This window comes from Carassius auratus, chromosome 6 (genome assembly GCF_003368295.1).
Source record: "Carassius auratus strain Wakin chromosome 6, ASM336829v1, whole genome shotgun sequence".
In the NCBI taxonomy this organism is placed as follows: Eukaryota; Metazoa; Chordata; class Actinopteri; order Cypriniformes; family Cyprinidae; genus Carassius; species Carassius auratus.
Window position 1 is genome coordinate 4,278,868 of NC_039248.1, and position 132,449 is coordinate 4,411,316.

General features: G+C 37.7%; 5 protein-coding genes across 7 annotated transcripts; 2 read left to right on the top strand and 3 right to left on the bottom strand.

Annotated features, from left to right (window-relative positions):
* Positions 1 to 39,717: 39,717 nt before the first annotated feature.
* On the bottom strand, positions 39,718 to 51,133 carry rgsl1 (regulator of G protein signaling like 1). Of its 3 annotated transcripts, none has more exons than XM_026256712.1 (20): positions 50,972 to 51,133; positions 50,767 to 50,846; positions 50,600 to 50,674; positions 50,395 to 50,521; positions 48,930 to 49,031; positions 48,568 to 48,738; positions 46,765 to 47,603; positions 45,854 to 45,916; positions 45,564 to 45,774; positions 45,432 to 45,491; positions 45,215 to 45,311; positions 44,304 to 44,491; positions 43,883 to 44,000; positions 42,753 to 42,840; positions 42,535 to 42,667; positions 42,262 to 42,409; positions 42,051 to 42,189; positions 40,858 to 40,982; positions 39,939 to 40,072; positions 39,718 to 39,851 (listed from the first exon to the last, which is right to left on the bottom strand). In XM_026256712.1, exons 1-20 carry the CDS (start codon positions 51,012 to 51,014, stop codon positions 39,742 to 39,744), a joined length of 3,051 nt encoding a protein of 1,016 aa, XP_026112497.1. In that variant the 5' UTR covers positions 51,015 to 51,133; the 3' UTR covers positions 39,718 to 39,741. The 3 variants fall into 3 exon arrangements, with proteins under 3 accessions (XP_026112497.1, XP_026112488.1, XP_026112504.1); XM_026256703.1 differs by having other exon boundaries at positions 50,767 to 50,867; positions 50,972 to 51,131; XM_026256719.1 differs by lacking the exon at positions 50,767 to 50,846 and having other exon boundaries at positions 50,972 to 51,072.
* Positions 51,134 to 51,358: 225 nt separating this feature from the next.
* prkag1 (protein kinase, AMP-activated, gamma 1 non-catalytic subunit) lies at positions 51,359 to 59,296 on the top strand. Its single transcript, XM_026256730.1, has 13 exons — positions 51,359 to 51,514; positions 52,950 to 53,001; positions 53,262 to 53,362; positions 55,018 to 55,099; positions 55,389 to 55,447; positions 55,536 to 55,581; positions 55,657 to 55,711; positions 55,795 to 55,921; positions 56,144 to 56,309; positions 56,399 to 56,436; positions 57,141 to 57,287; positions 57,826 to 57,925; positions 58,179 to 59,296. Exons 1-13 carry the CDS (start codon positions 51,506 to 51,508, stop codon positions 58,187 to 58,189), a joined length of 993 nt encoding a protein of 330 aa, XP_026112515.1. The 5' UTR covers positions 51,359 to 51,505; the 3' UTR covers positions 58,190 to 59,296.
* An 876-nt stretch (positions 59,297 to 60,172) lies between these two features.
* Positions 60,173 to 83,221, bottom strand: LOC113091311 (activin receptor type-1B-like). The gene is made up of 9 exons (XM_026256745.1): positions 83,067 to 83,221; positions 70,739 to 70,984; positions 70,408 to 70,656; positions 65,439 to 65,669; positions 65,190 to 65,357; positions 63,958 to 64,114; positions 63,726 to 63,850; positions 63,486 to 63,616; positions 60,173 to 62,615 (listed from the first exon to the last, which is right to left on the bottom strand). The coding sequence occupies exons 1-9, from the start codon at positions 83,188 to 83,190 to the stop codon at positions 62,490 to 62,492; spliced, it is 1,557 nt and encodes a 518-aa protein (XP_026112530.1). The 5' UTR covers positions 83,191 to 83,221; the 3' UTR covers positions 60,173 to 62,489.
* An 11,727-nt stretch (positions 83,222 to 94,948) lies between these two features.
* On the top strand, positions 94,949 to 107,585 carry LOC113088174 (protein-glutamine gamma-glutamyltransferase 5). Its single transcript, XM_026255699.1, has 15 exons — positions 94,949 to 94,967; positions 95,471 to 95,650; positions 97,456 to 97,698; positions 99,064 to 99,182; positions 99,267 to 99,395; positions 99,478 to 99,655; positions 100,210 to 100,345; positions 103,036 to 103,139; positions 103,391 to 103,630; positions 103,707 to 103,739; positions 104,208 to 104,255; positions 104,338 to 104,544; positions 105,649 to 105,812; positions 106,166 to 106,302; positions 107,260 to 107,585. The coding sequence occupies exons 1-15, from the start codon at positions 94,961 to 94,963 to the stop codon at positions 107,408 to 107,410; spliced, it is 2,076 nt and encodes a 691-aa protein (XP_026111484.1). The 5' UTR covers positions 94,949 to 94,960; the 3' UTR covers positions 107,411 to 107,585.
* Positions 107,586 to 112,075: 4,490 nt separating this feature from the next.
* Positions 112,076 to 113,682, bottom strand: LOC113091317 (activin receptor type-1B-like). The gene is made up of 2 exons (XM_026256756.1): positions 113,417 to 113,682; positions 112,076 to 113,334 (listed from the first exon to the last, which is right to left on the bottom strand). The coding sequence occupies exons 1-2, from the start codon at positions 113,589 to 113,591 to the stop codon at positions 113,081 to 113,083; spliced, it is 429 nt and encodes a 142-aa protein (XP_026112541.1). The 5' UTR covers positions 113,592 to 113,682; the 3' UTR covers positions 112,076 to 113,080.
* Positions 113,683 to 132,449: the final 18,767 nt, after the last annotated feature.

Sequence of the window (132,449 nt, forward strand, 5' to 3'; positions counted from 1 at the left end):
TTTGTCCCTGCTGGAAATGGGCCGATTGGATCCGAATCAGACGTCATTTCATCCCTGTTTATTTCCCTTGAGACCTAGCAGAGATCGTCTACGAATGTGATGTTACGATAAAGATGTAAATCAAGCAGCGATTTACAGACTGAGATACACAGTTCAAACATTTCACTGCTCTTGTGCTTTAGTGTATACGTGAGAAGCGTTCGCTGAGGTGTTTATTGGCATGTTAATGTTGATTATGTATCATCATGAACCTTGAACACACTGTTAAACAGATTAGATGTAAACTCTCTCTTTTTCTGTCTCTCCCTGTCATTTCAGTTCCGTTGTGCTTGGGATGACAAAAGCTACAGTGAATTTCCTTAACATTTGCGAGTCTCTCTCTCCCGAGTGTGTAGATGGCGTCCAGGCAGAGAGAAGTGCAGTAGATTCATCATGATCTCGCCGTGCACTGTACAGTGTCCACGCAAACGACTGCAGCTCAGATCACTACATAAATCTGCTCTGACTCACTTAATGAAGCTCAATTCCCCCGGACCGACCAAGGCAGTCAGATTTACATGAGCGTTATGACTCTCCAAAAGCACTATCTGTCCCTCTCTCATATCCTTATTCTTAACTGTCTCTATTTATCTCCCAAATCATATCCTGCCAAAGCAAAACACTTTTAAATGTCTGTAATTAAACTGTAATGTATAAGAAATCTTGTTTAAGTTGATTTATGATGCATAGTCCCTTCACAGGTTTTATTATATTCACAATATGGCTGTGATGGAAAAAATCAAGCTGATTTGTTTAGAAAGACTGATTCATTCATGAACAAGACAAGCTGCCCTCATATGAATCATTCATAAATCCAATTTGTTCAAAATCATTGATTCATTCAGGAAGGAAAAAGGGACGTTATGAGTGATTCAATTAATCATTCATTCAACTGATTCATTCAGGAAAAATAAGAGATTGTACAGTGAGTCATTTGAATCATTCGTTCAACTGATTCATTCAGGAAAAATAAGAGTTTGTACAGTGAGTCCTTTGAATCATTCATTCAACTGATCCATTCAAGAAAAATAAGAGATTGTACAGTGAGTCATTTGAATCATTCATTCAACTGATTCATTCAGGAAAAATAAGAGTTTGTACATTGAGTCATTTGAACCATTCATTCAACTGATCCATTCAGGAAAAATAAGAGTTTGTACAGTGAGTCATTTGAATCATTCATTCAACTGATCCATTCAAGAAAAATAAGTGTTTGTACAGTGAGTCCTTTGAATCATTCATTCAACTGATCCATTCAAGAAAAATAAGAGATTGTACAGTGAGTCATTTGAATCATTCATTCAACTGATCCATTCAAGAAAAATAAGAGTTTTTACAGTGAGTCATTTGAATCATTCATTCAACTGATTCATTCAGGAAAAATAAGAGTTTTTACAGTGAGTCATTTGAATCATTCATTCAACTGATCCATTCAGGAAAAATAAGAGTTTGTACAGTGAGTCATTTGAATCATTCATTCAACTGATCCATTCAAGAAAAATAAGTGTTTGTACAGTGAGTCCTTTGAATCATTCATTCAACTGATCCATTCAAGAAAAATAAGAGATTGTACAGTGAGTCATTTGAATCATTCATTCAACTGATCCATTCAAGAAAAATAAGAGTTTGTACAGTGAGTCATTTGAATCATTCATTCAACTGATTCATTCAGGAAAAATAAGAGTTTTTACAGTGAGTCATTTGAATCATTCATTCAACTGATTCATTCAGGAAAAATAAGAGTTTTTACAGTGAGTCATTTGAATCATTCATTCAACTGATTCATTCAGGAAAAATAAGAGTTTTTACACTGAGTCATTTGAATCATTAATTCAATCATTTGTTTCCAAAACATTGATTCATTCAGGATTAATCAAGTGATACTCTTTATGTAATTCATTTATTAATTCTGTGGAACATAAAATAATATATTTTAAGAAATGTTTTTTGATCATAAGATGGAGGTTAATGTTAACCAAATCTGTTTGGTCACCAACATTCTTTAAAATGTCTTATTTGATGTTCCAGAACAGAACAAAATTCACAAATTAAATTACATGAAAGTGAGTAAATAATGACTATACATTTTTGGGGTGAACTTTTTAAATATTCAATACAGAATTACGTAAATAATATTAGGGTTTTAAAAAGTTTTATATGTTATGAAATAAAGAACCTTCAGTGACTTGGACCTTTTTCCCCAAAAGTTTTTCCAAAGATTTTCTCTAGTTTATCTTTGTCTTTCATTCGTCTGTTTTTTTTTTTTTTTTTTTTTTTTTTTTTTTTACACAGCGGGAAGTTTCCTGGGATTTTCACATTTTTGCTGTCCCAGATATCGCTTTTTTAAAGCATAAAAAATCACTCTCTCTTAAATGCAAGCAAGGATGCCATTAATATTACATTAAAATATTTCAAAATTTCAAAACAACCCACCATTCACTGAAAACTGGCTAGTAAAATTAAAAATGATTTAACTGGCTCATAAGAATGAAGTGCTTAAACATTTGCCGTCTTTTACGTGTCCAGTGTTTATGAGCTAAGTCTCTCTCTCTCTCTATGTTCAGTGAAGCATGCAGCGCTGTACGAGTCCCATACGGAGAGGAGAGGTATCTGTGATCTCCCATCATGCATCAGGACAGCCGGTGTAAGATTGATGACACTCTTCGGAAGCAACAGAAGACTGTGAGCAGCCGCTTATGAGACCTGATAGACTCGTCTCTTAATAAACAGCACTGATATGTCAGCCACGCCGTGTTTCACCCAAAGCAGTGATGCAGACGAGAGAGAACAAGAAATCGAGTGAAAGAGAGAGAGAGAGAGAGACACAGAGAGGGAAAAAAAACCCTGCAGTCTCCCACTGGAGCCGTTTCAGGCACCATGTTATGACCAATGAGCTGCACACCTTTACATTAGACACAACATCAATAATCTAATTAAAAAAGAGACATTTAATATAGTGCACAACTAAATGGAAGACGCATTTCATCTGTATGATATGAGTGCAAAACTCAATGATGCTCAGTACCTACTGACTCAAGTCAAAAGATCTTCTATCAAGACAAACTCTGAAGTTACAAAAGTTGTAGTACAATAACCAAAGCTAAATAAACTAAAATTAATAATTAAAAATGTATAAATACTTTATAGCCATTAAAAATTACAAAAACTAAAATCAAAACTACTAAAACTTTCTAAGCATATTAAAGGAAAACAGAAGATATATAAAAAAAATACAGCCTTGGTTCTATGCATCAGCTGTTGATTGGATCTTGAGATGTGGGCGTGGCATTTAAAAATGGAGTTAAATATTTCAAGGTCAAAACATTAAGAAAAAACTGTTTAACTGTTCACAATAAACTTTATAAAATGCCTTTTTAATAAAATCGATAATTTAATAATTAAGCTTTATTAAAATCTCTGTCAGTATGAAAATAGTAACAGCACCGAAGGTACACCAAGATGGTTTTCTCAAATTACTACGAACTGGCGAAAATGCAATGCACAGTTAAAACAGAAAAGTCCATGCATTTTAAACATAAGAGTTAATTGACAATTGATAGAGTTGGTGTTGGACTCTCTGGTTCCCAAAGAGAAAGTGGCGAAATAACTTGAGACTTTACATGCACATAGGCTGCTGAACTACTTTGAAATATACAGTACACTTTTTAAATGCTACAGGTATTTTAACATAAGAAACACATTTATGGGAAAATTAAAAATGTATTGCAGATTTACAAGTGCATTTACTAATTTAGCAGACACTTTTATTGAAAATTTTAATGTTAATCTGTAATGCAGTTTTCAAGATTTCAGTATTTCTGTATTCAAGCACATGCAGATTGGTCTTGCATGCCCCAAAAAGCATTTGAATATATGGCTGCCGAGTGAACAGATGAGTGATGCTTAAAACACTAGTATTTCAAAGTATTTCGCCTTTAAAGATACAGTATAAAAGATTGCATGAAAATACTTCCAACCCAACCAGTTTCAATAGGAAATACATCAACATGGTATGAAAAATACAATCGCTGAAACAATCTGATCAGGCTGAAATTATCAGGGGACCTTGTTAAAGATAAATGTCAGCTGCTTGTTTCTAACCCTTTAGTTAAAAAAGCTTTAGTAGCATCTTCCTGTGCTGCTGGATCCTTCAGCGTGACTGGATAGGCCAAGCTTCTGATCGCCAAATGTGGTCAAACATATAAAGAGGTATTTATCTGTCATCATCAGATGTTTGAAGCTTTAGAAGTTGGGATTGATTTAGTGGCTCGTGGCTTGGAAGGAAGTTCGGAGATCTGAAACGTACATGCTTTTATTTCAAGAGATCAAAGGGAAATTGGATTTTTCTTCATATGATCCACGACTGAAATATCTGTTTGCAAACTCATCGGAGAAGATCAAGTGCTGGTTTCAAAGAAGCAAAACACAAAAGAAACCATAAAAGCCATCCAATATCTGATATTATTTCATGCCGCATCGAGGAAGTGGAGCATCCAGAAACACCCAACGAAAGACAGAAAGCTCTGCCACGTTTATAGAGTCTGCTATTTACAATATTCTATATTTTCACGGTAAAAAATGTTGTATCTGTCACAATTCTATCTCCTCGACTCTACAGTGTATAACGCCTTGTTAAAGTCAGTGGTGTGTGAAATGGTGTTCTGAAATGAATGAAACCGACCAGGAAGCGCGGGAGAAGCCGAATATTGCATTGTCAGGCTGACAGGCAGGCAGTGGAAATGAATACAAGAGCCATCATCTAACGGAAAAAATGGGTTAAATAAAAACCTGCCGCATCTCTGTGCTCATACTGAGGTTTTTGTATTGTCTCATCGAGACGAAGCATTATATGAGATCAATCCGGCTGCGGATCAGATGCAAAGTGCTAGGTGCACGTATTTCTGTTCTCCTCCTGCAGACCTGCCCTCGTCTGAGCAGAGAGTAGCTGTCAGCCGCAGTTTGAAAAGAGAGTTTGTGGAGACTTTCTCTAAAGTGGAACGGTATCGAACCTCACTAAGATGCATTTTCCACACCTGACCTCGAGACCTCCGTATTGTTAATCAGTTAAATTCGTCGAAGGCGCCGCCGAAGCTGTGATCAGCGTTTTAGCGGAGCCCTTTGAAGGCGAGGGCCGCTCTTGACACACCGTTAAATATCACACCGCAGCTAAATGTGACAGTATTGTGAATCAATGCCACGAGAGACAGAATAATTGGACCTCTTCTGTTCAAAAGCCCCTTGAATTGGGGAAATAATTCATTTTCTCCGCCGCACAAAGCGTGCGCGACCATATTGTCTTTCTGAAGGAGCTTTCGTAAGAAACGCAGGACTACAAAAACACAATCCCACATTATTCTCAGGAACGGTGGAAGCTGTTCGGCTAAAGGTAATTACCAGAGAAAAGTCATATATCACGCCTTTAACCCAGAGAGCTTGTATATCTTTAGGGGTCGTTAATTTTAAAAGAGAGTCATTAACCTGGGGTGAGATGGTAATGACAGACAGAGAGGGCCGCCTTTATAAAACAAACTCATGCAGATGTGACCACGGGGGGAAAGGACTGTGTGTGTGTGTGTGTGTGTATGTGAATGAGAGAGACCTAAAACCCAAAAATAACTAATGTTTTTTTCGAAGCTTTGCAGTAAAAGCCATCATCACTGTGGATAACTGTGGCCTGGACAATCTATAGATTAAAATATCTTCTTTTATGTTCAATGAAAGAAATAAGACACAGGTTTCATTCTTGGCTGTTTTCTGCAAATCAGTTTTTTTTGTCTTTTATTAATTTATAAATTGGTGAAAATGCAGGGTGTGGCCGTCATTTAGACTAATGGGGTGTGAGAAAAAGGTCTCGGGATCAACAACATCACACCAGCAGATCAAATCTGACTCTTTTACTAGAATAAACAAAACCAGTCGGGCAAAATGAGACGAGCCGAATGGATGCTAAAGTGCAGTCATTTCAGCTGTGCTTGCATTAATGCACTTACAACGGACGTCTATGAGACTAGACCTTGTAAAAAAGCTGTTGTGTGAGATCTCAACCCAGTCTAAATTGTGCTTTTGAGGCGGACTATCCTTCTACTTCTGATTGTGTTAACAGTGTAAATAGATGCATATTTCCAAGTGGTCAGGGTTTAGATTGTTAGCTTTCAGATGATGCAGATTTTGATATACACTGGAAAATAACAGTAGTTGTGATTATTTTTGGCAGTCAACATATAAGTTATTTGTGATTACATTATATAACAGTGGGTGTATAACTGGTGGATTCTTTTTGAAAGCTCTTAAAATCATCAAATGGACTTAAATGTTTTTAATTTGCTATCTTTTACTTTTTCCTTGCTCTTTCTTTATGCCAGCAGCATTTTTGAAAGTTATCATTTTGGAGTTGTTAAGAATTTTAAAGAAATATCTTCTGTTCACCAAGGCTGCATTTATTTGATCAGAAATAGTCAAACCAATAATATTGCAAAATATTATTACGATTTCTATGTGAATATGTTGTCAAATTTAATGTATTACTATGATCAAATCTGAATTTTCCGCATCATTACTTTTCTGATTATCATCGTTGTTGACAAAAGTCATATTTTTGTGAACAAATAGGTTCAAACGAACAACCTTTTGTAATATTATAAATGTCACTTTTGATCAGTCAGTTTAATGCATCCTTGCTGAATAAAAGTTTTAATTTCTTAAAAAATAATAATTTTGATTATTGCAGTGTGCAATGTTTTATCCCATACACAACCGTTGGTGCATTATTATAAATACTACTATTGTTTTGCATTGTACTATTTTGGTTTCTAAATCAAAAAGGTTTTCTGTGCCGATGTATTGAACCCCAGAAGGTTCTGTTAATGCAATACGTCCGATACGATGTCTTCACACCAAATCAAGTCTGTTTCTCGAGTAAGTCTCATGATAGGAAATGATATGTGCTGACAGGTTTGGCCACAAACACTGTTCTCAGCGAGAGTCCGGCTCACGGCTTTGTTTCTTTGAGAATATAAATATTTCCTTCTCCGTCCCATTTCAGCGAGCATGTGGTCTGATTTTTCCCCGGAGTCCCGGGCCCTTTTGCCCAGTGGTGTAAACCATATAGCCCCTCGGGGAGTTGGCTGAGGGGCGACACGGAGGCCCTGTTGATTTCTGTTTGGCCTTTCTCTTCCTCGGGCCAGAGCGGCATGTCACATTAGAAAGGTTTATTTTCCTACATCAGAGCAAAGCACGTCATTCTTCACTCGCTGTGCCGAGCTGAACCTGAGAGAAAAACACAGAGAGAGACTTTGACCGAATGACTCCACAAGCCAAACACCCGCTGCCATCATTCACCGTGAGCACAACTGCATGCAAATGACTCCTAGAGACCTAGTAATCTGAGATTGGTTATGTGCAAAAATCTTTTTTTTTTCTTATTGCAATTACAGTATCTCTTTTTATATTCAGCAGAAGGTCACAGGGTGAAATATCCTTTTTAATGTTGGTTTTTTGTCATTTATGTATCCCCAAAAATCACATAAGATCTGTTTAATATCTCAGTTGCTTTTCCTTGACGGCATTGAGATTTTTCCTGGTCATCTGGCTCTCAGATGTTTGTCCTGATGCAGTGATCTCACATGTGTCTTCTTTTCAGAAGAGCAATGTCTCGATCTGGACAGTTATGCAATCCAAAGTCAAGCATCTCAATATGAATGCAAACATGTGGCATCAAAATCACATTTATTTCCTAGATCTGTACTCCTGTTCAAATGTTTGGGGTCAGTAAGATATATTTTTTAAAAGACATAAATACTTTTATTAATTAGGAATGCACTGAAATGTATCAAACGTGATAGGAAAGACATTTCTATTTCTATTCTAAAGGATTTATATTTCAAATAAATGCTGTTCTTTTGAACTTTCAAAGGATCATGTGACACTGAAAAATCAGTGAAAAATCTGATTTGATCACAGGAATAAATTAGATTTCACAATATATTCACATAGAATATATTTAAAAACTTTTTGAACTGCACTTGCAAGTAATAAATGACTCAAGTGGGTGTATTAAACAGGAAAAACATCTGAGATAAAGTTGATAAGCGAGAGGTCCATTAAATCTACAAAGCTGAAAAAGAGCCTCGTTCCTCAGGGTGAAGAGTGTTAATATCAGGCTCTCTCTCTTGCTGTGGTGGTATCAGCTCGGTGTCTGAGCACACAGTGACCCAGCGCTGGTCTGAGAGGATGGAGCTGTTTGAGGGCCGCGGCCCCTGACTGAACGGCTCTCTGACCACAAATAAACAGAGATCTGGACTGCAGCTCCCCGAGCACAGCCAACACACACTCCACTGAAGAACAACATCAATCACTGCAGCACCAGCACACACGCACACACACACACACACGCACACACACAGAATGATACCCAATCCACAGCACTATGACTATGAATGAGGCACAAACAAGTACAAAAGAGTCTGTAATTAGAAAGTAATTAGAAACTGTGTAGAAGCAAAATGCAAAGGTAAATGTGTAGATTTACCATCAACAAAAACATTTTTTTTTTTTTTTTGCATATAAAATGGGCAAATAAATCACTGTTAGGATGGATTTGAATCATTCTGATGGTGCTGGCCACTGTCCTCATTTTCCACTTTGAATACTAGTTAATCAGTTTTCACAGCAACACTGCCCCCTGCTGACAGAGCAAAACAGCAGACATCATCAGAAAACTGAAAATAAACCGTAGTAACAATGATATTTATAATATTAAAACGTCTTTGGAGATTTTAAATGTAGCATGTATTTTCTTTTTTAGATGCTATATGCTTTTATCCAAAGCATTGGATATTATTACTTTTAATAATATTTTGAAAATACTGTATTTTTATATTTTGTTTTCATTTAAATTTTAGTTAAAATTTTAGCTATTTTGTTATTATTTATTACGTTGGGATTTTTTCTGTTTTATTAATATTGATCATTTATATTTATTTTAATATTATTTAATAGTTTTTCTTTTAGTACACCAAATTAAACTGAAAGAAAACAAGAAATGTTGCCTTGGCAACTAGCTGAAAAAAAAGTTGAATAAAGTAAAAATAAGTTTATATTTGATTTTATATTAAGTAACAATTTTTAGAGATATATTTATTTTTGTAATGGTTTTAGGGTTTTAATCCTGCATGATAGGAACAACATATAGAACAATATCCACAGTCATGCACTGCTAACTTTTGATGGTAAACAATATTATGTGTAGATGCATAAACAGTTGTGCACTATTGTATATATTAAGGTATAAACAGAATTGCCTTCAAATGGCAAATTCAGTGCAGTAAATGCACAGCAAAGTCTTGAAACTGCTGATATTCTGCATTATCCAGCACTAAATAAACTTGCTGACATTAAGTGACAGCTGTCAATCAATCAGCTGACAGACAGATCTTCAGGAGCATGACTTGCAAGATCTGAAAGAAGAACATGAAACTATTTATTTCAGGAACACTGAATACAGAAGCAATTTCTGAGTTCTGCAAAATACACAACAACAACAACATCAAAAATAATAATATTGCAAGTTTGCATGACTAATTTAGATAAGACAGACAATAAATCAAATAAATGTGATAATGGTGTTGGGGAGTGCGGAATAAACTCTGTAAAACTTGTCAGTTTAAATACTAATAACAATAAGCCCTTTCACACATACAGACGTTTCCGGAAAATTACTGGTAAATTTCCATAAAGAGGTCATGTGTGAACAGGATCTTTTAAAAAATACCGGTAAATTCGTTCAGGAAATTTAACGGTATGAGAAGTTGTAACATTACCAGTAAATTCGGAATTCTGCTGTGTGTGAACGCAGAAGGAAAATTACCGGTAGGAGCACGTAAGAGTTCAGAACGCGGTGACGTAAGACGTCTTCCAATCATCAAGCATTCACCCAATGTTTAAGAAAATAAAATAAATGTCATCCATCCAACTGAAGCGACAGTGAAATTAAGGCGCTTCCTATTATCCGGTAGGATGAAGTAGCCTAATTTGTCGTCATCTGAGAGAAACTGTTAGTGATGCAGTAACATATGATAAAATAACTGTTAGCTGTCGCCGACAAAGTCAGGTCATCAATAAACTGAAAACATTGTGTCTTAATATCTAAAAAATAAACGACCATCACAAACGAAGTAGTATTGGGAGTATTTCTTGTTCCCATTATGACTTTTGTCCGTCTATTTGGGGGTTCTGCTACTCCACAAATCTTGTAGGCCTAGCTCTACGTGGATCTCAACCCGCGGCACGGCATGAAATCACACGCTGCCCACCATGCCGAACACAATAAATAATAAAAACAATAACTTTAAGTTTTACAACTTAATTTTAATTTTAGTTTTTACATAGGGAAAAACAGATAGGGCACAAACGAGAAGTCGGAGCAGTGAAGAAGAGTGCTTGACATTCGGCTTCAACTTTCGGTTTGCCCCGCAACTCACTTGAGGATGTTCAGCACGTCTTTTTTTCCAATTCTCCCAAAACAGCTCATACTACTGTTTGGAGCAGTTTTTGATCGTTAAACAGGCATATAGGCTAAGTTTTTTTTTTTAAAGCGGCCAGCACAGAGAGAGAGTTTACATAGCCTATGTTTAGCCTTCTCAAATCATCACGAATTGTCTAAAATAAAATCTACAGATATAAAACAGTTCAAGCATAACGATGTTTTAACGTTGAACCCAGATGCGCGCTATATGTATATTTTGTGCGGAGAACGCAAGATAAAGCACGCTTTTTTGGGACATAGGTGCCAGCGCGATCATGATATAACAAAGAAATATAAAATAAAGAAATATAAAATAAAGAAAACAAACATGCTTTCTGCCGTCTCATCTTGAACAGGAGAGCTTACAAAATACCGAAACACAGCGAATACATGCCTCACAGACATGATAAATATATCTATAGAAAGCTTTTAATTACTAATTAACGAAATAATAAAAACAAACAACAAAAAATCTAAATACAATCATAATCCGTTTAGGAGGCGCATCTAATGAGGCAACTTCATCCTTGGGGCACAGACTCAGAAAACACTAGTCTATTAGTAAATAATTCAAATATATTTTTACTATTTCCCTCTGTCACATTCATGGTAATTTTTCCGGTGCTTTGGGACATATTTTGAACTCAATTTATACGCACAACATGTTTATCTGCGCTGATAGATTATTTGATATGAATTTGGATCAGGCTACATTTGTGAATGCACCTTTTCTGCAAAGTGCGTCTTACAGACTGCAATTTACAATCGCAACTTCATTGTGCTATTAATCCTTTCAATCCGATTTTCACTAAATTGGTCAGCTCCAGACAGCATCGGGTGTTTTATTAATGGGGAGTATAATTATTCAAAACAGTCATCTATTACGATGTCTCTGTAACAAAAGCAGTTACATGAATAATACATTTAAAAAAAAAATTAAACCATAAACAGAAATACTGAACACGTATTACCCTCCGTGTTTAAAAATACAAGCGCAGCTGTTTAGAGATTAGTTACGTCACAGAATTTACCGGTATTTTGGAATGGATGTCTGAATGGTGCTTTTCTGGAAAAAAGACGGAATGTCGTTGACTGTGTGAACAGCGCATTTTTGAATTTACCTGTAAAGTCGTTCTGGTAATTTTACGGAACTTTACTGGTATTACTGTGTGAAAGAGGCTAATGTGTAGCATTGTACAATAGATTGGTAATTACATTTCTTTGTTAAATATCAAAATAGCCATAGCACTTTGTCAAAGAGTCATTATGTATGACAGTAGACATGAGCCTCTTTCACACAGTAATACCAGTAAAGTTCCGTAAAATTACCGGAACGACTTTACAGGTAAATTCAAAAATGCGCTGTTCACACAGTCAACGACATTCCGTCTTTTTTCCAGAAAAGCACCATTCACACATCCGTTCCAAAATACCGGTAAATTCTGTGACGTAATTAATCTCTAAACAGCTGCGCTTGTATTTTTAAACATGGAGGGTAATACGTGTTCAGTATTTCTGTTTATGGTTTAATTTTTTGTTTCAAAATGTATTATTCATGTAACTGCTTTTGTTACAGAGACATTGTAATAGACGACTGTTTTGAATAATTATACTTCCCATTAATAAAACACCTGATGCTGTCGGGAGCTGACCAATTTAGTGAAAATCAGATTGAAAGGACAATGAAGTTGCGATTGTAAATTGCAGTCTGTAAGACGCACTTTGCAGAAAAGGTGCGTTCACAAATGTAGCCTATGATCAGAGGTGGGTAGTAACGAGTTACATTTACTTCGTTACATTTACTTGAGTAATTTTTCGGGGTAACGAATACTTTTCGGAGTAATTTTAAAGATGGGTACTTTATACTCTTACTTGAGTACATTTTTTGGGAAAAATCTGTACTTTTACTTCGTTACTGTGGGCGACGCCCCTCTCGTTACTTTATCTTAATGCAATAAATGCTTCAGTTTATTCCAAACGCGCCGTCTACTTTTTTCCGGACAATGAGCGATGCCCATTCGCGAATGATTCATTATTTTGAGTCAACTCTGTTCAAAGGCTTGATCAAACCAGTCGGCAAACGAGTGAATTGGTTCATGAATCAGTTTGATTGAGTCGTTCAGTTCCATGCTGCACGCGCTGAGCTCTGAAGCGGTTCACTCAGAGTTGTAACGTTTAAGAATACCAGCAGCGTTGAAAACGGGGCTATGGAACTGCACTGAATTGAAAGCTAATCTGCAAAGGCTATTATTTGCTTGCGGTGGAGATCCTTATTAGATGAACGCGTGTGCTGTCTACTGTTTAACAGGTAATAACTTGGGCTACATTCGATTACAGTTCACGATACCACTGTGACATTAGTTTGTTGTACGTGTGTGGCTTGTAACAGGTTGAATGCAGCTTCCAAAAGACAAAGAATAGCCGATTAAGATTTTATTAATTTTAATACAATCACACCAGTGCGAGTAGGTTCAGCAAGTCATATCATCAGCTGCTAAATTTAGATCTGTGATCGCTTGCTGGCGCTGAGCCAGAGACAGACGCGTTTTTACAGCGCTGCGCATTAACCAATCACACACGGTTCTGTTGAGCTTTTGAATGCAATGGCCAATCAGAGGCGTTCCGATGAGTCATCGCTGAAATGCCGGTGCTTCCTTCACTCGCTCGCTGACTGAATACCTCTTTCTGCCGAATTCTCTCGTCAGAAACAACAAAGTGCAGATGTGTGTACGAATCTATAATTAAGATATTGATTTCACAGTGTTAACAGTTTCAGTGATTTTAATGGTAGTTTCTGAGAGTGAATGAAATCTAGACTGTCAGTGAAAATTATGTTTAATGTAAATGTTATTTGCTCTCTTTCTGAACAATGAAAGATTAGTAGCAATATTTATATCACATTAACTTTCAATGTTAAATTCACATTTAAAATAAAGTCAGTCGTATTAAAAATATGTTATGGCATGATACCTATATTTGTTACTTAAATAAACAGACAGGGTTTTATAATAAATTACATAAATTGGATTAAAGGCTGATGAAATATATACATTTATACACACACACATACATTACTTACATTTTTTGTCTATATATCTATATAAAAAAGGCTCCGTATATATGACCCAAAGTAACTAGTAACTAACTACTTGAGTAGATTTTTTATCCGATACTCTTTTACTCTTACTCAAGTAACTATTCAAGACTAGTACTTTTACTTTTACTTGAGTAAATATTTCTAGAATTACTTTTACTTTTACTTGAGTAAAGTTTTTGGGTACTCTACCCACCTCTGCCTATGATCCAAATTCATATCAAATAGTCTATCAGCGCAGATAAACAGTTCTGCGTTCAAATTGAGTTCAAAATATGTCCCAAAGCACCGGAAAAATGACCATGAATGTGACAGAGGGAAATAGTAAAAATATATTTGAATTATTTATTAATAGACTGTTTTCTGAGTCTGTGCCCCAAGGATGAAGTTGCCTGACTCGTCATCTCCTCATTAGACGCGCCTCCTAAACGGATTATGATTGTATTGAGATTTTTTGTTGTTTGTTTTTATTATTTCGTTAAGTAGTAGCCTAATTTAGAGCTTTCTATAGATATATTTATCATGTCTGTGAGGCATGTATTCGCTGAGTTTCGGTATATTTTTGTAAGCTCTCCTGTTCAAGACGAGACGGCAGAAAGCATGTTTGTTTTCTTTATTTTAAATTTATTTATTTTATATTTCTTTGTTATATCATGATCGCGCTGGCACCTATGTCCCAAAAAAGCGTGCTTTATCTTGCATTCTCCGCACAAAATATTCATATAGCGCGCATGTATCTGGGTTCAACGTTAAAACATCGTTATGCTTGAACTGTTTTATATCTTTAGATTTTATTTTAGACAATTCGTGATGATTTGAGAAGGCTAAGTATAGGCTATGTAAACTCTCTCTCTGTGCTGGCCGCTTTAAAAAAAAAAACTTATATGCCTGTTTAACGATCAAAAACTGCTCCAAACATACAAAACTGAGCTATTTTAATAGCTGAAACAGTAGTATGAGCTGTTTTGGGAGAATTGAAAAAAAAGACGTGCTGAACATCCTCAAGTGAGTTGCTGGGCAAACCGAAAGTTGATGCCGAATGTCAAGCACTCTTCTTCACTGCTCCGACTTCTCGTTTGTGCCCTATCTGTTTTTCCCTATGTAAAAACTAAAATTAAAATTAAGTTGTAAAACTTAAAGTTATTATTATTATTTTTTATTGTGTTCGGCATGATGGGCAGCGTGTGATTTCATGCCGTGCCGCGGGTTGAGATCCACGTAGAGCTACAAGATTTGTGGAGTAGCAGAACCCCCAAAAGTCATAATAGGAACAAGAAATACTCCCACTACTACTTCGTTTGTGATGGTCGTTTATTTTATAGATATTAAGACGCAATGTTTTCAGTTTATTGATGACCTGACTGTGTCCTGTCGGTGACACTTAACGGTTATTTTATCATACGTTACTGCATCACTAACAGTTTCTCTCAGATGACGACAAATTACTTCGTCTGACACGAGGCTGACTCCAGCTCCTTATTCGCCAGCTCCTTATTCGCCGAACTATCCATTCCACCTTAAAAATGTCTAGTGGTTGTTAATCCTTCCCTGTCAGTGCTATTGGTTGTATTTTTTAAAGGGACAGTTGCTCAAAACTGGCTTGCTTCAGACAGCAGTTAACAATGAACGGTAAAAATATAAAGTTATGTAAAAATGTATTGTATGTTTCAATACATAATGCACGTGACTTGCGAATGCAAGTTCTTTTTTTTATTTAAACGCCATGCCTTACTCAATGTCTTTTTCAACATACCCTGTATGAATAAAACAAGATAATATTGTTTGCAGCTCTTATGTAATCTTTATTAAAATGTATCCATTACTGTAAAAGATTAAATAAACATACATTATTTAACTGTCACACAAAATCTTGTATTACTGCAATCTCTGATGTGCTGTTGAAGAAACGTGCCCTACTCAACTGTATTCTGACAAAGCATATTGGGCATGTCATTTTTTTATTTCAAAGGTTCTCAAAAAAAGGATTACCTACAGGGCAAGAGTAATTCACTCTCTAACGAAATCCTTTATTAGACCATCTTCTGATTTTTTATTATGGAAATATAACCCAGACAAAAAATGCCCTCCAAAGCATCTGTATTTGACGAAAAAGCATATTGGGCATGTCATAATTTTTTTTTTGAAAGGTTCTCAAACAAATGAGCATGTAGAGGGCAAGAGTAATTCACTCTCTAACGAAATCCTGCATTAGAACTTTTTCTGATGTTTTATTATGGAAATATGACCCAGAGAAAATGCTCTCAATAGCGAATTTATGGGCCGAAAAAGCATATTAGGCATGGCATCATTTTCTTGTTTCAAAGGTTCTCAAAAAAAGGAGCATGTAGAGGGCAAGAGTAATTCACTCTCTAACGAGATCCTGCATTAGAACATTTTCTGATGTTTTATTATAGAAATATGACCCAGAGAAAATGCCCTCAAAAGCAACTTTATAGGCCGAAAAAGCATATTTGGCATGTCATCATTTTTGTGTTTCAAAGGTTCTCAAAAAAGGAGCATGTAGAGGGCAAGAGTAATTCACTCGCTAACGAGATCCTGCATTAGAACATTTTCTGATGTTTTATTATGGAAATATGACCCAGAGAAAAGGCCCTCAAAAGCAACTTCATGGGCGAAAAAGCATATTTGGCATGTCATAATTTTTTTGTTTCAAAGGTTCTCAAAAAAAAGGAGCACGTAGAGGGCAAGAGTAATTCACTCTCTAATGAGATCCTGCATTAGAACAATTTCTGATGTTTTATTACGGAAATATGAAAGCATATTGGGCATGTCATAATTTTCTTGTTTCAAAGGTTCTCAAAAAAAGGAGCACGTAGAGGGCAAGAGTAATTCACTCTCTAATGAAATCCTGCATTAGACCATCTTCAGATGTTTTATTATGGAAATATAACCCAGAGAATATGACCTCCAAGGCATCTGTATATGCCAAAAAAGCATAATTGGCATGTCATCATTTTTGTGTTTTAAAGGTTCTCAAAAAAGGGACCATGTAAAGGGAAAGAGTAATTCACTCTCTAATGAAATCCTACATTAGACGATTTTCTGATGTTTTATTACGAAAATATGACACAGAGAAAATGCTCTCAATAGCAACTTTATGGCCGAAAAAGCATATTGGGCATGACAACATTTTCTTGTTTCAAAGGTTCTCAAAAAAGGAGCATGTAGAGGGCAAGAGTAATTCACTCTCTAACGAGATCCTGCATTAGAACATTTTCTGATGTTTTATTATGGAAATATGACCCAGAGAATATGCTCTCAATAGAAACTTTATGAGACGAAAAAGCATATTTGGCATGTCATAATTTTCTTGTTTCAAAGGTTCTCAAAAAAAGGAGTACGTAGAGGGCAAGAGTAATTCTGTCTGTAACGAGATCCTGCATTAGAACATTTTCTGATGTTTTATTATGGAAATACGATCCAGAGAAAATGCCTTCCAAAGCAACAGTATATGCGACAAAGCATATTTGGCATGGCATAATTTTCTTGTTTCAAAGGTTCTCAAAAAACGGAGCATGTAGAGGGCAAGAGTAATTCATTCTCTAACAAAATCCTGCATTAGAACATTTTCTGATGTTTTATTATGGAATTATAACCCAGAGAATATTACCTCCAAAGCAACTGTATATGCGAAAAAGCATATTAGGCATGGCATCATTTTCTTGTTTCAAAGGTTCTCAAAAAAAGGAGCATGTAGAGGGCAAGAGTAATTCACTCTCTAACAAAATCCTGCATAAGAACATTTTCTGATGTTTTATCATGGAAATATAACCCAGAGAATATGCCCTCCAAAGCATCTGCATATGTCAAAAAAGCATATTGGGCATGACAACATTTTTTTATTTCAAAGGTTCTCAAAAAAAGGAGCATGTAGAGGGCAAGAGTAATTCACTTTCTAACGAGATCCTGCATTAGAACATTTTCTGATGTTTTATTACGGAATTATGGCACAGAGAAAATGCTCTCAATAGCAACTTTATGACCAAAAAAGCATATTGGGCATGTCATAATTTTCTTGTTTCAAAGGTTCTCAAAAAAAGGAGCACGTAGAGGGCAAGAGTAATTCACTCTCCAACGAAATCCTGCATTAGAACTTTTTCTGATGTTTTATTATGGAATTATAACCAAGAGAATATTACCTCCAAAGCAACTGTATATGCGAAAAAGCATATTAGGCATGGCATCATTTTCTTGTTTCAAAGGTTCTCAAAAAAAGGAGCATGTAGAGGGCAAGAGTAATTCACTCTCTAACAAAATCCTGCATAAGAACATTTTCTGATGTTTTATCATGGAAATATAACCCAGAGAATATGCCCTCCAAAGCATCTGCATATGTCAAAAAAGCATATTGGGCATGACAACATTTTCTTATTTCAAAGGTTCTCAAAAAAAGGAGCATGTAGAGGGCAAGAGTAATTCACTTTCTAACGAGATCCTGCATTAGAACATTTTCTGATGTTTTATTACGGAATTATGACACAGAGAAAATGCTCTCAATAGCAACTTTATGACCAAAAAAGCATATTGGGCATGTCATAATTTTCTTGTTTCAAAGGTTCTCAAAAAAAGGAGCACGTAGAGGGCAAGAGTAATTCACTCTCTAATGTAATCCTGCATTACACCATCTTCTGATATTTTATAATGGAAATATAACCCAGAGAAAATGCCCTCGAAAGCAAATGTATATGCCGAAAAAGCATATTTGGCATGTCATAATTTTTGTGTTTCAAAGGTTCTCAAAAAAAGGAGCACGTAGAGGGCAAGAGTAATTCACTCTCTAACAAAATCCTTCCCCTTAGAACATTTTCTAATGTTTTATTATGGGAATATGACCCAGAGAAAATGCTCTCAATAGCAACTTTATGGGCCGAAAAAGCATATTTGGCATGTTATAATTTTCTTGTTTCAAAGGTTCTCAAAAAAGGAGCACGTAGAGGGCAAAAGTAATTCACTCTCTAATGAAATCCTGCATTAGAACATTTTCTGATGTTTTATTATGGAATTATAACCCAGAGAATATTACCTCCAAAGCAACTGTATATGCGAAAAAGCATATTAGGCATGGCATCATTTTCTTGTTTCAAAGGTTCTCAAAAAAAGGAGCATGTAGAGGGCAAGAGTAATTCACTCTCTAACAAAATCCTGCATAAGAACATTTTCTGATGTTTTATCATGGAAATATAACCCAGAGAATATGCCCTCCAAAGCATCTGCATATGTCAAAAAAGCATATTGGGCATGACAACATTTTCTTATTTCAAAGGTTCTCAAAAAAAGGAGCATGTAGAGGGCAAGAGTAATTCACTCTCCAACGAAATCCTGCATTAGAACTTTTTACTGATGTTTTATTATGGAATTATAACCAAGAGAATATTACCTCCAAAGCAACTGTATATGCGAAAAAGCATATTAGGCATGGCATCATTTTCTTGTTTCAAAGGTTCTCAAAAAAAGGAGCATGTAGAGGGCAAGAGTAATTCACTCTCTAACAAAATCCTGCATAAGAACATTTTCTGATGTTTTATCATGGAAATATAACCCAGAGAATATGACCTCCAAGGCATCTGTATATGCCAAAAAAACATAATTGGCATGTCATCATTTTTGTGTTTTAAAGGTTCTCAAAAAAGGGACCATGTAAAGGGAAAGAGTAATTCACTCTCTAATGAAATCCTACATTAGACGATTTTCTGATGTTTTATTACGAAAATATGACACAGAGAAAATGCTCTCAATAGCAACTTTATGGCCGAAAAAGCATATTGGGCATGACAACATTTTCTTGTTTCAAAGGTTCTCAAAAAAGGAGCATGTAGAGGGCAAGAGTAATTCACTCTCTAACGAGATCCTGCATTAGAACATTTTCTGATGTTTTATTATGGAAATATGACCCAGAGAATATGCTCTCAATAGAAACTTTATGAGACGAAAAAGCATATTTGGCATGTCATAATTTTCTTGTTTCAAAGGTTCTCAAAAAAAGGAGTACGTAGAGGGCAAGAGTAATTCTGTCTGTAACGAGATCCTGCATTAGAACATTTTCTGATGTTTTATTATGGAAATACGATCCAGAGAAAATGCCTTCCAAAGCAACAGTATATGCGACAAAGCATATTTGGCATGGCATAATTTTCTTGTTTCAAAGGTTCTCAAAAAACGGAGCATGTAAAGAGCAAGAGTAATTCATTCTCTAACAAAGTCCTGCATTAGAACATTTTCTGATGTTTTATTATGGAATTATAACCCAGAGAATATTACCTCCAAAGCAACTGTATATGCGAAAAAGCATATTAGGCATGGCATCATTTTCTGGTTTCAAAGGTTCTCAAAAAAAAAGAGCATGTAGAGGGCAAGAGTAATTAACTCTCTAACAAAATCCTGCATAAGAACATTTTCTGATGTTTTATCATGGAAATATAACCCAGAGAATATGCCCTCCAAAGTATCTGCATATGTCAAAAAAGCATATTGGGCATGACAACATTTTCTTATTTCAAAGGTTCTCAAAAAAAGGAGCATGTAGAGGGCAAGAGTAATTCACTCTCTAACAAAATCCTGCATAAGAACATTTTCTGATGTTTTATCATGGAAATATAACCCAGAGAATATGCCCTCCAAAGCATCTGCATATGTCAAAAAAGCATATTGGGCATGACAACATTTTCTTATTTCAAAGGTTCTCAAAAAAAGGAGCATGTAGAGGGCAAGAGTAATTCACTTTCTAACGAGATCCTGCATTAGAACATTTTCTGATGTTTTATTACGGAATTATGACACAGAGAAAATGCTCTCAATAGCAACTTTATGACCAAAAAAGCATATTGGGCATGTCATAATTTTCTTGTTTCAAAGGTTCTCAAAAAAAGGAGCACGTAGAGGGCAAGAGTAATTCACTCTCTAATGTAATCCTGCATTACACCATCTTCTGATATTTTATAATGGAAATATAACCCAGAGAAAATGCCCTCGAAAGCAAATGTATATGCCGAAAAAGCATATGTGGCATGTCATAATTTTTGTGTTTCAAAGGTTCTCAAAAAAAGGAGCACGTAGAGGGCAAGAGTAATTCACTCTCTAACAAAATCCTTCCCCTTAGAACATTTTCTAATGTTTTATTATGGGAATATGACCCAGAGAAAATGCTCTCAATAGCAACTTTATGGGCCGAAAAAGCATATTTGGCATGTTTTAATTTTCTTGTTTCAAAGGTTCTCAAAAAAGGAGCACGTAGAGGGCAAAAGTAATTCACTCTCTAATGAAATCCTGCATTAGAACATTTTCTGATGTTTTATTATGGAATTATAACCCAGAGAATATTACCTCCAAAGCAACTGTATATGCAAAAAGCATATTAGGCATGGCATCATTTTCTTGTTTCAAATGTTCTCAAAAAAGGAGCATGTAGAGGCCAAGAGTAATTCACTTTCTAACGAGATCCTGCATTACAACATTTTCTGATGTTTTATTACGAAAATATGACACAGAGAAAATGCTCTCAATAGCAAAAAAGGAGCACGTAAAGGGCAAGAGTAATTCACTCTCTAATGTAATCCTGCATATTTAAGTTGTGATTCCCACTACACTATCATATACAAATGCTTTGGAGGGCATTTTCTCTTTCTTGGGTCATATTTCCATATTAAAACATCAAAAAAAGTTCAAATGCAGGATTTCATTAGAGAGTGAATTTCTCTTGCCCTCTACGTGCTCCTTTTTTTGAGAACTTTTGAAACAAGAAAATTATGACAAGCCTAATATGCTTTTTCGCATACAGTTGCTTTGGAGGGCATTTTCTCTGGGTCATATTTCCATAATAAATCACCAGAAAATGTTCTAATGCAGGATCTCATAAGAGAGTGAATTACTCTTGCCCTCTACGTGCTCCTTTTTTGAGAACCTTTAAAATAAGAAAATGTTGTCATGCCTAATATGCTTTTTCGCATATACATTTGCTTTCGAGGGCATTTTCTCTGGGTCATATTTCCATAATAAAACATCAGAAAATGTTCTAATGCAGGATCTCGTTAGAGAGTGAATTACTCTTGCCCTCTATGTGCTCCTTTTTTTGAGAACCTTTGAAACAAGAAAATGTTTTCATGCCCAATATGCTTTTTCGACATACAGATGCTTTGGAGGGCATTTTCTCTGGGTTATATTTCCATAATAAAACATCCGAAAATGTTCTAATGCAGGATTTTGTTAGAGAGTGAATTACTCTTGCCCTCTACAAGCTCCTTTTTTTTAAAACCTTTGAAACAAGAAAATTATGCCATGCCTAATATGCTTTTTCGCATATACAGTTGCTTTGGAGGTAATAATCTCTGGGTTATAATTCCATAATAAAACATCAGAAAATTTTCTAATGCAGGATTTCGTTGGAGAGTGAATTACTCTTGCCCTCTACATTCTCCTTTTTTGAGAACCTTTGAAACAAGAAAATTATAACATGCCAAATATGCTTTTTCGTCCTATGAAGTTGCTATTGAGAGCATTTTCTATGGGTCATATTTCCGTAATAAAACATCAGAAAATGTTCTAAGGCAGGATTTTGTTATAGAGTGAATTACTCTTGCCCTCTAAATGCTCCTTTTTTTGGGAACCTTTGAAACAAGAAAATTATGACATGCAAAATATGCTTTTTCGGCCCATAAATTCGCTATTGAGAGCATTTTCTCTGGGTTATATTTCCGTAATAAAACATCAAAAAATGATCTAATGCAGGATTTTGTTAGAGAGTGAATTACTCTTGCTCTCTACATGCTCCGTTTTTTGAGAACCTTTGAAACAAGAAAATTATGACATGCCAAATATGCTTTTTTGGCTCATAAAGTTGCTATTGAGAGCATTTTCTCTGGGTCATATTTCCATAATAAAACATCAGAAAATGTTCTAATGCAGGATCCTGTTAGAGACAGAATTACTCTTGCCCTCTACGTACTCCTTTTTTTGAGAACCTTTGAAACAAGAAAATTATGACATGCCAAATATGCTTTTTCGGCTCATAAAGTTGCTATTGAGAGCATTTTCTCTGGGTTATATTTCCAAAATAAAACATCAGAAAATGTTCTAATGCAGGATCTCGTTAGAGAGTGAATTACTCTTGCCCTCTACATGCTCCTTCTTTTAAAAACCTTTGAAACAAGAAAATGTTGTCATGCCCAATATGCTTTTTCGGCATACAGATGCCTTTGATGTCATTTTCTCTGGGTTATATTTCCATAATAAAACATCAGAAAATGTTCTAATGCAGGATCTCGTTAGAGAGTGAATTACTCTTGCCCTCTACATGCTCCTTTTTTTGAGAACCTTTGAAACAAGAAAATGATGCCATGCCTAATATGCTTTTTCGCATATACAGTTGCTTTGGAGGTAATATTCTCTTGGTTATAATTCCATAATAAAACATCAAAAAAAGTTCTAATGCAGGATTTCGTTGGAGAGTGAATTACTCTTGCCCTCTACGTGCTCCTTTTTTTGAGAACCTTTGAAACAAGAAAATTATGACATGCCCAATATGCTTTTTTGGTCATAAAGTTGCTATTGAGAGCATTTTCTCTGTGTCATAATTCCGTAATAAAACATCAGAAAATGTTCTAATGCAGGATCTCGTTAGAAAGTGAATTACTCTTGCCCTCTACATGCTCCTTTTTTTGAGAACCTTTGAAATAAGAAAATGTTGTCATGCCCAATATGCTTTTTTGACATATGCAGATGCTTTGGAGGGCATATTCTCTGGGTTATATTTCCATGATAAAACATCAGAAAATGTTCTTATGCAGGATTTTGTTAGAGAGTGAATTACTCTTGCCCTCTACATGCTCCTTTTTTTGAGAACCTTTGAAACAAGAAAATGATGCCATGCCTAATATGCTTTTTCGCATATACAGTTGCTTTGGAGGTAATATTCTCTTGGTTATAATTCCATAATAAAACATCAGAAAAAGTTCTAATGCAGGATTTCGTTGGAGAGTGAATTACTCTTGCCCTCTACGTGCTCCTTTTTTTGAGAACCTTTGAAACAAGAAAATTATGACATGCCCAATATGCTTTTTTGGTCATAAAGTTGCTATTGAGAGCATTTTCTCTGTGTCATAATTCCGTAATAAAACATCAGAAAATGTTCTAATGCAGGATCTCGTTAGAAAGTGAATTACTCTTGCCCTCTACATGCTCCTTTTTTTGAGAACCTTTGAAATAAGAAAATGTTGTCATGCCCAATATGCTTTTTTGACATATGCAGATGCTTTGGAGGGCATATTCTCTGGGTTATATTTCCATGATAAAACATCAGAAAATGTTCTTATGCAGGATTTTGTTAGAGAGTGAATTACTCTTGCCCTCTACATGCTCCTTTTTTTGAGAACCTTTGAAACAAGAAAATGATGCCATTACTAATATGCTTTTTCGCATATACAGTTGCTTTGGAGGTAATATTCTCTGGGTTATAATTCCATAATAAAACATCAGAAAAAGTTCTAATGCAGGATTTCGTTGGAGAGTGAATTACTTCTGCCCTCTACGTGCTCCTTTTTTTGAGAACCTTTGAAACAAGAAAATTATGACATGCCCAATATGCTTTTTTGGTCATAAAGTTGCTATTGAGAGCGTTTTCTCTGTGTCATAATTCCGTAATAAAACATCAGAAAATGTTCTAATGCAGGATCTCGTTAGAAAGTGAATTACTCTTGCCCTCTACATGCTCCTTTTTTTGAGAACCTTTGAAATAAGAAAATGTTGTCATGCCCAATATGCTTTTTTGACATATGCAGATGCTTTGGAGGGCATATTCTCTGGGTTATATTTCCATGATAAAACATCAGAAAATGTTCTTATGCAGGATTTTGTTAGAGAGTGAATTACTCTTGCCCTCTACATGCTCCTTTTTTTGAGAACCTTTGAAACAAGAAAATGATGCCATGCCTAATATGCTTTTTCGCATATACAGTTGCTTTGGAGGTAATATTCTCTTGGTTATAATTCCATAATAAAACATCAGTAAAAAGTTCTAATGCAGGATTTCGTTGGAGAGTGAATTACTCTTGCCCTCTACATGCTCCTTTTTTTGAGAACCTTTGAAATAAGAAAATGTTGTCATGCCCAATATGCTTTTTTGACATATGCAGATGCTTTGGAGGGCATATTCTCTGGGTTATATTTCCATGATAAAACATCAGAAAATGTTCTTATGCAGGATTTTGTTAGAGAGTGAATTACTCTTGCCCTCTACATGCTCCTTTTTTTGAGAACCTTTGAAACAAGAAAATGATGCCATGCCTAATATGCTTTTTCGCATATACAGTTGCTTTGGAGGTAATATTCTCTTGGTTATAATTCCATAATAAAACATCAGAAAAAGTTCTAATGCAGGATTTCGTTGGAGAGTGAATTAATCTTGCCCTCTACGTGCTCCTTTTTTTGAGAACCTTTGAAACAAGAAAATTATGACATGCCCAATATGCTTTTTTGGTCATAAAGTTGCTATTGAGAGCATTTTCTCTGTGTCATAATTCCGTAATAAAACATCAGAAAATGTTCTAATGCAGGATCTCGTTAGAAAGTGAATTACTCTTGCCCTCTACATGCTCCTTTTTTTGAGAACCTTTGAAATAAGAAAATGTTGTCATGCCCAATATGCTTTTTTGACATATGCAGATGCTTTGGAGGGCATATTCTCTGGGTTATATTTCCATGATAAAACATCAGAAAATGTTCTTATGCAGGATTTTGTTAGAGAGTGAATTACTCTTGCCCTCTACATGCTCCTTTTTTTGAGAACCTTTGAAACAAGAAAATGATGCCATGCCTAATATGCTTTTTCGCATATACAGTTGCTTTGGAGGTAATATTCTCTTGGTTATAATTCCATAATAAAACATCAGAAAAAGTTCTAATGCAGGATCTCGTTAGAAAGTGAATTACTCTTGCCCTCTACATGCTCCTTTTTTTGAGAACCTTTGAAATAAGAAAATGTTGTCATGCCCAATATGCTTTTTTGACATATGCAGATGCTTTGGAGGGCATATTCTCTGGGTTATATTTCCATGATAAAACATCAGAAAATGTTCTTATGCAGGATTTTGTTAGAGAGTGAATTACTCTTGCCCTCTACATGCTCCTTTTTTTGAGAACCTTTGAAACAAGAAAATGATGCCATGCCTAATATGCTTTTTCGCATATACAGTTGCTTTGGAGGTAATATTCTCTTGGTTATAATTCCATAATAAAACATCAGTAAAAAGTTCTAATGCAGGATTTTGTTAGAGAGTGAATTACTCTTGCCCTCTACATGCTCCTTTTTTTGAGAACCTTTGAAACAAGAAAATGATGCCATGCCTAATATGCTTTTTCGCATATACAGTTGCTTTGGAGGTAATATTCTCTTGGTTATAATTCCATAATAAAACATCAGTAAAAAGTTCTAATGCAGGATTTTGTTAGAGAGTGAATTACTCTTGCCCTCTACATGCTCCTTTTTTTGAGAACCTTTGAAACAAGAAAATGATGCCATGCCTAATATGCTTTTTCGCATATACAGTTGCTTTGGAGGTAATATTCTCTGGGTTATAATTCCATAATAAAACATCAGAAAATGTTCTAATGCAGGATCTCGTTAGAGAGTGAATTACTCTTGTCCTCTACATGCTCCTTTTTTGAGAACCTTTGAAACAAGAAAATGTTGTCATGCCCAATATGCTTTTTCGGCCATAAAGTTGCTATTGAGAGCATTTTCTCTGTGTCATATTTTCGTAATAAAACATCAGAAAATCGTCTAATGTAGGATTTCATTAGAGAGTGAATTACTCTTTCCCTTTACATGGTCCCTTTTTTGAGAACCTTTAAAACACAAAAATGATGACATGCCAATTATGCTTTTTTGGCATATACAGATGCCTTGGAGGTCATATTCTCTGGGTTATATTTCCATAATAAAACATCTGAAGATGGTCTAATGCAGGATTTCATTAGAGAGTGAATTACTCTTGCCCTCTACGTGCTCCTTTTTTTGAGAACCTTTGAAACAAGAAAATTATGACATGCCCAATATGCTTTTTCGGCCATAAAGTTGCTATTGAGAGCATTTTCTCTGTGTCATATTTTCGTAATAAAACATCAGAAAATGTTCTAATGCAGGATCTCATTAGAGAGTGAATTACTCTTGCCCTCTACGTGCTCCTTTTCTTGAGAACCTTTGAAACAAGAAAATTATGACATGCCCAATATGCTTTCATATTTCCGTAATAAAACATCAGAAAATGTTCTAATGCAGGATCTCATTAGAGAGTGAATTACTCTTGCCCTCTACGTGCTCCTTTTTTTTGAGAACCTTTGAAACAAAAAAATTATGACATGCCAAATATGCTTTTTCGCCCATGAAGTTGCTTTTGAGGGCCTTTTCTCTGGGTCATATTTCCATAATAAAACATCAGAAAATGTTCTAATGCAGGATCTCGTTAGAGAGTGAATTACTCTTGCCCTCTACATGCTCCTTTTTTGAGAACCTTTGAAACACAAAAATGATGACATGCCAAATATGCTTTTTCGGCCTATAAAGTTGTTTTTGAGGGCATTTTCTCTGGGTCATATTTCTATAATAAAACATCAGAAAATGTTCTAATGCAGGATCTCGTTAGAGAGTGAATTACTCTTGCCCTCTACATGCTCCTTTTTTTGAGAACCTTTGAAACAAGAAAATGATGCCATGCCTAATATGCTTTTTCGGCCCATAAATTCGCTATTGAGAGCATTTTCTCTGGGTCATATTTCCATAATAAAACATCAGAAAATGTTCTAATGCAGGATTTCGTTAGAGAGTGAATTACTCTTGCCCTCTACATGCTCATTTGTTTGAGAACCTTTCAAAAAAAAAATTATGACATGCCCAATATGCTTTTTCGTCAAATACAGATGCTTTGGAGGGCATTTTTTGTCTGGGTTATATTTCCATAATAAAAAATCAGAAGATGGTCTAATAAAGGATTTCGTTAGAGAGTGAATTACTCTTGCCCTGTAGGTAATCCTTTTTTTGAGAACCTTTGAAATAAAAAAATGACATGCCCAATATGCTTTGTCGGAATACAGTTGAGTAGGGCACGTTTCTTCAACAGCACATCAGAAATTGCAGTAATACAAGATTTTGTGTGACAGTTAAATAATGTATGTTTATTTAATCTTTTACAGTAATGGATACATTTTAATAAAGATTACATAAGAGCTGCAAACAATATTATCTTGTTTTATTCATACAGGGTATGTTGAAAAAGACATTGAGTAAGGCATGGCGTTTAAATAAAAAAAAGAACTTGCATTCGCAAGTCACGTGCATTATGTATTGAAACATACAATACATTTTTACATAACTTTATATTTTTACCGTTCATTGTTAACTGCTGTCTGAAGCAAGCCAGTTTTGAGCAACTGTCCCTTTAAAAAATACAACCAATAGCACTGACAGGGAAGGATTAACAACCACTAGACATTTTTAAGGTGGAATGGATAGTTCGGCGAATAAGGAGCTGGCGAATAAAGAGCTGGAGTCAGCCTCGTTCATCTGACCGGATAATAGGAAGCGCCTTAATTTCACTGTCGCTTCAGTTGGATGGATGACATTTATTTTATTTTATTAAACATTGCGTGAATGCTTCATATTGTTATGATTGGTAGACGTCTTACGTCACCGCGTTCTGAACTCTTACGTGCTCCTACCGGAAATTTTCCTTCTGCGTTCACACACAGCAGAATTCCGAATTTACTGGTAATGTTACAACTTCTCATACCGTTAAATTTCCTGAACGAATTTACCGGTATTTTTTAAAAGATCCTGTTCACACATGACCTCTTTACGGCAATTTACCAGTAATTTTCCGGAAACGTCTGTATGTGTGAAAGGGCTTATGGTGTGTTCGACCTAGAAACTGTGAATTGGTAATTAGCCCGCAAATGAAAACTGGTTGGAATGCATTAATTAGACTCTCCTCTGACCGTCTCTCGGTGAAGAAGCGCTGTGAAAGCTTTCCGTGTAATTGATATTGAGAGAGATCATAAAGTCAGTCCAAATCAAATGAAAACGGCTAATTGGCAGAGTTATTACCTTTAGAGTCCATCATTACCAACTACATTCAATATAAACTCTTTACACTTTCCCTTTCACACGGTAATTGGATTCGTGATGAAGAATGAAGTTTGTAGAAATAGCCTTTTTTTCAATCAGAGCCTTTTAATTGAAAGTAAATCTTTTTCCCCCCATCGAAGAGTTCGTGTATACATCACTGTGTGAAGAAATAGGACAGACGTGACATAAAAGAGTCGACACGTGTCAAACCGGAGAAATACTACTGTTATACAATCAGAGTCTGTGTATTGTGTTGTGCATAATTTGATATAAAAGTCATTCAAACTGAGCCTTTCAAATCTTTAACAGCAGTGAGATTAAATGGAGATTCACTACAGAAATCATGTTTTAGAGATCTCAAAATGAACTCAAATATGAGCCCCCAACCAAGTCCATTCAGGAAAATAAATAAATACATACATTAAAAAAAAAAAAAACCTATACTGTGGAGATCAATGAATTTTTTTTTTTTAATAAAAAATAGATTTAGTTCCAACCTTCACATATACCGAAATATCTTTATTTATATTGTGCTTTTCTCAAACCCAAAGTGCTACACAAGAAAACAAATTAACAATTTACAAATACAGTAAAAACAATAAAAAAAATCAGAAACAGAAATAATGCATCAATAACGTCTTCAAAAATATGGGTCTTGTATATATACACACAAGGTGATTTAAGCAATTTTGAGCGTGGCGTGGTTGTTTGTTCCAGACGGACCGGTCTGAGTATTTCACAATCTGCTCAGTTACTGGGATTTTCACGCACAAACATTTCTAGGGTTTACAAAGAATGGTGTGAAAAGGGAAAAACCTCCAGTATGCAGCAGTCCTGTGGGAGAAAATGTCTTGTTGATGCTAGAGGTCAGAGGAGAATGGGCCGACTGATTCAAGCTGATAGAAGAGTAGCTTTGACTGAAATAACCACTCATTACAACCGAGGTATGCAGCAAAGCATTTGTGAAGCCACAACACACACAACCTTGAGGAGGATGGGCTACAACAGCAGAAGACCCCACCGGGTACCACTCATCTCCAAAATGAGGCTACAATTTACACGAGCTCACCAAAATTGGAGAGTTGAAGACTGGAAAAATGTTGCCTGGTCTGATGAGTCTCTGATGATTTCTGTTGAGACATTCAGATGGTGGAGTCAGAATTTGGTGTAAACAGAAGGAGAACACGGATCCATCATGTCTTGTTACCACTGTGCAGGCTGGTGGTGGTGCTGTAGTGGTGTGGGGGATGTTTTCTTGGCACACTTTAGGACCCTTAGTGCCAATTGGGCATCGTTTAAATGCCACGGCCTACCTGAGCATTGTTTCTGACCATGTCCATCTCTTTATGAGCACCATGTTCCCATCCTCTGAAGGCTACTTCCAGCAGGATAATGCACCATGACCATGTCACAAAGCTTGAATCATTTCATACTGGTTTCTTGAACATGATGATGAGTTCACTGTAGTAAAATGATCTCAACCCAATAGAGCATCTTTATGATGTGGTGGAACGGGAGCTTCGTGCCCTGGATGTGCAAATATTTGAGCAAATAACTAATCTCTATCTCTATACTGTACAGTATACAGTATACAGTATGTCTTTTTTATTTGACCTGTCCTAAATAATTTTCATGATGATGTCATCTTGCACTGGTGGGTGGGTTTAAATTAATGTCCAATTAAACGAAGTCTAGAAAGAGAATGTCCCACCACAATAAACACTTAGTAAATCATGTCAAACACATCAGCTTTATGACACTAAACACACACTGTCTCAGGATGTCGGTTAGTTTTTGTGCATCTGGTGATCTTTGTGTCCTTGGCAGTGATCTGAGGAAAATCACATCTCAGACCTTCCACAGTGAGTCTCTGTTAGCTGGACGGCGAACCGCTGCTCTGGACCCTGCCAGAGAGAGACAGGCAAACACACTTCACATCTCACTGAATAACACTCCCTCATTCATTTCCGAAACTGGGCTTTTTATTTAATATGCTATTCAGAGAAATATGGCTTTGAGTGATTTGTCGTCAAATACAGTAGTGTCTGTGACTCATTGTAGATCTGATGTGTAGTGCACACAAGTCATATTGTTTATGTCCTTTTCGGAGCTGGGAAGAAGAAGCATGAACATCTTTTTTGTGCATGCAAATAAAGTCATTTAGGATTTAAAAAGGCCACAAGACTGAGTAAATATTGAAAGAAGAATTTTTGCATGTATCTTAAAGGCTTATGGGACCCTGGAGAAAATGTTGATCACTGATGGTTCTCAAGAGAAACATCCGATCAGGAGATATATTGTACACACTATACCCTTCAGACGGATTATTTGGCAGGGATGCATCAAATTATTTAAAAGTGACAGTAAGCACATTAATAATGTTAAAAAGCGTAACTTAATAACTTTCTATTCATCAAAGAATACAGGAAAATAAAATGTATCAAGGTTTCCACAAAAATATTCAGCAGCACAACTGTTTTCAACAATGATAATAATCAGAAATGTTTCTTGAGCAGTAAATCATCATATTAGACTGATTTCTGAAGATCATGTGACACTGAAGACTGGAGGAATGATGCTGAAAATACAGCGGAGCATCACAGAAATAAAGTAAACTATTCAGTGTGAACTGTCATATTTCACAATTACTGTTCCTTTCAAAACTTTTGAATAGTATCCTATGTATATTCTTTCCACTACCGCAAGGTCTTGTAATATGAGCTTATAGCAACGCATGCGGTCCCTTAAAAAATGAGCAAAAAAGACATCTTAAAAGACGGCATAATAATGCTGAAACACATCATGCTTATTGTTCATTATTGTTTTTACTGTATTTGTAAATTGTCTTGTGTAGCACTTTGGGTTTGAGAAGAGCACAATATAAATAAAATGTATCATCATCATCATCAAGTATTTTTTAAAATCTATTTAAAAATTATCAACATATGCATTTTAAAAAGGTATTTTGCTCTTCATTCATTTCAATCCAAGAAAATACATTTATGTCACATTTGATTAAAAAAAAAAAATGTACAATGTAAAAAAAAACAAAAAAAACAGTATGAATAAAAATAATAATGCTAAAATACACATATAGACTGAGTTTTAACTTTAATTTAGTCAATAAACCAAAAGCACATTTTGGAACCGACACAGAGAGGAAACGAGGAGAGATGTTTCCACTGCACAGTAAGCACAGAGTCCGCAGGGGAAAGAATCACTTTAATAAAGGGTCCTCGTTCGGGCCCCTCCATGGGATTCTGTCGACCCGAGGGCCAGAGCTCCAGCGCAGAGCGGAGGAAGAGTGACAGCAAGCACACCGCAGAAGATCCTCACTGCTGGAGAAACACGAGGAGCGCCTGCATCTGATGAGACGTGACTTCTGCGGGGACCCAGGCGTGTCTGACATCACGTCCTGCTCTCTGATGAGCTCATGGCTGTGTGAAAGCAGATCTGAGCATCTTCTTCACCCACAGCTGCTCGCAGTAAACAACGAGTTCGCACCCGCTAACATTAGCACGATTCTCACCAGGAACATCAGCACCGCTCAGCTCCAGTTAGACTGGATTGCAGGAAGTTTCGTTTGGTGGTGTGGGTAAATGTAGTAGAAGAGTGCTGGTGTGTGTGTGTGTGTGTGTGTGTGTGTGTGTGTGTGTGTGTGTGTGTGTGTGTGTGTGTGTGTGTGTGTGTGTGTGAGGTGACAGACAGCTGGAGGTTCCTGAGGGCCACCGGACCGCTGAGTCCTGAAATGTGACAAAACCTCAGGCCTCACGCTGCTAATGTGAGAAAAACGTTATGAGCTGAAACTAAAACTATAAAATTAAAAATGTTTTGTTTATTCAAATAAAGCTGAAATAAAATCCAATAACTAGAAGCATAATATGAAAAAGTCAACTATGTTGCCTTGGCTACAAAATGAAATAAAATATAAAAAAGTACAAATACAAAAGTACAAACACTAAAACTGAATGATGATGATGATGACATTAAAATTACAAAAGCAAACTAAAATTTAAAAAATAAATGCAAAATATGGATAGCTACATACTATAATAGTATTAAATAGGCTACTAAACATTGCTTAAGATGAATTCACACTTTTTTACATTTTAAAATAGCACTATACTACTATGATCTACAACATAGTACATATATAGTAACATCAATAATATAGTAATAATTACATTATGTAATTACAGTAATTACTAATAATTACTAATTACTAATTAATAATATACAGTAATGATCCTAAAATCTTTGTAGAAAGTTATGGGGGAAAGTTTTAAATTTTCATGATAATAATTCAACAATGCACAAAATCTTATTGGTAGTAAAATAGGCTTAATTTTAACATTTTTAAATATAATATAATATATGTTTCTACCAAAAATATTTACACACTTAAAAAAAAAAAAAAAAATAATCTTTTTTTTTTTTTGACATTACAACAAAAAGAAATTTCTTCTAAATAATAGTCCATGCAAATTCATCTTTAAAAGTTGCATTAATAAATCTCACTTCATTATCCGTTGTTTATTTACTGACATCCATTTATGATGTTTGTTTCCGTGTATTTGAAAGATTAAGGGTTTTAAGTGTGAATATAACACAAATCGGCAGAATGACAGAATGACTTCCTTGGAAAACTCACATTACAGTGTCACTAATTTTCCGCGGTGAGATGTTGTGTGTGTGAAGAATCCTTGGAGAATAGTGATGTAAAGGCGTCACATATGTCAGGCAGCTGGTAAACAGATACAGCAAGCCGAGCTGTCGGATGAAAGACTCGTTAGACGCGTCGACAGACGGATGCAGATGATGCTGTGATGTCTCGTTTCAGCACGGACACATGGACAAATTACAGTCTGAATCTGGACTGAATATATGTCAACATTAATGTGACTTTATATTTGTTTGTGTTTATATTGGAACAAGCCGATAGTTCAGAAGTGGAATTGTTCTCCAAAAATAAGAATTTGCTGAAAATGCCGTCATCCCCAGGCCATCTAAGACGTATAGGAGTTTGTTTCTTCATCAGATTTGGAGAAATGTAGTATCCCATCACTTGCTCACCAACGGATGCTCTTCAGTGAATGGGTGCCGTCAGAATGAGAGTCCAAACATCACAATAAAGAAATCCACACCACTCCCGTCCATCACTTTTTTGTATTCTTTTATCCATATGTAGTTATTACGTTTGTGCATCTTATTAACGATCAATTAAAAAATAAAAATGAAGGGGGAACACAAAAGGGACAGAGAAAATAATTAATTATATCAATATCACCAAGAAGAAAAACAACAACAAAGAAGAAACACCTGAATATTGTTTAATAAATTAACCATTTTTAATTGTAGAAGCTGACAACATGATCAACCATGCTCAAGCCAAAGTATACTGGTTAGTAATAATATGACTTGTATGATGAGTTTAATAATTCATTTAAGGGGGAAGAGCGTTTGGAAAAAAACATCATCCAAAACAAACCATGGCTAACAGTCAGATTCAGCGTATACTGATGATCCAGAATCAGATCCAGAGGCTGAAATTTAACAAGAGCAGCATCAGCAACGACGTCTCTATGTGGTATGTTATTTGCTTAGCGGTTTTGGAAAATGACTAAGTTCCACTTTATGTCGCCTTTTTTTTTTTTTAAGCTGTACATGTGAAAAGTGCAGTTTGATGACAACATCACATGTTGTTTACTTGATGTGCTTACGCGCCGATAGCTAAGTTAACAACACAGAGATATTTGAAGCAGTTTTACTCACCGCCTGCGGTTCCAACACACGATCCTGACCCTTTTTCATTGGGATTGCATCATCCTTAAGAAATAAACGATGTGCAAATGAGGCGTCAAACTGTGCCTTGTTTGTAAAACAAGCATCTTCGAAATGCAGAGAACAAACACAAACACTTGCACAACTCCGTTGATGCTCTGTAAAAATAAACTCCATCCACTGGTCCCTTAATGCTGTTCCTCTTTTGGTAATCTGTGCAGGGTTGTCTTGCCCTGGCAACCAAAAACACACTCCTTTTGTGACATTTCGCGACGCTCTCGCTCTGATCACTGAATGCCTGTTGTGCTCTCAGTGCTCTGCTATACTGGAGCGCGCGCTCTTCCGGCAGACGTGCCTCAGGACCAGTGTTGGGTATAGTTACTTTGGAAAGTAGTTAGTTAGGTTACAACGTTACCATCAATTAAAAGTAATCAGTTATGATACAGCGTTACCTATTCATAAAAGTAACGCGTTAGAGTACTCATGCGTTACCAAAAATTAAAAGCAGTTCGCAGCGGCTCACACATGACAGACACAGCCCCCGGCCCCTTTAAATGCACCTAGAAGTCGTGACTCCCGACAATGAATAACGTCAGTCATCCGACTTAATTAACACTGCAGGATAACAATAACAGGAAAGACAGTCAGCAATAGGCTATTCCACATGGCGTTTTATTTATTTATTATCACAGAACATATTATTAATCAAAATTCGCACCCAGCCCGGGTAGCCTAGGCTACTGTATATTATGAGCACCACAAGATAACTCCTGATTTTTCTTTAACTTTAAATAATGCAGTTATCAAAGTACAAGTATGCTTACTTGTAAACACAACCTTAAACAGGCTTGCAGATTTAAATCCATTTAGAAATGATGAACAACCAGCCAGCCAACGATCTAACAGAAATTAACAGCTGCCTGTCAAACAAAAATGATAACAAACCGACCGAATTAAATCCTTCACTGCCACACAGGCAAATGACAAATCGCTTAATAGCCGAACTAATTATTATTAAAGTGTCACTCACAGAGTGTGCATTTTACCGTTATGTTCTTTTCTTTTTCGTTGACAAATTGAAAATAATGTGCGTACTTCCATAAACCAAACGCTGTCCTCTCTGCCATCTTGCCGGAGTTCGAAAAAAAAAACCCACACACACACACACAGGGTCAGGCGCAGGGCACAGACGCATCACAGCCATTGACTTTACGATCACAGAGCTTCGGCTCCGCTGATACATCCGCAGGTGGCACAGTAGACCTAGGCCTACTGTCTGACAAAAAGCAGGCTGCAGTCGGGATTTTCCTTTCCTTAAAATAACGGATTACTTTTTTAAAAAAATAACGAAGTTACTGATTACTTCCGCACGAAACTAACGCGTTAAGTTACACATTTCAGGAAAAAAGTAATTAGAGTACTCTAACGCGTTACTTTGTAACGCGTTACCCACAACACTGCTCAGGACCCATATAAGGAAATTCAGCTCCATCTAACGTCACACAGAGCCATACTCGAAAAAAACTTTCCGAAACTTGTGACAAACCGGAAGAGGTTTTTTTGGAACAAAAATACTCCTTCAAACGCACAACTTAATTTTTGAAACTTTGTCCATGTTTAGCATGGGAATCCAACTCTTTAACAGTGTAAAAAACTCAGTACGCATGAAATAGCATTTCACCCCCCCTTTAATAAAATAAAGCCTGAAAATGTACAAATGAGCTATGACATCTGAAATGTTTTTTTTTTAATGTTAAAGTCAGTAAATTATTATTTGACTGTTAAAGGTAACTCAAAGTAAAGTGCAAAGTAAAACCCTCCTGAACTGCAGACGCACGTGTGTGTGTGTGTGTGTGTGAGCAGAGGTCGGTTCACCCGCGGCTCTGTGAACAGTAATGAACTCCTGCACATGTGGGATTTCTGACACTAGTTCTCACTCACCATTTTTCAGGACCATTTGTTTAATTAAAAGAGCACTTTTTCGAGAAATTAATTGTCGGCATCTGCCTCTGGCTCCACTCTCACACGAGCTGTGCTGAGATGACATTCAGCCCACGGCTCTGTGTGTGTGTGTGTGTGTGTGTGTTTGTGTGTGTGTGTGTGTGTGTGTGTGTGGAGAGCAGTGCGTTTCAGTGCTGCTGATGCAGGATCAGAGATTGTTTGATCTCAGTGTTATCCAGCAAAATGAGATCTGGACACAATCATCCAAACAGACCTAACACTGAAGAGAGGCACAAAAATGATGATGTGGCAATCAAACTAAATTATTTAAAGCATTAAAATATGCCTTTAAAGCTGAAGTGGGCTTAAAAAGTTAAGTAGTTGCCTTGAATTTTTAAGTACAATCAACTTGGTTTTATAAGTCATTTCAAATTCAATTAACGTATATTAAACTAACTTTAAAAAATGTATGTAACTTGTTTCAAAAAGGTTAACAAGCACACATCATGCAGTGTGAAGCCAAAATGCATACAGACCCTCAAGTAAGTTTACCTTTTTTTTTTTTTTACCATGTTAATACCATGTTTTCTGGGTGCTGATAAAACTATTGATGTTTGAGGTAAATAGTATGGTATAAGGATATAAAAACCATTCAGCATATATTTAAGTAAGACACCATGTTTTACTACATTTGAGAGAAGTCTATTGTATGAATACCCATTTGGTGATCTCGCAGTACCGTGTTTTTCCAGTAGACTTGGACACTTACTTGTGCACAAAACAACAACAAACAAACAAAAGCAATAAACAAGAGGTAACAAAAACGTATTTCTGATTTTACGTCAAAACACACATGTAATACAAATATTACAAACCTGTAATAATTAAATAGTATAACAACTGTCCACACACTGTATATCCATTTTTAAAATATTCATTTATTCAACAATTAACGTATCAAAACAAAGACAGATAGGCTTTTAAACAACAAGACCTATTGAAATGAATGTAATTCCCGGTTATTAAATATTTAACTCTGATTACTATGAGGATTTGATTACTACATTTGCTCCAGTTATGAAATCTGTTAACATCCATGAAATATGAATATTATATTTAATCAGTGATTTATTTTTTGTCAGTCAGCTAAATAAATAAATACTGCTATGTTGTGTAAATGCCTCAGTTTTTAATATTTATTTAACAATATCTTGTTTACTTTTGATTTTGGCATGAAATACGTCCTGCTTTCATTATTTTCTGGCCCTTGCAGAGCCGCAGTGTCACGGACGGTGAAGGACAGAAAACACTCTCACTTTATTTTAATTGCTTTTGCAGGGTTTGACAAAAGAGTGATTTCAGAACGAACCTCCACACACACAGACGATCCTCCACTGACCTGTCCTACTTATCCTGTCTTATAGCAAGCTGAATTGAAATTACCAGTGTAAATTAATTTTTTGATATGTAAAGCATTGCCCTGCATACTAATGTATTATATTTTTATACAATACAATTCATACTGCAGTAATTAAAGGACTCTAGCAGAGTTTTAATAGACAGGAGCATGTTGTAGATGTAATCATGGTTTCTGTACAATAGAGAGAATGACTAAACTGCATTACTCTCCATTTCTCTGTTTAAAAGCATCCTGTATGTTCAATTTGTTCATTCGCATAAGATTTGATCATATTTAGATTAAGGTTTTGTGAGAAAATCAAGGCAGCAGAAAACAAACACCTGTGAACATGCTGAACCAACTCATCTGAAATAATTTAGAGTTTGCACTTCGGTAGTGTGTTCACGCTTTTCCATCGGTCACGTTCTGTTTCACGTGTTAATCACGTATGTTCACATGCCTTTGTTTGTACACATGAAAATAATGTGAAACACTGAGAGCAGATGTGGGGCTTTATTGGGACTTGAGCAGAAGAAGTGGAGATTCCTCTGATGTTACACTGCCATCTAGAGGCAGCAGTGAGAAGAACACCAACGATTTAAAGGGAGAGTTCACCCAAATAATGAACCTTCTGTCAAACCTGCATTCCACCAGTGTTCTCCAACACATACAGGTTTGGAGCAATATGATGAGTCTTTTCTCTATTGTTGCATCTTCTTTAATAAGTTCTGCAGCTTCAGCTGTAATTCTTCATTTACAGCTGCATATTTTGAGGAGGTCATTAACACGTTCCCCAGGTGCTCAGTGTGAATAAGCGATAAGGCCTCTGTTTCACACTTTACTCGACTCTTACATTTCATACCATTTTATTTCTCATCACTTTTCCCCATGAGCTGCTGCTCAAATGATGAATGTTAGAGGAATCAGACTTCATAATGCATGCTATTATCCTTAGTGTAGTGTTATTTTGGTATCATTCATACAGCAGACTATTTTATTAATTACATAAGTTATATTTTATTTTCTGTTTTCATTTTAATTCTAGCTAGTTTTAGTAACTGGATTTTGTGTCCCGTATATGTCTATATAGTTTTTAATATTTTTTAAGTACTGTTTTGGCATTATTTTTTAAAGGAATAGTTCACCCAAAAATAAAATAAAACAAACCTTAAATTGTGCTCATCCTCAGGTCATCTAAGACGTAGATGAGTTTGTTTCTTCATCAAATTTGGAGAAATTTAGGATTCAATCTCTTCTTCAATAGTGTATCCTCTGAAGTGAATGGGTGCCGTCACAATGAGAGTTTAAACAGTTGATAAAAGCATCACAATAATCCACAAGCAATGCACACCGCTTCCTCCAGTGAACCTCCTTTTGTCTCTCACATCAAAATGTACCAGCATATATGTTTAGAACAGTTTTGGTTGTAAAAAGTGCTTGATTGGTGCAGATTTCTCTCCTGATTCAGACCAGATGACTTTTTCAGTAGAGCTATTATTATTATGGATTATGGACTTGTATTTCAGATGAACAGTTTGAAGTTAAAAACTTCTTATAGATGGATTTGTTTCACACAAACATACAGATTTTCACTTCACGAGACATGAACTGATGGACAGGAGTGCTGTGGATTATTGTGATGTTTTTATCAGCTGTTTGGACTATCATTCTGACGGCACCCATTCACTGCATAACATTCATTGGTGAACAACGCATTTTTTTCTTTCATTTTCAGTTTAAATAATAAAATCCCTGTTATGGAGAAACAGGGTTATATGAGGGTTGGGTTTGGTTCATGAAGAGCCTCAGTCTGAACTGAAGGTGTTTAATGTCATTCATCGGGCTGAGGGCTGCAGGGAAGCAGGTGTGTGGTCGTGTGGTGTCTGAAGCGGTAGCAGCAGAATGAGGCCGTGTTGGGTGGAGAAGCGCAGGATGGCATCTTTAACTAGTCAAACACATCAGTAGACCGTTCAAACACTGATAGTGACTGCTCGTGGTGTAATAATACATGATGTGTGATCTCACTGCCCACCTTCACTGGTTCTGACCGTCTTTATCTCACGCAGGAGGTTAAAAGGATGCTGTTCCTTCAGACGAGAAGATGCTTTCTGATTCCTCAGTGCTTCAGCGGGGTACAGATGCTGCATCACCTTCAGACAACAAAACCTGTCAAAGGAAACATGCCGTTATTATGCCTAAACCTGTAAATCTGCTAAAGAGCAATCAGTGTTGCTTTATTCCCAATATGAAGGCAATTTAAAAGTTAATTTAATGTAATGTCTATTACAAACTTTACAAAATATTATTAAATGCAATCTTAAATGTACAATGATAGTCCTAATTCTAGCAAACTACTATCAATAACAAGCTTTTTTTTGTCTCAATTTTATTTAGTTTAGATTTATTTTTTTATTGTATTATTTTTATACATTATAATTTATTTAAAAAAAATCCTAATACCAGCAAGTTAATACAAATAGCCATCTTTTTCTTTTAGATTTTTTTATTTATTCCCATGCGATTTATTTTTTAAAGATTATTACAATTAATAAAAATCCTAATACAAGCAAGCTAATATTAATAGCAAGCTTTTTTAATCTCAATTTTATTTATTATTTTTCATTTTTATTTAGTTTAGAGTTTAGATATAGATTTATTTTTTAAATTGTTTTATTTTTATACATTATAAATTATTTTAAAAAATCCTAATACCAGCAAGTTAATACAAATAGCCATCTTTTTCTTTTAGATTTATTTATTTATTCCTAATTCAATTTTTAATGATTATTACAATTAATAACAATCCTAATACTAGCAAGCAAATATTAATAGCATGTTTTTTAGTTTTTTGATGTATTATTATTGTTGCTATTATGTGTCCGCTAACAGCGACACCTGCACTGCTTCAGTGTACACTACAGTCTGTGTGTGAAATAACAAGATCTCATCACTTCTTCCAGCAGAAGATGAGAACTGGAAACACATCCATCATAGCTGGATAGAAGAGGGTTCGGTCCACCTTCCCAGAGGCAAAGCGCTGCAGGATGCCATCTTTCTGAGCCTCACTGGTGTTGATCTGAGTACACACACACACACACACACACACACACAAGAGATGCTAATGAATGCTGTTAGAGTGATTCAGATTAAAGATTTTGATCCATCCATGATTTAAAAGCACTCTAAAATAACATTTTCAATTGTTAAACTACATACAATACATTTTAAGAAATAAACACTTTACAATAAGGTCTCATTTGTTCATGATATAATACAAAAATACATAATAAAATACATTTGTTAACTGTTTGTCCGTGTTAGTGCACATACGTTAATGGATACAACCTTTACAAACGCTTTTTTTTTTTTAATCAAAAGGTGAAATGACCTGAGATTAAATGCTGTAAAAGTATTGTTAGTTTGTGTTATTAAATATTAGCAAATGAGATCTTATTGTAAAGTACTGTCAAGAAAGAAACAGTACTTTTGACAGATTTAATTAAAATATTCCAATTATATCATAATATAAAAATAAATAAATAAATGACAATATCTGCTGCATCTGCATCAGCGATGTCAATATAAAATCTAATTTTACAATCATATCAGCCAGAAAAACATATCAAAACAAAAATTACTTTATAACAAATGCTTTTCAAACTGGGATCCAGGGGAACAAATCCTAATTAAAAAAATTTAACTAGCTACACATACAATTAGATTAAAAAAATGAATAAATACAAATACAACTAACAATATAGTATTATAGTGAGTAGGGAAAAAATGGAATGACGTAAATAAATATTTCCCAAATAACATTTTAGACATATTTATAATCATTTAAAAAAATGTATTTGTTTATTATTATAAAAGACTGAAAATCCTTGGCTTTAACAACATTTATAAGCAGTTATTGTCTCTACTCTTTCCTGCTTATTAAGGCAATTCAACCAATTCAAGTTCATAAAACAAAACAAATATTAAAAATAATTGTCTTAGATTCAGGTGTTTCTGGATAATACATGTTCCCTTTACCAATTTTCTTTTGATATATATATTATATATAATTAGTTAGTAAACACTATCTAGCAGCTCATTTGTGCTGGTTGATATATGAAAGAGATTATTATAGATAAATGTGTACCATGAGCTTTTGAGAGAGATTTGAGTGGAGAAATATACTGATGATCAGCTCAGCTTTCTGGTGAAGCCTGGCGTAATCATTCTCACTGTACATGCCCTCGGATGCCATCATATCGCCGGCGTCTGCCAGATGCCTGAACCTAGAAACACAGAACAGATCAATCCACTCCCTCAATCACAGACGCTGAACACAAACAGATGACACCCCTGACCTCTCACACTCCATGTAGAAGGAAAGGTCATTGACTAAGAAGTCTGCTATAACTGTTTTGTTGATAATGCTTCGCATCTTGGGTTTAAACTTCTCTCCGTCGCTGCTGATATCGGAGGACTGCTGCGCTTTGGAGCGAACAGAGCAAGCTGGAGAAAACAACAACGACAACAGGGTTTCTTGCAGGTTTGATGAAGGTCAATTTAAGACCGGCAGAAACCCTGAAATGGGTTTTGGTTGATCTGATGAACGGATGAACCGTGGAGAGACTTACGCTGTGAGAAGTGCTTGTAGTTGTGTATCAGATAGTCTTCAAACTCAGACCTGAAGTCACGGTCCTCCAGGGCAGACAGAAACCGCGTCACACTGCGGATGAAGCTGCTGAAAGCAGTCCACGCGTTCGTTTTCTGGAGAAGTGCACAAAAGAAATGAGCTCAACACTTGCTCAAAATCTGAAAAGTGCAGGTTTTTGAATTTACTGAAATGTTTTACCAGTTTGTACAGCAGCAGCGGACCTCTCAGATTGGATTCAGATTGAACCGGGGAACAAGAATAAAATGTTTCCTGATACTGTCTGAACCTGTTCGAGATCAAAAGGAACTTGTTTGTGACCGCTGTAAAACACTGAAAACATCTCTGATATCATCTAGACAGCACAAAGGCTAAATTAATCTCAAGTCAGATGTATTACTCAGCTTTACAGATAATCATGTTGTTATGGTTATAATATCTTAATGTCTTCATGACTTATAGTCACATTTAGCAGATCAGAGCTGGGTGATAATACAGCTAACATTAAGCAATGCTTCAAGCAATAGAGTTTATATCAATTTACAAAAGCAAATACATGTTCTGCTTCTTGGATATCTTTTTTTTTTTTTTCTCCAGAAGAAAAGCCCAGTAATATCACATGTGTCTCCTCTGGAGCTTCAAACGAGAACATTTTTAATTTAAACCAGTCTTTTTTGATATATATATTTATATGCTTATACAGTATGTATAATTATATATAAAATATAAAAATCAGTAATAGACTACTTTCAATAAGCTTTTATTTTTACATTTAATTTTTTTACGTTTTTGTTTGTCAATATGTAATGTGCTTTTGTCATTTCAAAATATAGCTTTAATTCTTTTTTATATTTATACATCTTGAGTACTTCAACTGTTTTTTATTTCAGTTTCAAAAGTTTTCTATATATATATTAGGTTTCAGTTTTTATACTAATATTTCGATTTTATTTTATATCCGCTTCATTACAATTACCAAAATACATTTTTAAGTAGTTGATTTCATTTAACAATAACACTGATTCAAAAATTCCTCATCAAATGCCAATGAATTTATTTGAGCTGCTGTCCACATTCATTTTATTGCTCTATACTTGTATTTCCTCTAATATATCTGAGACAATATCTGAGACAAAGTTCGTAACTGAGAATTCTAAGCTCCCAGAAAAAAGTACAAAGCTATGACGAGGCAATATGTACACTTTAAATACTAATATGTACCATTTAGTTGTAAACAAGATTTTTTTTTCCACTGACACAATGTAAGATTTGTACCATTGTTTTCTTCTGAAATAGCAATAACATTTTCCTATAGGTTTACATCACAGTACCATGTGGCCTCCAGTGACTTGGCAACCAGATGCTGAATGGTGAAGATGACCTCTAGAGGAACTGTGTCCATGTGTGGCACACTGCTGATGATGTCAGCGCTGCACTGCAGGTGCTCCACTGCAGAGGGAGACAGCGCACCATGGTGTTACTTCTTTCAATGAGCATGCTAATGTTTAAAGAACAGCATCATTTTACCACCCTCGGGTCATTTCAAGCCTGTGTCACTTTCTTGTTTTTCTCCATGTAATGCACTCTCAGACTGAATCTCTGCTTACATACTGTAGGCCGAACATCTTCTCAGTCAGATGATGCGAGGGTGAGTTAATAATGACGACACTCAGGTGGTTCTTTAATTGGGTGAACCATTCCTTTGACATTGAACTGAAATAGCACTAAAAAATCAATTAATGAAAGCAGTACCGGAATCCTGTCGCCGAAAGAATTTGTCTACAATGGCGCGGATTTTGGCCTTCTGTCGTTTGGGTTCGACGGTGCGCAGAGATTCTGCTTCCTGTATGAAGAGCAGCGCTCCGTCCGCATTGTGCTCCTGCAGGAACTGTCTGAAGTGACCAATGTACTGAGATGATGTGAGGACCTCTTCAAATGACCTGCAATTCAGCAGAAAGAAACAAAACAGACAACTTAGTCTCAGTTTCAGAAATAATTTACCCTGAGATATTTAGTATACTTTTAGAAACCAGCTCCTCTGCTAAATTTAGAGGAATAGTTCACTCCAAAATGAACATTTTTCACACTCTCAGGCTATCCAAGATTTAGACGAGTTTGTTTCTTCGTCAGATTTAGAGAAATGTAGCATTGCATCAGTGTCTCATCAATGTAAGCACTGCAGTGAATGGGTGCCGTCAGTATGAGAGTCCAAACAGCTGATAATAACATCACATTAATCCACACCACTACAGTCCATCAGTTAGCATCTTGAGAAGTGTAAAGCTGTGTGTCTGTAAAAATACTCCATCAATAACTTAAAAAAAGCATCTGGTCTGAATCAGGAGAGAACTCTGCTCAGACCAAGCACTGTTTACAAGACAAAATATGTGGTTGGATTTTAATGTGAGAGACAGGAGGTGGACTTTGTCACCAGAAAAAGCATTACTATGATTTTATATTAAAGCCAGAAGTGATGTTTTAAAGGTAAAATCATCTTAATGATGGACTGTTTCTTAGTGGATCCATAGTGAGTGATACTAAATTTCTTCAAATCCGTTCCCATGAAGAAACAAACACATCTACATCTTGGATAGCCTGAGAGGGTGAGCACATTTTTGGGTGAACTGGTCCTTTAATGACAGGTAATGGAAAGATAGGTGCACCTGGGTTTTGTAGATGGCTTTTCAAAAACAATGCTGTCCTTTTTTAGAGTTTTCATCCGGAGATTATTAGAACTCTTTGCTTTCGATTCGGGCACATCTGGAAGTGAAGCATACAGTAAAGTAGGTTTGTACACGGTCTGCTAAACAAACACACACAGATTAAATATAAAAGTTGTCTCAAACGTTCTGATAATGAAATATTTCACATGTGCAGCACCTTGAGCGAGGGGTGTTGTAATATCGCGCTCTGTTGCGATCGATGGCTCCTCAGATGCATCTGCCCAACACAAGCCAGAGAAAGTGAGTCATTGTGAGAGTTGTTGAGAGAGGCTAGTGTACGGTCTCTCACCGGTGTTGTACTTGTGCAGCAGTGATCCTCCTCTCTGCAGGTCTTGCAGGGCCACTAAAGCCCAGCCGTCCTGAGACAGAGCGTCGGGGTCGAGACGGCTGCAGCATCCTCCACACAACACTAACGCCTCCGTCTGAGTGAAGTGAGCTTCTGTTTCCGTCTCGAAACCACAGAACAGCAGCTCTTCTTCATTCTTCTCACTGCGAGAGTACTAGAGGACATGGGGAAAGGTTCCTGGGAACTGCGGTGAAAGCATCCACTGATTCGAGGCATTAGTTTAGGTCACTCACCAGGTGAGACACTAGAGCTTTATCCTCCGCATCTAAAAATGACTCATAAACATCTTGTAGATCCTGTAAAATGAGAACATATGCCAGATCTTATCACTTGACAAATACACTACCATTCAGTTTTTTATGCTTGTGAAAGAAGCATAAGGCTGCATTTATTTGATCAAGTATGCAGTATAATTCTGAAATATTTTTAGAATTTAAAATAGCTTTTTTATATGTGAATATATGTAAAAATGTAATATATGTGCTGTGATCAAAACTGAATTCCTCAGGTCTTCAGTGTCTTCAGAAATCATCCTATGCTGATTTGCTGCTCTAGATACATTTCTGATTATTATTAATGTTGAAAATTTTGAATATTGAATTTTTTCATGATTCAACGGAAAGTTCAAAAGAACAGCATTTATTTGAAATTAATTATTTTGTAACATTATAAATGTATTGCATTTTTTAAAATCAATTTAATATGTTCTTTTTTTCAAAAACAAAATCTTACAGAAATTGTACCAAACTGTCTATTATTTTGAATGGACAATTCATTTTATAATAAAAATGAATGGTGAGCAGTGGCTGTCAAGTTCCTGAAAGCATTGAACGGAAATCAGAGAATGCATGAATTAATAATAATGTAAAAAGAAAAATGAATGCATTGTAAGATCAGCCAAATATAACTGTAACAGCATTTCTTCATTGGGAGGGAGCATCTCTATATGACAGGTGAGAGATTATTAACATCAGCCAAAATGGAAAATAATTTCAAAAGTTACAATTTGAACCATTCTGATGATTATTAACACAAACACTGTAGAATAATGCACACTGATGATGAATCATACATGTTTTAAGAAAACACATTTTGATTTCATGTTGACTTGAAAGCAAAATGAACTCATTTAAGTGACATATACCTTGCATATTTCATATTTCGCTCTGTAGATCCATGGGACAGCCGCACTGCTGGGTAAAAGTGAACGCAGATGGTGGCTGGTGTTCGAATCCAGTCGTTCACAGCATGCCATGTTCTCTTTCAGGTACTTCTCTATTATCCTCTGAGCCACTGTCTGTCTCTGTGCACAGACTGGATCTTCTCCTTGTGCTTTCAGAGCCAGCAGGAGGAAAAGGTCCAGATCCTCCAAGAGATCCAGCATCTGCTGCTTGTCCACCAGGTCTTGGGCTCTAAGATAAGACCTGAAAGGACCTGCAGCCAGAGCCTCGGCAGACAGAGCCGGCTGGAGATAGCAGTGGACATCTGATGGCGGAGGATGAAGGTTCACACGGCAGGGGATCTGACATGACGGGGTTTGGGCACATGTGTGCTGGACAGAGGTTTCTGGACTACTTTGAGGAGGATGTGCTATGTTTGAACACTTTAGATCCTCCTGGCCGGCTGGAGGAAGCCACAGGAAGATGCTGCTGGACTGTGAACGGACTGTGTTTGTCCGACTCCAGAGGAGCCGTTTGCTGCGTTTACTGCAGTAGGATTTAGCAGGACTCAGCGTGGGATTCGGTTTGCACTGTTCACGCTCACGTGAGGAGGGAGACGGAGCAGGAGGAGAGGAAAAAGATGTGTATTTCTCTACAATGGGCTGACATTCAGGCACACGCCACAGCCAGGATTTACAGCAGTGTAAGAACTGAGGAAGCCAATAGGACTGCAGCCGACACACAGCTTTCTTTCTCATCTCTGCCAAAACATGCTTCTGGGCACTGAGTGGGTGCTCCTTGGTCAGAAGCTCAGCCATGTCCTCTAAAAAAAGATACAATATGATAAAATATTCAGTAATTAGTACAGACGAAATCAAAAGACCAAAAAAAAAAAAAAAAAAGATTGGAGTAAGAATTATTTTAAAGAAATTAAAACTTTTTTTTCCTGACAAAGACACGTTAAATTGATCAAGAGTGACAGCAAAGACATGTATAATATTATACATGCTGTTATTTTTAACTTTTTGTTCATCAGAGAATCCAAAAGTGTTTTTTTTTTTTTTTTTTTTCAGGGTTTCCACAAAAATATTCAGTAGCACTGTTTTCAACACTGATAATAATCAGAGATCTTTCTTGAAGTGACAACTTGAAGCTGAAATAAAATAAAATAGAAATACTGAAAAAGGTGTTAATTAAACTTTATGAAAATTAAAAAATCTAACTGAAAAACATTACATTTGAAGCAGTAAAATCACTAACTGGAAATAAATCAAAGCTAAAACTGAACTAAATCTGAAATACAAATACATTAAACCTAAATTGTAATATTTAAAAAGATTTATATTTTAAACAAAAACTGACAAAGGCACATAAAATGTTACTAAAAATAAGCTAAAATCTAAATGAAACCTACAAATATAAAATAACAGCTAATTCATAATATTAATTAAAGTCATAATATCATATAAATAATACTAAAATAAAAATCTGGCACCAAATCAGTACATTAGAATGATTTCTGAAGATCATGTGACACTGAATACAGGAGTAATGATGCTGAAAATACAGCGGTGCATCACAGAAATAAATTACATTTTACAATATAATCACATAGAAAACAGCTATTTTAGATTGTTATAATATTTCACAATATTACTGTTTGTTTTGTATTTCTGATTAAATAAATGCAGAAAACATTAACAAATCCTACCGACCCCAAACTTATGGTAGTGTAATCCTACAAACAGTAGAACAGAAATGTAAGGGAAGAGTAGAGAAACACTCACCTGCGTGTATATGGCAGACAGAGAGGATGGCAGAGCCTTCGCTCAGGTGACAGAGTCTGATCGTTTTCTGAAGTGCTTGACGATTCAAAGTCTGAAACACATCTTCATTTTCTTCTTCTTTCATACTCAACATCATGGACACTCTCACACAGAACAGAAGAAGCTCCTCCTCTGCTCGAAAACACATTACACATGTAGCATAAGCACTGGCAGAATTTAGTTTTCATTCATTTTTGAATTTTTGCTTATCTTAATTTGGGACAGTATGGAGGGCATCTTTCATATGTAAATTTGATGTAAAAACTTGTGGAGGTCTTGTAAAATTAAACAGGTTTGGATGCTGAATCAGTGCGGTCTCACACCAGCAGTGCCCTTGAGAAATGAACGAAATCTCTGGATTCCCCTCACACTGCCGAGACACTTCCTCAACAGCCACTGATCCGCCGGAGTCCACTTCAAGTCCTCTGAAAAAAAGCATCATTAAAAATCACCCAAAATGAAAATTTCCAGAAAACCGAATCACTGTTAGGCCATCCCAGCTTGTTTTTTCATCGGAACAGATTTAGAGAAATGTAGCATTCCATCACTTCTTCACCAGTGGATGATCTGTAGTGAATGGGTGCCGTCAGAATGAGAGTCCAAACAGCTGATAATAACATCACAATAAAGTAATCCACACCACTCCTGTCCATCAGTTAATTGTGAAGTGAAAAGTTGCATGTTTTTAAGAAACAAATCCATTGTTGAGAAGTTTTTTAACTTCAAACTGTTGCTTCTGGCAAAAACATGAGTCCATAATCTTGCTCTTTCCACTGGAAAAGTCATCAGGTCTGATTTAGGAGAGAAATACACATGAACAAAGTACCGTTTACCATCAAAAACAGCCCAAAACAGCTCTAAAAAATATGTGGGTGAATTTTAATGTGAGAGACAACATGCAGGCAATAGACTTTTCCAATGGAGGAAGCGCTATTATGAATTATGAACAAAATACCACAACAAAAAACCAACAAACACACAAAAATACATTCCATGACAAGAAGAACAGGAGTAAGATGAAGAAAAAAAATCTTATAAACTCCTACCCCATTCTTATATTAAGAAAATTACAAATTACAAATTAGATGGCCTCACTGACATGACATATATAAAAAAAAATAATAAAAAAAAAAAATAAAAAAAAAACGATGCAATAATGGCGACTCCAGCAACAAAAACAATGACGAAACCATCATTGTTGTTATAGTTTTAATGATTTTCACATTAATCTTCGTACAAATTAAATATCTTCTGTTTATACTTATATTTAAATTGAAGAATATTTGAACAACATTTTAAATTATTTTCTAGAAAATTCTATTTTTTTCACACCAGAAACTGAAACACACATTTGTTTGAGGGTATTTCCAGCAAAAGGTGGTTTAAAATCATTATTTCTTCTGCTTGTCTCAATATTTACAGTAAAAAACAGTCCTGTAGTATGTTCTCTTGGAGCAACTCCATTAATTATTCTTATAACCCTTTTTTGCAAAATAAATAAGGGCATTAAATTAGTAAAATAAGAGTTTAGACTCATGTTTAGACTCTCATTCTGACGGCACCCATTCACTGCAAAGCTCCCGTGGAGGAGCAACTGATGGAACGCCACATTTCTCAGAACCTGTTCTGATGAACAAACGACTCATCTACATCTTGTAGATGGCCTGAGGATGAGGACATTTCCAGAAGATTTTAATTTTGGGGTGAACAATTCCTTTAATGTGTCCCACTCCAGACAACTTTTATACAAGTATACTGTATATCACTGTCATATGAACGTGATATTACCTGTGGATTTACAGGATACAAAGTCAAGGATCTCTGTGCAGAGAATGAAGTTGTGATAGAGCTCCGTTTGTTTGAAGTAAACCATCCGATGTGTGTCTAACCATTTCAGAAATTCTCCAGCATTCACCTGACAGTAAACATGTATACAGATATTAGATGTTTTGGCCAACAGCTACGGTGGTCTGGTTAATATTCTCATAAATACCTGAGCAAAGGGCAGATCTGGAGACATTAACCACTTGTTTTCCTTGAGCATGTAGAGAAGGGTTTGCCCAAACACCTAAAAACAGCACGAACATGTAAAATCATTTCAGGATAGACAGCACATAATTAAAGATGTGCAAATGAGGAGCATATAAGATTTCATCTTACTGGAAGACTTAGAAATGTATTGAAGAAATCCACAAAAACTTCATCTTTCAGGAGAAACTTGAGCTCCATGTTGTTTTTCTCTGCACGTATGTGTTGATAAACTTCAAGATTATTTTAATATATATATATCTTTACCGTTGCAATGTGTTCGAGGTGTGCTAGTAGGGTTAAGAAATGTTTGCTTTCTGGTTTGTTCTTAACTTACTCTGATGATCAGCATGTTTTTCTCTGGTTTGCTGTGGTCTCATTTCTAACTTGTTAAAAATTATGATTAAGGAATAGTTTTCTGTTGCCTTGGTAACGCTTTTATTTACTCCTCTTCTGCCTAGAACCGTTACTTTTAGTTTTACTTAAATAAATACAAATCTAAATACAACGTTTATCTGCCAGACTCACTTAGGCACTCACTACTGTGGTCGAGATATGTTTTAAAATATAGTGTTGTTATATAATTCATATCGAATTTATTTTATAACCAGCTTATCAGCAGGATCAATTATTTTGTACGATTATGCATTGTTATTATTATTATGATTTTACATTGTTATTGTTATGTAGAAGCGCGCACACGCGTATGTCGTCACATCCGGTCGCGGCCTCCGCATCGGTCATCCTTTCAGGAGGCTCGGCCAGAGGCAGAATACACATCATTTCAGCGACCGGAGACCGAATTATACTACATTTCTGCGCTCTGAGTTCAAAGTAAACATCTTTAGCTTCTCCACATCGTGAATGGATCATGGAGTGTGTAAGTAACGTTAGTGCGAGTTTAAACGGGGACAGAGTTGATCTGACAGACGAGGAATAACGTTAACTGACGAGAGACGACTAACGGCAGTTTTTGTTTGTTTGTGTTGTGTTATAATATGCAAGATAGCTAATATCGGTAATAATGTTTAGATAGAGCGCTAAGTGATATTAGTAGGATGGCTCTTGTGTCGTGTAGTATTTTCCATTCATATGAAGCCAGTTAACGTACACTGAGGTTAATTTAACCCGTTAACTGTCGGTTCCACTTTTTGAGCATAGACGTGAAAACGACTTTACCAACTTCGGTTATAACTTTTGAATGCTTTGGTCCATAGGTTAAGGTTGGTCTCTTTTTAAAGCAAACACTTGGCAGATTATACTAAAAGAGAAAACGTTATAAAGATTATATAAACAAAAAGGTTATGGAAATTTAAGTTTATGAAAATATATGATATAATAACTTTAATATTTAGATTTTATGTAAAATAAATATTTTAGAAAACATGTTTTACTCTAAAACTGCTAGAAAATCAAAAGATAAATTCTGAATAAGTTATGTTCCAAATTTGAGGTTGATATCTCAAAAAATTATCTTTAAATGAGATTTTGTTTGGGCGTAGTACCAAGCATTTCCACTAGATGACTATCAAACCCCATTAGTGACCATTTAAAGGCGCCTTCATTTAAATAAATGGTTTGAGTGACCTGAAAGATGTTTTTCCATACTTTTCTCAATATTTATTAAGTAGACTTCACAATCAGAAGCATTAAGGGTCAGTATGGCAGTATTTGATTTCAATTCAATCTCAAAAAACACATTAAAGACATGCTACAAGAACCCTGGACTTGCGTTATAGTTCACAATGTATCTAAAAAGGATAATCTATTGTTTTTTCTATATATTCAAAACACTTTTAGACCTTTAGACCACTTTTAGATCTTTTTAACCCTCTCCATGAAAATGAATAAAGATTTTTACTGATTTTTCATCATTTCATCTATGCATCACTATTTCAAAGTCAAGGTCAGTACTCTGTCTCTGATGAGATTTCTTTTTGCACATTAATAAATTACAGTTGCTCTGTAAAATATTAAAAGAATCAGTTACCAAATATCAAAACTACAGTCTTTAAGCTTCCCAGTGATAAAAAATGAACACTTCATGGGCTGAAGCAACTTAGTTGTAATTGAGTATACAGTACATGCATAATTAAAAAAAAAAAAAGGGGGAAAAAAAAAACTTCTGCAGGCTTTTGATTAATTTTGTTATATTTTTTCTAAAGGTTCTAAAAAAAGTTTTATTTATATCTTATAACTATTATTTCATGTGTCAGGATTTATGGGGTTAATATTCAGGACTATTATCATAATAAAAATCAAATTTCTAAAGGAAAAGTGGGTTTTGAATGTTCACACCTTGTCATGTTTTTCAGGTTCCTGCTGTTCTAGATGAGTTGGATGTTAAAAAGGAGGCGCACACAGACGGTAAGAATGTGAATAAATAAAGATGATACTGTAGTCCTGCGATGAGCTGCAGCCCATGTGAGAGATATGAAAGCAGAAATCTGAGACTAAAGTCACAATAGAAATATGATCCAGTCACATTTTGCTCTCTGACACTTTTTCTCTCATATTTTCATTAGTTGTTTTTAATGCATGTTCGTGATTCAATGATTTAGACTATGTTTTTTCAAACATTAAAATACAATTTTTTCCTTTTTGTTTTCCGGTTTATTCCAAACCAGATCCTGAGTATAATGTCTACACCCGCTTCATGAAATCCCACCGCTGCTATGACCTGGTGCCCACCAGCTCCAAGTTGGTGGTGTTTGACACTTCTCTACAGGTTGGTTTTCAGAAGAAATTAGTTCAGATAACTCCATTTATTTTCAGAAATGATGCTTTTTTTTATTGTGCATTCATCTAGCGCATCTTTTCTTGTGACTGGCAGCACAGTCACCTGACCTAAACCTGAGTAAAATGGACTTATCGGCTTCTGTTCACAAACAGCAAGGGCACTTGTTGGCTACTGCTGTAAAACATGAACTCGTGATGCCTTGGAAGTGGACAACACTGGCTTTTTTGACAAAACGTGTTTAGAATTAAGATTGTGTAGAGAATAATGCAGAATTTTTGCTAATAAACTCTTCAAATTTTGCAAAATGTGCAACCTTGTTTACAACCTAATAATTTCCATAATATCACACATTTCTGTGTGAAACGAAACAAAAACAAACAAACGTGATTTTTCTCCTCATTAGAAGTGTGGCAGTCTTTGGTAATGCGATACATCACGGTAATTAATATGCACAATATTGTTATGGTGGGCACTTCTAAATACCGTGAATATATTACAAATTATTCCGGATTTTGAATGCATTTTAAGAATACTATTCCCATCAACTTTTCAAAATGCACAACATCACAGAAACTGCAGAAAATGCAGCCTTTACTCTGGAAACCCCATAAATAAAGCAGCTGCACTACTTTCAAAAACATATTGAAATAATTTTAAATAGCCAATCAGATTTGTGTATTCGTTATGATGTTCATCGCAGTGCCAAATACGTATTAAAACTTAATAGGCTATTTATTTTCAAACCCTTTTTTTTTTTTTTTTTTTTAGCAAATGTAGCTATTGCTCATTGTGAATGTTAATGGTTAACTAATGAGGTCTTATTGTATAGTTCTTTTGCACTTTAATCTGTGTAAACTTTTAACTTTATTTTTCTGTATTGCTTTATTATTTAAATGTATTTACATTTTTGTTATATGAAAAAAAGTTATTTAACATGTTCTACTGTATTATGACCACTTAAAAATTTGATACCGGCATATCCCTACTCCTCATTAAAAGAATAATTCACCCAAAAATTAAGGTTTGCTGAAAAGGTACTTACACTCAGGCTATCCAAGACGAGTTTGTTTTTTCATCACAACAAATTTGGAGAAAAATGTAGCATTGCATCAGTGTGTCATCAATGGATGCTCTGCAGTGAATGGGTGCCATTAAAATAAAGGTCCAAACAGCTGATAAAAACATCACATTAATCCACAGCACTCCAGTCCATCAGATAATGTCTTGTGAAGTGAAAAGCTGTTTGTCTTTGTAAGAAAAAAATCCAGTTGTTTAGACTCTCATTCTGCCGGCACCCATCCACTGCAGAAGGATCCATTGCTGAGCAAGTGATGAATGCTACATTACTCCATAAGATGGCCTGAGGGGGGACTCATTTTCATGTTTGGATGAACTATTCCTTTAATTAATTAGATCATGAAAGTGTCTGTTACACACCAGAATGCAGCAAGACTGAATGTGCATTTGCTAAAATTATGCAAACAGAATTAACATATACACAAAATAGAATCAGGCACATGGAGTCAGTATTGATTTCATGTTGACTCTAGAGATTGGATATATTTGTTCTGCACTTTGTGTCAATAATGACATTTAGGCTGTGCGAGAGCCTGCTGGGTAATTGATAGTTGTGTGGTCACCAGGTGAAGAAGGCCTTCTTCGCTCTAGTGTCTAATGGGGTGAGAGCAGCGCCTCTCTGGGACAGCAAGAAACAATGCTTTGTCGGTAAGAATTTTTTTTTTTTTTTTTTTTAGGAAATGTAAATTGAAAAAAAAAATTGAATTTTATTAAACAGTAACAGAAATAACTACATAACAAGATGCCATCACAGTGACAATTATACATTAATCAGAACTGTCGAGGATAACACAAGAAAGTTACACACATATATCCATCATAGTCCTTGTTGTGGACTCATAATTTGCTCTAATTCACAGTCATTTATTGTTATCTGAACAATTGTATTTCTCATTTAACTTCTGTCTTGTTTTCTTTATTTACTTTTTTATTTTAGGTATGCTGACCATCACAGATTTCATCAACATACTTCATCGCTATTACAAGTCTCCTCTGGTGAAACTTGTTAAGACTATTATTCTCCCATTCCTCAAGTCCTCTTGATTAATCTTTAACAATGTAATGTTATTGTTTTCTGGTTTAGGTCCAGATATATGAATTAGAAGAGCACAAAATAGAAACATGGCGAGGTGGGAATGATTTTATGTGTATTCATGAGGTTTACACCGAGAGTCTGGGACTGATCTGTATTTTTCTTCTTCTAGAGGTCTACCTGCAAGACTCCTTCAAACCTCTCGTCAGCATTTCTCCCAATGCCAGGTAAGAGTTTGTAAGCGTGCATGTCAAATGGTTTTGTTAGAGAGCTGTGATCATGTCTGATGTTTTTTTTCTCTCTGTCTCAGCTTATATGATGCCGTCTCATCTCTAGTGAAGCATAAGATCCACAGATTACCCGTCATTGATCCTCTAACAGGAAACACGCTCTACATCCTGACGCACAAGAGGATCCTCAAATTCCTCAAGCTCTTTGTGAGTTTCCTGCCTGTAACCGCTCACTGAATGCTTCCTGTGACACATGACTTTAAGTATGGGCCTTGATTTATTTGGCAGTGGTCTACCACAGAGCAGTTACTGTAACTTTTTTTTGAAGCAACTATTGCTAAATTTCCCCTTTACTCATGTATTGGCTTGGAATTGAGTTTTCTTTCTAGCATGCTTAGTCTTCATGTCTATGTGAACGATCTCCCACAGATATCTGAGATGCCCAGGCCGGGGTTTCTGTCTCAAACGCTGGAGGAGTTGAACATCGGAACGTTTCACAACATCGCGGTGGTTCACTCGGATACGCCGCTCTACGCCGCGCTCGGCATCTTCGTGGATCAGAGAGTGTCTGCTCTTCCTGTGATGGATGAAAATGGTGAGAGCTAGCTAATATTGTAAATAATGACTATTCTGTGCTTTTGTTTGACGTGTTTTTGTGGTTTCTCTCTGGTTTTTTGCTGACAGGACGTGTGGTGGACATCTACTCCAAGTTTGATGTTATTGTAAGTTTGTGTCTGTTGTTTGTAACTAGAGCGCCGGACACTGATCTGTGCTGGTGGTGGTAGATTATTGAATGTGTGTGTGATGGTGTTTCTGTTTCGACTGGACTCAGCGTGTCTAAAGCCTCAGGGAAGACAGCCACTGCAGTATATGATCTCATACTCGTGATGCTGTGTGTGTGTGTGTGTGTGTGTGTGTGTGTGTGTGTGTTTAACAATATCCTTGATTTAATATCTTACACTAATAGTTCACCCAAAAATTGTAATTTGCTGATCCAAAATCTATCCACGATGAGTTTGTTTCTTCATAAGAACAGATTTAGAGAAATGTAGCAGTCCATCACTTCTTCACTAGTGGATGCTCTGCAGTGAATGGGTGCCGTCGGAATGAGTGTCCAAACAGCTGATGAAAAAATATCTCAAGGAACAAATCCATCAAGATGTTTTAAACTTCAAAAAGTTGTGTCTGTAATCTATAATAACGCTTCCTCCTGTTGTCTCTCGCATCAGAATCTACACATATATTTGTTGTGACATGTAAATGGTGTTTGAGCTGTGCAGATTTCTCTCCTGATTCAGATCAGACCATTGTTTTCATAAGCGGAAGCAAAATTATGGATGGATTTTTAATTTTGGGGTGAACTATTAAGTCTCTGTGTTTATCTCTCTTTGTGTGTGTCTCATATGGTTTTCATGTCATCACACAGAATCTGGCGGCTGAGAAGACGTACAATAACCTGGACATCACTGTGACTAAAGCCCTCCAGCATCGCTCGCAGTACTTCGAGGGTGTGCTCACCTGCCGAGCCAATGAGACGCTAGAAGCCATCGTCAACCGACTGGTGGAGGCCGAGGTGAGAAACACATTCTGTTCAGATGTCTGGGGTCTGTAGGATCAAAAAAAGGTGTATTTATTTGATCAAAAATACATTGTGATTTTATTTCTGTGATGTTTAGCTGTATTTTCAGCATCATTCCTCCAGTCTTGTGTCACATGATCTTCAGAAATGATTCTAATATGATGATTTACTGCTCAAGAAATATTTCTGATTATTATCAATGTTGAACACAGTTGTGCTGCTTCATACTTTCATGGAAACTGAAACATTTTATATTTCACATTTCTTTGATGAATAGGATGTTCTAAAGATAAGCATTTTTCAAATATAAATATTTTGTAACAAATGTATTTACGGTCACTTTTGATCAGCTGAATGTGTCATTGGTAAATCGTTTAATAATAAAAAAATAAAAAAAAACTGTTTTTTCAGATGGTTTTGATTTGACTGATGAATAAAACAAATCTTTCAGTTTTGCACGTATATTTGGATAGACAGATGAAGATGTAGCTCACTGTCTGATCATGGTGTGTGTGTGTGTGTGTGTGTGTAGGTTCACAGGTTAGTGATCGTGGATGAGCAGGAGGTTGTGAAAGGCATCGTGTCTCTGTCTGATATCTTACAGGCGCTGGTGCTCTCCAATGGAGACGATGGTAAGACTGCATTGTGATATCCTGAAGCATTGATGCTCAGATTCATATACACAGAGATCTTTATAGAAACTCTTTCCAAATGACATTTGCATGACTGTCAAACTCCAAAAACACCAATATGTACTTTTGTAGTTGACTGTATGACTTCAGTTATTAAGAATCAAATCTAAATCTAAAATGTTAGTTAGACTGATTCATTTTTGATTGATTGTTTTGTTCTATTGACAGCCTTTACTTTTTCTTTCCTCTTCAGGAAGTTTTTGATGGAAGGAGAGACGGTGAAGCAGAACGTCTCTGTATTTCCTTTTCTCTCAGTACGTCACAAGGTGTTCCAGAAAAAGGATTGCTAGAGATGTCTCAGACACAGGAGATAATAAAGCACAGCCAGATACAGAGTGAAGAAAGAGACCTCTGTACTGCTTCAGGGAGTCTACAATCATTTTAACTGGACAGAATTCAGATGTTTTTAATTGTGTCACTGGGCACAGCTCTTACTGACGTGACAGCCGTCGTTCGTGTTATTTCCCTCACAGAAGGACAACAGATGAGGTTTTCGTGCAGGTGTCAGTGGAGAAGAAACAGAGTATGTACTGAAGCGTTCTCTTATTGATCTGGACGTGGTTCATTTGGGCTTTTGATATTGAAGAGTTTCATCTGAGCCGGTCTGTTTCCACACTACACACTGATACAGTCACTCCTGCAGTATTCAGAGGACGTTTGACCCATTTCAACTTCCTTTGTAATGTGAACATGGAGTGTTAAAAATGCTAAAAATGTTTTTATATTAACCATTGAATATAGCGTTGAATATAAAAACAATTACAGCTCTGTAATATTACCATCATGTATTTTTAGTATATTATCATAGATCGATTTTGCCTGTTGTTTTTGGTCGTGTTATATGCAGATGCGTTTTACTTCTAGGTTGCTATTGATTTTATTCTTCAGTTGTTTTCAGCTGCATGATCTCAGTGGCTTTTATCAATGCTTTTGACATAAAGAGGAAGCAGTGTTTTTATAGATTAAACATGTCATGAGAAACAGGCAGTGATCTCCTGTCAGCTGTGCATTATGGGTAAATTGTGAAGCCATTTCAGTTAGATATAATCCCACAATTTGCTGATGTTATTTGTCAAAATAAAATGTACTGTAAGGTCCAGCAGCGACTCCGGACGATTCACACTTCTCTTGTTTTTATTTGCTATGAGAAAAAATAATTCCATCTTTTTATTGGTATATATTTTGCTGGTATTTTTCTCTCTCTAATATTTTTTTATGCCACGCACATCTGCAAATACACAGGAACTATTTTCTATTTCTCTCATGTCTAAGATGTTTCAAGGCACAAGCAAATAAAACCTGTTCAGTTTTTGCAGTTGCATTTATTTGGATAAACGGAGCACTTTTGTGGATTCTTAAATAGAAAGAACAGTATTTAATTGCAATAGAAATATTACACTACAAATGTTTTACTGCCATGGAGTTCATGAATCCTTGCTGAATAGAAATATGAATTTACTTTTGCTTTTGACTTTTTTTTATACAAACCTTTGGCGAACATTGTGAAGATTGTCTTCTAAAGTTCTTTGACATCTAAAAAATAAGATTTATTTTTCTTATTTGACAAGCATACATTGAGATCACATTTTCACTTCTACTTGAACCTGATCAGGTTGCAACCTGTGATTTGACTGTATTATCTTTGTTTGACTCAAAAAAAATATAAAAACAACTAACTTTTTTTATTTGAAAGCTGCATTTGTTTTTCTGTTCTCCCTTTGCGAGCGAGCGGGATTAGTTTTGCATTACAGCTATCTGAAGAACTCTTGTTCCCTCAGGCTTTATTCCAGTTCAACCGGTTTTTAATAAACGTTGTACTTGTGTAAATGTCATGTTTGACAACATAAATTACATGCTTTCTATAGTTTGAACAAGCTATTAAATTACACTCACCATATTTACATTATGACAGTTTTTCTCAGTCGCTTTAGTGCATTTCTCGATGCATCAGTAGTATGTGCATTTCTCAAAACAAATCGAACACACAGCACCACACAGTGCATGAATCGTCCAAAGCAATTGCAACTTGTTCAAAAGAATGAGAGACTGCTTTTATGATGTGCACAACTGACTAGATGATGTGGAGGTCGAACGAGTAGTTTTGGGAATGTAATTTCTGATCTGAGAAATGCACCAAAGCAAATTAGAAAAACTCAAATTTATGAAGCAAGAAAGAACACAAGAAAATTTTAGGAAAATCTGTATTTATTACTGTTTAATAATTACCCATGTACATGATTGGAAACTGAAATTCCTGAAAAGTCCATGTAGATTTGGGAAATACACTGGGATTATACAGGTCTGCTGTGAGGTCAGACTGAGGAAACTTCCTTAATGCTAAACCAGGACGTAAAAATCACATTGTCGCCATCGTTTAGCTGTTATAATTATCCAGGCGACAGACGTCTACTACAGTCAAAGGATGAAAGGGAGCAGACGTTTATAAAGCCCCAATCCTGCCAGCAGCAACATGCTTTCTGGAAACTATAAATATATGTACAAACTGAACTCGACAGAAGAAACAAATACAGATCAAACCTGAACACTTATTCCCAATTCAAGATGATTTTCTCAATCAGCAGCAGATGTGCCAGTGTCATCTTATATTTCTCAGTAGTGTTGTGACTCAGTCCAGTGATACAAACACATTTCACATGGTAGCCCGTCATTTTGGATCTCCTTAACATGAAAATCTACTATCTAAAGAAAGCATTAACATATAAGCAATCATTTTTGGCTTTTTCTGGACACATTTTAATCTTAGTGTAAGGCGACTGAATTGTTGCAAATGGATGAAGGAGAATAACAGTACTTCAGATTGTCAAAACACAGACTCTAGACATAAGTCCAGTGAAACTGGGAGATAAAATCAAATTAAACGAAAGACCACAGACCCAAAACCCTGTACAGCTGCTTCAAAACCTACTGTTAAAAGCGCTATACGAATAAAACCTGAATTAAAACAGAGTCACATTTAAAAAAATAAACCACAAAGCAGAACCACACGATTGTCTACAGAATCAAATCGGATTAATAAAAAGGTCATACATTATAGAAACTACATTAACATCTTGCATATTAAGCGGAGAGGGACAGAAGGGCAGTAGTATTTATCCGTGGAGTACGAGAGAGAGACACAATGTCTGTCAGGAGTCATAAATACAGTGTTGGAGGAGTAAAGCAGTGCACTTCGACGCCAAACTTTTCAAGTTACGTTTTCAAGTCGTTCTTCTCATTACAGACCCAGTGCATGAAGAAGAATGAGATTATTTCCTAGGATCACGTCGTAATGTTAATGCAAAAATTAAAATCCTGTAATTTTTCGTCCTTATGATGCTCCAAACCTGCATGACTTTCTTGCTTGCATTGGACAAGTTCATGCAACCCTTTGCCTTGTAATTAAATTGCATGAATTCTGATTGCATCAAGCTCCAAAAAAAGTATCACACTTTGAATTTAGCATAATATCATACTGATCATTTATGGCAATGTTTCATCATTTTTTGAGTGCAGCTTGCACATTCTGCTAAATATGTTCTTTTGTGTTTTACATTAAAAGTTCCAGCATATGGGTTTGGAGCGACGCAAGGATGATAAATGATGATAAATAACATTCTTATGCACTTGCATGAAATATTCCTTAAAAAAAACAAGTTTACAAAACAGTCCCAATGCTCCTCAGTTAATAAATGTGCGTCATAATAGTGTAATTTAATGCTACCGTGACAGGTTTAGCTATGAAAAATAAAGTTTAACGAAAAGCCTGACCCGTACACCTTCACATCTCCCGTGTTCCTGGACGATCAAACCTGTAGCTTAGTCGAAGGACTTGGAAATTAAAAAAGGGTAGGCTATTTACATTTCCATACTATTAAAAAATATACCATGTACAGTAGCTTCATTTGCCCATGGAGGAGGAAATCTAACGGAGATAAAAACAATAAGGACGTGTGAAGTATCTACGAGCTAAAATAAATAGATATCTCCGTACCGTTCAGTAGTTAAGAATAGACACGCGTGCCAGTGTGTGAAACCAAGATGGCTATAACCCACGCTCACGAAACCTGGGATAAAGTGCAAATAAGGTTGTTTTGCAAACAGCTTTGATGTGGTTATGAAAGGAACCAGCTGGTCGTGTTTACCAGCTCAACCCACCCTTTTCTTCATAGTTAGTTAGCCGTGATAGTCTGCTAGAATCACCTTAGTGAATACAACAAGATCAAAACAAAAGATCTTAGGGGCCAAACTGGATTTGATCAGAATCAATTGAGTCCCATGTCCAGTTAGATGGGCGAGCAGGGGTCAGTGGTAGATGTAGAGAGGAGGAGAGCACAGAGGGCTGCTGGGAGCGAGGGTTCAGTAGTTTTGGCGTTGGGATGAGGTAGACCCCGTCCCGACTCAGCGGACGGAAATACTTGTGAACTGGCAGGATAGTTTAGAGTAGTCGCATGTCTGTACACGTTCTCTTTGCTAGGAGTGTTTCTGACAGAAGGTAGTGTTTCGCTCAGATTTTCATGTCTTCGTCCACGCTGAGCTGAGACAGGGTTTTCTTGATGCGGAGAGCCGTCAGTCGTGCAGCGCTGTTAGCGTACCAGCACTCCCGCATGATCTTCCCCATCACACGCAACGCCTGCGGGAACAACAGCACATTCACCGTGTCAGTTCATATCAGAGAAAACAGCCCTTTTGTTTTCACTCTTGAAGTTTTTAATGTAATAATGCAGCACTTCTGACAAACTGTGTCACAGTCCTTTGACACAAACGAAATAAAATCTAACAGTAGAGCCCAACCCGTGAGATTCTTTTAGAGGGTGATACCGATACCGATATTAGGGATTAAAAGATACCGATATTAATGTATCGGGCCGATATTCTTTGTGTATATTATACTTTTTCAACGGATCACAAATCTCACGGTTCGGATCACATTACAGTTTCTGACAAACGGATTGGATCATTAATCGGATCAGAAAAGAAAACAAAAATATTTCAATTTAACTTGCTTTCCATTTATTACTTAAAGCAAAGTACTTCTTTGATATCACAGCAAATACTACTAGATTAACTAACAAAGTTTAAACATACAATACATAAATATATAAAAAAATATATATTATTTAAAAAATACCTTAATATACTTATTTGTATGGTTTATTGCTAGTAAAAATATAAAATGCAAAAATAAATGTGCTTATATATCATTTTAATTAATAGAACTGATGGTGAAGTGGACAAGCAACACTTTCTGAAGTTTAGAGCACTTTTTAACTGAAGTTTTGTTGAAACGGCAAAAAGGATAAATGGTTTGTAAATCTTATCTTTCAAAACTCGACACCACCTTCCCAATCTGAAAAGACCATGTTTAAATAAAACAAAAATAGGCAATTCAGAAATCACGACGATGCAGAAAGGCTATTTTCAGTGGGTTCAGGAGGAGAAAGAAAACCGTACAGTAGCTGTAGAGCATTCACAGGGTTGTTGCGATCTCTTTCTCTCTCACCTCATAGCTCTGCCACCAGTTAGGGATGTTGGGTCGTAACCTCTGATCACACACCACTTTCCTCATCTCCTCTATGGAAGGGTCAGAGGGCACCAGGTCATAGTAGGGCAGCTGGTACTCTTCATGAATACCTGAATGCAAACAAAACAAAAAAATAATAAATTCTCACTTGAACTTTTAACATGCTTCAAGAGCTTTTTATGCCAAATCTTAAAGAATGGTTTCACTTTATTTCAGCACCTCCAGCATTGCAGCGACGAGCGATTTCCCAGTACACGAGTCCCAGAGCGTAGATGTCTGCGCATTTGAACGAGTCAAAGTGACGCATGTTAATAGTCTCTTCTAGAACCTCAGGCGCCATGTACCTGAAACACACACACACACCGGATCACTGAAGGAACATCGTGTAGAAGACTCAAACACTGACCGTATGAGCAGACGGTTTGGGTCAGATTACTGTAACGAGCTGTACCTCTTAGTGCCGACGCGCTGGTTGGGGGCGATATCGATGGTGTCAGAGACGGACTCGTGACGAACAGCCAGGCCGAGGTCAGCGATGGCACACGTGCAGTTTTTCTTCACCAGGATGTTCTTGGACTTCAGGTCACGGTGAGCGATGCCAGGCTTCCCTGATGACAAACACAAAACCATTTCTGATCCACACACATCTGGTAAAACCTCTCTGACCAGGGAAGAGGTGTTCCACACCCTCACACGCTCCCACATACACAACACTTTTAGACATCACGACTGTTTCAAACAGCAGGCTGCACAAGAACACCGCATAAGTCATCGCTGCATGTAGCGAAATTTCAGTTTTGATCTGATTCTGTACTGAAAAGTATTGATAAAAATTGTTTACGGACCCAATATTTGTGTGCTCTCTCTGTTTGCGTTTATTAGTTTTCAGACTCTCCTAGAATCGACTGAGAGTGTCAGAAAACTTTTCATGCAATTCACTTTAGTGAACACTGATAAATGCCAATAATCAGCTTCCTGAAATAACATTTTTTTTATAAGGTCAGTCCATGTTACTGTCGGCAAAATCGAATAATTTGTGTATCTGACAATGAGTATTAAATTTTACAAATAAATAAATAAAAAATACTTAAGGCTTGAATATCTCCCAACCTCTAGAATACGGAAATTACTTTTACTGTAGCTTCTTATTATGCTGCAAAAAAGTGAAAATGAATTTTGTTCTATTTTTCAAGACTTCATTCATTGATTTTAAGATGTTTCGATATTTGTATTGGGGGAAAAAACTGAGGAAGAAATGTTTTGAAATGCTAAAATGCATGCAACATTTAATGCAATGATTTTATGTATTTAACACTTTCGGCTTCGACTGAAGACATTTTTAAGGCCTTGAATTGTGGTTTTTAAAACCATTTTAAGACCCACAGAAACTCTGGACAAAGGAAGAAGAGTTTAATGTGACCACACGCATTGTTCAGGCTCCTTTAATCTTTTGATCAAATCACGATGCTTTTCATGTCTGATGTTTCTTTGTTCATTAGTAATTTAACAGCATGCAATCCTCCATGGCTACTTTCATGACAAAAATCAAGTTAAAATGACATTAAAAGCCTGCGCATCTGATGCAGAAGATGTGTTAGAAGTCAGCTCCCTATGTAGACATCAAACTGGCTCACTAGTTATTGTAATGGACATAATTTAATTGAATAACCCTGAAAAACTCACCCTGAGTGCCCAGTATCTCCATGTGTAGATGCGCTAGGCCGCTAGCAGCCGACAGCGCTAGTTTAATCATGCCCTCAATGGAGACTGAATATCGGTTCAGATAGTCGAACAGGGATCCATTCTCATGATAGTCTGACACCAACCACAACTGAGTCCACGTGCCATTATCTGCGACAGAGAGAATTAAACATTATTAGAGGACAGCACTATAAAACAGCTCATTAAAACACCGCTTATTTATTTGTTTACCTTTGTTGTCGGCAGCAATGAAGCCCAGGATGTTCTCGTGGCGGAGCATGATGGTCTGGTAGATCTCAGCTTCACGAAACCAGGAGCGCTCCTCACGAGAGGAGAAGATCTTCACAGCGACGTCTCCTCCTCTCCACTTCCCCCTCCACACCTCCCCAAAGCGGCCTTTACCGATGATCTCCTGCAGCACTATGGTACGAGCCACGGTCCTCTGGACGAACAGAGGCAGACCTGCAGAGTCAACCAGAGGATAAGGCTTACAGCTGAAATAAACCTAAATAGTGATAAAAAAAATAAAATAATTAATGACAAGTGACAAAAGCACATAAAAGACTAAGATATCAAAATATTTAAATATAAACTAGAAAAATATATAAACAATGACAAAATAACACTGTGCATGATTTAAACGGCAGCCAAAATGAAATTTTAATGGCATTTTGTTAGAGATATGTAAATAGTGGAAAAACATAAAATAGGACATATATAAAATATATATTATGGAGTTTTTTTCCCTCCAGAACTCCATATTAACTCCAAATTAATCCAAAAAGACAAAAATGAAACTAAGCTATTAAAATGAAAATGATAATGAAGAAGAAACTACAATGTGATATATGAATGTTACATCAGGGTTATTATTGTTTTGTTAACTTATAGCTGATATATCGTCCCCTTGGAATTATAAGGTTCTATCTGACATTTTTGTCAAAATTTAGTTATTCACATATTCTTATTCTGTGACAACGTATTTACATTATGTGATGGTTTTTTTGAAGTTGTGTACATTTTGGGACTTTTTATTGAAAAAACAAAAAGGTTCTATCTACAAAGACAAACTCTAACTTGGTTCTATAAGGTTCTATCTGCGTGAGCCAATCAGCATTTCGAATTCACAGAAGAGGACCAATCAGGATCAACCTTATATGTCGTGTCACCGGCTTTAGATCGCAGTGTGAGGATTATGGCACACAACAAAGTTTTTAAGAAACCTAAAGATCTACAATTTTATTGACGATCTTGTCAAGGACCGCAGCTCGAATTCCAGGCAAGTTCACTCTTTATTTTTTTAGGTCTTGCTGAGAAGATTGTTTTCATAGTTAGACACCACACTAGCCAGCAGCGCTAGCTTTATAGTTCCTGATATTAAGAGGCAAGCACTAAGATAAAAAAACAAAAAAAAACTAACGAACCTATCCTACTCAAAATAGTTCGTTTACAGTAAGTTATGATCGTTATGTGAACAAGTGAAAGATCGTTAAAGCAGTTACCTCAGTATTAAAACGATTTAAGAATGATTGTAGACTGTGTAGCTACTCAATGGGATACCATGCTAAATACATATAATGTAAATATTGTGTTTAAATATGTATTTTTTCACATGTATTTTTTTTCTCCAGGCAGGTGACAAGGTAGATGCAGCAGGGCCTAGGGTCTTACCAGACAAACCAGTGGGGAACCAGTGGCTGCACCTAACAGTTTACAAATTAAAGAGTTGGGGTCTACTCAGAAAAGAAGAAACAAGAGAAGTGTCTCAGATAAAGTCTGTGTTTGAAAAAAATTAGTCAGAGAGAGTATAATAGTTATGCGTTTTAAAAATTGAGTCTGACATTTTTTTGTGATTTATATATAGTCAGTGATTCATTTTTCAATGATTATTAAACTTTATAAATTAATTTGCTGAAACATGTATTTTTTCTTCTTTTTTTTTGTTGTTGCAGTTTTTAAAGTCTTAAAATGTCAATATTAAGCCTTAAAGGTCAATTAGTCAACAATTTAATTGATTGGGTCTTAATTATAACAATAAACATTAGCATGTTAATGCAGCCACACTGATGTCTAGAAAGAAAGCCATTTTACCTGGCCCACTTTAGATAGAATAAAGTCCAGCTCAGATATATTACTCTAGCTTCTTTCTGTTTAAACAAAAGAAAGATTTAAGTAACAATTTCTGCAATAATGCGTTTAATTACCCATCAAATTGTTACTAAAATTAACATCTGCACTCAACAAAATATTTAGACCTACCTTGCTTAATTTGAAATGTCCTAAATACATGAAAGTGCTAAAAATATAAAATAAATGTCATAGAAAGGATACAATGTTACTTTCTAACACATTATGAGACATTGTTACAACATTAAAGTTTATATTTAATGTTAAAATAATGTTTTGGCAGATAGAACCTTATAATTCTAAGTGAAAAGTGTTTTTTTTAGAATTAGAAGGTTCTATCTGCATTTGACTCATTCCAAAAATCCCCATTTACAAATTCGATAGGATTTTGATATTGTATATTTACAATACATTTAGGGTCCCTGTTATTTTCATGTTTGAAAGAAACTTGTTCCCCATATACATTTTCCTATATGTAATGCAAAAACTTTGAAGCTCAATATCTCAAAACTGCAGAACGCAGAACTGCAGAACGCAGATAGAACCTTATAATTCCAAGGGGACGATATGCTAAAATATAAACAATTGATGAAAAAACTAGAAAACAACAATTCAATATTGCAACTAACTGAAATGTGCTTCGGTTGAAGCACAAAAATTACAAACTGAAACTTGACAAAAACTAAAATTAAAATATATTAAACCTAAATAGTATTGATAAAAAAAAAAAAAAAAACTGCAACCTGAACTACGACTAAAAAATAAAATAAAAAATAGTAGCCCATTCAAAATATGAATAAAAACTATAATGGTATATTAATTAATCTATCAGATTTAAAAAATAAATAAATAAAATAATTTAAAAGTAAAATAGTAGTAGTAATGCTGCCTTGGCAATAGTGTTTTCACGATACCACAATTATTGTTTCGATACCGATACCTAGTCTTTACTGGCATGAAGTTTCGTGCAGAATAACATATAAAATAGGGGACGGCTGCCATAACTAAAGAAAAACATCACTGCAGGCTTCAAACAATTCAAAAATATCCAAGATTATTTTTAATAATGATTCAATCCATTTCAAACAACTGTTAAAAAAAAGACAATCAACATTTTCGGGGTCCAGAGCAGAGCGTTTTTTATTCACTATATGTCCAGCTGTTGAGAAGACGCACTTGACCGCACTGATAAAACTCAGGTACAGCTGCGCAAGATGGGGGTATTACTGCCAATTTTCCACCACAAAAGCCGGTCGCTGTCAGCTTGCAATGGTCCTTTTCATAACTCAGAATCTCCTGTAACTAGATGCGCGAATGAGGCGAATTCGCGTCTACCATGCTGCGAGACCTCCAGACGCGCGTAAACATGTCTTTACATTGACTTAACATTGAAATCAGACGCTTTATTCGCATTTGCTGTGAACGCAGCATAAGAGGTTGCTTTGCAACGTCACTGGGTCTTGTAGGCGCATAAAATTGCAGGTATTTTCTGTCTAGCTTTCGTAAGGCATACTGCACTTTCGGATTTCTTTATTTTCTTTTTCTGCTTGTTTGTGAGTTTTGTTACATCATATTCTTTAATTGTTTCAAAATTAATATTGTACATATTTGGTTAAAATTGATTCCCTATTTTCATTTTCGAAACTTTTTTTGGTTGGTCCGATCGATTTTGCAATTGATTTTTTTTAAAGTGACAGCCCTAGTAATAAATTTAATAAAATATATAAATATATAATACAAATATTTAATATAGGCTATATGAAATTAAACTACTGATGGTTCGTCCATGAACGAACCTTTTAGGTGAACGAATCGTTCAGGTAATCCACTGATATTTCTTATTCACTGAAGTTCCTCCCTCCACAGCAGCGCGCGAGCACGGCGCTATTAGCAGCGCATGCGCAGCTCGTGAACAGCTTTGTGAACCGTTTCATCTTGTCAAAGAGTTACTCAAGATGTGACAGAGAATGTGATTTGTTGAATGTAGTGAACCAAAAAGCCCTTCACTGAACGAGATCGAGAGATCTTCTCATTTCGAGAACAAGTTGAATGCATATTTAGCATACAGAACATAACTCCACATTTAATTTCCAATTAATGTGAACATTATATATGAACTGTCTGACCAAACAATTAAAATTATGCAAGAAAACCTTGTGCTTTGTTCATCTGAACAACTTATTTAAACTATTTAATGCGATTATGCACAGATTTTAGTAAAGCCAAATCAGTTTAGTAAAGCCACTAATGCAGCCATCTTGCTGTAGTGCTTTTTTGCTGCGTGTATAAGGAGAAAAAACACAGACGTCCATAGGGTGGCACTGGAAACGTGCGTTGCACACACCAACATGAAATACATCTCTTAGAAAACTGGAACGCAGTCACTCTTTGAAGTATCGATACTAATAAATTTAGGTATCGTGACGTTTTTAATTCCCGAGAATCGGGATACTTTTGAAGTATCAGTGCACCGTGCATCACTACTTGGCAATGAAAAACGAAAAAACTGAAAAACAAACAACTAAAACTACCAAAATGAAAAAAGGAAATAAAAAATAGTAGCCCATTCAAAATATGAATAAAAACTATAATGGTATATTAATTCATCTATCAGATTTAAAAAATAAATAAATAAAATAATTTAAAAGTAAAATAGTAGTAGTAATGTTGTCTTGGCAATAGTGTTTTCATGATACCACAATTATTGTTTCGATACACACAAAAAACGTAGATTACAAAGAATACAATAAATACAATAAATCTCTCTCTCTCGCACGCGCTCTCTCTCTCTCCCTCTCACGCGCTCTCGCTCTCTCGCTCGCTCTCTCTCGCTCGCTCTCTCTCGCTCGCTCTCTCTCGCTCTCTCTCTCTCCCTCCCTCTCTCGCGCGCGCTCTCTCTCTATTTAATAAATAAAACATCGCAATGTCATTTTTTCCCAATATCGTTCAGCCCTAATAAAAGCCCATTCAAAATATTAATAAAAACTACAATAATATATAAATCATGCTAAAATAACACTGTTTCATACATGCATAAACAAACCAACACCACATTTTCTCATCCAATACTAACCTGACCCTGATCCTGAGGTGGAGAGGTCGTAGATGAGGTCCTGTAAGGTCTTGTCCTTGGCCAGGAACATGTGTTCAGTGCTGGGATCCTCTACCTCCAGTATCTGCCGGTGACCGTAGGCTCGCTGGTGATGATGGAAGAGGAAGAAACCCAGCAGAACCAGCACACACACCACAAACACTGGCCCCACCACCACAGCAGTGAGCTCCACCGGCCCCCAGTCCTGCTCTGAACCTGCTCCTTGAGTCACTGACAGAGAACACGCTGCATTAGATCCTCATCTGGGAGTCAGCAATTGTTACTGATATTGATTAAAAATACTGATGCTCACCGGTTGGTAGTCTCAGGTCGATGCTGTTGCAGTAATTAGAGTAACAACAGTGTGTGTTCATCAGTCCCTCCGCGCTGAGGCAGTAGAACGGCTGTCCCGGAGGAACCAGGTTCTCTTTCTCAATGCAGAGCCGCACATGCTGCTCCTGTCCTTCAATGACTGAGGTGGAGGCCATGCACGCCCCCGTGGTCTCGCACTTATACCCATCCTTCACACACTTTGGTAAGGTGCAGTTACACCACAGAGCTGCAGAGAGAACCAAAATTATACATTACATGACATACTAACACTATACTATACTGAACATTAAAGAGCGACACTGATGGGAAATCAAAAATTACCTGTATTACAGTGTATGATGTAGCTGTCCATCAGTGTAAACAATGTGCAAAGTAATTAAACCAAGAAGTACACGATTGATAAAGTTATTGGTTTCTAAAGTAAGGAGTCGACTCTGAATCGCTGAAACGAGTCGTTATAGATTTCAAATCTTTTGCCCATCTCTATGTACGTCACTAGGAGCACTTTGCATAATAATCTCCGCCTACCGTCTTGAGAGAAACAAAACTCTGACCTGCCCCCCCCCCCCCACACACACACACAGACGCTCTGGTTGGTGTGAGAGCATCATGTCGAGGAGACGGTGTGTTTTTAATTGTAAAGGCAAGTTTGTTTTATTTTCACTGCCAAAGAATAAAGATCAGAAGAACCAATGGCTAAAATTCATTTTCACCACAATACCAGTGCAGTACAACAAATCCCTTTTGTTGTGTTCACAACATTTCACTGATGACTGCTTTTCTAATCTCGGTGAGTACAAGGCGGGATTTTCAAAGCGTTTGGCCATAAAAGAAGGTTCATTACCAACTTTATTTAGACCAACGAGCATCTCCGAATCACAACGCGAAGTATGATTATGAAGTTATGTGTTTGTTTTCTCCCGAGCGTCTTATCAGTATGTGTGCTGTCTGCGCTGATCGTCATGTACAAACACGTCATGAAAATGAAGTGTAACTCCGTGAATACTCAACGAAGAGACATGAGAGAGATATCTATAGATATTGACATGTCTTCTTTAAAACTAAACAAGTGCTGCCGAAAACAGATATTCTGTGATAAAGTAATCCATATGAAAACAACGCGATGTCTGTTTTTCATGTCTCCCTTCATAATATCTAATGTGACCACGCCCCCGCGCTGAACGCGCTACTCAGATTCAAACTGAAGCGCGGCTTGAATACACACACACACAGAAGAAAAAGCAGCGAGACTGTTCATGTTTTTTTATTTTATTGTTTGCTTCGCGATGAGAGGAATAAGACATAATTCACCCCAAACAGATGCTAACACATAGTTTACCGTGGAGGTGTGTGCGGAACAACCAATCAAACCTGACTATGTTAGTTGACCAATCAGAACACAGTATGCTACTGAAAGGTGGGGTTTAAGGAAACTGAATCTTTTGAGCAGCTTCGCGCGAACCGTTTGGGGATCTCTGAGAATTGAGGTAATTTTAAAATGATATTTTGACAAAATGACAATGTTTTTTAACCTTGGATGGATTTAAACCTAATGTACAGGACTTATAAGCAGTGATAGGAAGCTTAGAATTTTCATCTTACTGGCTCTTTAAGTAAGAGATAATTGATGACGGGCCATTTAAATACCATTTGCCTGGTTTTTGTCTATAAATGGTCAGTGTGTAGGATTAATAATCTCATTCCTCATCCTCAGTCTCATTCATTTTTGTCCTGTTGTTTACTATATTTATTAGCTTGGTCACTCTCACTGGGTTTTGGTTCTCTTGCTGTATGGACCTTTGAAATAATTGTCATGATAAGTCATAAGTCATGATCAATGATGTGGTCAAGACCCGCCTGGAACTTCTGTAGCTGTGCATTTTCCTGAAAATAATTGCACACCTTGGAATGTATGTCAGCCAATCAGATTCAAGCATTCAACAGCCCAGTACTAAAATATACTATGTGAGACACTAGCACAAAACCTTAAGTCACTGGCGTATAATTATAGCAATAAACAAAAATACACTGCATGGGTCAAAATTATATTAAAAAAAACAAACATTCCAAAAATCATTAGGATATTAAGATCATGTTCTATGAGGATATTCTGTAAATTTCCTACTGTAAAATTATATCAAAACTATTTTTGATTAGAAAAAAGCATTTCCAAGAACATAAGTTTAACAACTTTAAAGGTGATTCTCTGTATTTAGATTTACATCAGCTTCCAGATGATGTATAAGTCTCAATTTGAAAAATTGACCCTTTTTTTAATACATATTACAGCCACAATCTCAAACGGTTTGTGAACATCTGTATTATAGTGAATGGATCCAGTGAATGCAGATTTTTAGCAGCAGGGGGTGGCAGAGATGTGCACCAAACAGCTTCATGTCTGTCTTTGTAGGAAGAATTCAGAAGCAGTTGTTAATTTTTCTTTTATAAGTATTTTATTAAAAAATCGAAATAAATTTTGATAGCAAATTAGCATATAATTACAATTATTATATTATGCATCATTTATAAAACAAACTTAATTTATGAAATGTATTTATATTTTTAATAAAATGGTTTAAAATACAGTTTCATGGTGAGATAAGTTATCTATATTGGCTCATCCCCAGCATAAGGCAACTTCAGAAAGACAAAAGAAAAAATGTGAAAACGTTCTAATCTTTCATCTGAATGCCTCTAAAACAACTTTCATTTTCAGCTGCCATCAAGGCAAAACAGAAAGTTTCAAAGAGTGACTGTGGTAAAGAAAAGCAATCAGTTACTTATGATCCTATAATCTCCTTATTGATTAAATAAAGTCCCCCTTGTTGGAATAATGCATAGGACAACATAAAACTGCATTATGTCCTCCCCTCACACAATTTTTCTTGGTTAAAGACTCATTCATCAGGTCTGTCCAAGAGCAGCCAGACAGAGATGATTCAATCAAACTTGAACCAGAGCACATGCAGATGGAGGTTGTAGACGGTCAAAAGTGAAGAACAGCAGACCACACACACACACACACACACACACTCAACTCATCTGAGAAGAGAGCGATGGGCAGCAGGAGTTTTTCTAAGAGATGTGCTTTGGGGAGATGCAATCTAAAGAACTATAGCACTTTTGTGTTCATAAGAGAGACATTTTCTTTTAACTACTTAAACTACTTTTTAACTTTACTTTTTAAATTGAAGAACAAACATCTTGTCTTAAATTTGGTGATGGGAAGAAAAAAAAAAACAGGAATCGCTAAACTGCTTAACGTTTTTATTAATCTTCAAATATATGATGTAATATATGATATGTGCTGTACATTTCATAATCAAAACGTGGCACTGTTGTGCATTCAATGGGCTCACGGTTTAAAAACATGCATTTATTCCAAGTAACAATCACTTACGATGAAATTAAGACAATGTTTTATTATAGGTTTTATAATGTAACATTTTGTAGACATGAACAAGCAGCCAGCAATGCTAAATCATTTCAAAATAAGAGAGCCTTCTTATTTTGACAATATGCATAATGTGGAAAAAAAGCAAGCATTAAACACCAAATCCACTTTTAATGATCATTAAAGCTAAAGATAAAAGTAGTCACTTGCTGACCCTACTGACCATCTTAACCCAACACTGGATTTTTAAAATCGGCCACCAACATTTACATAACACCTATTTATTTTCAGCACGTCTGCCTGCCCTGATAAATATGAATGTGAACTATGCCAGTACAGTAAAACTGTTTTATTAGAAGGATCAGAGGATATAAATACTGTTTTTGGAACAGGAAACCATGTCTAACAAACATGATTAGAGATTTCACAGGAATAAGTAATAACTGGCAGTCGTACAAGTCATGTAACAAGTTGTGTAAAAGAGTTATGCAATGGCTGCGAGTGCCTGAAGTGCAACATTCATTTGGCACTTGATTCACTCTCTGGTGAAGCTCCTACACAATGTCATCATTATTAAGATATTGTTTTTGCCATATGGATAATTAGAAAGTGTGAATTGAAATTGTGTCAAATGTTCTCTGTTTTCACAGCGCTGAGTTGCATTCGTGGTGTCACTGACTGAACACAGGACTCGTTTCAAGCCAAAAACATGGAGTGAGTAAACAAATTAAGCCTGTGATCAATTCTCATTGAAAGGATCTTGTTTTATGGTACACTCTTGCAGTATTGCCCGGGCTGTTTCTACATTTTCTGCTTTCAGCATGAGACAAGCACAAGACTCCTGCTTTATTAATCTAAGTGTTTGCATGTATGTAGGTCACAGCAGAATGTATAAATTTAGCATCTGAGCTTGGTTTTCCACTGAACGTGTTTCATTATTGCATGTATAGTGGCATATTAGTTGATAGATGGGATTCCCTGTTATTTACGCCCATTCACACAATATGACGTAAAGAGATGATCCATCATCACGGGAGCTTACCCTTGACCTATGAACAGAGAGAAACTACTCGAGGACAGATGTTATGACGCTGTTGTTGTGGTCGATGTCACATTTGATGGCAGAGATTTAACCGATAAGTATTTTCTTACAGTGACAGAAGGAATAAAAAACAAACATTCGGTTCCAAATGCAAAAAACAAAACTATTTAATACAATCATGCATTTAGGATCTAGGGGAGCAATTAATGATTATTTTTATAATCGATTAGTTGGCCAATTATCTTTCGATTAACGGGTATAAAATCCCTGTTTACTTTATTTTAAATTTACTGACAAAAACACACTATTCCACATTCTGCCTAATGTCCTTAAAACAAATGAGCCAACTGAATGCTATGAAAACATATAGCACTTAATTTAAAAGACCACCTGTCATAAGACAGAAAACAAATATTTTAGGAAACTGTCCTTTCACTGTACCTACTCTGATAAATTACTCGCACTGCATGTTGACTTTTAAACCTTAATATAAATGTTTAACAACAGATATTTCATCACAATACATGTTTTTGCCCTGAATATTGTCTCCCTCACCTCTCTGTATTGCGTCTGTTTTAGAGGTCGACAGATATATCTGTTGGCCGATATGTGTCATTTTTTTATATATCGACATTGGCCGAAATCTGTATTTAGTAGCGTGATTTAAAGTCAGGGACGTCCACGGGCAGCCCTGTGTTATTGGTGCGGAGGAAAGTGCCGCTGCCGCATGTGAAGGACCCCAAGCCAAAACCTTTGAAAGATTCAACAACAGTCCTGGGAGATAAAGCTAAGGCTTTAATGCTGATATTTTAAAGTCCATTTGGCCATATATTTACTATTTATTACTAGTAAACTACGAAGTGTTGCTCGATCATAGATCAATCGTTGACATCCCTATTTGCATTAATGAAAATTCAGCTGAATTATAGGGTTTAGCACTGTTTTTTTTTCCTAGATGGTATTGTTGCAAAAGTTGAGAAGAAAATAAAAGCACTGACTGCAGAGGATGCTGGCTCTCTTTTGTCTTTCACGACAAACTGTTGTTCTGGGGACACTGAAGCACTGTCTAACATGTCATTTCATTGACAACAACTGGGAAAGAAAACAAGTCGTCCTAAATGCCAAGGCCATGTCTGGCTCCCACACTGAGAAGTACAGCATGTTCATCAGCCACGACAGGGTTGTACTTGTGCTCCGTGACAGTGGTGCTAACATTGTTAAAGGCCTCAGATTGGCAGAAATACCAGATCTCAGCCGCAGTGCATACACCATACAGCTTGTGGTGACCGATGGCATCGACAGGCAGCAAGCAGTGCTGGATGTTAAGTTAAAGAACATAGCTAAACATTTCAACCACTATGTGCTCACAAAGCAGTCCTCCCCCAGCATAGTATCATTCAGTCTAAAACCCCTTCACTGCAACTCCATGTGCCACATTATGCAGAGCAGACACGAGCACTCAATATCTATGCCGGAGAATATGGAAACATTGCTACTCCAGCTGTAGACCAATGGGACACAGTTTCCAATTTGACCGACATGTTGGAACCTGTTGAGGAAGTCACCCTCGAGATCAGCAGGCCAGAGACTTTTATGGATTGCTCCAGGACTGATTTAATGTATTTTTATATGAAATAAAAAAAATAATTCAGTGTGGTAAAAAAAAAAAAAGGCACTTCACGGTCTATAAATTTTTATCTTTTTGAGCATTATTAACTCTGGATGATGGACAGTAAAGCTGTGTCCAAAGACACCGAAACTGTGTGTGTAGCACACTGAAGTCAGGAACTATTATAATTTGATGTTAGGAAGTTTTTATTTTTCAGCTGTGAGTCCCGTAATGGGGGTGCTGGTTAACAATTAACCTTTTTATTTTCTAGACTTGACGTCACTTCGCTGAATTAAACATGCACTAGATTCAAGTCATGTGAAAATAATGTATCATTTTGCGATTTAAAGGGTTTTATATACCACATCTCATATTATTTGATAAAAACAGTAGACAGTGTATATTGTGCAGTAAACATAAGTCCATATTTTCTCTTACTAAAACATTTCAATCCAACACTGCTATTCACAAATGGACCACACACACCAAAACCCATCCGTTAGTGTGATTAAATATTGCATCATACTTCTTCAGAATCTTGGCAATTTTACAGGGAATAACAACATCATAAAATTTCAACATGGACATATTAAAAATGCACTACTTTTTATGATTACAGTCTACAATGAGTTGAAAAGAATTGAAGCAGGTCCAATGACCAATACATCTTTTACTAAAAGTCTAATGTTGCTCACAAAGAACTGCTTAAATGTTACAAAACATCCATAAACAATATTTTAATGAATATGAGACACTATGACTATACCTCAGTGTAAGTAATTTAAAGTCATGTGGGCAGGTCTTGTGACCTCCTCTACACAGTAGAATATAAAATGTGTTCGTTGTTGTTAACTTTCTTAAATTAAATGATCCGTGATTAATAAGAAATTCTTGGTCCTCATATTCCTTTTCTACAGCTTTTGCTAACTGCTTAACTAAATATGATGCAATACCATTTGGCAATATGGAAAATAATTATTGTGACTCATCAGGACTTCAGCTTAATAACAGGAAACCATTCAAATCCAGATGGGGATATTAGCCAGTCTAATTTCTAGTTGTACTTTATTCATACGACCCTTGGGAGAATATTTAGGAACTTCAGAGGTAGTGAACTTGATTTGTGTGTACAGTATGGTGTGTTCCCCAAAATGGACTGATAGAGGCTGTGTGTATCCTGATGTGCAGACCAATGCAAACTCACAGGGCTTTTAGCCTTCATTTTCTATTCAAAGGACAATTCAATAATTTGGCATTTCCCTGCATTGAAAGCAAACACCCACACGTGCAAAACAGTGAGACTCGCATAAATGTGTTTTGCTCGGCCCTAGTTGACAATAAATCAGTTTCTGCCACTTCAAAATATTCTGGAATATTTAAAAAAAAAAAAAAAAAAAATTTAATATACGTACACCAGTGCACAATGCATCATTTTCAAATGACCAACTGTGAATTAATTAATTGGTTGCAATGCATACAATGCTGTCCAAGTCCTGAGACAGTAATGCTGGCCTAAACCAACTCTTCTACCACATTTTACTGGAAGTTTGGTGCAGTACTGGAGTGTTTGATTAAAAAGGAAGTGTTGCCTTTCATATTTCAAGAACATCATTCTCAGCAGAGCTGTGAAACAAGCAGGTGGTCTCAAGTAAATGGACATGCAGTAATGCTGCCTAGTTATTTTTAGAGAAAAGTGTTTTTCTCTGTAGTAACCTGCCTGAGAATCACTTTTACTAAGTGTTTTTATGATAGAAAAAGTCCCAGATATTTTCACCAAAGGAAGGCGGTTCTGGACCAGTCAAACTGGCTCGGGCACCTTGCTTATCTACAACCAGCTGATGACTGGCGAGCTCAGATAATGTCCTGTACGCAATGTTTTCAGAACAACAACTCAGACAGGTTAGAGTGATGCAAAGCAAAACTAATGATTCGTTTCCCAAAAAACAAAAGGAAAGGTTGTCTACACTGGAAGAGGCTGATAAATCAGTTCAGTTGAAGGACATTCTTTGCTTATTTTTAATCTGCAGCAAAACAACCAGCAACTTTATTCTCACTGTAAAACTAATATAAAATTATTTTGTTTACAAATATCACATGTGAATTAATTACTGGTCTGATATCTGACAGGTGACTTTAGCACTGGTTTGCCTTTTATAACAAAAAAAACTTTAATGACTTTCAGACGCAAACCACATCGTCCTGCTTCTGCCAATTACAGTTTCTAACTGACTAACACTTAATTATTTGGCAAACATCTGGCATAAATTATACAGAATTATTCTCAATCCTACACACTGAGGAGAAAGATTTAACAATCAAGTATCTGATTAACTGAGGGTACGGGAAAGGATAAAGCTGAATGTTTAGTTGTTGTCACATGACCTGCGGTGTGCTTGCGGCATTCTGAAAAGTTGAGATGTTTTTAACTCTATGCGGTGCAGACGCAGCTGGAAAAAACGGGCGCTTCGCACCGCGTGCTGTCGCGACCGCGTCGCTTCCATTATGAGCGCGCATACCGGGCGCCTACATTGGAAATAACGAACTTGAGCGCGCAAAAGACACATTATGTGAACGGCCCCTAAGAACTGTGGTCTTCAACAGTAAATATGCTGTGGAGGATCACAGAAAGTGACCGAATTCAAGAACACTGAGCAACGAATAAACACCGCTAACTTGGAGAATGCAGTGAAAACTCCTCTTCTTGCGTTCACAAAGCGCTTCACAAAACTTATTCGCTTAGCACACCGTTATTTGTGAGTCCTGACAACATCTTTGTCGTCAGATCACGTTTTCTCCGCGGCCTTCTCCGGCCTTATTGTTAACAGGAGCCGACTTTCCCCGATCATGTTTACATGCCCGTATTTCTTAACAAGAACATGTAAAACAATAGAAATAAAAGCAAAAAAGATTTGCTGACAGTTTCAAAGTTTCAAAGTTAAAAGTAGGCTACGTTCTACAATAGCCTAATTGCTGCAGGCTGCTTTACATTTTTTCGTGGTTCACTTTTTTTATTTTTTTTGCTTTTTTCTGTACTTTTGTTTGTTTGCACGCATTGTTAAAGGTTTTCATCTACAAAAAACGATGTGTTAATGTTCAAGCTTATTGTGTGTAAGCTTGTTCAAAATGACGGAAACAATAAATGTTGCTGAAAAATAACATCTGTGTCATTAAACTTAATTTAAATAAACGAATATTCGAATACTAGTTTTTTGTGAGCTCAAATATTCGAATGTGATATTTGCGTAAAACGCCAATCCCTAGTTTTAAATCGACCCAGACCCTCACTGATGTAAATGACATTAGTGATTCAACTAATCATCACCTACTAATGAAAACACAGTAATTGTTGTGAATCTGTCGTCTTGCATATGATGCTGTGTGACATAATGACCTGTGCTATACACCACAAAGTTACATTTTTCAAATACATTTTCAATTAAATGCTAATTGTAATTGCATTACACATACTTCCATTATTCAATTTACTGTCATTGCCAGATGTGGCAAAAAAGAATTCTGTACCCCACATTTTTGAGATTTGCTCATTAATGCCTTGCATCTGAAGCGGAGTAATCCTTGCGTGCTTCAGTTATGTGTTCAGATAAGCTTTTCACTGCTCTCATTAAATATGATACACAATCTTTGTTTACTGTGTTGCAAAGTCAAGGTGGGAAAGCATTGTTATCAGAGGATTAATAATGTTTTCCGTGCTGTTGCAAAACTGGGTGAGCAATATCACACTGAAATAAATTTGCTTTAGAAACCATTTTCACTCAGAAATGGCTAGCAGATTTCACAATTAATTACGAAGAAAAGACAAGTGCCACATTGAATTACATGTGAAAATTTGATTGAAAGATTGAAATGTGACCAATTTTTTTTCCCCCTCTCTTACTTGGGTTCATTGAAGTCTTTATATCTTATATTCAAAAAACTGTGGGTTATAGTTTGCAGCTTCAGAAAATAGCTTGAGCTACATACTTCTTGAAGAAACAAATCTAATGTATAAAAAAATACTGTGAATATCATCAAAATGCTAAATGAAGACATTAGCTATATCACACAAGCTCAGCGCTGTAATTTAGTCCCAGTACAGAACCTAAGACTGCCAAGTATCAACATTATCATCATACATTTTAAAGCATTTAAATTTATTATACATAAATAATTTTAAAGTATTATGCTTTTAAAGATCATTAGAGAACACAAACTAATTCTTTCCTAGACAGGCATATTGATCAACAGACAGATAGATGCACTTTATTGAACCTCGAGGAGGAAATGTCTGTCAGCCTTTCATATGCAGAAAACATTAACAGTGGGTTAAAAAAAAGCCTTAAAGGGTTAGTTCAGCCAAAAAATGAAAATTATGTAATTAATAACTCACCCTCATGTCGTTCCAAACATGTAAGACCTTCTTTTATCTTCAGAACACAGTTTAAGATATTTTAGATTTAGTCCGAGAGCTCTCAGTCCCTCCATTGAAGCTGTGTGTGCGGTATACTGTCCTTCTCAAGAAAGGTAAGAAAAACATCTTCAAAGTATTCCATGGGACATCAGAGGGTCATTTAGAATATTTTGAAGCATCGAAAATACATTTTGGTCCAAACATAACAAATATTAAGACTTTATTCAACATTGTCTTCTCTTCCGTGTCTGTTGTGAGCACATTCACAACACTGCAGTGACGCTGCTGACGTCCTTTCTGGTGCGCCCAATAACAACGTCAGCAGCGTAATATGTCAACAGTCGCAATAACAACAGACCCGGAAGAGAAGTCAATGCTGAATAAAGTCCTAATTTTTGTTATTTTTGGACCAAAATGTATTTTCGATGCTTCAAAATATTCTAACTGACCCTCTGATGTCACATGGACTACTTTGATGATGTTTTTCTTACCTTTCTGGACATGGACAGTATACCGTACACACAGCTTCAATGGAGGGACTGAGAGCTCTCGGACTAAATCTAAAATATCTTAAACTGTGTACAGAAGATGAACGGAGGTCTTACGGGTTTGTAACAACATGAGGTCATTAATGACATAATTTTCATTTTTGGCTGAACTAACCCTTTAACAGTAATAAACAAAACCCACTGGCTACTCCATATCAAACCAGACATGGACAAAGACGCACTGTATTTCTATATGATGCAGAGAGAAAGAGTCAAACAGACATATATTTGAGAGAAATTGGGTCATTGTTCAGTCATATGCTTATTTTGTCCCTTCTTCACAAAGAACTGAGATTTATCCCACACAACCATCATCATAACCTGTGTTCAGAGATTATTGTTTCCCAAAACCATATCATCACTCAAAAGGAAAGCATCAATCTGACACACACCTTCCTTCTGTCCTGATATTAACGTCATTTCATACTGAGAGCAACCATTTACTTGATTTTCCACTGTACTTATAGTGAACTGAGCTCCTCTCTATTTAGCTAAACACAACACTAAACAGATCATTAATAACAAACACTAATGAACATTTGGAGGAACTTACACCTTAATGTGCCACAGGTCAACCAACAGAGATGTGTTTATATAAGATACTCTGGCTGTAATAAAATCAGGTTTAAATAAACCAGTCTGCCAGGATCCAAATAAAGCCATTTTATGTTTACTGTATCTGATACTATGATCATGTAAATTGTAAGCATTCCGTATCACTTGCTAAATAGAAAAACAAACAACTAAAATTACGAATGTGCACAAATCCAAGTAAAACTATACAGCAAAAGTTCAGCAGATCAGTAAAAACTGCTTCTAAACAGAACTAAAGCTGTTTGAATATGTAGAATGACACTATGTTGGGACGTACAACAACCATATTCAGACTCATATACACTTAAATAGATAATATTAGATCACACGAGCTCATTTGAGTCTTTCTTTAGGTTTTATCCCGAAACTACAGCCACTTATTGACTATGTTAGCCTGTTAGCATGCTAGCCCTCACCTTTTGAGTTTGTATCATAAACGGAGTCATCCTGCGTTATTATTATTATTTAAACAGCAAATGTATAAAATATAGATTTAAGCACATCATACGTTCACGTTTCTGACAGAGAAAGAGACAGAGTCAGTGAAAAGGCAGAGAGTTATTGAGGCCATTATTTAAATCCCAGCGCCATGTTGTTGTTGTATTAAACGCCAAACGTTTACGTTCAGCGACTAAAACACCTCAAATAAACTAAACCGACACACACACACGTCAACAAAACACTGCTGGGATTAACAAACACTTCAAACTCACCTTCACACACTCCGTTTAATCCTGCTAAAACGGCCAGGAGTCGCAGGATTTGCCGTGTGTCCATCCTCACAGGACTCCCATCGCACTGAAAATGCGCGTGAACGCCGCTGGCGCGAGCATGCATTCCTCGCAATAACTACGCGAGTGCGCGCGCACAATAGCCAGAGCCACGGTGCACGCGCAATAGCAAGACATACTCATATATACTGCCAAAAGTATTGATACACCTCCTTCTAAATGTCCATTAGTACAAATCTCAATGTTTAAACATATAATGATATTGTAGGAAATTGTGTGTGTCTAATTATATACCAACAGTCCGGACAGGGGCCTTTTCTGTTATATCATGACAATGAAGGTTCAAAGAGATATGATTGACTGAGTCAGTGTGGAAGAACTTTAATTCAATTTCCTTCCTAAAAGAAAAAAAAAATAATAAAAAAAATGAGTTGTTTCACAATAAATTAGAATGTCGTGAAAAAATAATTTATTTCAGTTATTCAACTCAGATTGTGAAACTCGTGTATTAAATAAATTAAATGCACACAGACTGAAGTAGTCTAAGTCTTTGGTTATTTTAATTGTGATGATTTTGGCGCACATTTAATAAAAACCCACCATTCAGCAAATAAGAATATGGTAACATGCCAATCAGCTAATCAACTCAAAACATCTGCAAAGGTTTCCTGAGCCTTCAGAATGATATCTCAGTTTGGTTCACTAGGCTACACAATCATGGGGAAGACAATCATTGACACCCTTCACAAGGAGGGTAGGCCACAAACATACATTGTCAAAGAAGCTGGCTGTTCACAGAGTGCTGTATCCAAGCATGTTAACACAAAGTTGAGTGGAAGGAAAAAGTGTGGAAGAAAAAGATGCAAAACCAACCAAGTGAACCGCAACCTTATGAGGATTGTCAAGCAAAAACTATTCAAGAATTTGAGTGAACTTCACAAGGAATGGACGGAGGCTGGGGTCAAGGCATACAGACGTGTCAAGGAATTTGCTGAACCACAGACAACATCAGAGGCGTCTTACCTGGGCTAAGGAGAAGAAGAACTGGACTATTGCCCAGTGGTCCAAAGTCATCTTTTCAGATAAGAGCAAGTTTTGTATTTCATTTGGAAACCATGGTCCTAGAGTCTAGAGGAAGGGTGGAGAAGCTCATAACGCAAGTTTCTTGAAGTCCAGTGTTAAGTTTCCACAATCTGTGATGATTTGGGGTCAATGTCATCTGCTGGTGTTGGTCCATTGTGTTTTTTGAAAACCAAAGTCACTGCACCAGTTTACCAAGAAATCTTGGAGCACTTCATGCTTCCTTCTGCTGACCAGCTTTTTGAAGATGTTGATTTCTTTTTCCAGGATTTGGCACCTGTCCACACTGCCAAAAGCACCAAAAATTGGTTAAATGACCATGATGTTGGTGTGCTTGACTGTCCAGCAAACACTCCAGACCTGAACCCCAGAGAGAATCTGTGAGTTATTGTCAAGAGGAAAATGAGAAAGAAGAGACCAAACAACACAGATGAGCTGAAGACCACTGTCAGAGAAACCTGGGCTTCCACGCCACCTCAGCAGAGCCACAAACTGATCACCTCCATGCCACGCTGAATTGAGTAAAATTAAAGCAAAGGAGCCCCTACCAAGAATTGAGTACATGTACAGTGAATTAACATACCTTCCAGAAGGCCAACAATTCACTTAAAATGTTTTTATTGGTCTTATGAAGTATTCTAATTTGTTGAGATAGTGAATTGGTGGGTTTTTGTTAAATGTAAAAGAACCAAAGACTTAAACTACTTAAATTTATTTAATACACAAGTTTCACAATTTGTGTTGAATTACTAAAATGAATTAACTTTTTCACAATATTCTAATTCATTGAGAAGCACATATATATGTGTGTGTGTGTGTGTAATATCATATAAATGTGACTATGCTTTTCTTTGCTGTTCTCTAAGCTACCAAATAATACATTTTCAAAACAAAGCGATTGTCAATATTTTGTTCTTGAGTGTGATGAACGCCAGATCATGTGACTGAACAAACAGTAGCAGCGCAGCAGCGCCCTCTCGTGCTGAACACCAGTAATGACGGCTGGAGATATGAACGCAAAACCTCATAAACTCCTTCTCAGATTAAGACTTTAATAATCATACGAGGACACTGATTATTTAAGATAATAAAAGTTATAATATCTCATATAATTGTCGCGGTTTGTAGCGGAGACATTGTGTGCAGGAATGTGTCCGCGTGTGATTCAATGTGAGGCGTCCGTATTAAAGGAGAGTCATGGCAGTCTTCAAAACCTTATTATACACAGTCAACAATCTCCTGCAACAACACAGATATAAAACTGCGCTGGCAGTCGTCAAAGCCTTCAGGAATGGAGCTGTGTGATTTTGAATGACCTTTAAACAACGTTTTTATGCTTGTTTGGTAATAAATTGATTGAATGTTTACTATGGACATGCAGCACTTTTAATTGTATTTCATCTTTCTTAAATTGATTTTCCCCTCCTTTATGTGCTTTATAATTCTTAAACTTAAAGTAATATGTTTGCATATTGCTAGTTTTAGATATTCGATTCACTGCAAATCTGTAATTATATGAAAAGGTTCTAATTTTGCAAACAACACGTTATTATATGATTTCCATATTATTTAGGATTTATATATATCAGTGCAACTTTGTCATTTTGTTTATTTTGCAGTGCATTGTCAGTGTACTCATGCGTATGAGATAATCACATCGAGTAATCATATATACATGATGAGTTGATAAATAAAATCTAATCTTTGCTTTATCTGCACATCATGGTCAGTCTAGAGAGAAGTTCAGGGCGATCGCTCAGGCCACACACACTCTCTCCAGGAATCTGATCTGCTTTGTGTTCACGTATAAAGGCCTGCAGGCTAGTCGCACTCCTTTCTCGCTGCCTGTGTAGAATATAACAACATCAACAGTTAGAGGATTATTGGATTTATCATTTAATAACTTGTTTTTAGTGAAATGTTTTATTTGAAAATATTTTAATCTGGTACTTGCTTTTATATGTTTGTGTGCTGCAAAGACATTCATAAATGTTGGGTGTTCTAATCATTTTTGAGGGCACTGTAAACTGCATATATATAGTATACTAGTGGTCAAATGATTTTTTAAATGTAATTGATGCAAAAAAATCTCATCTGTATTTTCAGCATCATTCCTCCAGTCTTCAGTGTCACATGATCTTCAGAAATCATTCTAATATACTGATTTACTGCTCAAGAAACATTTCTGACTATCATCAATGTTTAAAACAGTATTTTTAACAATATTTTTGTGGAAACCGTGATGCATTTCTATTTTTCAGGATTCTTTGATGAATAGAAGGTTCAAAAGAACTTCATTTCTTTTAAATGTAAATAATTTGTAGCATTACATTTACTTTCTCTTTTAAACTATCTGAACTGCAAAGTGTCTCAGTTTTCACAAAAGTGTTAAGCAGCATAACTGTTCTCAACACTGATAATATCAAGGGCGTAGGTTTGATGTTGTCATTGGTGGGGACAAAACAGCAATACTTGCTGCAAATAAAACCAGCAAAATTACAATAGGCACTTTCATAGCATAAAAAATCGACCTTTAGTCTACAGCGACTTCAATTAATCAATTCTGTCAATTAATTACCTTTCACTTATAACAAAGAGGCAGTTTAAGTTAGACTTAGCTTTACTCTGTTCAAAGTGCAATCATCAACATCTGTCATTCATGTGCGAACAGGGTGTGAATTACACAGTGTGTGTGTGTGTGTGTATAATATATATATATATATATATATATATATATATATATATATATATATATATATATATATATATATATATATATATATATATATATATATATATATATCTTCTCATGTCAGTATGACTCATTTCAGACATGGACATTATAACAGCAATTATTACATTGCTTACATATGCATATACTTATATTCTACACCTTATTAATAATAAGAAATAGGGATGTTAATGATCCTTATAAGTGATAAATAATAATTTAAATCATCAGCGTTTCACTGGTACTGTAATATCTGTTATTTGATCTGTTATTTTAATTTCTGTTTCCCAGATAAACATGTACCTGCTGTCCAGGATTCTCTTTGCTTTGTCTCGTCTGGCCGTGAAAAAAGGCATCATCCCGAAGCCCAAGAAAGACCCGTTCCCACTGTTTGGCGCGCTGATGTGGGGAATCCTGAATTCCCAAAACCAGGCTTTTATGTGAAGCATTCTACATCTGGTTTTGGTAGAAACATCATTTTTGAGAGTCTTTCTGTCTTTTATATTTGCTTAGCAGCCTCATCTGTCAAGAGTAAGAGTGCTTTTGTACACTATAGGTCTGTTGATTTACTGTTTAACAAGGCCTTTATAATACACCTCAGTTTGTTGAAAGCATCAATGGCTTTGTGAATTGTGAGTCATTTCAGAAACATTGTTTTTTTTTTGGGAAGGGCCTCAAACTTGTAACCGACCCTTAATTAATAACCTAGATTATTTGCTTGAACAGTCTGTAAACTGACTGACCCTTTTGGAAGTTGCAAATATCACTGAAATGATTGTGTGTAGGATAAAAGGTGGCAGCTGAAATCAAACCACACCTGATTCCCCCATTAAAGATATGGCCGTAAAAAAAAGAATTATGTGAAGTATGTTTAATGAAAACATCTTCAGAACACATAATAATTATAAATACATGTTTATAATTAATTAAAGCAGACATCAAAGTAGAAGTTTTGTCATTCAGGGTAATGTTTCTGTCATTGGTGTAATGCAAATTCTGTGTTATACCACACTTCTTCCATCCACTGAATGACAGTATCACTGTATAAACACCAATTTTAGCATTTTATTTATATTACAGATAAATTAGGAATATTTAGCACTGACAAACATCTGTTAAACTTAATAAATATTATGATTTGATGCATGATTTTGAAAATATGATTTTGTATTGTTTAGTTTGTGTTATTGATTAATTTTAGCTGCCCATGGACAGAGAGCTAGGCAATGTAAAAAAAACAAAAAGGTAATACAGTTGTCACGTTTATGAACTTTCTGTTTCCTTTTTTGGTCACCTTCCTCCTAGTTTTGGTTAATTGATTCTTCCCACATGTTTCTAGTTCCCTCATCACCTCCTGATTGTTTAAATACCCATTCTGTTGAGTTCTCCCTCGTCCGTGATTGTTGGTATGTTTGAATGTAGATGTTTGTAACCCAACCTAAATGTGTATATGCTGAATGTAATCTAGTGTTTTGTCTGTATTCTCCTTCGTCCTCAGTAAACTCCTTATTTATTCCAGATCATCCTCTTGCACTTTGTTTTACGTTTAGCACTACCTTAATTTGTAACAACAGTAAATGCAGATACAGTAGCTTGGTTGGCACTCTTAAAGTCAGTTCACACCAAGAACAATAACTATTATGATAAATAATAGCTTACCAATACTTTTGACCTGAGAGTCCCCCCTCACTACAGTATGTCACAAGTTCAAGAGAGGTCATTAAACTCTGCGCATGCGGAACAGCTGCAGGATCTCGGTCTGCTACGGAGGCCTACACCATCACCGACCCCCACTACTGCATCTCGCCCACAGCGGAGGCGCCACAAGCAGTGTGAGAGGAAGCAGAAGAGGGGGAAGCGCGGAGGTATCCAGGCTAGGAAAACGGTTAACCCACACAAGTCATCTATCCCCACCATCGTACTGGCTAACGTATGCTCGTTGGACAATAAACTGGACTACATTCAATTCAAACAACATCAACAGCAACGGGGACAAGCACTAAATTAAGTCATGCTAATGCCTGCATAGAGACCAATCATTAAAGTCACCAAACCAGTTCAAAAACGGATTCAAGTGTGGCCAGAAGGATAATCAGAGGTTCTTCAAGACTGCTTCGACACAACTGACTGGGACATGTTTAAGCAGGCTGCCACATACAATAACTCCACTGACCTCCACGAGTACTCAGAGACTGTCACTGCCTACATCAACAAGTGTATTGATGATGTAACAGTCACAAAAATCATCACTGTCCAGGCCAATCAGAAGCCATGGATGACAGGGGAGGTCTACAGACTCCTGAAGACATGGAACGCTACCTTCAGAGCTGGTGGCCTGAGAACAGCCAGGGCCAACCTGTCCCGCGACATCAGAGAGGTTTAGAGCAAGCACTCCAGGAGGATAGCCCATCAATTCAGTGACAGCAGAGACACTAGGAGCCTGTGGCAGAGGATACAGACCATTACGGACTACAAGCCCCCACCACGGACCTGAGACAACAACATCTCTCTGCTGAACGAGCTGAACACCTTCTTTGCTTGCTTTGAGCAACAAAACAGCACCACTGCACAGAAGACTCCACCTCCTCCCGGCGACCAGGTGATGATGCTGACCCCTGACAGCGTGAGGAAATCCTTCAGCAGGATCAATGCTTGCAAAGCTCTTGGTCCTGACAACTTCCCTGGGCATTTACTGAGAGACTGTGCAGCAGAACTCAATGATGTCTTCACAGACATTTTCAACATCTCACTTTGCTGTTGTTCCCACATGTATCAAAACTACCACTTTCATTTCAGTTCCAAAGAAGTCATCTCCATCCTGCTTCAATGACTACCGTCCTGTTGCACTTACTCCCTTCCTCATGAAGTGCTTTGAATGGCTAGTCATTCACCACATCAAGTCTGCCCGCTCTCCCTCCCTGGACCCCTTCCAGTTTGCATATTGGTCCAACCGGTCGACCAATGATGCCATTGCCACTGCCATCCACTCAGCACTCACACATCTGGAAAAAAAGGACTCATATGTCAGAATGCTGTTCATAGACTTCAGTTCAGCATTCAACACAATCATCCTTCAACAGCTCATTTACAAACTGGTCTAGCTGGGTCTCAACACTTTGCTGTGCAACTGGCTGTTGGACTTTCCGACTGAAAGACCTCAGGCAGTACGGGTCGGCAGCAACACATCCAGCACCATCACACTGAAAACTGGGGCCCCCCAAGGATGTGTGCTGAGCCCCCTCCTCTTCACTCTGCTGACCCATGACTGCACACCATCACACAACTCCAACCTCTTCATTAAGTTTGCGGATGACACGAGTGTGGTGGGTCTCATTAGCAACAAAGATGAGACAAACTACAGGAGCGAGGTGAGCCGGCTGGCCGGATGGTGCAGTGACAACAATCTGTCTCTTAATGTGGAGAAGACGAAGGAGATTGTTGTTGATTTAAGGAGAGCGCACACTCAGCATGTTCCTCTGATAATCAACGGTGCGACTGTGGAGAGAGTGAGCAGCACCAAGTTCCTGGGTGTGCACATCACAGAGGACCTCTCCTGGACTGAAAGCACAGCAGCACTGGCCAAGAAATCACAGCAGCGTCTTTACTTCCTCCGCAAACTGAGAAGAGCCAGAGCCCCGCCCCCCATCATGTACACCTTCTACAGATGCACAATGACGAGCTGCATCACTGTGTGGTATGGTGCCTGCAACACATCCTGCCGAAAGACTCTGGAATGCATAGTGAGAGCAGTTGAGAAGATCATTGGTGTCTCTCTCCCCTCCCTCCAGGACATTTACGGAACCTGTCTGACTCGAAAAGCCCTCTGCATTGCAGGTGATCCCACTCACCCGTCACACAACTTCTTCAGTCTGCTGCCATCAGGGAGGAGACTGCGGAGTCTCCAGGCCAGGACCAGCAGACTGAAGGACAGCTTCATCCATCAGGCTGTCAGGAAGCTAAACTCGCTCCCGAAATTGGTCTGCTTATGTGCCTTGCGCTGCTTTAATTTAATTTTTAATTTTATTATGTCTTTTTTACATGCCCTTATTGTATAGTCGTATCTACATTTTATATTTGATTTTTAGGCTCTACTCTACATGTCTGAGAGTAAAGCAATTTCGATTCTCTGTATGTATTTACTGTACATGTGGAAGAATTTACAATAAAGCAGACTTGACTTGACTAAATACCATTAATGTATTTCCTAATATATGCAGATGCTGTAATTTGGAAAATACAGTATTTTGTAATCCTCCTACTGAATGAGTGTGTCATAGTTATATCTCTATGCAAAATAGGAAGAGCACAGGAGTGACCTGGGTGTCACCCAACCAGGCCCGAAAGCACTGCACCTTCTGCACACAGTGATCTCTTATATCTGTCATGATTTATTTAATATTCGCTCACACTGGTATGAGTGAGTGTGTGTGATCTCAAACCTTTCCGTGACTGCATCATGATGCTGTGCTTTGTAAATCCGGACTATTTAGTCTTTATTTAATGTATGTTATTAATGCACTGAAATAACAGTAACATTATTAGTCATCTATGAATCGCATGAAACCTGATAAGAGCATTCTGTACTTTACCTCAGAAAAGAAAGACTGCATTGCATTAGTCGCATTCATTTTGCATTAAGAACATTTTTTTTAAAAAAATTGAGGAAATGTTTAAGAACCATTAAAATAAAAAATAAAAAAATCAATTTGAAAAATTTCAAAATTTCACCATTGCCCTACTGTAATGCAAAACCAACCAAAAAGTATATATATATATATATATATATATACATATCAAAGTTGTTCTAAAACCAATTCAATAGCCCTTTTTGTCTTATGAAAACTCTAACGAAGCATCAGTCAGAGTGGGATCCATAAGCAGGCCATAAAATCGTGGTCAAACAGGCAATGGTCACACACCAGCAAACAGAGTGACAGAGGGTAAACACACTCGTTGTCAGTAAACAGGCTAAAAGTCGGGGCAGGCAGCAATGAATCACAACTCTGACACAAGAAAGATAATCCAAAAGGCAGGCTGCAAAGAATCATAAACGAGGTACAGACAGGGTCACAAGAGGCAGGCAAAACAGAAAAACACTCAGAAATGCAAACAGCAGTAATACAATACTTCGCAATGAGATGGAAGAAACATACTGTTTATGTAGACTAGCTGATGGGCTACAGCTGGGCTGAAGGTGAATTTATACTTCTGTGTCGGACATATGCCGTAGGCTGTGCATCGGTTTTCATTTATACTTCTGTGTCGACGTGCAGTCCACGGGCATGTTGCTTGTGTTACCTGCCGACCAGGCAAAAGCTGAAGAAGCAGCTATACATTTTACCAGTATCTACAATGATGGGCAGAGGACCCTGGTCACCGGACACCTCCTCTCCCTCCTCATTTGGACCACCTGCTGGTTTCAGTAGTGATACATGGAAAGTACAATTGGAGAAATATAATAATGATTGGGCAGGACAAGGCGGAAAGAAACAGGTGTGATTTTTCTAATAATTTTAAATGTACCCATGTATCTAGTTCTGAGTTTCTTGCATGGCAGCCGAAGATGTAAGACTTTAGTGGATAGCCACACCCACTGACCAGGACTGTACTCTGGAGCAGGACGGCAATCATGATCAGCCTGTTCTCTCTTCTGAGTAACCGGTCATTGACTGCCTGGACATTAGTGGGTTCTCCAGACCAGGGGAAGAGGGGTGGTAGGAATCCAAGGATGCACTTAAAGGGAGTCAGACCAGTAGAGGGTTTCTGAATTGAATTCTGAGCATACTTTGCCAAAATCAGGTCCAATTGTTCTGATGTTGACTGTAAGACTGAAGGAAATTTCGGTTTGATCATTTGATTGAGGATGATAATGTGACCAGGGACGTTGTGGAATCGGTAGTGGTTGGAGCAGGCTGGCTGGTAGTTGATGCAATTGTTTTTTTTAATATTGCAGGTTTCACATTGGTGGACAAACGTGATGGTATCTTTAGATAAGGAGGGCCACCAAAAGCGTTTTTGCAGGAGATGGATGGTGAATGATGTTGATTACGGAGGATTTCAGGAACAATGATCTTTTTGGGGGGGCATTCACCTGACACTTTGGAGTGGGCACTGGCATGTTCAATTTCAGTAATGATATTCCACTAGATGGGAGCAACAATGACGTCAGGGGACAAAACGGTTTCCGGAAGTTGTGGAGATTGGTCGGGTTCATAATGTCTGAATAGAGCATCAGCTTTGGTGTTCTTGGAACCAGGTTGATAAGTGACTACAAAACTGAAACGAGTGAAGAACAATGACCAGCGAGCTTGCCTGGGTTTGAGTCTTTTAGCGTTTCTCAGGTATTCCTTGTTCTTATATCTGTCAACACTGTGCATGAATGTGTAGACCCCTCTAACCAATGTGGCACTCTTCAAAAGCTGCTTTCATGGCTAAGAGTTCCTTATTTCTGACATCATAATTCCTCTCTGCTGTGCTTAATTTTCTGAAATATAATGCACATGGGTATAATTTAGGAGGTGAACCTTGCCTTTGAGATAAAACGGCACCCAGACCAGTATTAGAAGCATCTACTTCCACGATGAAGGGAAGTTCAGGGTTAAGATGATGTAGAATGGGGGTGGTGACAATTCACTGCTTAAGCTGCTCAAAAGCTTGAGTGGTTGTGCTGGGCCACTTGAGGCGGTTAGCTCCCCTTTTAACAAGGACGTTAAAGGGTTGGCAACAGAACTAAAGTTCCCAATGAAACGTTGGTAAAAATTGGTGAAACCAAGGAGTTTCAGGGTGGATGATTGTGACCAACTGAGAACTGACTTTACCTTATTTTCATCCATGGTGACTCTTTCAGGACTAATAATGTGCCCCAGGAATGTAATGGAAGTTCTGTGAAACACTTCTCCACTTTATCATATAGTTTGTGGTGGATGATTTGTTTGAGTACAGCTCTGATGTGTTTCTGAAAAGATCAGAATATCGTCAATGTATATAATGACCATTTTGTTGAGCATGTCTCTGAATGCATCATACATGAAGGCTTGAAATACTGATGGACTGCTAACCAGGCCGAAGCCAGGACCAAATAGTCATAATGCCATGTTACTAGTGGAGAAAGCAGTCTTCCATTCATCCCCCTCTCTAATGCGGATAAGATTGTAAGCACTGCGAAGATCGAGTTTGGTGTAGTATTTCTCAGTTGTTGACCATAGCAAGGGGGTATCGAAACTTAAGAGTAATCTCATTCAAACCTTGGTAATCAATGCATGGCTGGAGACCTCCATCTTTCTTCTACACAAGGAAGAACCCAGCAGACGCAGGTGAAGTAGAAGGTCATATGAAGCCCTTGGTTAACTCTTCCTCGATGTACTGCTTCATTACTTCTGATTCACCTTAGGGGGTGTTGTACCTAGAAGTAGGTCAATGGCACAATCACAGACACAATGAGGTGGCAATTAATATACATTCACTTTACTGAAGGCCACCGACAGTTCTATGTATTCAGGAGGGAGGTTGAAATGTATAGAACATTTCAAACATGCTGTTTGAAATGTTCTATACATACTCATATATAATAAACACATATAGATAAATACAAATATGGTAACATAATAACAATAATCACATTCAAATCTGAGTTAGAAGTTATGAAACTGATTATACTGACCACAGATTTGCACATTCAGTAATTTTATGTGATTTTTTTGAAGGTGGAGGTCCTGTATTATAGTAATGTCACACCTACTTTGGACTAATTATTCATTTGTAACTGGTTATACTGCTGTTGCTATGACTCATTGATGGCCACATCACTCCCCACACTCTTCACTATTACAGGGAAAGCATCATGTTGCTGTGATTTCGTTTAAACTTCTCTTAACAGGTCATGTATGTGTGATTGCGTAATTGTTTGAGGTGTTGGTTCTACTGATTGTAACATTTGGCATGTATTGAATTCAAGTGAATGTGTTCTGGTGACTTAAGCGGAAAGGGAGAGGCAGATGGATGCTATATAAAAGCCCAATGAACTGTGAACCTGAATCAAACATCAAACCCCAAACAGCTGCATATCATGGACGGTAGGCTTTATGTTTTTATTATTAGCATTTTTACTGGTTTACTAGCAAGGAATTTTGTTGTTACCAAAAACATAGTATTTGAGTTATTTTGCTATTTATGACTTTATAAAGACCTTTCTTTACTACTGCATGAAATGTGTTTAGATTTCAGATTATTTTACTATACTAATCATAAATGATTAACTTTTAATTTAAACACTTAAATATTTTTAGTTGTGCAATTAAGTTGTTCATTTGCTTATAAAACAACTTTTCAGATCATTTAGAAAAATGTTTATTCTAAATCATGTTAAAATTACGGAGCCCTGCACATGCAATGCAGGAAAAAAATAGTAGGCTAAATCGTGTGCACGATTTACTGTTCTCTCGATTTATAATTTGTGCGGCAGGACTGACTAATTCTTTCCCTCAATTTGCTAAATCATGCACACGATATATATCTCTTTATATCTCTCAAAATGCTTCCCTGAGAAATAATATCACATTTTCTAATTTTTACACAGAGTTCAAGGTTCGAACTGTCGACCTGCAACGGGTGCAAAACCAGACTCGCCACAGAACCGAGGGTCTGAGTTCCAGCACTCTGGTTCTTCGGAGAGGACAGACCTTTACAGTGATTATCAACTATGATGGACGACCATTCGATCCACTGAAGGAAAAACTTATTTTCCGAATTGTTCTAGGTATGTTTGTGTGCTTGTGTGTGGGTGGGTGTGTGAATAAAAATTGCAACCTCATCTCACATCACCCTCCCTCTATTATGATGAAATTCATCATTAATCATTAATTAGTCAGATCCAGAGTGACTTTCTACACATTTTTGCTATAGAAATATGAACAAAGTGGTACTTTGACAAAATTATGATGGCTGTGAAAAGTTAAAGATGAAACGATAAAACAATATATTTAGGTTTATTCCAATACATGCAATTGTAAAAGTAGTTTGCATTTTATTATTGATAAACTATTATAATTTTTTACAAATATTTTACATTTATTACTATTATATATTCTGTTTTACTTTAATTTTAGTTTTAGTGTGCAAGTAATTTTGTTGCGTTTTGTAATTTATATGACCTTTATTCAAAATGTCTTTTTTTTTTGTTTGTTATAATTTAAATATAAATATTGCCTTTGAAAATTATTTATTTATTTATTTATTTTATTTTTCTGTCACAGTTCTTCGATTCTATTGGAGTAGGCTACTTGATTAAAACAAAAATTCTCAATTGCATATTGAGTAACCGGCAAAATACCTGAAGCTGATTGATATTATTTAACCCATTTAAAATCACAATATAGTATAATGCTATTGTGAATTCACAATAGCATTATGCAATACATGTTTATATATTATAATATATGCGCTTAAATTATTTAAATGCGTGTACATATGTGCATTTCACAGCGGCTCCGTTCGCAGTAAATGCTGCTCCACACGAAATCCATCTGTGCATATTGTTGTGGGTTTACCCAGGCGGCAAGGAAGTCGACCGTAAGTTGAAGTCGGGTGGGGGCTGCCATCTTGTAGCAGAACTTCACTTGCGTTAGCATCCCACTCACTCCCACTCATTTTGGCGTCACTTTGACAGCGAATAACTTTACATCTGAGGCGTTTAAAACTCTGTTTGTCCATTATTTATTTCTAAAGATACACGACAATGTATAAAGGGCTCCATTACCTTCTACGTTACATTATGGCCCCGTAGAAACAGTTTTTGTAAAAATAGGCTAACGATTGCGTCATAACCACTCGACTCTCTGTCGCATTACCGTACAGACAGGAGGAGAAGCTCACAGGCAATTAACTTAATATGGCGTACTGGCGTTACATTTTAAAATACTATACAAAATAATTAATCAGAATACTTACTCCTGCTCACTCACGACAAAGAACTCCCCGCTCAAGCTCGCCGTCTCTGCAAGATTAACGATGGCAGTTTGCACGCACAGCTACTAGAAGATTTACATCTGTCAGACAGGTTGCTGACGTCGTCAAGCTTCGTTTGAGTCTGCGTGTCAGAAACGGAAGTGCTAAAAAACGCTAAAAATGGGCTTCACTTGTCTCAATTGAGTTCCAATGGGGTCGCTGTGTCCATTTCTTTTACTGTCTATGGGTTTACCTTATTCTGGGAATGCAACGTGCACCATTGCAATTTCAAAATAAAAGTCTAAACTTTAGCTCTGAGTTTACATGTTTTGATGTCCACATATTCAATAAATTACAGTGGCTGTAGGCTTTCTATTTTAAAGAAATGGCCGGATATGATATATTAAGTAGACATTTTATTTATTATTATTTAAAATGGTGAGATTTTTTATGGTTAATTTCCTATAACTGATGAATAGCCATGGTATAAACTAAATACATTAAAAGTCAAGATACAAATAAAATGAATTGCTTTATGGTGAAAACTAATAGTATTTTACTTCCAGAATCCAATTTTTGTGCTCTGTTCTGACACCCACTCCTCTCTCCTCTCCGCAGGTCCGATTGCTGTGGAGGTCCCGGTCTCCAGGTTCGGACAGCCTTCTGCGACTCAATGGACCGCAATTCTGGAGAGGAGCGTCCCAAACCCGACTGGACCCCGTGCTCTTTCAGTATCGCTGTCCAGCCCTGTGACTGCTTCTATCGGTGTCTACACACTCCAGCTGAGAGTCGAGACCCGTGTGACTGTGAAAACACACTTACTCGGCCAGTTCACACTTCTCTGCAACCCCTGGAGCCAAGGTGAGCACGTAGGCCTCGCTGCGTCCTGCAGTGGAAACCCACCCACATCCAAGTGTGATGTCGAAGCCACAGTCATGCCAAATACAACCCCACCCCTATCCAATACATCACCTTGTAATTCCCCATCCCTGTATCGGGGAAACCCGGAAGTAGGTTGAAGCAATTTACGGCAGTTTCAGGGTTTTGGCTAGAAGGGATGCTAACAATAAATTACATTTTTCTACAAATTAGATTGTGTTTTATTAACATCTACACTAGGGGGGCCCTTATTGGGGTTACATTTTTTTATTGGAAATGTTAACCTCTCACCCCCTCATTAGAAGTATGTAATGAATGCAAAACACCATCCAGATAATTTGTCATTTAGGGTATGCTTAAAGAATGTATCTTTTTATCAACAGGTTCTTCAAGGTCTGCGTTGTAATATTAGCAAAGGTTTTGTTCACTGATAAGCTTTTGACTGTTTCTGATATCAGATGGCTCTAACCATTAGGCCATAACTGCCCCTTTGTTTCTCCACTAGAAGTAGGGACAGTTGTGGCCTAATGGTTAGGAAGTCAGACTTATAACCCCAAGGATTGGAACCTTGCAGGAAATTTAGGTGGGGGAGTGACTGTACAGCGCTCTCTTCCACCCGCAGTTATCACGATTTGAGGTTGACACTTTACAACAATGGCAACTTCTTTGTTATTCTTAATTCCTAAATGAAGATCCTGGTACCTGAGCAAACAATGCAAATGCAAGAAAGAGGTGTTGCGCTTATCCAAGAGCACAATGGACTCCCCTCTAAGACTAAAGAACAAATGCAGTTCGTTATGCAGATCTTCAGAGAACGCCAAAATCTGTTTCCGGGTCCCTGCAAAAGTACTTTGATTGAAGGATCATCATAAATATCTAGATCAGTTCAAAGTTCACTCTCTTCACTAGTACAGTAATTTCATTACAGTAATATTCAAGAACTTTGCGGCTGAAGGACATGTCAGACTGTCATCACGATCTAAATCAGATCGCAATTGATGATTAAAAGATTTTAAAATTGACAACAATGTAAGTCTTGGTAAAGACCAAAGATTTTATTTAATTTTTTTACTTACTGACATGGCAAACAACATTTTCATCTTCTTTTTTTGTAGTCTTCCTAACGATAGTTAGACTTATCTTCTTATCGTTGTTTAATGTGTCAAAAATGTAATTGTTGTTCCCGTTTTAAAAAGATTGAGTATATTATGAATCTGGACATGGACATGGCTTTTGATGTCACACTTAGATCTGGGATGCATAGCCTCTTTTCACATATTGCTTTCATTTATTGTCTTTACACAAAGATCGCCAATAAAACAAACAAATTGTCATTTTTTTCTGCAGCTGATTCAGTGTTCCTGCAGTCTGAGGATTTGAGGACTGAATATGTCATGAGTGATATTGGCCTGCTGTTTAAAGGCAGCCCCGGGAACATCGTCTCCAGACCCTGGTCATTTGATCAGGTGAGATGTTTGACCATTGACTGACAGCTCAGCACTGAACAAAGACTTCACTTTAACTCCTGTCATGCATAAATGTGTTTTCAGTATGAAAAAGGGATACTGGACATCTGTATGAAATTGCTGCAGGTGAGTCCTCAACATCAAGCAGATATGGGTAAAGATCTACAGAACCGCAGTAATCCGGTTTACATCGGCCGCGTGATCTCAGCGATGGTGAGGATCTGCTCTCATTCTCTCCTCTCTGCTCTTTCGATCTCTCCATGTATTAATATAGTCTCTCTGTCTTTCTAAACAGGTGAACTCTAACGATGATAAAGGGGTGATAACTGGAAACTGGTCAGGTGACTACAGCGGTGGGGTCAACCCTTCAAAGTGGTCCGGCAGTGCAGATATTCTCAGGATGTGGGCAGAAACACAATTCAGGCCTGTGAAATATGGACAGTGCTGGGTGTTTGCTGCTGTCATGTGTACAGGTGGGACAATAGCAGTCATTACATCCAAAAGTCTGGGGTCAGTAAGATTTATTTTGTAAAGAAATGAATACTTTTATTCAGCAAGGACACATTAAATTGATCTAAAGTTGAAGACATTTCTGATGTTAAAAAAAGATTAAGATTTCACATAAATGGTGTTGTTTTGAAATGTTTCTTGAGCATCAAATCATCATATTAGAATGATTTCTGAAGGGTCATGTGACACTGAAGACTGGAGGAATGATGCTTTGAACACAGCAATAAATTGCATTTTACAATATATTCAAATACAAAACAATTATTTTTAATTTTAATAATATTCCACCATTTTCCTGTTTGTACTGTATTTTGAGAGTAAATGAATGCAGCCTTAGTGACAAGACTAACTGTCACCACATTTTTGAAAGTTAGTGTATGTGCTTTAATGTGTTAATTCGCTCAAAAATAATAATAAAAAAAATAATAATTTGGGTGAAGTACTCCTTTAATGGGTCATTGGTAATTTAATTAGTGCTACTGATTATCAATATTAAATGCATTTGTTTGTGTAATAGTAATGAGAGCACTTGGCATTCCGACTCGAGTCATCACCAACTTCAACTCCGCTCACGACACAAATGGAAACATGGTGATTGAGGAATATTACAATGAGATGGGGGAAAAACTGTCCTTCAGCAGGGATAGCATCTGGTGAGTTACGCTTAAAAGCTAAAATGTCTCTGTACATATAGAGCTAAAACATACATTGATGTACATTAGGTTGGCATCTGTAAGATTTTTCATGTTTTGGAGAGAAGTCTCTTGTGCCTACCAAGGGTGCATTTAATTGATCAAAACTACAGTGAAAACAGTAATATTCTGAAATATTATTATGATTTGAAATAACTGTTTTCTATGTGAATATATTGCAAAAAAAGTTCTTTATTCCTGTGATCACAGATGATTCCCTTTCGAAAGGGAACTCCATGCTGCGTCTTCTAGAGGGTGCTATGGGAACGCTGTCAGCATGGCCGGTGTCTGAAGCATAAATTAAATAACGACAATGAACTTGACATTGGTAGGCGGAAGCCTATGATGTACGCAAATTAGCGACTGCGGATATAAAAGGGCACCTGTAGAACACAACATCCTTTGTGCATTTGTTGTGAGCGGTTCTCATTGAGGAAGCTCCGGTCTCGTTTGTTCCTTTTTTTGAGGGAATTGGGACAATCATTTGCACCCCACGGCAAGGGGCCCTGCTTCTGCTGAGGCAGCAAGGAGACTGAGATCATGGGGATCGCAGATGGAGTTCGCTGACGAGTTTGAGGGTGAGGTTAATCTTCCGCACTCGCCGCGGGCTGACGAGGGTGAACTGCCGGAAGAAGTGCTGTCTCTTTTTCAGATCGAGCAGGAAGTGCTCTGTTGGCTTCTAGGATTTGGCTATAGGATTTTTCATAGCTTTCTCAGACAGCCTGCTTGAGGTTTATGGAGCTGCTGGAGGTTATGGAGCGTGCTACTGCTATGTTAGATGTTCAGTGGAAGCACGACACAGAGGAAGCCGCTCACAGCAAGCTTGATGAGTGGTTTCTTTCTGGAAATAATCCTCCAGCCCCAGTCATTTTCTGATCTTCATAATGATAAACCATATTCATATATCGATGTCAGTGTACTAGTTATGCTAACATCAAGAGTATGCGAGAGCATAGATATACATCAATGCCTATATCGAAGAGACGCTTGCGAGCTATTTCTCAGATGGGGTAACATCTACGTTGAAGGCTCCGGCCCTGCCATCCAGGCCACTGAAAGAAAACATATCGCCTGAATGGTAGGACATACGTGGCAGAAGGTCAGGCCGCTGCTCCCTCGATACAATGCGGGCGTACCAGGCTGATTTGCTGAAGGACCTAGACCAGGGTCAGGGACTCTCCCCTGAGGTGGTAGCGGAGTTGCACAACACCACAGAACTGGCTCCGCCTATGCAGTAGTAGGACTGTAGGCTCTTTTAATTGAGCCCCATTAAGTGCCTTTGACGCTTAGTGAGGCCAGGTCTCCTCCTTTTAGAGAGTCTTTATGCCAAGTCCTCCACTCCTAAGAGCTCCCCTGCCAGGGTTGAGTGTTGTTAGGTTTCCTCTTGTTTTAGAGAGTCATTCTGCTGAAATCTCCACTCTCCATTGCTCCGCTTAGACAGTACTTTTGGTAGGTGGGCTCCTCTTCTTTTTGTGAGCCTCACTAACTGTCTTTAGCACTGAGTGTAGTCAGGTCTCGTCTCATTCTAGTGAGTCATCATGCTGAGGCCTCTACTCTTATGAGTTTCTCTAAGAATGCTAGGCTTCCTCTTGTTCAAGAGAGTCATTCTGCTGAAGCCTACACTTCCCAGAGCTCTGCTTAGGCTGTAATGTGAGTAGCAGGCTCTTTTTATTTGAGCCTAACTACCTGCCTCTGGCATTGAGTGTAGCTAGGTCTCCTCTCGATTTAGAGAGGCGTTATGCTGAGACCTCCACTCTTAGAGCTCCAGACTCTGGCGGGTGAGTTAGTCTGTGATGATTGGTGCTTGAGTCTGCCGTAAAGCCTAGCGGTTTTGCTAGTAGGGATGCTGTTCCTCAAGTCCTGACTTGGGGAAATGGTTACCTAGGAACTTATCGCTCAGCATGGCGATATTGGTAAAATGTTCCCATAGTGCCCTCTAGAGGATGCAGCATGGAGTTCCCTTTCAAAAGGGAACATCTCAGGTTACACATGTAACCATGGATCCCTGAGAATAAGGAACGAGACACTGCGTCTCTGTGCCATGCTTCAGTATAATGCCTGTGTCTCCTCAGACAATAAAGCGGATGATGTGTTCTACAGGTGCCCTTTTATGACCGCAGTCACTCATTTGCTTACATCATAGGAAAATGTCCAGTTCGTTGTTGTTATTTAATTCATCCTCCAGACGCCGGACACGCTCACAGCATTACCATAGCACCCTCTAGAGGATGCAGCGTCCCGTTCCCTATTCTCAGGGAACCATAGTTACTTGCTTAACCACAGACGATTTTCAGAATTACTCCAGTTTTAAGTGTCACATGATACTTCAGAAATAATTGTAGTATGCTGATTTACTGCTCAGGAAACATTTCTTATTACTTAGAAACTTTGAACTTATGGAAAGAACACCATTTCTCTTTTTTAACATTATAAATTACTGTCACTTTTGATCAATTTAATGCATCCTTCCTGGAAAAAAAGTATAGATTTCTTATAAAAGTATAGAAAAAACTATAGTGCTTAAATGTTTTTCCTTATACTTCAGTAAAAGCATCTTCAGGCTGCAGTGTACAAATAAACCTGAACTGAATGCAGTGGAAAGGAAAAAATAATTTCTCAGGATATCACTAAAAGTGTTTGCTCTTTTTCAGGAACTTCCATGTGTGGGTGGAGAGTTGGATGAAGAGGCCTGATCTGGGTCGAGGTTATGACGGATGGCAGGTTCTCGACCCCACGCCACAAGAGAGGAGCGCAGGTATGTCATTAAAAGTGACTTTTACAAGGCTAACACATGTAGAAAAACTGCTGGAAAGGCCAGTTTCATATAAACTGGTTTATACTGGTTAGTACTGGTCTGGTGGGCCAGTTTAATTGTAGACTTTGTTTTAAGACCTAGTGAGCTGCCTTCATAGCATGCTATTCGGTTGCTCCATTTTATTTGTATTTTTTTTTTTTGAGCTGGTATTTTAATGATAATCATGTTTAAACATCAATACTCTATCACAGGAATATTCCGCTGTGGTCCTGCTGCTGTTAAAGCCATTTATGAGCAGAAGGTGGACGCACAATATGATGTGCCATTCGTTTACGCAGAAGTGAACGCAGATGTCCGTGTAATGATTGTCAGAGATAGGACGGTATTATCAACCAGCGTCGATAAACGCAGAGTTGGAGCTCTGATCTCCACCAAACGTCCAGGATCTATGATAATGCAGGACGTCACGTCTGAATACAAAACCGAGAAGGGTAAGAGAAAGAATGATTAAAAAAAAAAAAACGTTAAAAAACCATTTTATACAAAATCTCCTTCTTTCACATTTAGATATGGTACCATTTCGTGCAGCAGGCGGTATTGGTAAGTTTTTTTTAGCCTTCAAATGTTTAAAGCTGAAGTATGTAATTAATTTTACTAGGATCAGCATCACCAAAAAAATAAAAATAAAAATGAATGGTTGTTGTTAAAGACATTGAAAAGTTTCTGGTGTAGGATTACATTGCCACTGTTTTCCTTCAGTAAATTTCTCACATGATTACAATGGAATGGCAATTAAAACAATGAATTAAAGGTTAAATGTACAGGTAGTAATACTGAAATAGTATTTTCTTGTAAAACACACTTCAATAATTTTGGTTTTGCTTATAACTTAATAAAAAATAAATACAATTCTTGAACACTTTGAAGAAACACTTAACATAAAAGCATGCATGTTTTTTTTTGCATGACTAACTGTTAAATTAACTTAATTTCAACTAATCAATTTTGAGAATATTTTTAAGTAAACATTTAAAAATAAATGTTTTTTTTTTCGGTTATTCATCTAAGCTGCTCGAGGATACACTTTTGGTGATGAACGTACTATGCCAAGGGAGGGTGAGTTCTAACATTTGTTTCTCCTTTTCTCATAACAAGTAATATGATTAAATACAATGATCTAACATGTAATTTCTTGTAGATTCTAAGGGTGTTGCAGTTTCTCTCCAGCTTCTGAAAGCCCCTGTAGTGGGAGAAAACATTTCTTTTAACGTCATAATCACTAACAATGAGGCTGCTCAGAAACTGCTGAAAAAACATGTGAATGCTCAGAACAAGGAGTATAACCGGAATCCCACTGGAAGCTTCTGGGAGTCTCATGATGACGTGAAGATCGGCCCGAAAGAAAGTAAGAGTCCTGCAAAAATAGCTTAAAATGAGTTTCAAATGTACTTATAACCAATAAAATCACAACCTGTATGTGTTTTACGCATTTATTCTGCTGTAGGAGTGGATAATATGACAGGAATATTATGATTTGCTCCACAATCTTTTCCGATTATTTTTCATGAAAGATTTTGAGAAACAAATTTCCCTGTTTAAGAAATGAAGCCATGTAAGGTAACAAAACAAATAAAAATGACAAAGTGCTGATTTTACGTTCAGATGATTGGATTTAAATCTAAATTGATGTTAAAATCTATTATACACTGACAAATGTACACTGTACACATTATTAAAATGTGAAGTCTCTTCATCATCCGCAAAACATGCCAAAACCTATCAAAAGTTAATCACAATCTCTTACTGTTTCATTGGACTGCCAAAATATTTACAGAAAATTGTAATTTAAAAAACAAAGAATCAATGCGATCATGATGCTATATGATTCATAATACTAATTTCATGATACAATTTTTTTACTAAATGTTATTATAAATGAAAAGGAAGTTTTCAAAATTTGAAGCAAAATCAGAACGGCCTGACTTTAGCTTTGTAAAACTATACTACATTAAACATATTTGTGCAAAACAAAAACAGCACATGGGCTAAATAAGAATATAAATTCACTCTCTGACAGCAGATGGCGCTTTTGGAACAGCTGTGATACAGCATTTCCCTGGTTACCATTGTAAACAAAGAGGCACCAAGGAAAAAAAAAAAATACATAAAACATAAATACCAAAAACAAATACATTTATCTAAGTTCCCACTCCACAACTGTATTATGATTCATTTAACATCTCATCTGACTTGAATTGTTTTTATTGATTTTCAACCGGCTCTGCATGCATCGTTACGTCCCTAGTCATGTGACCGGAATGTAGCATACTGCCATGAAATATTTATCATAGAATGCATACTACATATAGTTTATTTAATAGTAGGCAGAGTAGTATTACATTGCATGCATAACAAAATTCTTCTACTTGCAAGTAAAAATGTCCATCTGGACCACATGATTTTTTATCACAAAAACGTGGTTAAATTGCTGTTTCTTGTACTCCACCAGCTGTGACTATAAAACACGAGATCTCCTTCAAGGAGTACATGCTGAAGGAGACTGCAGAGGATTCTCTGGTTAACCTGGCTGTGGTTATTGAGGATGTAAAGACTCAGGAGAGAGTGCTGGCTTCAGAAGAGTTCAACATCCGCACCCCTTCCCTCAATATACAGGTATATGCTGGCCCAACACGGACATTTATACTAGCTTCAAAAGAAACATGAACTCCTCTACCCTTGACGCCCTTTGTAAAAAAAAAAACAAGATGTTGATTCGTGACTAAATGAAACCATTGAAAATTAATTTGTTTTATTAAAATATCTACTTAAAGACATGCAATCATAGATATTATGTGGGAGAGACTTTGGTAACACCTTATAATGCATTATCTGATCTCATTAATAATTGTGACCACAGTTATAATTTATTATTATAATACTTTTCTCTTCATTGTTACACCTTGATAATATATAATGCATTAACGCATGACAAACAGGAATTTAAAACAATTCGTTTTTTATTCCAGATTCAGAATGAGGTCTCTGTCATCATTAACACACCACAAGTGGCCACAGTGGTCTTCACAAACCCATTCAACGTTGCAGTGAGCGGAGAACTGACCGTATCTGGTTCAGGACTCTTGGAGGAGAAGGCTCAAATGAGGTAACACGTTTTCCCAAACACTTCCCTTTTAGTCAGATAACCCCGCCCCTAAATGCACACCATTGGTTGATACAATGCATCAGGCTGATCGGAATGCTCAAATAAACAGAACATTAGTTAGAAAGTATCACAGTCAGAGGCACACTATGGTTTCTGGGCCCCTTGGACATCATATACACTCGGACCATCACTTTCCTGTGCTGGTGTGGGGGATGCCCCCCTCTGAAGAAATCATGTTTCCCTCTTGGGGGGAATTGTCTGGCACTTAACCCCCCCTTATGGCACCCCTGGTTACAGTGTAACAGAAGTATCAAATTTCAAATGTATCTGCATCATTAGTTTGTATAAGATAAATTATTTTAACATCCAAAAATGACACACAGTACCCTTTCATTTAATCAATTTCTTCCCCCTTACATTTCTCTAGTAGAAAATAAGAGTTATTTAAGTTCCCAAGTGCCAGAATTTACTATAGTGAACATAATTCTATAGCAATGAAAGTACCATAGTAAATCCAGTTTTTTACTATAGTAAATCCACATTACCGATCACAGTCATTAAAAAAGTAATTAACAAAATAAAGAATCTTGCACTGTTTAAAATAGATCCCATATACATTTATTTTAATTGTACAGTAGTAACAGTGGTTATTATGAAAGAAGCTATGCGTGTCATGATCGTTTTAGTTCACATGGCTGATGAGTGATTCTGACGGGCCTCGAACAGTCGAGCTCATACAGTTTTCAGTCAGTGGGAGGGGTTGTTTCTGAGATTTTTGACATGATTATCTTTAACATCAGTTTCACTGCCACAGTGTCCATTAGAAGTGTCAGGAAACTCTTGTTAGTCAGCATTTCTGAAGCACTTCTGTAATCATAGGCATATCGGAGAAAGCCGTGTGACTTAGCACTATGATATACACATCAAACTCTAAATGTCCTATGTTTTATATTTCAGGATTACAATTCAACCCCGAGAAACCACAAAGAAGCCCGTCAGTTTCACTCCCAGGATGGCGGGGGCCAAGATGCTTTCTGCTAATTTAGTGTTGGAGAATCCTCCCACCATCCTGCACGGATTCAAGACCATCAATGTTCAAGCATCTTAAGAGTCACACACTTTTAGAAATGATTGTGAACCCTCATGGAGTGCTGCACTAGTGGTTGAAACACATTTAGAATTAATTGCTTTCTAACCCTTTTTTATTTATGTCACTGTGAAATCTGACTTGATTCACTGACTTGTTTTCAAGATTATTTAGGCACAAGCCTGAAAATAAAGCATATCCATGCCATATCCATGTTTGTGATCTGTTCACATGCATTCTCCAGCAGAGGGCAGATTAGTTCAGTCATTCACAGCAAAGACTATCAGCTTCATATTCTCTCACATTATTAATCATGGTTGTTAATTATTATTAATTGGTTGTCCCATTATTAATGGGAATTGGTAACAGATATATATCTAACCATTATTAATTCGAGATACACTTAAGAATTAAAATTACATAAGATACTAAGCCTTGTTTTATGGAAAAATATCAAAATTAAGTGAGTTTTGCAGTAAAGAGAAAATAATATCCACCATAGAGGTAAGATAAATAATTTATTTTCCATTTGAATTCAAGTTTTTTTTTTTAGGTCGCATGGCCTTTGTGTAAAACTCCTGTGCCATTAATCACCAGGTCTTCTGAGCAGGCCAAAAGGTGTTTTTGACACCGGATTCAAATCGTAAGAATTAAAACGACAACAATGTCAGAGCCAGAAACACCATAAAAACTCCAAAACTATTCTATCGCCGTTATCAGAATCAGAATGAGCTTTATTGCCAGGTATGGTCACACATACGAGGTATTTGTTTTCATGACAGAAGCTCCACAGTGCAACATAATGACAGTGACAAAACAAAAAAACACAAAATGGAATAAAAAAAAATATATAAAAAAATTGACAATGTATGTACAGGTATATTATGTGCAAAAAAATTAAGTGTACGCTAAGTATGTGTGTTAGATAAATAAGTGTATGTATATATAAATATAAATAGTGTAGTGTGTTCCACAGTTTTTTTCAGTTGTTCATTAGATGGATTTTGTCTGGTCGTTCTGGTGTTCAGAGCTCTGTAGCATCGACCAGATGGCAACAGTTCAAAGAGGAAGTGCCCTGGATGTGAGGGGTCCAGAGTGATTTTAACAGCCCTTTTGCTCACTCTGGATAAGTACAGTTCTTGAATAGATGGGAGGGTTTGGGAACAGATTTAGAAGCTGAGCTGAACCAGACAGTTACTGAAGTGCAGAGGATGGATTCAATGATGGTGGAGTAGAACTGTTTCAGCAGCTCCTGTGGCAGGTTAAACTTCCTCAGCTGGAGAAGAAAGTACAATCTCTGCTGGGCCTTTTTCACGATGGAGTCAATGTGAATGTCCCACTTCAGGTCCTGAGAGATAGTGGTGCGCAGGAACCTGAATGACTCCACTGCAGTCACAGTGCTGTTCATGATGGTGAGCGGGGGGGGTTCAGGGGGGTTTCTCCTGAAGTCCTCGATCATCTCCACTGTTTTGAGTGTGTTAAGCTCCAGGTTGTTGAGACTGCACCAGACAGCCAGCTCTTTAACCTTCTGTCTGTAAGCAGACTCGTCCCCGTCCTGAATGAGGCCGATGAGTGTGGTGTCGTCTGCAAACTTCAGGAGCTTGACAGAGGAGTCCTTAGATGTGCAATCGTTGGTGTACAGGGAGAAGAGCAGTGGGGAGAGGACACAGCCCTGGGGAACTCCGGTGCTGATTGTATGGGTGCTGGATGTGTAATTGTGTTTCTGCTTCCGCCAAGACCGAAGATTGATGTAGGCATTTTTGTGCGTTAAGGCAATTGTGTCTTTGGTTAAAAAAAGCACATCCAGCTAACGTTAGACATCCAAAAGGATCTACGTTTGTACATTCTATAAACTCTTTTCTGTATTTCATACATCCTTCACGTAGCAAAACAACGTCATTCTTACAGTACAAAGCTAATTGCTTTTTGAAGTCAAGCACCTCTCCTGCTACTCCCTCGTACCAAGAATCAAATTTCACATGTTCAGCGTCAGACATCATCTGATATCCATAATATTCTTTTGACGGATACGGGCCGATATAGTTTGCATTCTGCAAGCGATTAAAATGATGTGGAAAGAACCCTTTTTTGCTGGTGTTTAGATTTAAAGCAGAGGTAATTTTTGACTATTTCATAGGCAAGAAGCTATAGCTGTCGATGTATCTCTGTTTAAAGGCTTGGTCGTACATGTAAACAAGTCTACAGCCTTGCAGTATGATTTTTGGAGTTAGTCCCTGACTAGTAAAATACTTGAGCAATATAAAAGAGTAAAAACCCGAAGAATTGTGTGCGATAAATGTGAAACCCTCAAATTTCGGCCGTCTGAAATGCTTGACCATCTGATCTACACAGTCTACCCCTTCCGCCGAAAACTCATCCCCAGCTTGCGTTGCAACAGTGCTGATCTTCACCCATCAGGACTTCAGCGCAATGCAAACATCTGGATGGCGCACATTTGTGCATTAATAGCTTATCACCTTACCATTTTTTTCTGTACTGTCTGTAACATTTATCACAGTATTTTATGCTATCACACTGAGACTTCGAACCATCTATCTATCATGTTAAGAGGATCAGGCGGTAACATCTGTAAATAATTGTTAATAATTTCACATAACTGTCCTGTATTTTTTTGAAAATCATATCTGGGTCTTAATGATCTCTGATCATCTTCTAAAGTGTGGGTATTTAAATCATCGTGACATCTTTTACTACTCATTTTGAAATACTATTTTTTTTTTTTTTTTAATGGAAAATACACCTTTTTCAAGTTTAGAGACAAGCGTCCACACTCCTGAAAACACCAACACTCATTCACAATGTGACAACCATATAACAAAAACAGAAACATACAGTAGGTATAGATGCAAAACACCTTTTCTCCGCAAGTAAAACAACACCTAATGGCTGGGGGGACAATAACATACAATACTGTAAGGTATAAATCAATGACGACAACAAACAATATAAATAAATTAAAGAAACTAGTGATGATAATTGACTGCCAAGAACAAAACAATAATAAATGTAAGAAATAATTAATGATAATAATGACTCGTTGTCAATAATAAACAATAATGTAATAATGAATCGATGTAAAAAAAAAGAAAAATTTCATTAAAATTGATAATAATAATAAAAAAAGCAACAATTCAATACATATCAAGGTTGTCTACGCATAACACGCTCGTACAAATTGGATAACATTCTTTGCATAAGATTTAAACGTTCTGTGATCAGCGTAAGCATTAAAATATACATTTTGTTCGACTTGTACCTGGTGGATTTCTCCCGGTACCCCGATCATGCACAGTTGAAACTGCCGAAATTCACCATATAGCTGTTCGTGGCAACTTTATTTTATCAGTTTATTTACTAGATAACACGACACAAGCGAGGCAGAAGGAAAGTGTGTGTGTGTGTTTATGTGTGTTAATTGACATAGCTTGAGAAATTAAGATTGACAAAAAAGATCTATCGACGGAAATAGTCTAGATTTAGACTAGTCGTAGATTAGAGTAATTAATTTAAAGGGGGGGGGGGGGTGAAATGCTATTTCATGCATACTGAGTTTTTTACACTGTTAAAGAGTTGGATTCCCATGCTAAACATGGACAAAGTTTCAAAAATTAAGTTTTACGTTTGAAGGAGTATTTTTGTTCCAAAAAAACCTCTTCCAGTTTGCCACAAGTTTCGGAAAGTGTTTTTCGAGTATGGCTCTGTGTGACGTTAGATGGAGCGGAATTTCCTTATATGGGTCCTGAGGCACTTCTCCCGGAAGAGTGCGCGCTCCCGTATAGCAGAGCACTGAGAGCACAACAGACTTCACTGATCAGAGCGAGAGCGTCGCGAAAAGTCACAAAAGGAGTGTGTTTTTGGTTGCCAGGCCAAGACAACCCTGCACAGATTACCAAAAGAGAAACAGCATTAAGTGGATGGAGTTTATTTTTACAGAGCATCAACGGAGTTGTGCAAGTGTTTGTTTCCTGCATTTCTAAAATGCTTGTTTTACAAACAAAGCCCAGTTTGACGCCTCATTTGCACATCGTTTATTTCTTAAGGATGATGCAATCCCAACGAAAAAGGGTCACGATCGTGTGTTGGAACCACAGGCGGTGAGTAAAACTGCTTCAAATATCTCTGTGTTGTTAACTTAGCTATCAGCGCGTAAGCACATCAAGTAAACAGCATGCGATGTTGTCATCAAACTGCACTTTCCACATGTACAGCTTAAAAAAAAAAAAAAGACGACATAAAGTGGAACTAAGCAAAACCGAAGAACTCTGGTCCAAAACCGCTAAGCAAATATATACAGTTCCAGTACATACCACATAGAGACGCCTTTGCTGATGCTGCTCTTGTTAAATTTCAGCCTCTGGATCTGTGTCACAGCTTCCAGACGCTCTCAATGCAAAAGCCTACTGGCGCTCGTGATTCTTTAGCTCCGCCCACACGTCACGCCTCTAGGCGCTCGTGTTTTTCCGGGAAAAATCGGTACAGACTATCTTTCTCTTATAAATATAATAAAAATAAAGACGTTTTGTAGTTATGAAGGACGCAGTACTACTCTACAGGTACTCAAGATTAACAGGATATTGAGTGAAAACGAGCATTTCACCCCCCCCTTTAATAAATTAAAAATAAATGACACTTTATTTTTCCAACGATTACTTTTTTTTTTTTTTAGACCTACTTTTTTCTATAGGCCTACATCATTTAAAAGTAAAAATTGGTCTTATGTTTAAATGGATATAACATTTCACTAATTAAGAACTGATGTCTATTTATTAAAAACTACTTAGTTTAATCATTTTAACATACATTTAAATCTATTTGCTGCTACTATCACGCCTCCAGTGTTAGAGAGGGCAGGGCTGTAGGCGTGGCTTTTCCGAAGCATTCCCAAGCCTCATTCTAAGTGTGTCAGCGATGCTGTGAAGTCGATTCAACGGAGATGTTGTAACACTTTGCTAGGAGATCTTTTTTTCTTTTTTGCACGTAAATGCCTACCATCTTTTTTTCTTTCATTTTAACTTTTTCTAACATCGTTAGACGTTTCTGACAAACGGCAACTTTTGTTTTGTATCGGTGCTTTACATTCGCTTCTTTTTTTAAGTTTGAGGTAAGGTACAAATGTTATAAAACTCTGTAGCCTAGCTTTCTTTTCCAACTGGTAACAAAACACCTTTTTGAATAGTAATACCACAAGCTCTCACATCTTTTCCATGTGTTGCTTAACGAACGTATCTAGTAGTTTTTGACTTGTTTAGTTGTTTTAGATAAATAACCAGTAACCTAGTTTTCTTTTTATTTAATTTGTAACAACTTTAACACAGTTTTTACACTTTTCCGAGTATGAAAACGATCATTACATTGTTTCCATTTAGGCTGTGTTTATAACCTTTGTCTTGAAATGCGTGTATTGTGTATTTAAAACCTTAATAAAAACACCCCTTATACCATTTTCATGATTTCACATTTTAATGTTGAAAAAAAGCACATAGTTCCCCAACACATTTTCCCTCCCATCGAAATTCCTTCTCAGGTTCATAAGTTCATATTTAAGTCACTGGGCTGTACAGGGAGGGGAGGGGGGTGTACAAACAGGTGTCCAGAACAGATGGCTTTTATGACCCTCATCAATAAAATCTCATGCATAAACAAACCATCCAGCACACTTCTCCTGCGATGCTAACCCGAACCTGATCCTGAGGTGGAGTTTTCGTAGAAGAGGTCCTGTAAAGTCTTGTCCTTGGCCAGGAACATGTGTTCAGTGCTGGGATCCTCTACCTCCAGTATCTGCCGGTGACCGTAGGCTCGCTGGTGATGATGGAAGAAGAAGAAACCCAGCAGAACCAGCACACACACCACAAACACTGGCCCCACCACCACAGCAGTGAGCTCCACCGGCCCCCAGTCCTGCTCTGAACCTGCTCCTTGAGTCACTGATAGAGAACACGCTGCATTAGATCCTCATCTGGGAGTCAGCAATTGTTACTGATATTGATTAAAAATACTGATGCTCACCGGTTGGTAGTATGAAGTCGATGCGGTTGCAGTAATCAGAGTAACAACAGTGTGTGTTCATCAGTCCCTCGGCGCTGAGGCAGTAGAACGGCTGTCCCGGAGGAACCAGGTTCTCCTTCTCAATGCAGAGCTGCACATGCTGTTCCTGTCCTTCAATGACTGAGGTGGAGGCCATGCACGCCCCCGTGGTCTCGCACTTATACCCATCCTTCACACACTTTGGTGTGGTGCAGTTACACCACAGAGCTGCAGAGAGAACCAAAATCATACATTACATGACATACTAACAGTATAATATACTGAACATTAAGTAAGAGACAATTGATGACGGGCCGTTGAATTACCATTTGCCAGGTTTTTGTCTATAAATGCTCAGTGTGTAGGATTAATAATCTCATTCCACATCTTTGCGGCTAATTCTGAAATGTCATTTTAGAGCCAGTAAAGGAGGCTTGAGCCATTGATAGCAAACTAATGCAGTCGTGAGAGAAAGATTAAGCGTTTGTGAATCACTCAAATCTGCATCTCTTAACAGAGCCTGGTAAAAGCATCTCAAATAGTGAAACTTTACTCTCATCTGCTTCAAAGACAGTGCTGCTATACCTCGCTAGTGAGAAATATCATGTTGCCTGCTAAACTTTTAAGATGCTAAACTATTTTGCTTATCAAATTGTCAGAGCAGCACTAACATGTTTCGGTGTTGGTGTGTCTCCATGTGTGTCTGAGTATGCACTTTCCATATATAATCATGTAATCTTGTGGCAAGTAACATTTTTGTCCTGTTGTTTACTATATTTATTAGCTTGGTCACTGGGTTTTGGTTCTCTTGCTGTAAGGACCTTTGAAATAACTGTCATGATAAGTCATAAGTCATGATCAATGATGTGGTCAAGACCCGCCTGGAACTACTTTAGCTGTGCATTCCAAGAACATAAATTTAACAACTTTAAAGGTGATTCTCTGTATTTAGATTTAGAAAGCTTATTTATTTAGCTTCCAGATGATATAGAAGTCTCAATTTGAAAAATTAACTAAAATTTATTAAGACCAGAGTCTTTAATTGGACTTTTATTTTGACGGATTGACGTACCTTTACAGTTCTGTGTATGTGATGTGATGCTAGTTTTACTCGAATCAAACGGTCAAATGCTCATGAAGTGACTGCCAGAGCAGTTCTGGAGATGTTCATGTGTTCACGTCCTTATTTAGTGAGACAGCAGACGCTGAAATTACAGCGAGCTTCACGCGCGCTTCAGTGTGTGTAAATAAAAGGAATCTGAGCTTCTACTCCATTCATTAACACAAGACACGCAGAACATGCAGGATTCATATTTAAATAGACTGCTCCGGCTTAATATTTACAAATATTAGTCCATATCATCATTTGATGTAATGTGCAATGGCCTTTTTTTGATTAATTCATTTAAAATTTGGAAAATTCCTTGCCATTCCACGTTAAACTGTAAATTCCGTTTTTATGATTGGATTCCGCGATTCCCCCCGCGTTTTCTGCATCGCAGAAATCATAGGGCCCTAGTTGTCGTATGCCAGCTCTATCTTGCAATGGACCCACGCCACGACATTTTCTTTACATTTGCCCGTGCCCTCTAATCAAAACACTGCTGACGATTTCGGACACAGCGCTTGTGTCTCCTTCGAGCGGCAACCAGGCGGCAAGGAAGTCCACCGGAAGTTGAAGTCGGCCGCGTGCCGCCATCTTGTAGCAGAACTTTACTTGTGTTAGCATCCCATTGACATCCCACTCATTTTGGCATCACTTTGACAGCGAATAACTTTACATCTGAGGTGTTTAAAGACTCCATTTGACAATTATTTATTTCTAAAGATACACAACAATGTATAAAGGGCTCCATTACCTTCTATGTTACATTATGGCCCCGGAGAAACAGTTTTTGTAAAAATAGGCTATCGATTGCGTCATAATGACACATAAAAAACACATACACAACACAAAGTACCGATAAGAATACCGTTAAAGTACCGGACCGTTAAGAGTAGTAATACCGTTAAAACCTTAACGATACCCATCCCTATTAAAAACTATAGACATGAAGTAACGCATGCAAACTAGGGATGCACCGAAATGAAAATTCTTGGCCGAAACCGAAAACCAAAAAAGAGAAAACCAAGGCCGAAAACCGAAACCGAAACACCGAAATAAATTATGCCAATTATTAGTACCATTGCATTTATTGCTATGACCGTGTACTAACTTTACTAAAATTAAGACATTGCAATTGCATAAATTAATATTAAAGTTTCAAAGATAATTACAATTACATAACTTATAAAAAAAAAAACATAAAAATACATTATTACAAATGATGTAAATATTTATTAAGCACATTGCAACAATGCACAGTATAAAATAAAATAAAATAAAAATAAAACAATAAAAATGTATCCCACTCATGTGTATATTTAATAATAATGTACAGGCCTACTGGCCTGCAGAAAGGTTTTAAAATGAACAGTTCTCTCATAAAAACAAAGTGCATTTAGGTGAAGTGCATTTTAAATTTTTCTCTGTAGGACTAGAAAGTGCATTACTTCTCCAGTTGGCAAGACTGTTATCACTTCTGGGGATGGGGACTTCAGACAGATAACCATCTAGCTGTTGAGCAGTTGAGCTTGTCATCTGCCTGACATTTGAGAAATATTTGAGAGAGTGTATTTAAATAGGGCCAGGGCATAAATAAACATTTTTATCAAATTAAAGCAGAAATCTAGCAGAAAATCTAGCATAAATATGGCTACAATCTGATATTATGTACGTATATATGTTTGTGTGTGTGTATAAGAACAAAATAGCCAACGTATTATTATTATTTGAGGCACTTTCTTGCAGAATTCCACTGAACATATCAGACAACGATGGTGCATGCCACTCATCTGGTGCACAGACCAGTCTTTTTTTCTGCGCTCTGGTCTGTCTCCTGCGCTTGGCGCTTCTCCGTCTCCACACGGGTTCTCCGCATCCAGCGCGGCCTGGATCATTTCTCGTGCGCGCTGCCTTATTTCCGCATCCAAGTAATGGTCATTATAACGCGGATCAAGCACATTCGCGATGAAGTGCAGAGGAAAAGATCTCAGTGAGACGTGTGCTAACAGACTCTATAAGACTGTACTTTTCTTTGTTTTTACTTCGTGGTCCGTCTTAATCTCTTAGGAGACGCTTTAGTGCTGCGAATAAAGGAGTAAGAAGAGAGAGAATGTTCTCACTGGTGTTAAGTGAATGTCGCGGGGAGCTCGTGGTCTTTGCTATGCAGGTGCACGTGCAGGTCGCGGTTTCTGTTTGCGTCATCACAACATTTCGGCCGTGTTGTTTCGGTGATAAAAGTCTATCGGCCGAAAACCGAAAAGGCCATTTTCGGCCGAAAATTTTCGGTGGCCGAAATTTCGGTGCATCCCTAATGCAAACAAATGCAAACACATACAACATAAAAAAAAAAAAAAAAAATACTAAAACTTCCTTAATTAAAATAATTACTACAACTAAAATTAAACAGAAAAATAAAGTATAATGCTAAATATTAACTAAAATTATATTAAAATACCTGTATGCAAAAAAAAAGAAAAAGAAAAAAAGAAACACTCAAGTAAAAATTTACTTTTAGTTTAAAATCATAGCCTAATTAGGCGTTTTCTTAGCTGTAGGGGGTTGTTTCAACTGGACCCAGACCCTCACTGATGTAAGTAACATTATCAATTCAACAAATCATCACCTACTAATGAAAACAGTAATTGTTGTGAATCTGTCGTCTTGCATATAATGCTGTGTGTGACACGATGACCTGTACAGTCATGGCCAAAAGTTTTGAGAATTACATTAATATTAGTTTTCAAATAGTAATGAAAAACTTCTGGGCCAAAACCTGACTGATAGCAACCCATTCTTTCATAATCACTTCTTGGAGTTTGCCAGAATTAGTGTCAGAATTTTGTTTGTCCACCTGCCTCTTGATGATTGACCTCAAGTTCTCAATGGGATTAAGATCTGGGGAGTTTCCAGGCCATGGACCCAAAATTTCAACATTCTGGTCCCCGAGCCACTCTCTGCGTGAGCCCTGAACACCAGAACACTGCGGTGCTGAAGTGGGCTCTTACACATCCTTTTCTGTTTGTTTAAACTGCGACTTGTTTTTGTTCATTGAGGTGCAGGAGGAACTTAAAGGAGAACTTTGCAAATGAGAGGTCGGTTCAGTGTTGCTGTCTGTGAGACGCGGCTGTCTCTCCCCGTGCGCACCGAGAACAGCGCGAGTAACCAGCTACTCAGTTCAGCTTTTCCGCGTCTTTTGTTTGAATGCTTCAAAGTCTTTTGAATGGTTACATTTGCAAGTGGCAAGGCTTAAATAACACGTGAAAATGATACGCTTTCTTGTCGACACGCAGCAGCGTTCTGTCAACTGTCCTGAGCGTCCAGCTATACTGGCCTTTCTTACATATTATTGCTCGGTGTAAGAGATAAATAAAGATTAAAGGTAAACAGTACCAGTACGTGTGATTGCGTGTGTGAATTAGTTATACTAGGGGTGTAACGGTACGCAAAAATCACGGTTCGGTACGTACCTCGGTTTTAAAGTCACGGTTCGGTTCATTTTCGGTACAGTAAGGGAAAGAAATGCAACCATTAAACTGCAGGTTGTTTATTACTATACACTTTTTTTATATACTTTTAAAAAATATATATTTAAAATAAAAAAGAAAAATAAATAAAATACTGCTGCAAAGTTCTCCACTAAATAAAATACTCTCAGTCTCAAACCAATATCATATAATAAAATATAATGAAAAATATAAATAAATAACTATGATTACAGTGCAGCATTGCCAATTCCAGCTTGTAGGCCTGCTTCACCAGAACCGTGTCGTTCCTGCTGCTGTAGGTGACAGGGAGACCGCCGACAGACCAGGCTCTTGTCTTCATCACAACAATATCTATACTTCATGTTGAGCATAAATATAAAGCATACTGATAAAGGACACCGTCAACAGTATGGATGGCAAAATAAACTATGTTTGACAGGTGCAATATTTTAAAATTATTCATTTATTTTTTTAACTACATTTATATCTGAATTTATGTCAATCTATAGACTTTCAAACATCAAAGTGTCATGAATTAATATGTATTTGTGTACAAAATGACACAAACATATTTTCCTATTCTATTTTGCCTGGAAACGCTTCCAACACTCTTGCTTGTCCCGTGAAAAATAGGCGTCGGTTCTATTTCTAGTATGCACGCGTTTTCCGTGCTTGAGACGCACGTCTCACTCAAGCAGTCTGCAAGCTGTAACCTGTTAACATGGGAGCGGCACGCAGCTGAGACGCTTGCGCCACGCATCCAAGTGTGTCGCCGGCATTAGAATCAGCTGCAGGGCGGGATTTGCGCTGAACGCGGAGACTTCCGCCACTTAATATGTTCGTTTGGAAACACGAAAATTTAAATATTTTCCGCACACAAAATATTGCATTCAGTCATTCGGTACACACGTGCACCGAACCGAAAGCCCTGTACCGAAACGGTCCGGTACCAATACATCGTATTGGTACGTATCATTTCATTCACGAACGAGAAGTGTCAGTTCATTCATCTCGTTCAGTGAAGGGTGTGTTCATTCACTACATTCAACAAATCACATGCTCAGTCACATTTCATACTCAAAAGCTATTGGCTCGAGGTTAAGTAACTCTGACAGGATGAAACAGTTCACAGAGCTGTCCACGAGCTGTGCATGCACTGCTGTGGAGGGAGGAACTTCAGTGAACAAAAAATATGAGTCAGTGGTGAATGAAAACGATTCGTTCCCTAACCCTAACCCTAACCCTAACCCTAACCCTCAACTCAGATTGTGAAACTCATGTATTAAATAAATTCAATGCACACAGATGGAAGTAGTCTAAGTCTTTGGTTCTTTAAATTGTGATGATTTTGGCGCACACAAAAACCCACCATTCAACAAATAAGAATATGGTGACATGCCAATCATCTCAAAACACCTGCAAAGGTTTCCTGAGCCTTCAGAATGGTCTCTCAGTTTGGTTCACTAGGCTACACAATCATGGGGAAGACTGCTGATCTGACAGTTGTCTAGAAGACAATCACTTACACCCTTGACCAGGCTGGCTGTTCACAGAGTGCTGTATCCAAGCATGTTTACAGAAAGTTGAGTGGAAGGAAAAAGTTTGGAAGAAAAAGATGCACAACCAACTGAGAGATAGTGGAAACAGATAAGCCTATATTTATTGCAGTGTAAATACAATTGCCTGGCGTCACTGACAGAGTATTTTAAAAATGAAACGTGCAAATCTTATGATTTTCTGGTAACACTTTAGAATAAGGTTCCATTAGTTAATGTTAGTTAATGTATTAATTAACATGAACAAACAATGAATAATACATTTATTACTGTATTTATTCATCTTCGTTAATGTTAGTTAATGAAAATACAGTTATTCATTGTTAGTTCATGGTAATTCACAGTGCATTAACTAATGTTAACAAGCACAACTTTTGATTTAAATAATGCATTAGTAAATGTTGAAATTATCACGAACTGAGACTTATAAATGCTGTAGAAGGATTGTTCATGCTTAGTTCATTTTAACGAAAGTAGTTAACTAACATTAACTAATGGAACCTTATTCTAAAGTGTTACCGATTTTCTTCAAGTTGAATCCTTCAAATACAGTGGTATTTTTCATAATGTTGCAGAGATGCATTCACACGACATCAGCACCTCCATGCAGCTGTGGTTGAACATAAAGCTATTATCATTGGACATATTCAAACCAAACAATGGAGCGTTCGATCACCAAATCCAGCAGTGTCCGCCATAATATTGAAGTAAGTGCATGTCAATGATCATTGTAATGTTCTCGCTAAAAATACTGTAGGCTATTCTCTCATAAAATGAGATTTGCAGTTTAGTTTTAAGATGAATTATTGTGCACCTATAGCACTCCTCACCCGTATTTTAACATAGCATACCAAAGGAAAAGTGATCAAGTGCATCTACTACAAATATTTCTAAATTCATATAAATTTTGGTTTAATAATTTTCTGCCTATGACTTTATGTAATTTCAGCCCTTATCTCTATTAATGAGAGTGGACTATTTAATATAAATGTGTATATTTACATAAAAACAGAGTTTAAAATCATTGTTTACTTCATTAATGTTCTCACTCCAGGAAAAATAGGTTGTTTGCATGGGTCAGAGTTTGAGTGCAGGTCTGTATATTTTCCTGTCAGGTTTGTTTTTTGGCATATGCCTCTTTCAGGCCAGGTTTTGTGTGTACACAATCTTACGCATCTTTCAGCCAGCCTCCCAAATGTTCTCAAGCCATTTGATCCTCCTGATGGTCTCAAGCCAGTCTGCCTGTGATTAGTTTCGTCTGCTTGGCTGTGGTGGTCTTCAGCTCCATCGTGAGGATCTCCTGCTCTGCCAGCTCTAATTTTTTAGTCTTAACTCCACCCTGCCTCATGGACCACCACTCCTGTGGATTCTACCTTCATCCTTTCCTGGCTACTTCCTTCTTCCACTGCCCAGTTTGACTTATTTTGGTGCAAGGTCAGACCCTCTGTGAGGGGGAGAACTGTAAACCAGCCCCTGTCACCAGCCCAGACACCACAAAACTACATCTCCCCGCTTTCCTCCTGGTTTTCACCTGCACACAGTCAGTCATTACCACAGCTGCTGTTGATTATCACCCCATCTAGAAACACATACAGGCAATTTCTCAAACGGAAGGCTGCATTCTCCAGAATTCGCATTTGTAGGCATCATACTATGCTCCAATTATTATTTTATTTTATAAAATTAACTAATGTGACCATTATTCTTAGTGAAGCATAAATTGATGTAATATGCTTATGAATCGCAAATGTAAAACTAATAAACAATAATCAACATTTGTGCCATCTTCCTCTGTTGCTGGCAATATGATAATGGCAAGAAAATATACTTTTAAGTATTGCAGGATTTGATTGTTTATAGAGTGTCAGTTGAAAGTGACCACAGATTTGCACATCTGATAACTTTACATGTGACTTATTGAAGGTGTAGGTCCTGTATTATAGTAAAGTGATGCTAATTTTTATGAATTCTTTCATTTGTAACTGGTTATACTGCTGGTGCTATGACTCACTGATGGTCACATCACTCCCCACACTCTTCACTATTACAGAGATAGCATCATGTTGTTGTTATTTTGTTTAAACTTTCCTTAACAGGTTCTTTTATACATGCACAGTGGGACAAAAGCTGTGCACTGTGATCTCACCTTTGTACCATTGAACATGGATGTCTGTGTAGATATATGAGTATTACTCATTCTGTGCCTCACATAATGAATCCACCCGCTGAAACAAACACAATCACACACATCCACACACACACACACAGAGCTCATGCATTTGCGATTGTGTAATTGTTTTTAAGGTGTTGGTTCTACTGATTATAACATTTGGCATGTATTGTTTTCATGTGAATTGTGTATGATAACTTCATTGGAAAGGGAGAGGCAGATGAATGCTGTATAAAAGCACAAATAAACTGTGAACCTGAATCAAACATCAAACCACAACACAACTGCATATCATGGACGGTAAGCTTTATGTTTTTATTACTGCTGGTAAGGGATACATTTTTTTTAATCTAATTAATTACATGATGTGGTGATTAATTAATTTAATGAGTCCCACATCATATTTTTTTAAAATTACTCACAAAAGATAATTTAAAGTCATTGTGTAAAGCATCAGGCATTACAAGAAGTAGGTTCAGCAAGAAATATTTAGTTTGATCAAATTTATTACATCCTACTCTTTTGAACCATGCGAGTAAATGATGACAATCGTCATTTTTGGTTGGGTGAACTAGATCTTTAATTTATTTTCTTAATTTTATTATTGTTACTATGAAAATATGAAATTATTTCTTTAATGAAATTATACTCCAAATAATAAACTAAAACTGCCAGTATGTGGTGTTTAATGTCTTAATGATTAAGTCATGAGTCATTTATTCATTCATTTGATTCGTTCAAATGGCTGATAGTGAAGTAAATGGTTCTTAATGAATGGTTCATTGAATCATTTTAGGCTTGTTCGACTTGAAGCGGTTCATCACCATCAGACTGATCGGTGTGTAACATCAAAGTACCGCAAGAGCTTAGAGAACGGACGACTCCTTGTGCTTTTGAATCGCTCTCACGGTACTTTGATGTTATACACCAACGCATATGCCTTTGGTTCAACGCGCCGAATGGTTTACCAAATTCGTTCAAAATGTGGATTAAGAAATGAAATGCCGCTGTGGGTTGTGAAGAGATGAACATTTCTCCTTTGTCTTTATCTTCTGGTTGGCAAAATTGAGCAAAACAGACAACACTGTGTCTAATATAACACAATATTAACTTCTTAATGAATAATAAGATGAGTATCACATTTGCACTAGTGTGATATTGCACTACTTCTTTTGTTATATTTTTTAACTATGTGATTTAAATATGAGATTGTGATGAGTGGGGTGGGGCCGAGAGACGTGGGAACGAGGAGGGAGGCCAGGGCTGCGTTCAGCCCCGACAAAACGTTGCACAACGTTTTTTAAACAGAAACGGTGATGCGTTGAACACACTGTTCTGATGACGCAAGAGTTGCAAGCTGAAATTGAAGCACACATCTTACCTAATTCAGACTAAAACACATATATTTAGCTTCACATACTGACTTTATTTGTAGTTTATACGGTTTTAATACCCTGTATTTTCTTTCTCATTTTTAGGAAAAGCACTTAATTAAAATTGTTTATTTCTATACCAAATGTCGTACACTTGCAATGAAGCTAAAAATATAAACAACTAAATCATTATGTTGATATCCTATATTTTTACAATAAAACTTATGACAAACATGTCTTCTAAAATCCTCAGTTGTTGCTTATACCAAGCTGCAACGAACACATTTGTACATTATTTTCCTTGAAGCCATTGTGCAAGTTCACTTTAATACCACGTGCTTTATATACATGTTGCTGCTGATTGGACTCCAGTTCTGACACAACCAGCAAACAAGAGAAAACGTATCTCAAACCCCGTTGCACACTGGTGCACGCCGTTTCCAGGAAACATGCCGTTCAACACGGAAACCGTAGAAAAACGCTGCGCACCGTTTTGAACTTGAACATGCCCCAGGTGTATTGATTGGAGATGAGCTGCACCCCATATGTTGAATTTTAGGGAGATTTTCTACGCTCCATCACGCAGTAAGTTGTTGCTCTGCCTCATATTAGCAGGCGGCAAGGAACTCGACCGGAAGTTGAAGTCAGGTGGGGGGTGCCATCTTTTAGCAGAACTTCACTTGCGTTAGCATTCCCATTGACTCCCATTCATTTAGGCGTCACTTTGACAGCGAATAACTTTACATCTGAGGCATTTAAAGACTCTGTTTGTCCATTATTTATTTCTAAAGATACACGACAATGTATAAAGGGCTCCATTACCTTCTATGTTACATTATGGCCCCGTATAAACAGTTTTTGTAAAAAATAGGCTAACGATTGCGTCATAACCACTCGACTCTCTGTCGCATTACCGTACAGACAGGAGGAGAAGTTCGCAGGCAATTAACTTAATATGGCGTACTGGCGTTACATTTTAAAATACTATGCAAAATAATTAATAAGAATACTTACTCCTGCTCACTCACGACAAAGAACTCCCCGCTTAAGCTCTCCGTCTCTGCAAGATTACGCACAGCTACTAGAACATTTACATTGTAGCAACAATCACTTTCTGGGGAATAATTAACTCAAATGAAGTGAATATTCATGAGTCTATGAATATAACGTGCTTATTGCTTACAAATATTAAATTACCCAAAGAGGGAATATTTAATCATTTAAAGGTAACCTTTACTAGAATTAATTTAAGTTACTCTAGACAATCTGTTCGTCCAGCGAACTGGAAGCTAGACTTCCTTATCAAAATTCAATAAAAATACCCTTCTTACAAACTCCAAGAAATATTAATCTTCTGATCAGGAAAAAACAATATTTTCTGTGTCTGTACTACTAAGATTACTGAAAATTAATTCATATAAAACAAAGCTCGTAGCTAGATCACACGATTCAGGGACTTCGATCTCAATGAGCAATAAAACAATTCAATTCAAGCAAATTATAGGATTTAATAAAAACAGACTAAAGAGTACATAACTACAATTCACACGGAGTAAATATGAGTATATAGCAAAACGAAAATACAATTTAAACAAGGTAAATGAACAAGAATAATAATGAGATAAATGAGAGAGGGAGATAAAGAGCGAGAGAGAGAGAGAGAGAGAGAGGGAAAGTGAAAGTGAAAGCAATCTCAGCGTGGCAATTTCAAACAGTTAACTTTGCAAGAGACCCCAAGTCATTGAATGATTTCACAAACATGGAATAGCCTAGACAACCTTAAACAGCAATTTTAGTTGCGATATAAGAAAGTACTTGCTTTGATCTGGCTCTTGTGCGTAGCTGCGCTCAAATTGTCCGGTCTGTGCGGCCTCAGCGTGGTTCTTTCCAGAGCAGATGATACGCGAGCTCGATGGTTAACGCGAAGGTAAACTTTGCCAAAAGATGACTAGACTTAAGTTCGTTTGGCTCGTGAAGGCAATTGAACGAAGTCAAATATCAGCAGACAATAAAGAAAAACTAGAATGAAACGAAAAGTAAAGAAGAATAACGGAGAACTTCTTGAAGTCCGGTTGCAAAGCTGGGAATCCTCTTTTCTCTCTGGCGGAATGCCCAGAATACAGGTTTCCCTGAGCTTTTAAGTAAATCTAGGTTTACACCTATTTTTTTAGTATGAGCCAATGAAGTGTAAACAAACTAAGGCGGGAAAAATCTTCTTTGTTTGCTGATCTCCGCCCACTGGTCTAATTTATGGCGATGTCAAAGTTAAACACTTTTCTTAAGCAAGATCGTTCCTCTGACACAATGCATCTTTTTGTAATTTGCTATCAAGATTCGTTAAAGTCGTGTTTTTACGATTATCCAGACACTAAGAACTATGATTTTACCAGTCCCGTATCCAACGATACAGACTTACTATTAACTAAATGCATCTAAAGTTTGCATTAAACACACAGTAACATTCATATATTCCATTATGCCGCATACATACATTTGAGCACAAAAAGGGAGACATTAAAATACATTTAGAGGTAGTTTAAGTAAAATAAGGTCCATGGGCCAGCAAAAATGCTTGTGCCTGTTTTTGAGTGTATGTGCGTCTGTTTCACTGGAATGTGCGATCAAGAAGGGGGGTTGTTTGTCTTCCCTTTTGAAGTTCGATATCGCATCTCTGGATAGTCTCCAAGGTGTTATAACTCTCATCCCCGCCAGGACATTGCCGTCATGGCGGCGCCCAGGGTGGTGAGTTATGTTGTAAGAGGGTTGTAAAACGAAAGTCCTTGTTTTTTCTTTAACTCACGTTCTGGTCTTTGAGTGTAGAATGTGTCAAAAGGGGTCAGGGTTCATTAACATGGAACAGATGGTTGAATATCATCCGCTCATTGGTGTTACATTCCCCCTTTGTGGTCGGATGATGCCCTGTGGTCATTATCGGACAACACCCACCACCATGGTCGGATGGCAGGTGAATCCTGACAGTCGGGTAGCAGGTGTTTGTTAGGGCTGAGGACTCAACTCGATGAGGTCCTTATCCGTCTCTGGTGTGTTACCTTCCCTTCGGGGTTTCCATCGGAGACTTCCAATCCTAGTTGTCTTGAGTTTAGCTGCAGAGATTCGCATCTCGTTGAGTTTCCTGTATAGGACTAAGGCCACGCCAAGGGTCAGGGTGTGGCCGACGACCATGGAGATGCACAGTGCTGTGTCAGCTGCAGTCCAGGCTTGGACAACAGGTGAGGTGTTCAGGATGGGTAATCGAGACAAGGCTTGGAGGGCTGCGTCGACGGGAGCAATGTCAATGAGCTGAGGCCCGCCTTTTTCAATCCACAGTTCCAACTCCGGACCTAGGGTGAAGTTGTAGTTCTTGAAGAAGGATGGGATTTCTAGTTCTGATTGGTACTCTTCACTCGGAAGATGGTATAAGGCCAGATCGTCGAGGTGGAGGATGGCCCCTCGTGGGACTTGAATCCACATGCTCTGGTCGAGCAGATTGACACGGGTGGCTGTGTCATGCTGGTCGTACGTCAGTGTAGCGGTACGTACTGGAGTGTTAACGAGCCATCTATCACCTACAATCTCAGCTTGCGTCTCGGTGACGTGGCTGCGAGGCTGGGCATCGGCAGGGCAACGCGTGTCGCTGATCATGGGTTGCAACCCGCAGATTCCATCAGTATTGTCTCTGAGAAATGGCTTGCTGGGGCAGAGGTAGTGAATGTCTTTAGTTAGGGTGCACATGTGCAGGTTTGGGGCTAAGTACAGCTGGGTGTTGCTGTCATGGTACGCCACCACCTCAGGGGTACGTATCTTGATATGAGTGTTATCCTTCCAGAACCCCACATTAACAATGTCTTTGAGTCTGTAGATTCGGCTTGACTCTATGATGGGTAAGTTCAGGAGGAAACTCATCTCCTTCTGCTCAGGATCCACGTAAAGGGGAATAGCACTACCTAGAGAGTAGGCAAGGTGGATTTGCATAGGATCAGTGGGTGTGGTGATGGCGGAAGCCAGCACATCTTGCACCAAGCTTAGGGGTATCAGGTATGGTGGAATTCTTCCCATGGCTAGACTGTCGATGGAAGAACTCACTTCCCGTAGCATGTCAGTCATTAATGCTGTGACCAGCTGCGTTTGGGCAAAGTCATTCTGGAACACAGTGAACAGCTGTTTCATGGAGTTCATGGTCTGGTTCAAAAGCACGCTGTGGGTGTTGAGAATGACCACAGTTCCTTTCAAAGTCTTTCCAATGGTTTGCAAGGATGCACTCTGTGTAGTGAGTTGCTCTTTTAGCTGTGGAAGTTCAGTCTGAATTTCAGCCACATGCCGTCTCACAGTGGCTATATTTACTGCATTGACACTGGACATACCGATGTTGAACAGAGTTCCAACAGCAGCGGCGGCTCCGAGCAGCGCTCCCAGGAAACGTTTGGGGCGGCGGTTGTGTCCACCTAGTTCCGCCTGGGTAACAGTCATCTTCTCAAGTTGGTTGAGCATGTGCTTGACATCGGCCTCGGCGTGCTGGAGGGAATCCTCTGTCCAACGGGCACCGGCCCAGCTGTACTGGGCTACTGCGCGGGGGTAGTGTGCTCTGTAGACGTTGCGGGGGTCGAGTCGAACGTATACTTTCTGGGTGTACGTCCGACAATTCGTGATCAGGAGTCCCGGTTGCTCTCTCAATACAATGCCCGAGGCAGGACCCGGTGTGATAATGTCTGATGACGGCTGGCCTCTGGTTGACTGGAGGCACAGGATGAGAATCCACAGCAGCATCCTGTTACAGGCCAGAGAGAGAGAGAGAGATGGGGAGGAAAAGGGAAAAGAGAGAGAGGGAACAGGTCAGTGAGGTTTGTCCCGGGTTGGATGGGACAGTCTTTTCGCTTCGATGGCGGCGGTTGGTGTTTAGCTTGCATTGGCCCCTCCCTGTCTTTCTCTGCTAGTGGCCACATGTCTCTTAATCTGGTTACGGTGGACCCATTTGAGAACTGGTTCTCTCGATCCCCGACTTAGCTGGATTTGGTACGCAACTGGGGAGAGTTTGTTCATAATCTCATGAGGTCCCGTCCAGTGTAGCAGGAATTTCTTTGACAGCCGCTGGGGGCCTGTCTGAGTTGGCGGGGTGAAGCGGTAATACAAGACCCTGTCGCCCACATTCAGTTCCTGGTGTGACGCTTTCCGATCATAGTATGCTTTCTGGCCTTCAGCGCTTTTTTGCAGGTGTTGCTGGGCAAAAGCAAACGTTGTTTTCAAGTGTCTATGGAGCTCGTCAAGGTACTGGAATGTGGTGTAAGCAGTGACAAGGTTGGAGTCTCCTGGTTGATACAGCAAGTGTAGTGGCAGGGTCATCTGCCGCCCAGTCATGAGTTCAAAAGGGGACACCCGTGTTGATTCCTGTGGGGTGGCTCTGATGGCCATCAACACAAGGGGTAGTTTCACATCCCAGTCTTTCTGATTAGCAGACACATACTTTTTCAGCATGGCGACCACCGCTCTGTTCGATCTCTCTACCTGGCCGGATGCAATTGGATGGTGGCTGATGTGTAGTTTAGCTTGTACCCCTAGGCATTTCCAGATCTGTTGCATGATCTCGGCCGTGAAGTGGGTACCTCTGTCTGAGTTGACTCTCAGTGGCAATCCGAACCGGGAGAAGATATGGTTCATCAGGAGGTATGCAGTGGTTTGGGCAGTGTCATTGGGTGCTGGCAGACACTCTACCCACTTGGTAAACTGGCACACCACCGTGAGGAAGTACTTGTTGCCTCTTGTTGATCTGGGCAGGGGCCCTACCCAGTCGATTTGGAGGTCTGACCACGGGAACGTGATCCCTCTGCGTTGCAGTGGGGCTCTGTGGTTTGGGTTTGCTGGTGTGAACTGGCAGCACACAAGACATTCTCTGACGTACTCTGCCACATCTTGTTGCATGCCGGGCCAGAATGCCACCTGTCTCAGTGTGTCATACGTGGCTCTGGCACCGTGGTGTCCAGCACATGGTGTGTCGTGGGCGTACATTAGCATTACCCCCTTTTGGCATCGTGGCACCACGAGCCGTGGCGATGTGCTGTCATCAGGTGCAAACCACAGAATTTCGTCTTGTACACGTAGCATGTGTCTGGTGTTATACAGGTGTCGGAGGCACGAGTCATCATTGAGCTCAGCTTCAGTGATAGGGTGGTTGGAGGGGTCAGAGAGGTGGTTAAGAATTGTCTTTATGGCAGTGTCAGAGGCTTGCATATCCGCAATGTCGTTGTTGGAGATCTGCGGAGTTAGCGATAGCGACTGTGAGGCGGGCACTGCCACAGGTGAAGGTCGTTTGCTGCGGGTTAATACTGCAACATCGGGGCTGGGTGTGGGTTCTGGGGGTGACCACACCTCCCCGTGTAGTGCGCCTGTTTTGGCGAGGGCGTCGGTTTTATCATTTAAGTCTTTGTCCAGCCCTGGTAGCTTAGAGTGTCCTTTTACCTTCTTCCAGTACACAGTCATATTGTGCATTTCGGTGATGTTATCACATTCTTGGAACAGGTGTTGGTGTTTGACTGGCTTGTTGTTTGCCGTTTTGAAACCATTCTGTTTCCAGCCGGTAAGGTGGCACACAAAACTGAGTCTGGCATAGTTAGAGTCTGTACAGATGAGGATTTCTCTGATGTCATGGGCTGATGCGATCTGCAGAGTTATGAGAATGGCTGCTATTTCTGCATATTGTGATGACTGGGGACCTAACTTGAAGTGTTGTGGGGAACACGGCTGGTCGTTGACCCACAGCACTCCTGCACCTGCCTTGAGGATGTCATCGTGGTTGTAGGAGCATCCATCGACGTAGGCTGTGAGCATGCCCTGACACGCATTCTCTTCAAAGTACCTGTGACAGGTCGGTTGTTGCTGTTGGGGTTCTTGCACGCCCATTTCTTCTGAAGATATGTTATCAGAACAGTTTTGGCATGCGGCCAGTCCATTGCCCAGGGCAGACTTGTGATTCTGTGCATACCGTGCCTCAACATTGCGTCCTTGGAGAGCCATTAACCATGTGGCTATGCGTGAATTGGTGACCACGCCATCTCGGATTCGCTGGCTGTTGAGGAACATTACTGGCTGGTGGCAAGTCTCTATGATAACTTTCTGTGCCCCAATGTAATTGGAGAATCGCTGAATGGCCCATACAGTGCAGAGCAGAGCTTTTTCACAGTCTGAGAACTTACACTCTGGTGGAAGCAGTGTCTTGCTGGCATAGGCAACTACTTTCTTGTCTTGATCATGCCGTTGGTACAGGCCAGCACTGAGACATTGGTTGGAGAACCCAGCTTCCAGGTAGAATTCCTTTTTTGGATCGGGGTAAGCAAGACACGGAGCTGTGCATAAATGTCTTTTTAGTTCTTTCATGGCGTGTTCTTGAGCCTCTGACCAGACGAAAGGGCAGTCCTTTTTTAGCAGAGCTGTCAGAGGTCTGGCAATGTCCGAGTAGTTTTCGATGAACTGTCGAGAGTAATTGCATACCCCTAGAAAACTCCGCAGCTCAGAGACGTTGGTGGGAGGCTTGATGTTTTGAATGGCATGAATGCGGTTTGACTGAGGTTCAATGCCTTGGGATCCGATGAGCAGGCCCACGTAGTTGACCTTAGTTCGGCACCACTGTCCTTTGTGGAGGGCGATCTTGGCTCCGGCGGTGGATAGTTGGTTCAAAACATAGTCTATTTCTTTCAGGTGGTCGGCCACCGTTGTGCTCTTCATGAGAACATCGTCTACATAGATCAGGTTGCCTCTCATTCTAGCGTCTGGGCAGGCTTTGTTCAGAAAGATGTTGAATTCAGCTGGTGAGTTGGCGTAGCCGAACGGACACCTGTTGAAGGTGAACTGTCTGTTGCCAAATGTGAATGCCAACTTGTGTTGGTCTTCCGGGTGCACCGGAATGGTCCAGAATCCAGAGGCCACATCAAGTGTAGAGAAGATTGTGGCTCCTCTGATTCGGGGTAGTTCTTGTTCTAGCTGGGTCATGGGCCATCGTGACAGCGGCACCTGTTGATTCAGTTTCCTGTAGTCAATGGTGGGTCGCCATTTGCCGTTAGGTTTGAGGACGGGCCAGATGGGGGCTGAGTAGGTGCTGTTGCATGGACGGATGACCCCCTTTTCAAGCATAGATTCGATGATCTCCTGCACTGGTTCGTGTGAGGCGATGGGAATCTTGTACTGTCTGACAAAAGTGGGAGGAGCATCAGGGTGCGTAGGGATGCGCACCGTGTGGAGGTTGGTGAGACCACAGTCTAGAGAGTCTTTGGCAAAGGATTCTTTGAACTTATACAGAACTTGTCTGAGTCCTTGACGATCTGTATCGCTTTGAAGTGCATTAGCGTCTTGTAGAATTTGCTGCACTTGAGATTCAAAACCTGGGTAAGGCTCCTCCATCGGTGTGTCATCAGTCGGGTTGGCATTGAGAGGTGTAGTAGGTTCATGAGCCTCACCGACGTTCTTGTGGGAGACTGTGTATATTGTGAGGTGTTCATCCTCGGTCAGCTCCGTTCTGCACACTTGGTCTTTAGGCACCGACATAACAGATGTGATGGCAATGAGTTTGAAGGGTGCAGTGAACAATGTACTGTCTGTACTCCCTTCGGGTATCAGTGCGGGTGGAATGGGACCAATGACAGGTAGTACAAGTTCAAAATCATGAAAGTCATGGCTTACTAGCCATCCCAGCCGGTAGGCCTTGGGAATGTTGATGTCAGTTGCCGTGCAGTTGTTGAACAGGATGTAGACTACACGAGATGACCCTTCAGTGAGGGGTGTGGCTTCCAGTGTGAGTCCGAGTTCCACACATTCAGGTGAGGGTTGGAAGAAACCCAGGGTGTGGTTTAAGGTTTGACCCCATCGCATGTTGAGCCGAATAGCGACCCCTTTGGTGTAAGCTGTACCACCGTTTCCTGTTCGTTGACTAAAGTGCAGACTTCTGGGATGGTCTGCCCTGATATGAGGTTGTCATGGTTGATGGAAACGTGTGGCTGCAAAGTCAATGGGGCCCATACAACTTCATTAAAAGTGTCCACATGAGCCTTGAGGCGAATCAAGAGGTCTGCTCCAATGTAAACATCGTGTGGCAGGTCCGGAAGGACCAGGAAATAATGAGTCAGGCACCGATAATTCCATTTCACATGCAAAGCGCAGATTCCTCTAGCAGAAACCATTGAGGATGGGTGTGAGTTCAAAGGGAAACGAGTGCGCTTGCTGGCATAAGGGAGGTCAGGTGTCTTCTCAGTGATTGCATTGTACAGTGACAGACTAATGGCTGAGTTGTCTGCCCCATATGGCCAGAATACTGTCCGTTGTTGTTATATCATGCAGCTGCAGTA

What these genes read in the sequence shown, in the direction of transcription:
- rgsl1 (XM_026256703.1), bottom strand. Translation starts at nt 51,014, where the DNA reads ATGAGACCACAGCAAACCAGAGAAAAACATGCTGATCATCAGA. An exon ending in GCTGCACAAGTACAACACCG is followed by an intron (nt 45,492 to 45,563) that starts GTGAGAGACCGT and finishes TGTGTTGGGCAG; the next exon opens with ATGCATCTGAGGAGCCATCG. An exon ending in CTCATCTTCTGCTGGAAGAA is followed by an intron (nt 40,073 to 40,857) that starts GTGATGAGATCT and finishes TTCCTTTGACAG; the next exon opens with GTTTTGTTGTCTGAAGGTGA.
- LOC113091311 (XM_026256745.1), bottom strand. Translation starts at nt 83,190, where the DNA reads ATGCATGCTCGCGCCAGCGGCGTTCACGCGCATTTTCAGTGCGATGGG. An exon ending in CACCTCAGGATCAGGGTCAG is followed by an intron (nt 65,670 to 70,407) that starts GTTAGTATTGGA and finishes TTGACTCTGCAG; the next exon opens with GTCTGCCTCTGTTCGTCCAG. An exon ending in CATTGCTGCCGACAACAAAG is followed by an intron (nt 65,358 to 65,438) that starts GTAAACAAATAA and finishes TCTCTGTCGCAG; the next exon opens with ATAATGGCACGTGGACTCAG.
- LOC113091317 (XM_026256756.1), bottom strand. Translation starts at nt 113,591, where the DNA reads ATGGCCTCCACCTCAGTCATTGAAGGACAGGAACAGCATGTGCAGCTC. An exon ending in CGACTTCATACTACCAACCG is followed by an intron (nt 113,335 to 113,416) that starts GTGAGCATCAGT and finishes GTTCTCTATCAG; the next exon opens with TGACTCAAGGAGCAGGTTCA.
- prkag1 (XM_026256730.1), top strand. An exon ending in CAAAATAGAAACATGGCGAG is followed by an intron (nt 55,582 to 55,656) that starts GTGGGAATGATT and finishes TTCTTCTTCTAG; the next exon opens with AGGTCTACCTGCAAGACTCC. An exon ending in TCAAATTCCTCAAGCTCTTT is followed by an intron (nt 55,922 to 56,143) that starts GTGAGTTTCCTG and finishes GATCTCCCACAG; the next exon opens with ATATCTGAGATGCCCAGGCC.
- LOC113088174 (XM_026255699.1), top strand. An exon ending in TATTTTCCGAATTGTTCTAG is followed by an intron (nt 95,651 to 97,455) that starts GTATGTTTGTGT and finishes TCCTCTCCGCAG; the next exon opens with GTCCGATTGCTGTGGAGGTC. An exon ending in GACCCTGGTCATTTGATCAG is followed by an intron (nt 99,183 to 99,266) that starts GTGAGATGTTTG and finishes ATGTGTTTTCAG; the next exon opens with TATGAAAAAGGGATACTGGA.